The sequence below is a fragment of the Liolophura sinensis genome, chromosome 6 (assembly GCF_032854445.1).
Source record: "Liolophura sinensis isolate JHLJ2023 chromosome 6, CUHK_Ljap_v2, whole genome shotgun sequence".
NCBI lineage: Eukaryota > Metazoa > Mollusca > Polyplacophora > Chitonida > Chitonidae > Liolophura > Liolophura sinensis.
In genome coordinates, this window is record NC_088300.1 from 38512344 (window position 1) to 38656522 (window position 144179).

A 144179-nucleotide genomic window follows, 5' to 3' on the forward strand; every position below is an offset into this window, starting at 1 on the left:
TAGATAAATAACATCGTTTCGATGGATTTGTCATTCTCTTCTATAATGCCACACTTGCACACCGTGCACCGGTCTCTAGCGGCGATTTTAGTCAAAACGTAAAGATGAAGATGTGTCCGAAAATGTTCGTCTTTAACGGATCCCCACACGCTAGGCGAACCTAATCGCCCGCGTGGGCCTTCGTGGGGCTCAGTTGGTTAGCGCGCTAGCACAGCGTAATGACCCAGGAGTCTCTCCCAATGCGGTCGCTTTATGTTCCAGTCCAGCTCATGCTGGTTTCCTCTCCGGCCGTAAGTAGGAAGGTCTTCGCAGTAACCTGCGTATGGTCGTAGGTTTCCCCCGGGCTCTGCCCGGTTTCCCTTCCACCATAATACTGGCTGTCGTCGTATAAGTGGAATATTCTTGAGTACGGCGTAAAACATCAATCAAATAAATAAATCAAATAATTGCCCGCGAAATACGCCGGACGATATTCGCCGCATGTAGTTGCAGACAAATTGGACGGAGTATTCCGCTGATCACAGTCAGTAGGTTATGTCATGAGACGTACGCGGACAGAGTGAAATCGCGGGCGTATTTCTTCGCTGATATCTGGCATGTTTGATGGGCATTTCGGGGGCGAACAAAGATTGCCCGCGGACACACTCGGTGGATTTTTTTAGAAATTCACCAAATACGCCAGTACGTCATTAAAGGGTTGACACAGATGTACCACAGATTGAGCATCGGGACGCATGCTATAATCCCGAGAGTCCATAGTTTAATGGTATAAAATGCACTACTCGGATGCACGGCCGTAGATCTATTGTACCCGGTGGGAAGCCTGTTTGGTAATTTACCCTATAAACCATGACGCAAGGTGGCTTATAAAACGGCAATAAAATGGAATTATTTGCCTGTAATCTTCTGGCAGAAGTGAGTTTCCTGTTTAGACCGCGCGGTGTTACATGGAGGATGCTGTCTAGAGCTAGATTATCGGGCTCTGCGTTATATTGTTTCTCAAGATGTATAGTCATTTGATTATAGTCAACTCTGTTTTATACTCAGTCACTCTGGCAGATTTACGGGCTCTGTATATGAAGCTATATACTCAGTCACTCTGGCAGATTTACGACTCTGTATTAGAAGCCTTATACTCAGTCACTCTGGCAGATTTACAACTCTGTATAAGAAGGTTTATACTCAGTCACTCTGGCAGATTTACGGGCTCTGTATAAGACGCTTTATACTCAGTCATTCTGGCAGATTTACAACTCTGTATAAGACGGTTTATACTTAGATCACTCTGGCAGATTTACGGGCTCTGTATATGAAGTTATATACTCAGTCACTGGCAGATTTACGACTCTGTGTACGAAGTTTTTATACTCAATCAATCTGGCAGATTTACAACTCTGTATAAGAAGGTTTATACTCAGTCACTCTGGCAGATTTACAGGCTCTGTGTATCAAGTTATATACTCAGTCACTGGTAGATTTACGACTCTGTGTACAAAGTTTTATACTCAGTCAGTCTGGCAGATTTACAGGCTCTGTATAAGAAGGTTTATACTCAGTCAATTTGGCAAATTTACAACTCTGTATAAGAAGGTTATACTCAGTCACTCTGGCAGATTTACTGGCTCTGTATATGAAGTTATTTACTCAGTCACTCTGGCAGATTTATGGGTCTGTATAAGAAGGTTTATACTCAGTCATTCTGGCAGATTTACAACTCTGTATAAGAAGGTTTATACTCAGTCACTCTGGTAGATTTACAACTCTGTATAAGAAGGTTATACTCAGTCACTCTGGCAGATTTACGGGCTCTGTATATGAAGTTATTTACTCAGTCACTCTGGCAGATTTATGGGTCTGTATAAGAAGGTTTATACTCAGTCATTCTGGCAGATTTACAACTCTGTATAAGAGGGTTTATACTCAGTCACTCTGGTAGATTTACAACTCTGTATAAGAAGGTTATACTCAGTCACTCTGGCAGATTTACGGGCTCTGTATATGAAGTTATTTACTCAGTCACTCTGGCAGATTTACAACTCTGTATAAGAAGGTTATACTCAGTCACTCTGGCAGATTTACGGGCTCTGTATATGAAGTTATTTACTCATTCACTCTGGCAGATTTACGGCCTGTTAACCCACGTACCGGAGTCAATCTTTTCCTTTTATTTTGTCATGCCATAAATCATTTCAACAAAATTTCCGATTGACCATTGGTTGTTGCTCCGTCCTGGGAAAGTCGGATTGATGATGTTGTTAATCATAACTGACTGCCCGAAAGTAGAGTGGCGGTTTAGGATCGCGGTTGGGGTGGAGGGTGAAAGTGGTGGTACTCTCCGGGCCGCTGGACATCACATTACCCTAGCTTAATCCCCCACTCCTGGTCCTATCCGCTCATATCCTCTCGTTGATCTGATCGGACAGGGAAATATTTCATTTATCTTCAATCATATCTCCCATTACATTTTCCTGCGAACGCGAGAGAACTGGAGGAAATCACCAGTATATATTTTATGACAGGCTAGTCTTCTTGTCAGAATCGGGTAATAAATTGATTTAGTACGATCCCGTTAGCCTCTTATCTGGCTAAAACTAATAGATAGCAGATCACTTTATTTTCTGAGGCACAATCACACGAGCAACTGAGCTGGATAAAGGCCTAATATTCTTCTAAGAAGGTGTAGCTTTTCACGTCTATTTTTTTTTTTGTAAATGTTGTGCGAGTGATGCGTTGAGATATTGAGTAAGATATCGGTGACTCATTCATTAGGGACGAGTGAGAAGTCGACAATTAGTAATTGACCACTAGTTATGCTGGGCGATGTTCTTGAGATTATCTCAAAATATGATTCACTACTAACGAAATTCTTAAAATTTCTTTTTTTTTTCTTCTGTTGTTTTTTAATGGGAGTGACTTTTTGGGTACCTCGGTAACACGTGCAACTCACTGGCTAAGCGACATATTGATGGAATTCTTATTAGATGGTGGAGAGTATTTGGAATGCTACACCGACTATACGGTCTACTGTACTGTATGCACCTTTTTGCCTGACCAGAATGGAGTGAAGCTTGCAACCTCTCCAGTCAGTAAAATAACACGTATGGTAATTTTCGGCACAGTCGATATATTAAATGACCATATAAGGCTTATCGGCTGAATACATGCGTTAGTCGTAATCAGTCGTAATCACGTAACCGTAATATGCAATCAAAGCGCCATTAAAAACACATTTTCTGGGGTAAGGCCACGACACCGGCTATTTGTCAGAGAGCAACCCATTTAGAAAGATTAATATTTTGAATTTATTCCTATAGTCAGCAGAATGATTTATGGCCTACTTTTGTCCTCGAAACGAAGTCTCTCGGCTAAAAAAACGACTCCTTTATGTCCCGTGCTAACAAATGGAAATCGGAGCGATCAATTGGGCTGTGTACCAACTTACTGTGTCAGTGAAAATTGACTGCTGTCAACTGACAGACGCCGGGGAACGTGTAATGTTCCCATGGTAACCAATTATAATTTCATAAATTCTTTGCCGTGTTTCCAGGGTGATGTCACAGTAATGTAGTAGAGACATCTTCGTGGAGACAAGAGGATTATTGTGTATCAATTGTTGACAAATGTTATTTGTCTTGTAATCCACTTCCGAGTTGCACTGAATCAATGTCTCAGTTGTTGACCACTTTACTGTAGACTCGCATATTTCATCACATCCTACTCTGTATTCAAAGCTTTCACCGCTTATTATCAACTATTTTAACATGAAGTTATTAAAATGACTTAATGTTTACATTTTAAGATACTCATTTATTCAATTATTTGCAGCCAAAACACAAATATTGGGCATACCACATGTAACCGCATGGAGCAATGCCACTGACGGTTCATGTTAAGGCCTATTTATTTATTTATTTATTTATCTGATTAGTGTTTAACGGTTGTCAGTTTTATGAGTGGATGATACCGGAGCGACCGGAATAAACGACCGCCCTCCGCCAGGTATATGACAAACGTTTTGACTTAAAGAGTCTACACCGGAGAGTTTTGTGGAATCTAATCGAATGTTTGCTATTATTTTAGAATAGTGCAAAAAATTATTTTTCTCAAAATATCAATCTCGTGTGTGTACGTTACCGTTCATAATCGGTACTAAATAACACAGTTTCTGAAATCTATAAAGCGAATCGCATCATACTTTTTCAAACTATAGAATCACTTTAACACTATAAATGATACAAGCACGTGACTATTTAATGAAATGCAATACTTTTGGCTTTTCTTGGTAAATACAGAAATTTTTGATTAGTGAATATGGTTTTTTTTGCCCGAATTTTTTCCATATAGCCTCTTTTAAGTCGCAGACTAAACTACGCTCCAACACAACACTTCATTATCCAAGGATCGTAGAACGACCACAGACATGATAAGCATGCAATATTACACCAGCAATACGGCAATGTCATGGACGATATCACTGCAATGTCGTGGAAGGCACCATACAGTAATGCCGTGAATGGTATTACTGCAATGCCATGGACGGTACCACCACTATGTCATAGAAGGTAGCATATATATAGTATGTATGTATGCTTGGGGTTTAACGCCGTACTTGACGAATTTTCAGTCATATGATGACGAGGAGTCATTAGGTGTGTGTACATATGTTGTGTCTTCTTGTGGCAGGGCGAGTTCATGCCACCTAATTGCTGCCGCCACCGAAGCATCACGCCGAAGACACCATACATGACACTCCCCACCCATTGACATTATTCCTGCCACCAGGCCAATCAGTCATATTTCCCTTGTTCTAACCTTTCATTGCTCAGCGCCGAAAGATGTAGCAACAAGTATCATTTTTAAAGACTTTGGTATGACACGACCCGGGTTTGATACCGGTGTCTCCTGACTTTGAGGCGAACGCTCAAACCATTAGGCCATTGAAGCGGTCTAACGCCATGGCAGGTACCACTGCAATGTCATGGAAGACAGAATGTAGTAACGCTGTGGACGGTACCCACTGAAGTAATACAATGGACAGTACCATGACAATATCATGAAGGCAGCATATATAGTAATATCATGGACAGTACGACTGCAATGTCATTGAAGGCAGCATGTAGTAATGCCACGGACAGTACGACTGCAATGTCATGGAAAGCAGCATATAGTAATACCGTTGACGGTACCACTGCAATGTCATGGAAGGCAGAATGTAGTAATACCGTGGACAGCACTACTGCAATGTCAGGAAGGCACCACTTTGCTAAGAAATGGACAGTACTACTGTCATGGAAGGCACTATATAGTAATATCGTGCACGGTATCACTGCAATGTCATAGAAGGTAGCATATATTGTAATGCCGTGGACAGTACCACTGCAATGTCATGGAAGGCAGCATGTAGTAATGCCATGGATAGTACCACTGCAATGTCATGAAAGGCAGCAAGTAGTAATGCCGTGGAGAGTATCACTGCAATGTCATGGAAGGCAGCATGTAGCAATGCCATGGACAGTACCATTGCAATGTCACCAAAGGCAGCATGTAGTAATATTGTGGACAGCACCACATGCAGTGTTATGGAAGGCAGCATGTAGTAATACCATGGACGGTATCACTGCAATGTCATGGAAGGCAGAATGTAGTAATACCGTGGACGGTATCACTGCAATGTCATGGAAGGCAGCATGCAATAATGCCGTGGACAGTATGACGTACAATGTCATGGAAGACAGCATGCAGTAATACAGTGGACGGTATCACCGCAATGTCATGGAAGGCAGCATGTAGTAATATCATGCACGGTACCACGTGCAATGTCATGGAAGGGCAGCATGTATATATATATATATATATATATATATATATATATATATATATATATATATATATATATATATATATATATATATATATACTCATGAAATCAAAAATGAAATGGCGTTAAGCCATAATCATTCATTCATTCATTCATTCAAAAATGAAAAGAATCATAAAACGCCTTCTCAAACTTTCTACATTCTGTTATATTCCGACTGCAGTTTCAAACTTATTTTCAAGGAATATGAATAAGGTCCACAGAGGTCTTTATATAGGATATGTTTTACCAGTAACGAAGGAACATGTTACGTACATGTCAAAACAGGCAGTGGTTTAGTTACATGGCATAATACATCGATAAACTGTTGTTGGGAACAAGGTCGTACATGTATAAAGTACATGTGTTCAAGTACGTAAGCCAATGCCCATTTGTTGTTTTATTGAACCTAGAATTACACTCCTCTCGGGTAGATTATAGTTCATGGACTGCCACCCGTGTCTCTCTATCAGGTGCGTAACTCACTTTTTACATCGCTTCGTGTTGTGAAGTACCTTAACTGGTTGTCCATTACGCAAGTCTATAGTTGCTCTGTTTTCGAGGTGATAACACCGGCGATTGCTATCCACCCTAATTTACGTGCTGGCGGGGTTCACGCTGAATGGGCGAGGTTAAACAAGGGGCTAACTCGTCGGTCCACGAGCAGCCTCTAAGTCAAGTGCTGCACTCGTGTTGTGCCCACAGTTTGCTGCTTTATGAGACAGGGGCTCGCGATAAATCAAACCTGGTTATATGACGCATTCCATTAGGCACACGGTCCTCCATAACACCCCACTGCAGTCCCGTTTGGGTTGTCAGATACGAGCAGTGGACACACGATTTTCACTGGGGCCACCAAGAGTGTGTACACTGGTACCCGGCCGATCAAATTGTTATTGTCTAAGGCCCACCCATAATTGTCTCCACAGTTGATTAGGATTTACGAGTAGCGCCGTCTTAACAATGTGTACCCAGATGTACTAACATCTGTTGTGTGGGGTGACCGGCCGGGGAAGGTGTTCGCACCAACACGGTCAGCCCCGTCTCCTGGTACCCGGAGGACAGATTACAAGCGAATAAACACGGTTAATTGTGTTAGCACGTCACCAAATCCGCTTATTATGATGTCCGTCTTTTCTTGGAGTCCGCTTGACGAACCGTAAATTGTATAATGAGCATAAATCATGCCAACTGCAGCCATTATTCTAACGCCTTGGCGATCGCTGGATTTAACTGTGGTGTGTGACTTACACACGTCACAGTGTCTGACGTACTGGACATCGGCCCGTGCGACACCTTCAGTGTTATACTGGCAGTCTGTAAGATATCTTGACAACACCACTACTGACGGGAGTAATAAGACAAGCTACCACACATTGGTGTCTTTACGTAAAGACTTTTTTTCCTCGATTGACAATCTGAGCAGAAACAAGTAAATAAGTGACGCTTCGACGTGCATTCATATATTATTTAATTGTTTCATTGGTGATATATGACGTACTTAAGAACATTTCACATATATGTGGCTATTGCCAGCAATAGGGTGTGGGAAACCAACATATAATTCTGATCATCACGCCTGTGGATGAGTAAACCGGCAAAGAGTGAAAGAAACCAACAGACCACTCTGATTATTACGTCTGTGGATGTGGTCAATAGGGTGAAGGAAACCAACATATGGTGAATCGGATGTACATTGAATGAAACCAGCATACTGCTTTAATTATCACCTCTGTGTGGCAAAGCGGGCATAGGGGTGAACCGGATATACATTGAAGGAATCCAACATACCACTCTGATTATGACCTCTGTGGATGGATAAACCGGGCATAGGGTGAAGGAAACGAACACACCGCTCTGATGGTCAAGTGTGTGCAAGGACATGATAAACCGGACACAAAGTGAATGAAACAACATACCACACTCAGACACTGATGATAATCACGTCTGTGGATGTGGTAAATAAAAATAGCTACTTTCCAGAAATTTTCTTTCGCTAATTTAAGTTTTGTGAAAGTATCAATCTTGCTTCAGTTGATTCCATAATGTTGACTCAGTCTGGTGCTGATCAAAAGATTTTCATATATTGTCCTTTCATATATTGTCAACTATGTATTCCCATATCACTCAAACCTCTTACATTTTTTTAAATAAAACTGTAAACCATCTTATCCCTGTCGTGTTGACATGACTTGTCTTCGTGGCTTTGTGAACCTAATACAACATCAAAAACAATTTAAAAACGTGATTATGGGGCTCAGCAAGTGCATTGCTATTTGAAATTTGATTTATTTTTTCCTATACTTCGCTTTTTTTATGCTCCACGTTCCAAAGCTGGGCTCTCTATAACTATAAACAATGGCACTTGTCCGCTGCAGTGGTAATGCTTCTATCCTCAGTTGTTATTGTAGCGTATTCGAACCACACTTCTCAGTCAGAACGGAGTATCAAGGCAGCTAATACCAATATTAATGGTTTTCTGGGAAATTGCCCCCTTTCAAGAAGGACACTTTGTCGCTATGAATCATCGCTGGAATGTTCCAAAGGTCCGCTGAGCAGGGGATAAGAGCAGTGCAAAGATCCTCCACCCCCCAAAGAAAATTACAGCTTTTGGCATTTCAATTGCATCTCTATCACTTCTCACCCAGAATAACCATCCTGGGAGATCACAGTATATGACGCGGTATAATGTTGAAATCACAGTAAGTTATACGGTATAATGGGGACAATAAAGTTAATATATAGGTCCATGTACTCGGTCATCAACACGCTATAGTGGTCCAGAGAAATGTGTGGTTTTCGACAATAAAGGTAATATAGGTGCTGGTAAATCAAGAGTCTATTGATGCACATCTTGGAAATTTAGATTTAATTTTATACATGTAAAATGGAAAGTAGGGATAATTTTGCTTCACCGAGAAATCCAGAAATCCTTGGGAAATCAGAGGTTATCGACAAAGAGCCAGCAAGGATCGTATAGGTACCTCATGATATAAAACTACATATACACTCCTCGTGAGACGTGGGAGTGTAGTTAAGCAATAACTTATTTACTGTATTTGGTGATTGGTGTTTTACGCCGTACGTAAGAACATGCTACTTCGCTTAGTACATGTTTTAGAAAGTGAGAAAATCACCAGGTATGCTAGAAATACACAGGGGCACCCTGATATAACTGTAATAAAGAGAGAACAATTTATTTACCGGCACGGCGAATGAGAAAAGATATCACACCTGAAACATCTACCGAAGGACAATAAGGAATTATTCCTCTTTTCTGATTCTTCATAAACATATACGGATTTTATTAATTTGGGGGGGGGGGGGGGAGGCTTGTTGTTTAACCACCTGCTCAGAATTTTTTCAACGAGGTGGATTGCGTGGAGATGACATCCATATCTGAATATCCCGGCAAGGATCAAACGTGTAAGAGACCAAATACAAAAATAAATAACAATCGGATTTCAATAGCCTTTGGGCTCTTTTGTAAAGTGGTATACGCATCGCGAGCATGGTTATAAACTGGAAACAACTTCATTCCATCGTTATGAATTTGAAGTCAACCTAGGCTTGTCTGCACGGTCATAAAGACGCCAACGCCCTCATGGATATGATGTTTTTATGGTTTTAAAAATGTTGATGACTTTGGAAACGCTGGGGTTGAAGAGCGCCAAAGCAAATGGTTAAACGGTGGGGTTTTGGTTGACCAAACATTGGTATGAGAGTTGACAGATGTGAGGGAGACAGCCAGTGGATCGGCGACTTCATTCAAGACTGGAAACACATATTCGGTGGGTATCATTTGCAAGTCATGTCAAAATATTGCTGGTTTGAGCGAGTGTTTATCAGCGATAGCCTTGAGGGGCCGCCATCTTCCCAGTGGTATCCTGCATGGTTATTACGCTCACGAACGTGAGAACGTCCATGTCCCCGTACACAACCACCTCCCCTATCCCCCACGCCCCGATGTCCCCAGACAGAACCTGTCCAAGCCATTGATTGATGTTTATTTAACATTAACCCCGACTTCTTGAATATCGCGGTGCTTTTATGGTGCCAAAGGACCGGGTAAATCAAGCGTTAAGCAGCCTGTGGTGGAGAAATGACAGTAGCATCGTCCCAGTCTGGGACAGAAGCGTAGCACAGCTCCTCTTGTCTTTCATTTCTGCCCGCCATTCTGTATCATGACAGCGCCACCTGGTGGATTGATGACCGAAGTTTCTCAGCTAATGTTGAATTCAAAGTGCCCAAGTCACTCATGTTCCTTTTCGTATTTGGGTGCACTGCTTTCAAAACGCACTTTCAGCAGTTACATTCACGATTCTAAAGGATTAAAGGGTGAGATATACCCTCTATCTTTTTGACAGAAGTCAAAATAAGCCATCAGTGACGTTCGAGAAACCCTTCAGGTCGCAGTTGTCAAGTGCTGAAATGCAGCCCACAGCCACGGGGCAAAGTAACCTGAACATTCCAATCCAACGTCGACAATGAAACACCTCTGAAATGTTTCCAAATTGCGTCACTGGATAAAAATTTCGCCTTAATTAGCCAAACAAATTGCCATCACTGCCGGTGACCGGGCAATTGTAACCGAAATGAAATTAGAAGAAGCTTTATCGTTACATCACTGATTTCTCTGAAAGTATTGAAATATTTCGGACTCCTGTAAAGAGAAATTATAAGAGCCCGCCGACCAATTGCTATAGTGTTATTAGTTATTACACGAACACGCGCGCATAACGGCCAGTGGTTCGCGCCAGTATTAAATTATCTTAGATCTAATGTTACGAAAATGGAAAGCGGTTTGCCCGATACTCTGGCAAAAATACCGATTTTTCACGGGGAAAATTTTTCGCGATAAATTGAGAGTGTGAGGCTAATTATGGGCGAAGACATGGCCCAGATTTGTGAATCGAGCTGAGTCACTTCCTAAATCCACGGGCTCTCCCGCTCTCTTTAAGCAGCCCAAGCCGCAGCCCCCTCATTTGTCTTCTCAACTAAGAGATTAGCTCAAGCGATGAGGCAACGGTTGAGCAGCCTATACCAAGATCGAGTGTCGACTCGGTCCTCGCTGCCTTCCAGGACGCTGTTTGCAAGGGCAACACAGAGTAACTGAGATTCCAGAGACACGACAACCTCTGACCAGTCACTTTTAAATGGAATTAACTCGCAGATTACTCTGATGGTCTTTGAAACTCGATTTGGCCGACGTGAAGAGAGTGCTGGCTCTTTGTAAAGAACTCGGTCTGTCCAGTCGCTTCTTAACGTCACTTCATCACGCAATGTTAAGGGCCAGTAACAAGAGGTTTTAGAAGTCGTTTACGTGTTTCACTTCATACATGACTGTATACCCTTGACATAATACGCTGCACTCCCGCCCCAGGTCTTTACCCTACAATCACAGATATATGTGCATAACACACTTAATGCCATCAAATCAATTTTATAAGCGAACACAAAAATCAGTCAACAAAACCGATCAAATCGTTGCAGGCCTAATTCGGGTTCCTATTAAATGCAGTCTGTTGATTTGATTGTTGTTTAAAGGAAATCCTTTAAGAGAAACTTCCTGACTTCACTTTAGTTTGTGATGGTCCCATGCCGCTTGTGGCCATGGAAATATGCCAACTTCAGCTGCATATGACCTGCTAAAATTAATGAAAATACGGCGCTGAACACTGATGGGCCTGCGAAGCAATGTTACAAAATATGCCTTGAAAGACAGTTACATTTTGCAGTTGTCTACATCACCAATATCATCATTAATGTCATCATGAAATTTTTTACGTAGTTTTCACAATATTTTAACAAACCTTACAAAAGTTTTTTTATAGTTTCAAAATGGATTTTTAACGCTTTAAAAAAATTAGAAAAATTCTATATCACGGCTTTACGAATGTTTCTTACAGGTAATTACTCGGATCTGGAATTATACATGCCAGTAATCTTGTCAGGTATCCCCGATATTTAGATAAATATTACAGTGTATCAGGTTAAAAGACCAAAATCCAAATTACTTTAAAGAGGCTATGCCGGACATTTTTGGCCAAATATCTATATTTGGTCATCAAATCTAATTTTCTGTGTTTACCAAGAGTAGCTGCCTTTCGGTAAATATCAGGTTCTTAAATGCACTTTTTATGGTGTTAAAATCATTCTGAAGTTTGAAAATGTGACCCGCTTTATAAATCTTAGGAACTTTATTACCCATCTTGAACTTGAACACGTGCACAGGTGAGGTTTTATATGTTGTGAAATATAATTGTTTGGGCTATTCTAAAATAACAGCAAAAATTCGATTGGATTTGTGCTGATACAATTTCGCCAAAATCTTTGGTAGAACCTCTGTAAAAACTTAACACGTCTGACACTTAATAATTTTGAAGCTAATTTATTAATCTTTTATGAAAACAATTACAACCAATTACAAAGCAATAAACTAGTGTGCAAAATATTCTGCTTTGAAGTGCATTTGTAATAGTCAGAAAACTTTCCACAGTTCTTAACACTACACCTATCTGTAACTTCTTAAGAAGCCTAACACTGCAAGCATGTAAATTCAAAAGAAATGGTTTACATTTTTAATTCTAATGAGCAATATCTCATGCTAAGATCAGATGCTTACTTTGGGTTTTAGTTTTAAAAAAAACACACAATATTTAGTATGTTAAGTTTTATTTTAAAAAAAATGCAGAATAAAAACGAAAATATCTACAAAAAATAACATTAAAAGCTTTGAATATGATTTTTATTGCTTACAAAGGTTTGAAAAATATGATATTTCTATTAAATATCATATTTTTCAAACCTTTATACTATGGTGTGGATTTAAAAATAGCAGTCAGTCAATCATTGTGAGTACTAGTATATCTATATTTTCATATTCTTCCAGTCAGTCGATAATTATTTTAACATTTCCCTGAAGCAATCGTTTCTTTAGTCAGGTGAACCGAATTGTTGTCTCCGTGAATCAGTCAGTTTGCACCTGAGCTAGTGTGTCCACGGATCAGTCACCTTGTCCGTTATTTAGTAGTAAGTCGTTGTGTTAGTTTGTGTATATATATGCGTGAATCAATGACTTTGTCTGCGAAAGGGTGTGCCCGGTAATTGATATTACACTGAATTGGTGTCTTCGTGCATGAATAAGTCAGTTTGTCCCGGAATTAATGTATTCGTGAATAAGTCAGTTTGTCCGTGAATTAGTATGTCTGAGCATGAATCAGTCAGTTTGTCCGTGAATTAGTATGTCTGAGCATGAATCAGTCAGTTTGTCCGTGAATTAGTATGTCTGAGCATGAATCAGTCAGTTTGTCCGTGAATTAGTATGTCTGAGCATGAATCAGTCAGTTTGTCCTGAATTAGTATGTCTGAGCATGAATCAGTCAGTTTGTCCGTGAATAAATGTATCCGTGAAATAGTGTGTCCGTGCATAAATGGGTCATTTTGTGCGTGAATTAATGTATCCGTGAAGTAGCGGTCCGTGAAAAAACGTTTCTGTGGATAAGCTAGGTGTATAAATGCATATCAACTAGTCAGCCCATGAACTGAGGGTGTCTGGGTAAGGTCGTCAGTCAATTAGCCTACTGGTGAATCGGTTTGTGTGCCAGTTAATAAGTATATCCGTGAATAAGTCAAAATATCCGTGAATACTTGTATGAATCTATGAATCAGTGAGCGTGCATGTGTGCACATCAATCAGCCATACATAGTCAGTCAGTTTTTTGTTTTTCCGTTTTATTACTTCACGAACTTCCACTCATATGAAACACTGAAAAATACCCAACCTTCTTGTATGAGATTTGGAGCACAGCAAGATATTGTTAGATTCTTACTGTTCTGAAGCGTGTGCAAAAACTTGGATATTCATCCGGTAACACTATCAGAGCAGCCATGATCTGTGACATGCACACGTCATATCGACCGAGTCCGGCGCGAATTTAATACAGATTCAACGCAAACCGAGTCGCTTCATTAATCGCATTGGAAAAGCATTTAATACATCCGACTGCCTTCTTCAAAATATAATGACCGCCGACCGCAGTCAACAATTTATAATTACCGTCAGCTTACGAACAATTTTACGTGTTGCGGAATTATAGCGGGAAGTGCATTGTAGAGTCTATTGGTTTGATGTTACCGGCTGGAGCAGGATTTGTTTTAAAACTTTATGTGACAAGATTGACCTTCCATACTACTGCTTAACTATACAAGTCATCAGCCACAAGCTTTGGACTGCACACTTGAAGCCTGTGTTCCCCGTGCGTTGTGTCATTGTGCTAGAGTCCCGCGCTGGCAGTTCCTCCTCGCCTAGCCCTCGATGGAAGGTCCCTCGTGTAACGTAATGACTCCATGACGGCATAAGAAACCGTGAAAGTGATTAATTGCACTGAGGTCATCAGAGGGGCCGTCGTTGAGATCAGGAGGGGGCAAGCGGCAAGAAAATGATGAAAACGTCCCAGCATAGGAAAATGAGAAAAATCTGCCGTTTTCGCCGGTTAACGCAAAATTGGAATTATAAACGATAAGAGACCCTCCAGATTATCTGAGAGCCTCAGAGAAGCCAACTAGAGCCACGTGAGAGCAATTGAAATGCAAATTGCATTATTCGCGTCATGTGTCTAATATTAAAATGACTTGTATTATAACTGTTGTGTGGAATCATTAAATGTTATCATACCTGCTGCACGCCTGGAATCGAGCTCAGCATGGGGCATACAATATTATATCCACAACATTGTTAATATGTTTCTGCACTTTTGTTTACGTCGGTCGCTAAATCCAAAGGGCTATTTCTGACCCTTAATCATGCAGCATAGGTTAATTAAAGCCTATCAAGTTATTTACTGTATGGGGCTAATTTTACATATTCCACTCTCACTCGCCACATACGCTACCTAAGTGCACCGTTTGTTTTGTTAGTTTCGAAGCAGTATATTACACTACATGAAAGTTTATACTATAAGTTGTGTATTAGACGAGACCTATAATTGCTCCATGTAAATATTTGTAACTTCTGTGACTTATATTCCTGTTAGAGCGTATCTATTGATCTAAGTTCGAATTACGTAAATACGGCTTTGAATGTCGGTTTAATGAACTGGGAGGAACACATTTACCCCAGCCGAAGAGGGCATGTGGGAATTGTTTTCTTTGAAAGTAGTCATTTTGCGGACTTCACAAGTTGATCTACACAAAAGACACCGGTGCTGGGTCTGCACAAAAAGAAGTACAGAGAAAAACGTGCCTGCTACAATAACATGGCTATAAAGCCCATTCAACTTGTTATTGATTGAAATGACTGGTGAAGAAATAGTCCAGCGCCGTCATTAAAAAGCTTTTGCACGTCTTTTGTGGCTACTTGGCGAGAAGTTAACTCGGGCAGAATTAGCCGTTGGTATAAACTAAGTTGATCCGAAATCTTTCCTGTTTACATGATATGGTAGGTCGTTACCAGGCGGCCGGCGAGCCGCACTCTGGAGTTCTAGATTATCTGTGTACCATCTGGAAATGGCCGCCAGTGGCAACTGCAATTTACCGGCACATCTGCCCTTAGCCGCTGTATCCAGCCAGCTCATTTACCGGTGACGGAGCCCCCCATCAAACACATGTAGATATACACTTTACCTTTGTGTATCATCCCCGGTTCTCAGTTCTGATTTGTTTATTTGTTTATTTGATTGGTGTTTTACGCCGTATTCAAGAATATTTCACTTATACGATGGCGGCCAGCATAACGGTGGGAGGAAACCGGGCAGAGCCCTTAGGAAATCTACGACCATGGGTTTTTTCAGTTTTTAAAACAGGAAAAGTCGAACGCGACAGTCAGTTGGTGCAAAACAGCTGTATTTTGACTCTAATGGGAATGGTCGTGTCGATTTCTCATCGACATCGTTACTATTGTCGGGAAAACAATTGAAGAGACATAACGACCGGACAGCCGTAAAGTTAACAGCGTGTGAGAAAACTCATCATATAAATTTTATTGGGATGTTGGCCGAGGCGAGTGCATGGCTGTGCGTATGCCGAGTTAATTGTCTCCATATCTGCTGATCCATTTCAGGGAATCAATCAGTTTCATTGCCACTAGTGGTCACTTGACCATTGACGGCTATAATGAAAACAGGAACTGCATGGGTCATTCTGAAAGGTCTGATGTGGTCAACAGATGCAAGACCCACGGCCTGACTTATCTGATGGTCAGTGAGTCGTTCTGCAGAAGACTGACCGCCACTTCCTGTGTGCTCTCGTAGATGTCAGAGACAAAGGCGGAACGAAGCATGCCATACTTGCTGGGCCAAATTCTTTACAAGAACTTTGAGAAATATCACGCATTTTGGGCCTAAAAGAAATACATTCATTTTGAAAACACAATCATTTAAATTGTTGCAATCATCGATTGTTTTCCGTTTACAGTTTCCAGAGATTATTGCTGCAAAAGCGAAGCACTGTGCACGGTGCAATTTAATACAGAGCTAAGGTTAATTGTAAAGAAGCCTTTTGCGTGTTGATGTGAGTAAAGTGCGAGGTGGAGAGTGGTAAATGAAGTCCCAGCTCCCCCAGCTGATCCCCAATCGCTTTTAGTACAATCAATTCTTATAAAAGGATCTTTTACTACCTAATGACACGTGGACAGCGGCTAAGTAGCACGTGACAGCGCCTAAAGCTGACCATTGATACAACACTGTTTAATGGGGCGAGGTGATAAAATTGACCATTAAAGGCCGTTAAACCTGTCGCTGTAAATACAAGGTTCATTAACGCTGGAGAAAGGCAGAGGCTGAGAACTTTGGCTCGAACGCTATCCCTTCTGTAGGCACTAGCCCACAAATTAGTCACAGACTGGTGTGTTAATAAAATCCCTGTTTATATTGCTGGACACACTTCGTGTACAAATATGCAGATTTAAACCTTATCCTGGACATTCCAATGTGACCTTCTTTCATACGCTTTGAATTCAGCAGAAATGGGTCAAGCTTATTTCAATCTCTGTCTCACCCAAGAAGATCTATGTTTCTATTTATGCAAAGAACGGTTTCCAAGCATATAACCCTGTCATATTTAATTTTTTCTGCTGAAAATTCTTGTTTTTTTAAATAATATTATAATTATATTACCATTTTCAATAAGAAATGTATTAATGGATAATATTATAGGAGAAGTTGAGAACAAATCCTTGGCAAAAATTATTCCCTATTCTTCTTATGTATCGGTTACTTATTCCCCGATCAAGTTGTCAAATTTTACAGATATCGTTTATGAAATAAAAGTCGCAATTTTCTAATTGCTGTTTAACGACATAAAACTGAGGATCAAGCTGGGCTCGTGACAAGTTTTAAATTGAACCGGCTTCAGTGTATTACATCTAATATTTAGAATCAACATTGATGCCTTCTACGGTGAGTTTAAAACGTGACCCCCTGATTTCCGCCAACAGCCTGATCTGTGGCACAACCCTCACCTCCATATATGAGAGAAGATGCTCTGCAGATGCACACCGATCTCTATATTCAATGACAGAGGTAATTCTCCTGGTGAAGGATTTTTAACGTCAAATCTTTGCATCACAGAGAGCCTTCTGCGCCCCAAACAGTGTATTAAGCTTTGGATATAAGTTATTCTGTTCTGTAAATTTAATTGCTTGTAAATCAAGATTAATATATCCATGTATACGTGGGCATAAAGGACAGTCAACATAATAAGCCCAAGCGTACGGAAAGGTTAGAAGAGCATTATACCCGCAGCTGAAATGCTCGACACCCATATAGCCTGAGAAGATTTCGGAAGACTTCGTCGGTGTATAAGTGTAATGAGTATTTCAGCTGACCTTCTGTTATAGATTTAGAAGAAAACATCCATGAACGTTTTGGAACCCATCCTTTCATGTGACAGACAGTGCATCGGTGGTTTGGTCTGTACCGGACTTTAAGCGTAACGTCAGATCTGTTAAACTACTAATTATCGGCGGATAATACAACTGCAGAAATCATTATATTTCCTTATATAGGTTATCCATTTTGACATCTGCCTCTTACACGATACATTCAAGCAACCGGGGACTTGAATCCTGCTTTTGATGTATGTAAAATGACCATGCAGACCAAATATACACTATTATAGAACTACATTAATATAAAATAAAATATAGTACTAACGTCATTTATCATTTAATTTATGTGGGAAGGTCTGCCAGCAACCTGTAGATGGTCGTGGGTTTCCCCCGGGCCCTGCCCGGTTTCCTGCCACCATAATGTTGGCCGCCGTCGTATAAGTGAAATAATCTTGAGTACGGCGTAAAACACTAATCAAATAAATAAATAAATATTATTTAATTTTCAAAATACCGCAGTTATCATCAGGTTGACAAAAAGTTTTTTGTAAAAAGGTCTTACAGCAACCTGCGGATGGTCGTGGGTTTCCCCCGGGCCCTGCCCGGTTTCCTGCCACCATAATGTTGGCCGCCGTCGTATAAGTGAAATAATCTTGAGTACGGCGTAAAACACTAATCAAATAAATAAATAAATATTATTTAATTTCAAAATACCGCAGTTATCATCAGGTTGACAAAAAGTTTTTTGTAAAAAGTGTTTTGTAGTTTGGTTATGAACCTGACCAACTTGTGATAATATGTGCTAATGTGCATGCCTTCATACTTGGTATCGCCAGCAAGGGTACCAAGCACACTCAGTGCGCGGTTTATCAAGCCAGTCCAAGCCGTCGTATTTTTAGATATATATATATATATACACCACTGTGATTTACTGTCATGACAAAGACTGAGGCTAATATGTAAAAGATTACAGTTCCTCGCAATTATCAGACATTGATGGGACATAAGTTTACTTTCGCTTTCGCTTTCCATGAGCCCATCAATTTGTCTGATTGAGCTAAGTGTGGTAGGGTCATCCCGTTTATCTTCTCCTGGAGTTCTTTCCCCTTGATCTGTCTGGTTGAATGTCCAGCTGATAACAGACCGTACGACTTATCATGGTGGAGTGACAGTTCATCTATCCAATGATCGCCAACTATCGTTTACCGAAACCAGATCACTCTGTAATACTTAACACTTTCTGTTATGATAATGGCGATTGTGGTAAGAATTAGCTTCACAAATGGAACAATTTATCTTTGTGAAAGGAAAATGTTCCCAGATTCGCATGTTTAAATAATTTTTTCTCAGCCCTGCAACTGTATTGGGGTAAACACAGGATTAGGTAAAACCTATTATTTCAACACACAGGAAATTCTAGGCTAGCCATTGGTTGAGAGCAGTCACGTGCAATGTGGGTAAATGTCATACCAAACTGCACTCGCGTGAACCCGTCAACCCATTTGCAACTCACAATAAAAAAAAAAATGCAAGTCGAAAATATCATCAAAAGCAAGTAAAATATGCTAGTATGTTGTAGAATACTTACAATTCAGTACCGGACCGAAAAATGGCAGTATTTTAAACTTCAGCTAAACACAGCAATTATGAGGAAATATTTACCGGTTTCATGATTAGATCTACCTTGGCCGGCCTTGACCGTTTTATTTCTGACCATGCAGTAACATCGGTGATAGGACCTACCTGTGTTATCCTCAGCAGAACCCAGGCCAGTTTGGAAATCCCACAGAAATCTCCCTATCAGCCCCGGATATCCAGCAGCAATAATAAATGTACCCGAGAATAGCTCTTAATTTCTCAGCATGTACGGTACAACAACAACTTTGCACGCGGCCTAAATTCACCGCCGCGAAGTGGACAAAACGACCTCTTTTGTGACTTTCAACGGCTACCTAGACAACCAAAATCCGTTTCTGGTATTCTCTGGATGCAACATCATTAAGTTCAATATCCACCTCCACAAAATTGAGAATAAAATAGAACACTATCGTTTTGTATTTGTATCTCGCAGAAGTTGAACTTGACGATGTCAGTCGTTCAGTTGACCAATATTTGATGTCACGCTGTGTACTTATTTCCTGCAGTCCGTATCCTAATTGCGTTTTTTATTATTTTTTTTTTTTGATTATTTAACCTGTCAGGCTCGTATAAGGGCCACAGTATGCCCTCAGTAATACCAAGAGTGATGAAGCAAAGGGGCGAAATCGCGATGCAACTTCGCTTCTTTGCATCGCAATTTCGCCTTTTCCTTCTATCGCAACCTCGCCCCTTCGCATCGTAACTAAGGATTATCGTCTCTTCACTTTTTCGCATCGCAACTTCGCCCCTTAGCACCACACCTTTGCACTGAGAATTAGCTTCACAAATAGAACAATTTATCTTTGTGAATGGAAAATGTTCCCAGATTCGCATGTATAAATGATTTTTTTCTCAGTCCTGCAAATGTATTGGCGAAAACACAGGATTAGGTAAAACCTATTATTTCAACACACAGGAAATTCTATGCTAGCCATTGGTTGAGAGCAGTCACGTGCAATGTGGGTAAATGTCATACCATCGCTTCATCGTCCTTGATATTATTGGAGGCATACTGTGGCCCTTATGCCAGCCATCACACGCATCAGCATATGTGTAGGTCTACCGTGCTTGAAATCAGTTGACACTTAAACGTTCTGAAATATCACAAATACAGTTTTGTTTCATGTTAATGTTACTACTCTGTGCGTTTTACAGTCATATGTCTGTGAAATATAACCATACATTATAAGCTATTTTCAAAAAAAAAAAAAATCAATTTCGAAATCAAAATCTTCAGTGTTACATTTTAGTGCCGCATTGCACATTGCCGACACGGGGTTCGTGTTAAGCCTAAATTTCTCTCATCGCAAGGCTGTTCGTAGAAATAAATTCATTACCCCATCCCTGCTTGTTTGATACTGAATTTTATCCTGTTTCCTGGCGAATGCAGGGACGGGGTAACTTATTATATCTGCATGCATTAATAGGCCTACATTATATGCATGATTTGTGATTCTTAGGTAAACCATATCCGCTTCTTCGACAGCCTAAAAACAGCACCTACAACATACAATTATGCTGTAAAAATATCAGCTTAATTTAAAAACACAACAGCATTTTACATCAGAAACGGCATGTATGCTTAGAGCGTGACAATAATTCTGTGTTTCGTCTAAATAGAGGTAAGAAAGAGAATGTGGTATATTGTATATTTATATATATATGTGTAATGTATATGGCTGTGGGTTCTTTTAAAGAAAGTATTGTCTACTGTATTGGCTTACTCTGTATGCCGTACATATAGCAAGCTGATTGGCATCCCATTTTCGATCATTTTGTGTGCATTTTAATAAAACAAATAATTTAATTCCCTGAACTTTAACTATACCAACAACCCGTTCACAGGTGAAGTCGGATATATCAACCTGAAATGTCCCCCTTTAAATGAATACCACAGAATACATGACTGAATATTATTTTATACAGTTTTTAGGCGTATTCCATATTTTGGTATATTGATTGTTTCCTTCAGATCATGGTTGTATTGCGCCTTTGTTCATGTTTCGTTTGTGTTAGATCTATTTTTCTGGTATGAATGAGAACTAAACTGAGTTGAAAATACAAAGGCCTGTCTCAATACATCAAGCTTTAGTAAACCGAAAATCATAACGTGCCTTTCGCAAAGGTGATGATCATGGGTCGCCACGCAGGTACTAAGTACAAAGTTTTAATTTTTTAAGTTCAATTTTTTTTCCGAAATAGTTAATGGGCCAGGTTATGTGTTAAAAAGATGAGAAGTGCTTCTCACATACTTCACAAAGAATTTGTCTGTATTTTTACTGACATCTGCACATAACGCTGTGAGTTTGTGACATGTCCACCCCAACTTGGGGCGTGAAAGCCTTGGGCAAAGAGAGAGAGAGAGAGAGATCCCTGTGTAAAGTATATCTTGTCTTCCGATCTCACAGTTGAATAATCACATCCCGGAGACATTCAGTTTAAGTTTAGACATTTGCATTTTCAATTATGGATTTGACAGGGGGGACGGGATTCGCGTCTCCTCTACGATGGGTGATCAGTGCTGGGAGTGGGGACACAAACCCGCACCCCGGACCGGGGCCCTAGCTCCCTGCTCTCGCTATCAACCCGAATTACACAAACCAGGGGCGAATCTAATTAATCACCGCCAAACCTGCCCACTTTGACAAATGAAGGCTTCTCCTTCACAAAGCAAATGGTATAATAATCACCGGCCTTAGTCGAGTTGCTAGGCTTGTCGCTCCGTACATTCGGTGGACCGTACAACTCCGCCCTGCCAGGCCGGCTATGTTCAAAAGAAACTTGGTCGGGTCTCTGGCAGGCCAATCAATCCTGATCCAGCTGAAAGGGGACAGAGGTTGGGAAAAAATCGGCCCGAACAATGACAAACCCCGAAGGCACTATTCTGTTTTAACTCTGGACCAGTCTCAGTGTGAACCGTGGCGAGATATCTACCTGCGTCCAGCAGAACGGAAGCACCCTTCTGTTTGCCTCTCTTTTTGTCTCTGTCCAATGAGGCTTTCATCTCAGCGGCAGAGCTTCCGGAATGAGAGCCAAGCTTTTCCGGCTGTATGATGCATAGTCATTTCGTAACACACGCATTAATTGCCTATACAGAGAGATGCAGTTCTACTAACATTTTCCTTCACTTGATGTCATTTGCAAAGAAGTACGCTTAATCCAATTTTTTTTGCTAAAAATTTATTTCACTTTTATAAAGTACACAAAAGTTGAAGCAAAAGGTAAAATACACTAGCCCACACAAAAAGCTGACAAAGGACTGTCACAAGGAATTGTACACTTTACATATATAATTACAGAAGTTTTTTCTTACAACAGAATTTTATTGCAGAATAAAACTCTTTAAAAGTCAGAGTTTTAACTTACACCTACAATAGTTTACATATACACACACGTGACACATGTATAACAAAATAAAAAAATAACAACATACCATACGGACTGAGAATCAGGTTACCAAGACAACATAAATATTCGGGTAAAATACCAGAAGTTGCCTTGGAAACACGATTTACAGTCTGTATCAACAATATACATGATCCGATTGAATAATAAAAAAAGCAATGACCCTGTTTTTTCACACTAAATAAGCATTGAGTTGCGTAGGTTCGTCAACCTACAGTTTTACCACTTCTGTGCATCATTATAGGCTAATGATGAAACGGAAGGTAAGCTCAAAATCTGGACACAGCCCTTGTGACAATCTTCTTTTATCCTCCCCTGTACCTCAGTACATCAAGATTCGTTGGATATCGCAACCCTGGACACTTAAAGATTCATTCGACGTCACCAACCTTGAACATGGCGATTCGCCTTCTAACTTAGGTTTTCAACACATGACGATTTATCTGATGATCGTGTTATCAGATCTTAATGCAGAAAAGTTTATGCAAATTGCATGAGGCCCCAGCTAATCAATAATTCACTCAATGTCCTGGACAACAAATGATTCAGTCAATATTCCAAACTTTGTATGTTTCAATTCTGTAAGATACTTGATAAATAATAATTTATCCCAAATATCATTGGCAACAACACGAATAGTATGTCTGGGGTTGGTGATACCAGCGTGATTCGTCTGGTAAATGTATGTCCTTGTTTCCAGCAAAGAATCACTGAAGTCGTCTAATCCTTGGGACTAGCATGATTAGACTACCGTATCCAAACCATAACATGGTGTGGTACTTCTACACTGTATACGTTAAGAAGACTTGCATCAAGACAGTCCCATGCGACCAGACTGTCTTGCATGCCAATAAATACAAGAATACTCAGCTGTTTTCCATGAACTCTCCAGAAACTACCTATTTGTAATATGCTCTTCCACCTTATCATACTTTACAATATTCATTGTGGAATTATTGAATGATGGAAAAAATGCACATATTATTATACTCATATTGTTTTTTTGTTTTTTTTTTTGTTTCGTAGGTACTCAGCACGTTTTGCATAGAATATTACAAAAAGGGGTATATATCACTACCATGATGGATGATTCGCGGCACAACTGGTAGGGTCTGTTTGAGGAAGACGATAATAGCAGTTATTTCAAGTTCCTAAAAATAGTGACACATGTTTTCTTTATGAAGGTATCATGTTATTTTGAAAAGCATTTCTCTGATTGTCTCTGTGTTGAACCAGACTGAGTGTAGCCTTTGTAACCATGTGCAAAGGAAGCATAGCATGCCGTTAATGCCGGGATCAATCTGGTATTTGGTCAATCACATGTAACAGAGGATATGCAGCTGTTGGGGACAAACTCATAATATTAATCACCAACGTTACCAACACTGCAGTAAATCAAGAGTTTCTAAGAAAAATACACGAAGACAATTTACATTTTTTGATTCCAGTTTTGCAGTTTCAGAATGCAGCTATTGTTAACAATAATGTTTTGTGGTGCAAATCCAGAGCTTGTGAATGGCAGTGTGCTTCAAGGAACAAGACGCAAACAGACAGTACATCTGACTCATCACAAGAACTAATATATAAATACCCTTTGACTTCAAATGTAATGAGATATGATGGATGATGCCATGATTTACACAGGTGCATACACAAAATGAGAGGCTCCATTGTAAAATCAGAATGAGTAAATTGTGAACAAGCTACAATAATTGTTTATACTGACTGGGAGGACTGTAAAACTTTATACTAGCACTGTCTAAATTCGTGACACGTCATCTGACCCTACAATTCTCGTCTTTAAACATCACTTAGGGCAATGGAAAATATTTCCAAATGCCCAGTTATTATCACTGTGTAAAACACTCTGCTTTTTAACAAGCATCCAAAAGCAAATATTATACGATTCTACCTTCACGTAACACTAAAGCCCCAACAATCTACTGTCCACAAGGGAACAGTTCCCTTTACACGTACATATAGAGTGGTTTGGTTTCACAAAATGGGGAAGATATATCAACATGTTAGGGCAGCCATAATAGAAATATTACCACATAGCCCTTTACACTAAATACATAGAAGTGTAACAAGAAGTGGTAGCAAAAACATGAACACATACACTTCTTATTATCATAATTCATTAGCAATAAACTGTTCTTTCTGTACAAGAAAAATACTATCGACATTAAATATAAACCTAAGATTTAATTTTACCCTTTAATCGAGCATATGGTATGAAGGGAAAGATGGACACATTTCCTGAAGTCTGGGTAGAATTGTTTCAAAATGCAAAAAAAAACTGAAAATTATAAATCACAGTGTTAAAGATTGTAATGTTAACACAGATTCTGTTAGCACGATCATTGATTATATACTGGCATCATCACATATGACCAGAACTCCTGTAACATGCATCATGGGTTGGAAGTCTGAAACTTGACTTCACAATGACATCATAATGACTTCACAATGACTTCATCATGACTGGACTGAATTCTATCCATCACATGGAGAACCCAAGGCTTGGATGACTCCAGGAAATCTTCAAGCCTTCCCTTCACACCAGGCAGGTTGCATTTGGCTTCATATTGGCAAGATCATTTAATTAATCAGCTCTTCCAAATATTTTTTCACAATTCATTAACGCTTGCAATTCGACTTGCAACAGTATTATAAATACCCCCTGGGATGGAGCTAAAGATAAGGGATGATGACACACACAATGTTATCCACATTATACCTCTACACAAATCCTCCCTCTCAGGACCCTCCTCTCCAGTGTAGAACATGTCTTACCACGGAGTCCACAGATTGTTAACAAAGTTTCATACATTCATCAGCCCTACAGAGTTCCACAGTGTGAGCTTTTCAGTCTTTCCTCTCCATCCAAACAGTCTCATAGTTTCATCTTAGACGCTGTTAATGACACTGCAGTTGTCCATCATAATGTCTGAGAGTATAATACAGATTTCTCCAAACATGGGTCTCTCTCTAGGGCCTTCTATTGTACATTTGCGGATGAGATCGGTTACTTCCTCTGGGCAGTGGTCCCCGATCTCCAGGCTGACATCTCCAGCCCGCATGCCCTTTAGCACCTCCTCGTCTGTCCTGCTCTTGTGGGGGAGGTCCCCTGAGTGAAACACCTCCCACACGAAGACGCCGTATGACCAGACGTCGCTCTTGGTGGAGTAGTCATCTTCAAGCACAGCCTCTGGCGCCATCCAGCGTAGTGGGATCAGGGCCTGATGGTACAGGTAGTACTCGGACGCGTATATATCCTGACACAGAGACAGACTGGAGATTTTAACATCCAGCCGCGAAGTCAGTAGCACATTTCTGGCTGCCAGATCTTTATGAATAAAGCGGTAATTTGATAAGTGCTCCATTCCCAAGGCAACCTGCTTGCAAATGTTAAGTTTTTGATGCGTGGTAAGAGGTGGGACTCTGGCCATGGATTTCCCATTGTCCTGCCTTGTGGCCAATAAAAACTGCTTCAGATCTCCCTGTAACGAAGATAAAACAGAATAACGTGATTTACAGGAACGAGTAACAACAGACACCAAGACAGCAATAAGTCTGTGTTGATTTAATTTAGCAGTCTGCAGGCATCAAAGTGGTTCGGCAGCAGGCAGGGAACTGCAACTGAGAACCAAATAAAGGCTCTCACAGGAATTACGTTGCACTGTTTTGAGCCTTTTTAAGCAGTATCAATGGATATCAGCTGGACTAATTCCAGGTTAATGTTTGCTTTATGATGCCAGCAAAAGTCATAAACATGCTCATAAAATACCTTATTTGCGTCTCCCCATACACCCACCCACCTGTCCCCACTCCCTCAAACTATCTGTGCATGGAAATTTTGAAAATGTTCATGAAGATCAGCTGGTGACACTTTAATCATGTCTGTCATGAGAAACATCATTCTGTGATTCATGAAATTACTGTCTGTGTCTGGATAACAATAAATTTACAGACCAGGGGCAAGACCAAAGATGACTACTTTAATTTACACAAAGACATTGTAATATGAATAGTGATACACAGCACTCTGATGGTAGATAGTGTATCCCCAAAGGTACCCAGAGTACATTCATAATAGACAGTGTATCCCCAAAGGTGCCCAGAGTACATTCATAATAGACAGTGTATCCCCAAAGGTGCCCAGAGGACATTCGTGGTAGACAGTGTATCCCCAAAGGTACCCAGAGTACATTCATAATAGACAGTGTATCCCCAAAGGTGCCCAGAGGACATTCGTGGTAGACAGTGTATCCCCAAAGGTGCCCAGAGGACATTCATGGTAGACAGTGTATCCCCAAAGGTGCCCAGAGGACATTCGTGGTAGACAGTGTATCCCCAAAGGTGCCCAGAGGACATTCGTGGTAGATAGTGTATCCCCAAAGGTGCCCAGAGGACATTCATGGTAGATAGTGTATCCCCAAAGGTGCCCAGAGTACATTCGTGGTAGACAGTGTACCCACAAAGGTGCCCAGAGGATATTCGTGGTAGACAGTGTATCCCCAAAGGTGCCCAGAGGACATTCGTGGTAGACAGTGTATCCCCAAAGGTGCCCAGAGGACATTCGTGGTAGATAGTGTATCCCCAAAGGTGCCCAGAGTACATTCGTGGTAGACAGTGTATCCCCAAAGGTGCCCAAAAGACATTCATGGTAGACAGTGTATCCACAAAGGTGCCCAGAGTACATTCATGGTAGACAGTGTATCCCCAAAGATGCCCAGAATGCATTCATGGTAGATAGTGTATCCCCTAAGATGCCCAGAGTGCATTCATGGTAGATAGTGTATCCCCAAAGGTGCCCAGAGTGCATTCATGGTAGATAGTGTATCCCCAAAGGTGCCCACAGTGCATTCATCGTAGATACTGTATCCCCAAAGGTGCCCACAGTACATTCAATTTCAGACTGATGATGGAAATTCTAAGAAATATGAATATTACCATCTTTATCTCCTTGCTAAATACAAAATTTTTTGGACAACAGCGTCACCTCCAAAGTATAAGCAAGATGTTTTGAAGTAGATATAATCAGACTAGACTATATCACAGAAAAGGGGCAATACTTTCACTTCAGTAAGACTAGTCACACCAGGCCTACATGAAAAATATACAACAGGTCTTCTGGTGATTTCATTAGGTGTTGCAAACTGTTTCAAATCTGATCAGCTTTGGCCCAAAAGAGGAAAACCAAGATAAAACTCTAAGATCTGCCATTCCACCTTCTCCAGATAATGCACTCACCCAATCACAATACTCTGTCATCATGAACTGTGGCTCCGCTTCTCTACACACGCCCAGTAACTTGACCACATTTGGGTTCTCCAGACGTGAATACATGTCCATTTCTTGGCGGAACTCAAAGAATATATGTTCATCTTTTGTCAGAAGGGATTTGACAACGACCAAAGTTTCTGCTTCTCCATCCTTTATTCCTTGAGCCTTGGCCAGGAACACATTTCCATAAATTCCTTTTCCTAGATTGCAAATATGCAAATTAGAAAACAGAAACTGTTGGACCTGTATCAAGAAATGCTTATGGAGTTGCTGTTAAAATTAAAATCCAGGTAAACAGTTACGTTTTTAACCAAAGTTCCTTAAATAAAGTGTTTGAAGACAACAAAGACACTTTTAATTTATATGACAAAAAATTTTCTTCACAGGAACTCCTGTGCTGTATTTTAACAGCACAGTCAGGATGACTATCAAGAATTCATTTCCAGTATATGGGGCCATCTCACATTGATTTTGTCAAGATGACAACATAAGCCTTTTACCTAACATTCCAATGGTATGGAGATCATGCCTTGGAAACTGTAGCCGGTCATAGCTGCCTCGGCGACTACGTGACTGGGACTGGGAGGAGTGGGATGGCTGCGAGCTCATCCCCGAGATGTGGGACCTGTTCTCGCTGTCACTTTTCACCTGAGTGGTTGATTCGCGGTCATTCTCCTTGTGCAACAACTCCATCTGCTCTCTGGCCAGCTCGCCATTTTCTCCTTTACCTGAAACAAGTGGACGCACAAAATAATGTGACTTAAGAGTATGCAGATGCTTTCCTTAGCTTTCTAACTTTATTTGATCGATGCTACAGTTAAATGCTTCAGTGTCAGATTTATTGGTCTAGGAAACTAGTCAGAATTATATTTGAGCATGCAATCTCACTGGTCAAGGGTCACTGGTTTCAACAAAGACAATATAGGTTGATCAATCTGTGATGATCACTGTTACACAATGCTGCTGTGAAGATTATTCACTGTGTACAGAACTGTTTTCTGAAGTAAAGGAAAATGCAAAGATACAGTTATCAATAAAACTTCTGGGTCATTAAACATGATTTATCTATTGTTCAAATGTTGGATTCTGTCTTGTGAAACAACTTGTTAAAGCAACCAGGTAAAGCAAGATTTCTGCAAGTACATTTATACTAAACTATTTTGGAGTTACACAACAACAGTTAATTTGTACCTTGTAAAACCTTTCCACTTCATTTGGCTTTGACCATAGCAGCTGTTATCATATGGACTATAAAAAGTACTTCATTTTTTCTGTGTAACCTACAGCCTTTGTTTGAAGCTCTATAAATCAGGCTATGTAAAGTGCAGTTGGATTAATACGGCTGTGTCATGCACATTGAAATTGTTGTTATTGGAAGTGCATTGGGGTTTGCAGCTGCTGACTACTGCGAGGACAAAATAGCTCAGTGTAATGGCTAAGAAAGAACAAAGGGCATCGGTGTAACACCACATAAACCAAAGCCGTGCATGCATCTCATTTATAATATGCTCAATATTTCAATCTGCCTAAACAGGTCAGTTTCCGCTTTCATCTGAAGCAGCGGTGCGAGAGTCTATGAGCAAACTTACTCAACTGTGGCTATTTCATTAACAATCTTTCTGCTCTCAGCAGACAGCAGGCCAGGTTTTATTTCTCTCTAAAGGGCGGTTATTGGTGGAGATGTTGATTAAGGCTGAGACAGTTGAGTGTTTGCAGATAATCAGAAGGATTCCCTGTCCAGGATAAAAACACGCCCTCATGGTGGAGGACAAGCCCATGGTCACTGTGTTCTCATTAACCCAACCCCCAGCCCACTCCTAAATCCCCTACCCCAGGGTGTGCCTTAATTCACAATTCCACTATGTCAGGATGTTCCTTTACACCCACAAGTCTCCACACACAGATACGAACATACCTCACTTATTGACATAGCACACTAATATTCCCACAGACACTGGAACCGGGCACACTCCAAACATAAACATATAATAGATAAAGCTGGTCCTCTAGACACACAAACCTGGGACACTTTGGTGAGATAAATCTAGGGAGTGATCAGTTGTTTATTGGTTAAATATGCTTGTCTTTGAATCACCAGGATGCAGCTTTGGGCAGGAAATTGGTTGAATCAACTACTCCCACTGATTGTGGGGCGTCAGTGAAAATAAACGGCTGAGGACAGTTGAGTGGTCATTTGTGCTGTCCAATGTGCGTTGAAGGCCACTCGTTTCCCACCAATATGGTATGCATATCTGTATGTTACGTGTGAGAAAGTTCATTGAAAGTTTCCCAACGAACCATGGTTTACCCGACGAACTCTGGTTTCCTCCCCTGATAATACAAGACTGCCATTGTGCAAGTGAAATATTCTTGAGTACAGTGTTAAACACCAATCATATAAAGATAAAGCCAAAACATAAACTGTTCATTTGCTACATGTAACTCGGTAAACTGAATGGCTATGCTGTACACTGGAGTTCACACTGTGAAAATGCATTGCAGGTGTGGCCATAAAAGCATCCAATATGGCAATATAAGTTGTCATGACTGTCATTTTTCAGGAAGTGTACCCTGAATATTATCCATACCCTCTCAGATAAGCAGGGAAATGGACAGCTGTACTGGACAATACATCTAATTTTAAAGAACATGATTGTTCACCAATAAGTTAAAGTGCTAGACAGTGAAATACAACCCTGAGTTTATTAATATCATAAAGCACTCTTAATAGCTAGTCTCTTGACTCAAATAACTGGTGTATGCCATCTAATATCGAGAAAAACTGACATTTCTTAAGGTTATCAAAATGGTTTATTACTGCGTTCTGCTTCTGACAGCACTCTGAAGTCAATTTCTCAGACAATAATACAGCTACACAGTTAACATGCTTGACGAGATCCCAGGTTAAAACTAGAGGCTCAACAGTGTCAGAAAAACTTCCTCAAAAATTCACATTTGCCGTTTAGGAGAATGAGTTTAAAAGGTTTTGTGCAAATCGTCTCCCAAATGAGGTTGACCATGCTTGTTGTGCTGATGTTCACAAAAATGGTCTTCTGGGGAAAAAAACCTGACATTGTAGGCAATCCAGGAAAGCCTTCACCAATGATATCATGGAGAGCGTGGGTCATCAGCTGTAATTAAGTTACACAACATTCCAACAGACCCTCAGTTACGCTGGTCGCTCATCCCGCTCCAAAACAAAATCAATATCATCTTTACCTGCATTCAAACGAGGACCACAGTGGGTTGGGTTGATATAAAACTCAATTCCAACCACGTCTTGTGTAGTCTGAACCCAGTTTTTCCTATGACATAGCTTCATTGCCAAAATGAAGGGGTTTGATAGGAAACAGGGCCCAGCTTGCGCTCATCTTAAATTCCCCACAGGCCGTGAAAATACAGGGTACGCTATATGAAAGACCAACCAGTGCAGAATTGCGACAGAACACTCCTGTAGGAACTTGTCAGAAGACAGTGAAGCCATCAATAACACAGCTCAAGTTTTCTGCTTCCATTTGCCCCATCGCCTGGCTCACATACTTGCATCCAGGAAGACCCTATTACCGGAAGCACCAACGAAAAACAAAGCTTTAGAAGTTGGTAATGCTGCATGAAACCAAGGATCTTGAATCACTCAAACGACACATCTGGGTACCTATATTCCAGTGTACCTTTTTCTTTTTCTTGGCTATGTTCTGTTACAAATAAACTGAATTACCCCAGTGCAGGTTTAAGAGAGGTGGAGTCAATATTGCTGGAGAGAGCACTAGCATCTTAGCTCTCAGCTCGGCTGTTGGTTTTAATCCAGTAAGATGAAGAGTGTCAACAGTGATAAGGGATGAGGGATTTGACTATAGACTGGGGGACCCAGACTATATCACATTACTCACAGTCACAAGGGCCTTTATACCCTTGCTACCAGAAACATGCTCACACAAAAGTCTACCTAAAAGATTCTCGCCTACCAAATATGTGTCAATGTACAACGCCACAGAATGGCATAGTGTCCCCACGTCACTCAATCCCCAAGTACCAATACTCTCCATCCCATAATTGCCACTGAGCTTTAATCAACATTCCAAACCTGGGGCCAACTCCACAAAGACATTTCTGACTTAAGTCAAACTTTAAAACATTGTCACAATGCTTAGTTTGATTAGATGATAAGCTCTAAAATCAAGTTTCAAAATTTGACTTGAGTCAAAACTGGCTTTGTGGAATCGGCCTGAAAACTGAACAGATCACTTTTGTTAATATACCCAATATCTATAACTTTTATTATGTTTTGTTCAAACCCATTTAACAATTTGTCTTCTTTGCCATTTTGTGTTACAAGTGGACACCTCTTCCATCATGAGAAAATCAGTTTAAATTCCGAAGTTTCCATTCTTGCATCATTTACCACAAATTTACCATTTCTTTGCCCTTAGTCATGTTTACAGCATGCACAATAATCTTGGTCTCTTTCAAGAAACCTATCACAGACAAAGTTTACTGTAACTAACAAGGCAACAAATGCTTAAGACAAATGTTGCCTTGAAATTTACAATTAAATTATTCTGTGATAAAACTGTGGACACAAAGCTATCAGTTCAAGATGACTTAAGATCATCACCAATTTTAAATGTTTTTTTTACCCATTTACTGACAGCCATAGTAGATGCAACCAAACAGAACTGCTTTGTGGAATAGTAGACTGCAATAAGTACAATGTATAAGTAGATGTATTAGTCATTGGCAATGTACACCATATAATTTTGAGAGACATGTCAGAGGTACAGTGTATCACACATCCTTGTAGTCATACATGTTAGTGGTTTAGTGTGGTTAATGGCTTCCACTGAGATACACATCAGTAGAACAGCATATCTCACATCGTTACCAGCCAGAAATGTCAGTGTAGTATAGTATGTACAAAGTATAGGATACACATCAGTGGCACAGTGTATCTCACACCCTTGCAGTGAAGTCAGTGGCATAGTGCATCTTGCAATCTTACCAGCCAGAAATGTCAGTATAGCATTGTATGTACATGTACAGAGTATAGGATACACATCAGTGACACAGTGTACCTCTCACCCTTGGACTCAAATCAATGGCACAGTGGCACAGTGTACCTCACATCCTTGCAGTCATACATGTATGTCAGTGGTTTAGCATGAACTGTATAGATACACATCAGTGGCACAGTGTACCTCACACCCTTGCAGTCATACATGTATGTCAGTGGTTTAGCATGAACTGTATAGCATACAGAATGAGATTCACATCAGTGGCACAGTGTACCTCACACCCTTGCAGTCATACATGTATGTCAGTGGTTTAGCATGAACTGTATAGCATACAGAATGAGATTCACATCAGTGGTACAGTGTATCTCATCCTTACCAGCCAGAAATGTCAGTATTGTATGGTACATGTATGTAAAGACTATAGCCCAAATATCAGCAGTACAGTGTACATGTAGTCTATTATAAGATACCTGCCACTGTGATGAAATTTGGCTCCCTTTGTACACAACTAATGCTTGGTCATGTACACAATACTGTTTTGTCTCCCAAACAAGAGTCTGTGCGCGTGACACCTGACCAACGCTGGCCTGGTAGCAGTTACCCAACATGGTCAATCAGAGATCACTGGCAGGCAAGCTACCAGTTTCATATCGACATCCCATGATCATGTCTAACATAATGGCACTGTGTTACATGGCCTGTTTTGATCAATGGCTGCTGCATTTTACTGACATACGCCGTCAACCAGCCACTGCGACGGATTACAACCCTTCACCCAGACCTTTCAAATTAAACAATGTTCAACTGTTTGTTCATTGATTGGTGGTATTGACTGCACCGCTTCAGCAATATTTCTAGGGTTGGTGTATGGATGGGGGGTGTTTTGGTCACACATATCCACTGTGAAGTGCTACATCCACCTGACATTGTTCTGGTCACACTAGATAGCTAGGCAATGGATTCCCTTGTGGTCAGGTTAACATGTACGTGTGTAATCGCTGTCCTCACCAAGGCTTCATTTCCATGCTCTCCATTCACCAGTAGATCGCATGTCCCATTCTCCTTGTAATTGTCCTTTACTCAAGCAAACACACAGTAACAACAAAGGAATGAGTTGTTTACAGAAGGACGTTAAAGTACAATTTAGAGTTATGGAAAAGCTCAATGGGACAATATTGTAATGAATTTATTTAGTTGTGTGAATGTTGTTTTAATGTCATACACAGGAATTTTTTAACTGATACCATGGTAAAGTTTGATGGATGAAGGAAACTGGAAGTATCTACAAATGTCTCCAAAGCCAGAGTTGGTCCTAATTCTTAGGAGCTTTGCAGTTACAGTCGCACTTCTTAACACTTGCTTCCGTATTATAACTATATAACAATCTGGCTTATATGTTCATTATATTATTTGGTTATCTTGATGTGTGCAATTGGCATTAACAACTAGTATAAATATAATACATAATGTGTGGAATTAAGTCAAACAATTCGTTTATTTGTGGTAGTTGTAATGAGTAGGAGACATGGTTATACCAGTGAAAAATGAACTCTCTGTAGAGGCAGAGTAACTGGTATCAGACCTTTGTGACAGATGAGTAAAATAAGTTCATTCTTCTGAAGGCGATCAATTCCAAATGCTGCATATTTATTAGTTCCATCTGCACAACCATACATAATCACTTCCTTCTGATTTCTAAAAGGCCGATGGCTCTAGAAGTATAAAACCTGGCCAGCATTGTCAGGGTGCAGCCTATAAATCAGATGCAATGTGTTAACTAAAGCACTATTCCCATTATTCTGCAATAAATCCAGTGATAATCTGCATTACCTGGCCCATAATCACTCTGGTGCTGGGGGACTTGCTTACGATAACACCCTGCCATGCCTCTGGCTATCATCCTGGATTGGCCAGTATTCCTACAGGGCTGACTGCTTCAGGCACCACAGCCATTTACCATTGTCTATCTTATCATCTGACCCTAATCAAACACTAATGTATTAGGGCATATAAACTGCCAAGGGTTTAACACTTGTTTTACAGACAATTAACAACTGTGAAAAACCCTGGATAGATGTGATGAGCACACATCTCATCCATACCCACACATAAACTATCACCACTTGCCGCATCTAAACTAGAATTTTCTTTTAAGCAATCATTAACATAACTTGGAAGGTAATTAACATCTGGTTCTTAGCTCAAGTGAGACTTTTGTCAACATCAAATATGTACATGAGCTCATCTCATGAATATAATTATACAAAATTAAAAAAAAATCTCACCAATTCCTTTGTGTATTAGCTGGAGATTAATCACTAAAAAAAAACACTCCATGGCATTATTTACAACTACATGCGTTATCTAGAGAGGCAAAAAGCAGGCTCCACTTTACAGATTTACAAATTACACAGGACAAAATCTGAATGAATGAGTTTCAGTTTTTGGAAGATGTTTCTTTGGATAAAAGCGGCTTTTCCAGATCTGTACCACACAGAATACTGTACAAAAAAAAAATCTTCTGTATTAATTAAAAGAAAATAGTCCTTCTTGCTAAACACAGATCTACCTAAATTTCCAAAACGTTCACAGGTACAGGCTCTGTTTGATTTTCTCCCCCCTTAAAAAGCAATTTCAATAATTTTGAGGGAGGGGTGTAATAGCCTTGAAAAAATTAAGTGCTTCAATATATGCCATACCTCTAAATCTAAAGAAAATGTAATATTATACATTAGTACTAAGTTTACTACATACTAACATGACAAGCATAGAATGGTTCAAACTAATGGGGTACAAATCATAAAAAACTAATCCAACACATAAATTTAGTATTTCACTAAATGTTGTTCAAGTGCAGCTGTATAGAATAATGTTGTCAATGTTTGTAACAATGGAACATGACTGCTATACCAGTGTGACAGGATGTTTATCTAGGATTTGTACAACAGGTACATTTGTGTACGCACAATAATAGGTTCTAGATCATTTCCCCCTGAGGCACATTACATCTGTACCCTAAACAAGCTGGCGGAACTCACCTGTCATTGCCTTCCTGGTGCGCCGCTGCATAAGTAACCGGTAACTGCAGAACGCTGTCAGGCCGATTACCAAGGCCAGGTAGGCACCTGCGCTGCACACTGCGATGATAACTGTTTTCATCATGCCCATACCTCCAACACCCCCGCCAGGTAACATACCATCGTTAGCCGACTCAGCCTCTTTGAGCAGCTTATGTCTGTATTCTGAGGCACCTGAAAGAAACAAATTAGAAAAGGGCATCAGAGATGAGATTTAAATCTTCGGAAATTATTCTGGGCATAATTACAACTCCAACATGTGAACATATATCAAGCTACATAAATCTGCAAGGATTTTTGCAATTTCCTGAACCTGTCCAACATTATCTTGAACATAACTGTTTTCCCTTGAACATAATAAATTGAAATACATGTATGGTAAATGACCTAAAATTTTGCCAATGACTAACTTGCACATTTTGCCAATGACTAACTCGCACTTTTTGCCAATGACTAACTTGCACATTTTGCCAATGACTAACTTGCACATTTTGCCTCATTCTGAGAGATCAAATGATCTTACAAAGGTGTTCTGGAGTTTGTTCAGATGGTTGGATGATATACTTTTAGAAAATTTTTCAGCATCAAAAGTAATATTCTATGATATTAGTTTGCATATAAGGTCACCTCCCATAATAGCTTTCACAAACTAAAAATGCTGAAATTTCCGCTGTTAAAAAGTTGTTTCCAATGACATTTCAACATCCTTCCAGACATCCTACAAGATATTTCCTTTGGCCTTTCAAGCTCTGAAGAAGTGAGATATAGCCACATGCAGGGGCTGATCTTAAACACCAGGCTAATACCAATAAAATAAGACTTACTGGCCACATCTAAGTACGCCTCCACACGTACCACTCCGCCACTGTTGTTGGCAGTACACCCATACTTCCCTTTGTCTTCCAGTAACACTTTCTTCACCGACAGGGTACCATTAGGTAAGACCTGTAGGAGAACGGGACATCAGAATCATTTCAAAACATGTCACATTGAAAACAGATCCGACCACTAAACCCAAGGCAGATGTTCAGTAAATCTTGAGCACTGTGCATTTATGTTTTTGTAACACATATATAAATTAGACCGTAAATCAAAATGTGATTATCTTCATCATTAAGTACAAGTGGCCAGATTGTAGAGAAGAAACAGAAATTATAATTAATCTTAACAATTAACTTAATTAATCTTTAGAAATGTTTAACTTTAGAGATGTCTATTCCAGTACTCCTCTTACTAGAAAAATCAAGGAATAACAAGGATTGGACAATCTGACTTGGGCATTCTGGGGAGTGTACCTCAAATCTGGTACTGTCCCAGGCATTCGTACGGCTGTTCCTGTCCCAGACCACTGTGGGCTTAGGCTCCCCCACTGCCAGGCAGTGCATCATCAGGGACTGTTCCTCCTTAACCGTCCTGTTCTTGGGACTAACTTGGAACACAGGCTTGACTACAGGAAAAAAACATCAACATATAACAAGTAAGAAACCAGCAAGATCCCACAGCTATCTAATATACCATTACAAGACTATTTCCAAAATGAAACACACTGTAAGCAGAGAAGTCTCATAAACTGACTGGGCCATAATGATGAGCTTATCCTATTCTTTTTTTGTTAGTTAATCAGTTCAGTTACATGCCTTCTTTGTATGAGAACAAGGCTGATTAACCGCGACAAATAGCAAGCTAGAAAATAAAGAATTAAAAATGTTAAAGTGTGTGCTCGGGCAAACCATTCTGTTCACTGGTAATAAAAGGTTCAAATGTGTTGTTGCGATAACATTGCCTGTTGATTGATAGCAGGCAATCTCATAATTGATAACGATCATCGTTGCATCACGCTAACATTAATCACAATTAAATTACGCAGTCAGTGGCCCTGATATAGTCCAGTCTATATATAGCACATCACAGAGCACAGAGCAAGGCACCTCCTGAGCAGCACGATGCATGAAATGAAGGAGTGTGATACTATAATTTGATCAAGAGACAAAGGGTCAAGAACACAACTCTGAATTCACTCTTTAATTTCCAGACACTGTTTGATGTACAACTTTTGAAATTCAATGCACTCTGTTCGCTTGATCATGTAGGTTACCACCTAGTCTGGTAGGCATAGATCAAAGAGAACCTCAGGTTAAAATAATCAGGTGTGGACAGGTACATGTAAGAGTAATTACAGGTGAAAGGACAAATGATCAGTTTGGCACAGGTAAATGAGAATCACAGTTGCAGTGCTGTTGATCAAAGCACACAGGTATGCTCCAACGAGAAAGCGAAGGTGGACTCACAACTTCCATCTGAATGATTAAGTTAATGAAGCACACAGGTACGCTGTAACGAGAAAGCTAAGGCAGACTTACCTACAACTTCCACTTGAATGGTTGTGTTAATGAAGCCTTGATGAGGGCTGTGAGCTACACAGGTGTACAAGCCTGCGTCCTCTCTCTCTACGCCGTTAAACAATAACATGCCATCAATATCCTGTACATGGTCGGGAAACTCAAATTTCTGGTCGCGTAGCCACCTAATCGTGGGCGGCATTTCAGCTTCTGCCTGGCACTGGATCGTACTTTTGGAATGTAGTTCAAGATATTGGTTAGATGGAACTGGTCGGAATTTGAGTTTTCCTGCAAATGAGAAATGATATTAAAATTAGTATTTGCTGAAGATAGAGATCAACTGAAACATACACATGACACCTTGAAAACGCCATGTAGGAAAACTACATGATGTACAATTAGACGTACAAAGATGTTACAAGCTAAACATATTTTCCTGATCTTTTCATGCAATGTTTTCTTTCTTCATCATCTCATTTAACTGCTACAAAGACTGCAGAAAGTTTTGTTTAGTCACATATACACTGACAAGTAGCATTACACACTCAGTGTTAAGTACCACACATGAAGCTGCACTGGAAGACGTGTGTGCTGACAAACGTTTAGGAAGTCTTGAGCTTCAGGTTGAACCGGTGTTCCCCACAGGGTGCATGTGTATACTTAGATTGTTGCACAATGTCATGGTCAAGAATTTTTCCCCTCAGTCAGTGTATTGTGAGTGAAGGAAACCAGGGTGCCCAGATAAAACCACACCCCTCTGGCAATACACTGGTAAACTCTCGCAAAAGTGAGATGTCATATACATGGAAGACAAGACAGCAAATGCCACTCAAGACTACACAAGAGAACATCTAACAACTAGGCCAGTTTTGACAATTCCCTGACAGGCAACGGTACTGGACTCACATCGACAGATGAGGTAAGCAGTATTAAAATTGTTTATGCTTTGTGGTTCATCATATGCTGTTTGAAGGATTCTTGCCGCGCAGGAACATTCATAAATGTACATTCAAGTACAGAGAGAGAATCATTAACGTGATGACAGTAGCATGGTACTTGATCTTACGTTTGACAGTGAGGTAGGCGCTGCTGGAAGGAGCCACTGGATGGCCTGTTGTGTTAACAAGACAAGCATAATTCCCAGCATCCAACATCTGAGCATTGAAGATTTCCAGCAGTCCAGTGGCCATATCCATTCTGTGGCGGGGGTATTCAATCTGTATAAGTGGAACATGTCCAGTTAGAGCAAGAAATCAAGCTTGGAATTACATCTGAATAAGATCTACATTTTTGACAACAATGTTCCAAAAAGAAGTATTTTTTTACATTCAATTCATCAACTTAATCAACATTTTATCTCAACATAAAATCAATCATTAGGCATTTTATCTGCCTCAGATGAGTTTGATGAAAAACATTATATGTGTAAAGAACAAAATTTATTTGCCACATGAAGAACACTGAAGAAAAAAGAAAACAAGTTTCATGAAAATGACACTTAATTTGTGACAGAGACATGTAGGTCTTTATCTCTTCACAAAATTCACCAAGAAAGCTTCAATTGTTGCTAAACAGCTTTCAAAATTTAAGATTAAAGAACATCATATCTGAATGCACCACTAAAACCATCAACTGACCGGGTTAATGATGTTGTTGTCCTTGGTCCACGTGATCATGGTGACCGGGTATCTGGTTCCCGTGAACTGACACTGGAACTTGACTGTTTGCTCCTCTTCTACATGGGTGGGTTGAGGAGCTTTGGTCACAATAGGAGGCACTGAAACATCCAGAAAAGCATCCAATCAACTTTTGTACATGCAGACACCCTAAAAACTTACAATATCTACCAAAACTTCCAACCATGATCTTTGGGGTGAAATACCTTAAACTGCCCATAGCATGTATGCTACTGTTTCAACAATTTGGTGTAAACTAAGAGAAACAATCACATAATACCCATTTATAAAAATGTCATAGAACAATCTACACCTCATGTGACCCAAAGGTAAACATCCTGAAATTTGCAGCCCTGAGTTGGGAGGTTTGTCAGGTACCTGGTGAGGTGTAATAATTTCCTCCAATTTCTGCCTGGTTTCCTCTACCAAAGAACCTGACAGCTAATCATCTAAGTGAAATATTCTTGAGTTATACATAAAACATCAATCAAGAAAATCAACTGAGCAATAAAGACTAAAATCACATGGCCGGCAATATTATCACTTAAGTGTTCCCAATGTGCTAAAATTTTCATCATTCCACCAACTGGAAATCAATCAAAGAATGTGTGGCCCAAGTACACAGTCAAGAACTAACAGTCCCAGTTTTTTCCTCTGACTTTCAGAAAGTCTTGTAAGCAGCTTTTGTCAACTGAATGGAGACGGGGTGAGAGGTCTTATTCTGTGAGGGTATTCACAGACCAACAAAAGCCATAAAAATACACCATTCCACAGCTTTCCAAATTACGTCAAGAGGCTAAGACATGGCCACTGTGACTCACTGCAAGCTCGGAGTAAAGGTAACTGCTTTTTCCTGTCAAAGAAACCATTTGCCAGCGAAGATATTGACAGTTCAATTAGATGGCTGTGCGAGCAGAAGCAGTCTTTCCAATGAAATTCATGAATTCTATCGACCAATTCTGCAAGAGAATGGTGTATCTGACAAACTGAGGACAAGCGGAGTACAGCATCAGCTCACACTTCTCTTATCAATGGGGTGGTCCTGTTGACAACCATCACCTTATTACACCTCTATTTCTCACCCTCCCTTTATGGCCCTGTCAGACAATGCACAGAGATTGAATCAATTCACAATTCCTAGCCATGGATATTGTTAATTAAACCCTCTGTGAGTTGTCGTGCTGAAATTCCTACCTGACACAATGATCCACACTGTCTTGCGTTTCTCGCCCGCCATGTTGTTCGCAATACATGTGTAATTTCCAGAGTCAATCTGCTGAGCATTTTCAAACACCAAACTGTTATCCTGTGCATAGATTTTCCCTGTCCCTCCTACCTGAATACCATTTCTGTCCAGCCATCTGCAAACAAAGAGACCAAATAATATGTCTCAAAGTTCAAGATTGCAAAAGTTTTCTGAAAGTTTCCATTGCCTTCCAGGATCTTTTCTTTACAATTTATGAAGAAACGATAACTAATAACTGTTTATACACAATTAATGTCTTTCATTACTAATAACAGTGAAGAAATTGCTGGAACACCACATAAATGTAAAAGGTTTATAAAGGCTTTTAACTCTTGTCCTGGGATCTTTGTCAAGATCTGTTTATTCATTATAATTACTGAACCCACCTATGATTGAGTAAGACAGTGCTCAGGGTTTAATGTCATACTGAGCAATATTTCAGTCGTATTTAGGTGAATGTTCATGTGGGGGAGCTTCAGTAATTTTGTTCTTTAAACATAATGACAGCTTAAACTTAACTGTTATAATAACCATCAGGGGCCTCTGTGGCTCAGTTGGTTAGCACGCTAGCTCAGCGTAATGACCCAGTAGCCTCTCACCAATGCAGCCGCTGTAAGTTCAAGTCCAGCTCATGCTGGCTTCCTCTCCGGCTGTAAGTGGGAACGTCTGCAAGCAACCTGCGGATGGTCGTAGGTTTCCCTCGGGTTTGGCCCGATTTCCTCCCACCATAATGCTGTACGCCGTCGTATAAGTGAAATATTCTTGAGTACGGTGTAAAACACCAATCAAATAAATAAATAAATAATAACCATCAACCATGCAATGGGGCATCTTAATTACACATTAAGGACCAAAATAGTGAGTACACAACATAGTTTCCCTTAAAGACTCCAACACAGGGATGCACAAAAAATAACAAAACATCATGGCTTATCATCATGAATCAACTTTTCCCCCAATTGTCATGGGAACTGCAGGATAACGAACAGCATCAATTGAAAAGTCTTAGCAGCACAGTGGAGTCTTCAGGGATAACAAGCCTGTCAGTCAAGGTTTGACTAGCGGTCAGTGAGTGAGTGACCAGGTGATGTGGGTCAGCCTGGCTAAGTGGTCTGACACACCTGTTCCCTAATGACCTAAGCGAACACCTACAAACTTTTCAAGACACAGCAATCAACAGTTAGAGTTTAAGTGGTCTGCAATCAGCCACAAATGGCCAATACTTGAGAATACCACAGAGATGTGGTCAGTCTGAAGAGGGTATAACCAGAGCTGGACACAGTCTTACACACAATGGTCACTAATGGGAGCAACCCTGCACAAGGAAGCAACTGTAAACATGACAGCTCTCATCATAATACTCTTGGCCTCTTGACACTTTCTATGACAATCAGCTCTGACAAGTTCAATGCCATTAAGACACAGCAGCCAAAGTAAATTCTTGAAGTACATTTCACAAATGCATTTGTACCATTCAATTCTAAAGTACAGTTCAATTCAATTATCTCACCTAATGCATTTCATGTAAGTATGGGAATCTACTAACAAGTTCATGTAAGTGGCAAAAAACATATTTTCATTTTCACAAACAAAGCACATTTTCCCAGCAAATTCCCGAGTAGTTAAACTTTCAGATACACTGATTTCATCTCCACTTTATCTCACTCTCGTCTTTCAGTGGGGCAAAATTTAGTTACACTGCATTTCAGAAGTAATATCACAACACAATCTGAAGTCAACCACTGGCTGAATCAGCTGGTTAAAATCAGCAACACTAAGATATAACGTAAAGCCTGTTTGTTAGGACAAAATGAGCCTGAAATCGTTTTGGAGGAAAGCTAAATAAATGGTGCAGAGCTTAACACTAGTGTGTTTGTGTGTGTTATTATATTTTGGCTTTCATTCCTTTACACTTCTTCCATCCAGCCTTCATCAAAACTGATGTCTACCAGATTACAAAAACAAACACTGACATACCCATCACATACAGCTAGTGTCTGCTCTATTAACAAGGGGAAGCTGGGAACTATACATGTAGTAAAGCAGTTGTCAGTGTTAGTTCTGACCAATTTGTAGATTCCACCCATTGACTGTACATAAACTACACAGATTAAGGTATGCGTGCATGGAATGATAAGGACATGTCACCAACAGTAAACCAATCATATACTTAGAGAATTATTAAACGAAAATGTCAGTTTAAATTACATTAAAGCAGCTATCCAAAGGATTTTGCTAGAAATATTCCCTCCAAACATTTCTATTGTGGAATTTCAATTTTGTTTCTTGGCTCCGAAAAGACAACAGACAAGTAAATCAAAAGTGTCAGTTTCATGCACATTATGATAGCTATTCAAAGAATCAGAAATATAAGACAAAAATGTCAGTTTCTAACACATTAAGGCAGCTATCCAAAGAATTTAGCAAGAAATATTCTGTTCATAGATTTCTGTTTCGGAATTTCAATTTCACTTCTGGTTCAACATTGGCACAAGATGTGGAAGAGCAAAGGGTGTCAATGGGTAAAATGTGTGTGGGGGGGGGGGGGGGAGGGCAGTTCTCCAATCTGCCCCTCATTTTGTTAATATAACCCATAGAAAGTGATGGGGAACAGATTGAGCATAGCCCAGATTGTCAGACTGCCAGTGCAAAAGCAGTTTAGGCTTCAGTTTTCTCCAATTGAATATTTGGCAGTTTACAAGTGATTGAGCAGAACCACATGTGGAGTGTGGACAGGTTGCTGACAGGGGCTTTACCTGATGACAGCTGGGGGGAGAGGAGGGGAGAGGGGCACTCTCTTCTGTACCCCCAGACTACTGGCCCTATGTTCCTGACTCTGCACTCTACCTACATCTCCCATAAACCTTTCACTCTCTGGTCACTTGCTAAACAAACACATAGCCCATTACATAAACAACAAGTCTTTCAACCTTTATGAGAAGTCTCACACATTGTTGCTGATTTGGACATATAGTAATTCTTCTTTTGATCAATTTGTCCTTAGAATTCATTTTAATACAAATTGCATGTTCAGTTGTTTGCACCTGAGTCTATTAACAAACTTTTATAAAATTTGTCCAAAAAGCGAAATGACATAGCTACGTGTAGCAATAATCAAATTACTTTACACAATTAAAATTTTGTTCCAGCAATTCAAAGGGATTCCACGCAGATCGGGTAAAAAAAAAAAAAAAACGAAAACAACAAATTTAAGTGTTAAGTTAGACTTTCACACCATTCATAACCCATTGTGAAGTCTGCTGCTAGTTATAGCTATGTCAGCCTGGAAAGATGTTCAGAGAGAAGAAATGGTGGACAGCTTATGTAAAATGTTCAACAATGTCTTAAACCAATGTTGATGATCCAGCAATCTAAAATGTCCTTTAAATCTCCAGATCATAAGTTATCCCCAAAATCTGATTGGTGTTTAATGCTGCACAATATGACAGTGGTCACATAAATGGGTGGCAGAGACAATAAAAATTAAATAGCAGATAATGATTCAAATGTTTCTGGTTTTATTTCCTCCACTTTCTAAAATTATATGTATTTTCAAACAAACATTTATTTTTCATTTGTTCTTTGCACTTCTGTTCTGGCTGGGCTACCAATAATGTTTACTACTGTTCCAGAAAAGAATTTTTTTCAATGAAATCTACACTGTATTAAAAAAAACATTAACTCAATATAGGACAGAGAATATATTACCTGTGTGAGATAGTGTGAAACCCTGTGCAAATTTAAATCCCTGAGAAATGAATGACAATGGCTTAATTAGACTTTGAGCAGAGAGATTAGTTCTCTTTTAAGACGTACTGTATCAATCCGCCATCCCTGGAAATATCAACTCAAAAGAAATTCATTTTATACAAAGGATCAAAGAGATCAAGATCTAGTGCAGTTGGCCTTTTTTTCCACTATTTTCACTATGCATAGGAGTGCCTCTAAGCTGAAGCCTTTACCATGGTTTTAAGACACAGGAGTGAGCCTTAGCGATCAGCTCTGAGTTACCTGTCAATCTACACTAATCTGTCTTTGTTTGATCTAAGGCCAATCTTTAATCAAGGTGAGTCATGTGAACAGTCACATAGACGCTGATTTAATTCCACTTCACCAGTAAATCTCCTCATGCAAAGTGGCCAGGTAGGGGCACGCACTATTGAGCAAACCAAGGGACTGTCACTCAGCATTTACTATCCCCATCAGCTGTCAAAACACACTTCAGATTACCTGACACTTGCTTATTGTAGCGCAGAGGCTGAGGAAAAGGGTTACTGTGACAGGTAGAGACAGACAGGGGTGGGGTGGTCAGGAGATCAGAGGTGACAGAGGCATCCGACAATGTTTTCCTTCCTCAGGTGGGTGCGATTAATACCATGCCAGCGTTCATCTTGTCAGGTTAAATAGCCTGTCCATAATGTAATATCAACTTTCAGTCATCTATCATTCAGCTTAGAATTAAACATGATGCATTAAAAGCAGAACACTCCTGCAAACTGAGAAAATTGTCTTGACATTTACCTTAATGTGGGCTCAGGCTTGCCATTTGGAGGGAAGCACTTAATCTGGAATTTCTGATTAACTGGAACAACCACTGGGAAGTTTGGACGAAGACGTGGCTCAAACGAGTTCCAGCCAAACTCTTCTAGACCTACAACAGGGCAGAAAAATGGCATATGTCAATATATGTCAGAAATGCTGAACTGTGAATCAATCATAAAAAACAATAGTTATAGATTTGTAAGAGTATCTGTAAAAGTATACAGATGATGTATTGCCTGCTACTTCCATCATCTAGCTGGTCCATCCACCAAGGACAGATCATTAACCAGCCAAATGCATAGAGTAATGTAAATGTACAGGTGCAGTCCCAAACTCACTTTCTGCTTTTCACCAAGTCCAATTATTTCTTTACCAGTTTTTTTGTTTCTTTTCCTTGAACCCTGGTGATTCCTGTAGTTGATGGTTCACACTGTACAGATTCCATGATGGTTTACAACTATGTACAATTCTGAAGTGTATGATACCCTGACTTTGATGTTATATTCCCTCAATAGGGAGACAGGTGAGCATATATCTACATTCCATGATTCATATTCTGTTAGCTGCAAATACAACATTTTGCAAATCGCCATCTTGGTGTCATCATAACCATCATAGGTTTTCACTATATGATAGTTATCTCTGGCTTTCTTAACTCATATTGTTTCTGTTCCTGTCTGATATGTTATTTGGATCACCAAATTTCTGATCACCAAATTTCTGATTATATTAGATTCTAAACAGAGGCCATAAAACTTGCAATTTAACTGATCACCTTGACCTTTCCAAGTCATCACAAAACATGGACTTGATGTATGCCTATTTCAAAAACACTACTTTAAATATTTTTAATGAAATACTTTCAACAAACAATAGCCATGGGTGTTTACTTCAGGGTTAGATTTTTGGATAAAAAAACTGTAATTCTCTGACATGCTTTAGCCAAAAATCATTTCTACAGATGCAGAAATTTGTTCTCATTCATTTCAGTGAATGGATATTAGACTTCTTCAATCAACTGCCACCATTTGTCCAATTTTGTACATTCCTTTCTAAGCAAAAAGTCCAGGGATTTTCAAAATGTTTCATTTGATTTTCTCTGAACTGTGGCCATTTGCTGACTATAAATATATTGACAGTTTTAGGATGGTCATGTTTAATCATAAGGAATGGAGTAAGTGTCAGCAGGTGGTAGCTGATGGTTTATCTGAAAGGCATCTGAGCTGGATACAGTCAGTGGCAAGGAGATTACAAAAATTAGTGCCAGTGTGTTTCCACATGATGGGAACATGGTCAACTGCCAAGATCTCCACACTGTGGGTCTCAACCTTTAGTCCGCAGGAGGAATTAGGGTTACCTACACATATTCCTGCAATCTTAGGAGGGAAAACATTTGACTGTACAGTTTTGTTTGAAGTTTTCTCAAGATTTAGACAACCATCTGTCCAATTATTGGGTCTTGACAGGGGGAGTTGAAGGCACACTATCTACAGCCAACACCAATCTAGACAGTGCAGTTAGCCAAACTAATTTCCAGACTGCATCTCTAACACAAAATAAACAACTTTCAGTCAGAGGGCCTCTGGCCAGGGGATGGTGTTACCTAACCAAATAAACCGTCAATCAAAACCTTAGCCCAGGAACACCCCCAAACCCAAACTTCCCTGACAAAGTACCCAGTTTCCTGCCCTTCATTAGATGCCTGTTATATCAGATTTGGCACACATCATTGAATTCTGTTGACTTTTCCCCTAAGCCAATTTTCTTCCCGCACTGGCTAAGGCTGTCTCCATCAGTATTCATAGGATCCAGAACTGAACAAATCTGCTCACAATTTCACCAATTATCTGCCAACATTTTGTTGCATTTTACACAACCGCACAGGCAAAATTGAATATCCTGTGCCAAGAATAGACTAATAATTCCGTCTCTTTTTTTCTATCTCTTTTAACTTCATTTCAATTCCAACATTTAACTAATGCAATTTCTCCACTAAACTTGGTTGACAAGAAAATCGATCCAAAGATTTGCAGGAAATGTTCTCCTTGGAATTTATTTGTAAAAGATTGTACTGCAAAAAATTTCTTGAAAAGAATTAAACACACCAGTCATCTATGAACAGTCTACAAAACAAGAGAAACTTTAACCATTAAACATGATGATGTACATCACATATATATCATTTCTGAAATGCCAATGATAGAAAATAATGTGAGATGCAGTTGTCCAATCTCTATACCAGTTACTCTTACATGACTACCACATAATGTTAGGCACAGAATGCATTAGTACCAAGAGGAAATGAAAGAAATCTGGATATAATTAGTTCTAGTGGGAAAAAACCTCTCCATGCAATACTGTATCAAAAACTCTCCTTTTTGCAACATCTGAGCTTTTTTTTTCTTTCACCATAGTTTCTAGAGTCCTTTTTTCTCGTTTTCTCATTACACAAAGAACAAAGTTCGGGAAGCTGTGACTGTAGACTTTGATGTAAGACTTTATCAAAGGACAGCCTCATCCTGCTTTCTCCTCGAGGTGGCTGAAACTGGGAGACCTCGTAAGTACTCGCCACCAAACACTGCTACAGATCAACCGATCCTCAAGCCTATGGTCAAGTTAACAGCATTAAGCCTTCATGTTTTTCCTTTTTTTAAAAAAAAGCAGTTCCAAGGAGTTTCAATCTGTCTGAGAAAACTTCTTGAGGACACAATGGCACAGAATCTAAACCAGACGGAAGGAATTGCCATGTTCAAAGGGAACAAAGGCAGAGTGTTCAAAGCTGAAGATGGCATCAAGACAGGCTTCAGAAACTGTATCCATGACAGATAAATGGCCCCTCGGATCTCCCAGATTCTACTTTAATAGTTTACCGAAGGAGATGGTAGAGTCATTAGAGATTCATCCTGGAATCATGAATCCCTCTGAATAAAGCCACATGGCCATTAAAACTTCTAAACAGTTTGTCCATTTTCCCATTATAGGTTCTCTTTTCAGGGGAGCCATGTTGGAATTTTACTGTTTGTTTGTGCCATCAAGCTGCCAAACCCCTGGGTTCTGGATCATTCAGAAGAACCCCCAGACTGCTTACTGAATTCCAAATGTTGTTTTTTTTCTCAACAGTGTATATCCCCATAATTTGTCTGTTAAATGATGGTGCGGCCTTTACCTCAGAGGAGAACACCACTAAAATGGCAGCTATTTTGAGCATATGATTACACCTTTGTGGGGAATGAGGTTCAGCGGGGAGAGAAAAAAAAAAAGAGCGGAGTACTAATGTAATGTGATGACGGTGAGGACTAGGGCTTGGTAACTCAGCCATGTGGCTCATAGGCAAGGGGAATTACACAGGAATATCATCTGAGAGCTAAGGGAAGACCAGATCTCTTAAAGCAGGTAATAACAAGACATGTGACAGTTATGTAATGCTTATATCCAGTAACCCAGACACCATTCCACCTGAATGGTGTCTATCACAAACCAGCCATTAACCAATAAATATATAGTAACTAACTTGCAAAGATTATACACAAAGATGTTGCAGAGATAGTATAAATACATTTTTACACACGCACATATGTATATATACAAAAAAAAAATGAATAAAATATAAAAACTCAGATCTTAGGAACTTGTAATATAAAAAGTTTTCATGTAGCCTGGATACCAGAGCTGTCACTTTTTGCGAGTATAATCTAGGAAATGGGTAAAATTAGTTGCATAGTTTTTCCTCTCAGCGAAGAACCTAATTAGTAGTTTATTCCTATTTTTCTGATACTTGATCACATTTTAAGCACCAGCTAGAATGTGAAAAAGTAATAAATTTACAAAAGACAAAAATAAAGTTTACCTTCTTCACAAAAATTGTGTTAGTATTATAATATAAAATAAATGTAAAAGCAGACTTGGGCTGTAATCTATCTTTGTATATTATGGGACTTAGGCTGTAATCTACCTTTGTATATTTTGGGAATAGTATTTATTGGAAAGAATATTGAGGGGTAAAATATTATTTGACTATTCGTCCATGATACGAAAGGCGAACAAATTAAATATGCTGTACTGAAATCAGCCTGCGAATCTGTTCATGCAATATTTATTACATCGGGGCTTTGGTTCTAACACAGATATGATGTCAGTAATTAACCTGTCCAATGTTATAAACATCACAGGAATCGTTCATTGGAGCGGAACAATGCACTTGTTACATCACAGTCTCCAATGATGGATCACCCAGATCCAAAGAGAGAACAGTGATCTTGCTGGTCTAAGGCAATCATGAGCCTGATCCTGCAGAGATAAGGCTTAATATCAAATGTCAAGGAATCTTCTCCATTGCGAAATTATCTCCAAAACTGCAAGCGTCTGGAAAGGCTAAGGCAAAGGCTGTGGCATAAAACTGGCTGGAGATGTTCAATGTTTAATGAAGAACACACCAGATTCCATTTGTTTTATTCTTGCTGGCTTGTCTCGTGGACATTACAGCAACCCTGGGAAGCATAAAGAACAGCATGAGCCCTAGACACTGCTGGTACATTATGAGATATATTTAGGTGGGGGGGGGGGGGGGGCTTATCTGTTGAACTGTATTAACTCATGGATAATGGGTTCATGCGGGCCATTCTGACATCACCAGAATCTCTTTTATTGCTTTCTTGTCACCAGTCACAAGGTCAACTTAAAAATCCTCGCCATATCCGAATATTATGTGTTGTGGGTTTTTATGCTGGCAGATGTATATGGTATTCATCATATGTGTGCAGTTTGGCAGTAAGGGTCTTCTTTATAAGTTCACAGGGGGGCCATCTCTCATGCCCAATATTAAGGTGCTTATCCAACCTCTACTCAAGGGAATACCCTATATATCATACTCGAGTGCTTCACATGCTGTGTGAGGGAGAAATGTTTGCAGTGGCCTGGCTGCCTTGAGGTGAGGAAACTACCTGGCATTTCAACTGCTATAGAGATTTACGAGACAAGGTAATATGGAAGTTCGGCAGACATGCTGAATGGAATCAAACCTCTCAGCTGGACATCATCAGAACTGGCCATCAAACACTTTCTGCTAAACTAACCTGTTGACCAGGTGTCAGCCAAAGATAACAGTTTTTCACCACCCAAAGGGTTAGTGCTGGGGGAACTCTGTTCATTTGCCCCTTGATCTATTGCCCAACTGGGTGCTGCATGATTCTCCAGTCCCACATGCCCATTTCCTTGGTTCCCCACATGCTGGGATGATACCCCCCTGTCTGACCATTCAAATATGGTCCCTACGCCAATTAACAGCTAATTAGCATAAGCCACTTGACAGTGCGCTTTTCTTCTTTCGCTTGACTGGAATCACATTGGCATTCAACTATATACGAAAAAAATTGCATTTCAACCATTACCGGTAACTGTTTATAATTTGGTGCATCAAACCTTGGTCAAACATAGCAAAGCAAATGTTCACAGGTCATTTGCTCATGAAGTAAGCAATGCACCACCACAGTGGAAAACTTCTCTGTATGTACCAATGACATGATATAACGGTTGTGTCAGAGTTGACCATATCTGTCATTCAATAAAAAACTTGTATCTATTGCACTTTGACTGCCTGTGCCAGTAGATGTATAAAGAACCGATCCCACGGGACCCACGGGTATATAATATATACGCATATCTCTTCAGCCAAAATGTAAGAAATATCTCATGTGCTCCTAGGTGAAGTACTTCCTAATTATGAAAGTACCCAATCTTCCAGTTTAAAATACATCTGGCAAGCCATATATAGGCCTACTAACACACTTTGAAAACACATAACATAAATGATGGTAAAATTTTTATATAATTCTGGCAAACCATTTTTGAGTGTTAAAGACATGTTCTGGTCATGGCAATATTTTACAGTACACCCATATTCCTTTAATCATGAACACCTTTCAGTTTGAATAACTGTTTTTCAGTTATGCATTTTCAGATCCATACAGATCTAGAATCAGTACTAGCTATAAAACAGAGAGTGGAAACAAAATCTTAAAAATTATGTGGAACTGATATCCCCCGGCGATATATGATCAGACTTTACAGAAAAAACTGCAGTCAATGGTATTTGTGTCAGGGGAGCATCTAATCTATCATGTAAATAATTCAAAGCTTTCCATAGCAAGAGTGGAGGGTAAATCTTTTGAAATCTCCACGAGGAAATATGGTGGACATAAAAAACCTTCAGCAAAAAACTGAATAAAAAACTAAAGCAAAATAATGAAATGAGTCTGCAGGCAGCAATAGGTGTCAGACGGCATAACGCATTCATAAAACATGAAAGCATGTAATCTGCCTTCAGTCTGCTTGGTGCATGGACTTTTTTTAGATTGGACAAGTCTGCCATATAGCAGAGCAAGGCACTTAATCTGATTGTTCGACTGGCAGGGGGTAGTGACTTAAGCCGACTCAAGAAAATTTGTTTATTTCCTTCTGGCAAACATTGAGCCACATTTACTGATGACTTTAAACAGTCTTTTGATTAGTTGACTTGAAAAACCATACAATTTCAATTGTTGATTTTTCATAAAGCAAAGCAGCATGACTTCTTTGGCACAAAACAATTCCCAAAATAGAAGTGAAAGCAAATGGAGATTGAAGGCTGCAGCCCTTTGCATGAGGAAAGCAGTCAAAAGTGTAAATACATGTATAATGGAAACTCACTAGCTAATCCCAGGTCGACGGAGAAGGCCTGGTTGTTGTCTCGGCCGGCCCTGCTCAATCCTTCACACCTATAGCTGCCCTCATCTGCAGGACGCACCTTCGGGAAGAATATTGATCCATTGCTGTAAATTATATGTCTGAAATTCAAGAAAAGCACATATTTTATCAGAGAACAAATAAAAACCTATATTTCAATAATGCACCCCACTATGAAAAAGAAGAAAAACACAACACCACCTCCAACAACAAGAACAACAACATCATCTTCCAATAGAAGTACTCGCCACTGCTTTAATTGCTTTAGCTATTTACATTGTAGATATCAAGTGAAATGAACATTTCTGCCAAAAATTATACCAAAATGATAATATATGCTACATATGTATTTGAAAATGAAGTGGGAAATTATTAGAATCTATATGACAGAGGCTAATTACTGGGTTAAAAGTGTTAGAGGTCAACAAAAACATATAGAGGTTTCCTCAAATTCTGTTACATGACCATGATGCAGCTGACACAATTTTAGATTGATCTTCATGTAAGATGGCACGGAAAAATAACAAACCTTGTGTTGTTGGTGAGTTTTTCATAATTTGAGTACCAGTCAACACGTGTAGCATCCGAGAATGGACAATCTAACATGGCGGATCCCCCTCGTTGTACAAGAAGTTCTTGAGTAAAGTTTGTCTCTTTGAGATGAGGTGTCCCTGAAGCTATTAAAGAAAAGAAAAACAGCATTAAAGCATATGAAGTAATAATTAAAAACACAACATATGATGATGAACCCATTTGTGCCATCTTAATAAATATGACAATATCTCAGCGAACACATAATGAAAATGACAGATAATTAATATGTACAAAAGAAAAAATTAGCATTTTTCATGACACCTGACTTACACTGGGTCATAAATTAGCCGATACGGTCTTTGATAAAGTCTTATTATGATTGATTAGCTGAAATAATTAGATAACGATGCTTTTCATTTAGAGGTGAGAAAAGTTTCTTTGAAGTTGGCCTACGGGGTGACGCATGAGGTAATGAGGGGAGGGGCCATTGTCTCACCCGTCACGATCTACATAACCCTATATGCACAGGTTAATTACAGGAGTCTATCTTAAGGCTGATCTCAGTTTTCGTGCGTAATACAGTAGTATGGTCATGTCGCAATACATCATCACATAAACATCTGAACTTAAAGATTATGCTAGAAACGCAACCAAACACAGGTGTATTAAATTTAAGGCATAACCATAAGTAATACGACTGGGTAGCAGGTGCCCCTTCAGAATCACAGAATAATGCCAGATGATTCCTGCTGTACTCGATCCAACTTTAGCTCATGCAAGCAGCTTTCCTTAAACCTCACAATTGTTTATGTGGGTTTTACTGTTTTATTTCAATTTTTATATAACCTGTTTGGCTTTAATAATAGTTTTCTCCGTCTCCCAAATGTTCTCATAACTCTGATAGACAATGTAACTTTCATGCTTGGAAAAGTAAGTCTGAAAAAGGCTCATTTCTAAACTTGCAGATCCCTAGCACACCTGGTTTGCAGGCCACAATGTATAGCTCCTACTGTTGTAACACTGAAACATTCCATTCAGAATACTTTCCATTGACAATGTCATGAACATTAAAACCGTTACTGTACATCTGAATTTCACTGTGAGTTTCTTCTCACACTCTGACATTTTTCAGTCAAAGTCAGTAAAGAAAAAAAAAAAAACAATTTCTAGCAAAAAACAGCTTTAAGTGGATATTTAACAAGAGATTTGTCACAACAGGATGTGGATGCCTTCACCCCAAGGTTAAACACTTAACGCCCGATCGGACTTGCACAGATGGCACTGCTGTTATTATTTACTGTTTTTTTTACACAATTGGGAGAAGCCTTTGTAGCCCACTGCTAGCTGTTTGTGTTTGGGCAAAGTGTGGTACCGCTCACACACTGACAGCAGCACCCTCCACAGTCAAGAAGTCCGTGCCCACTCACAGCAGCTTAAGCCCATCTCAGAACCCTCTACTGGGCTTGTATACACACTAAATATGCTGCAAAAATACGGTAACAATTTTTCTGCACAAGTTTTTAACAATGAAAGTAGAAACCATGCCTTAGAAACATCAGGTTACCATTTCGCATAGGAGCTACCATGGCAGTTAACCTTGTACACCTGACATAAGGCTCTAGAGAAAATTCTAAAAAGCTGCATATCATAAACCAAGACAGATCAATATGCCTAATAGAAAAGCAGTATGTGTTTTTTCAGCAGGTAACAACTGACAAGGGATTGAACATAATGCTTGTGGAATTGTTTCCGTGTTTTATTTTTAGGGAGCTGTCAGAGAGTTAAATTATGAGCAGTCGCCCCACCCAGCCAGCCGTCATGGGCTGGCTGACAGAAGATTGCTCAGGTAAGTTAAAACAACTGGTGTGAGCTTAGGGAAGCTGCCCCAGACTTCCCTGCCCCCCAACAGGTGTGCCTGATTGATTATCCATAGGGTGCGGCAGAATTAAAACAAACACTGTTACAGGAAAAGTTCTTAGAATTGACTTGTTGTGCATAGCATTGCTGTCAGCGACGCAGATGCCAAAATGAGCACAGAGACGCTTACCATACAACTTAGCCCTCAACTGCTACCATGCCCAGACATCTCACATGCCAGACGGAACAAGGTCATTCATCTCCAGGTGAGCTTACACAGTTTCCCAGGTAACTCATAATACAACACTAGATTCCACAACCTCACAATTGGCATCATTGAAATGCCATTACCTGTTGAAACTGTCACATTCTTACAAGCCTTGTGCCTCCATAACCCCACCCCCAGAAATTCCAAGCACTGCAACCACATCAACTGTCTAACTTGCTCTGCAGAGATAGAGATGCCCTTACCATTTCACTTGTTGTGATGTTTTCTTTCACTACCATTGATCTGTTTTCCTCATATCATGGAGCAATTAAGCCTCTTTCAAGGGTGCTTTTGCCCCCATATTCTACTGACCCATTAAAAATCCATGTGCTCTCAAAGACGATTTATTTCACCCAAAGCTTTCATCTTACCTGATTTAAGAGATGCACTTTGAAATATTCTCTTTGAAGGAATTTCTGAATCTTAAGCTTAAAATTTCAAACTGTCGAATCCGGTGTTATCACAAAATGGTTTACTGTCAGAGTGAGAGTCTGTAAAATGGGGGGAGTTCTATATGTCACCTGTGATTTACAACAAACCTGTACAGGTAATGATGCACATATTCAAACTTTGGAGAAACACTGTGTAATTCTCAGACAGAAATACCCGAGTGCATAAAGATGATGAGAACAGCTACCAGGAATTTTGCTGTCTTCTAATTGTGTAAACTGGTTGAACAGGTGTCAAAGCACACAGTTTGTTACGTTCATTTTTCACTGTCTGCGACTAAAAAATTCTCAGACACTGTGTATTATGATGGTTCCAGTTTATTACTCTGCGCTACTCTTTGTCATTTAACAGATCAACAATTGTTCCTGGACTAAGCAGAGCCTACATAAATAGCCCATTCTGGTTTAGAACTCAAACTGATAACTGAGCAAGGCTAATTTATTACACTCACCTGTCACCTTAAAAGCTTTACGTTGTTTCTTTTTTGTTAGATCACAAGCTAGTACTCTCCACCATTGACAATTTATACAGCAGACACTGTGCTTTGGATTTTTGGGATGGCATTTAGTTGATAATTGGGTCGCATGAGGTCAGAGTTGGAGAACATTTCACCCTAACTATTGCCCTTTGGCGAATATTACCCCTAAATCATAAACAAACTTTCACCACTTGGATTTGTCACACCAAATATCTCCAGTCACATCTAATATATGTGTCTATATATATAAGCAGTGCAGCCTGTATCTATTGCCCTGCCAACATCAGTCTGTCGCTCACGGTGTTGAGAGATCTTAAACCTGGGCTATCTCTCTCAGTTCAGGCTGTGGGAAGAGCCCTTTCACAGTCTGTACTTCCTGACTTCCACGTTTTTTCCCCCGCTGGTCTTCAGATTTCTGGAGACGTCAAGACAATTACAGGACCAGAAGTTAACAGTTAGTGCATGTGACATACAGGAACTGTTAACATGTCTAAATTTCTAAACTCGACCTGTGTATGCCAGGCAGAAAATCTAACCGCAAAACTGTCTAGGAAGCGATCTTTTTTCTGCCACCTCACACTGGGCAAGCTGCGAGGGGAAAACAGTGCTAATTGAAATACTTCATGGGGAAACTGCCCCCTTCATTCTACCGTCCGCCCCTTCCATTCCTTTCCATCTCTTATCCTCAACATCATTCTAAACTTTACCGAATCCCAAAACAGTCACAACTTTGAATGCCTCTTCTGCTTCAGAAAGTCCACATGCTTATTTACTTGAACTATCATCCACTTCAGAGACCACCAGAAGAATATTGTAAATTTTCGTTTCCAATCCAGAACATGCTTGTGTGAAGAGTGTCATTGCTGCCATTCTGACACAGCTAGGCTGAACATTTGGAGAATTCCCATGGGCCTTGATGGCTTCTTGGGAGAGCAGAACATGGCATAGGATGGGAGGGTGCCCATCCCTAACACTATCACGTTCAGCTCCCAAAAAATGGAGTGGCAAGTCTTATCTTATCAAGACGATCTTAAGTCATGATCTTAAGTCCCTGTAGATGCAAGAAGGCCAGCTGTAGACAGTGACTTGAGCTGACAGTCAAAGACACATCACCCTTTTTTCTTTAACCCACAAATATTTACTCACTGAAAATCGCACCTTAACTTCAGGAAAAAAATTTAATAAAACCTACTGTTAAGAACTTTAAGCAGCAAATTCATTTTATATCAGATCACACAGAGGAATTTATTGGGAAAATTGTTCAGATTATTGGACAGTATTCAACTGAGAACTTGGAAACTGTTCAATACAAATGCTCCAGACAACTGGCTCTTGAATATAAATACAGCCATTAATTCTGAAATGGTGATCATTTTTTTTCAGATAGATCAAACCCTACTTTTGCTTTTGTCTTGCCTTTTTTACAGTTGATGTTCGACTTGGCACTAGACAGTCTATATATACTAGTGAATAATCTAATGCAATGTAACATTTCTGTATGCATGGGCTGAGCACCAACTTCAACCTGGCAACCTCTGTAACTTCAAAGTTTGCAAAACTGATTTGGATAGCCCTTGTCTTCTCACTATTCTTATGCCTCAGTACCCCCTCCCCCTCAACCTGACTGCAACCTACAGTGCAAATGTGGGTACACTCTTAGTGGGGCATCCTCATTAAGATACACCCCCCCCCCCCTAAAAAAAAACAAGCAGAGTGTTTGGGTGGGTTCTCTAATGAACACATGTTGGTCAGTGGCCAAAAGATGGGCAGCTAAGCCCCAAGACAAAACCTCAGAGCAAATCCCAATGAAAGCACCTAGAAGTAGCACCTAGAAGTAGCACCTAGAAGTAGCACCTCGGCACCTTTACAATAACACATCAACTAGTAAACTTAGTATTAGGCCAGGTACCAGAAAAAAAAACAACAACAACAAAACAAAAACAACTCAGCATAATTATTTCAGTCAAGGGCGGTACAGAGCTCAAGATGAGGTAATTACTACAATGTTGAAAGATTTAAAAGATCACCAGCTCTAGATCAAGTAGGGGTTTAGAGGATTTCAACAGATTTTAACCTGGTTTGTTTCAGTCCTGGTGGAACAACTGCTTCATATATGGGCATGTGTGGCTAGCGCGCTAGCGCAGCGTAATGACTTAGAAGCCTCTCACCAAAGCAGTCACTGTAAGTTCAAATCCAGCTCCTGCTGGCTTCCCCTCCAGCCATAAGTGGGAAGGTCTTCCAGCAACCTGCAGATGGTTGTGGGTTTTCCTCGGTCTCTGCCCGGTTTCCTCCCGTGTTCGAATAAGTGAAATATTCTTGAGTATGGTGAGAAATATTCTTGAGTAAAAGGTAGGATGTCAACAATTTGACCAACAAAAATGGCTTGCTGCAGCTAACAAATCCATTATGGTGCAATTAACGAAAATATTTTGTGGTTCTCCAAAAGTTTCGGCGTGTTTTACTGCAAACTTTGTTCCACAATCAATTTAACACAAGGTTTTTCAACACCTCTCCCCCTACGTATCTTAAATTTAACTGACTAATAAGAAAGGCAATCAAACAAATGGTCTGCTCACAGCTTTGAAGTTACTTCTGATATTTCAAGTTTCAGTGAGTGATTACACTGCCACTTAGACGTAAATCAGGGCAAGTTTGAAGTAATCACTGGCTGTAGCAGAAAGAAATGTACCGTACTTGTGGTTCATACGGTTGTGGCTTTACCTCAACACAACTGCTGACTGGCTCGAACCACGTAAAAGTCATTACAGCTGGGTAGATACTGTCAGAGTGAGTGAGTGAGTGAGTGCTTGGGGTTTAATGGATATTGTCAGAGGGCTGTTGTAATGGACAGACGCATGGTAATGGTGATATGAGAGGCAGGGAGGGAGAAAGTGTATAAGAAAGTGTGTGACATGCACACAGTATACCTACAGACAAATCTGACCTCATTTGCATGAACAGTCAATTATTCTTATTTATTTACCTTTTGGACAGGTGTTATCTATGTCATGATGTAATCCATGAAAGTTCACTTAAAGTAAAATTATACGTAATTTAGTGAAAATTTTTACCCAACAAGTCACTCTGCTGTACTAAGTCAGTGAAAAATCATGTCACACTATATGTGATTTACAGTAAACCACCGATAACTTCATGTGATTTTTCACCCACTAATCATCCCATGAAATCATACAACACCTACAGTTTACATATGTGACTGTCACTATTGTAACTGATGAGAAAACAAGAGAACTCGCAGTACACCCTTTAGAAAATGCTACAGAGGTAGGAGAATCCTTTAAAACAGGAATAATTTCGTGTCATGTGGCACAAAGTTTTGAGATGTCTTACATGAAAATAATCATAACACAGTCTATCACACTGCAGGAAAAACATTATGCACCTAAATGACGTACATGAAGTAGGACTGGGAATGTATGCTTGGTAATCATTTTGACTTTCTCTGTGATAGGAATTTCATGAGACTATTTAGCAGTTTCCTGCAAACTCCTCACTCAGAAGTGTTAAGGCTGTGCACATTTGCTTTAGGTAGTTGTTGCATACACTGCATTTGGTGCAATGATACACGAAATAAGTCCATCTGAAGCTCTGGTTGTAATTTTACACTTCCTAATTAAACCATCCACACACATCCAAGGGTTAATTATGTGTTACTTAAACAATTTCAGTCCACTGTTAATCTATTCCCTCGATCCTGTGGCTAATTAACATCAAAGGCGATATGTGAGGTAATGGGACATCACTGAATAATAAAACACAGGTATCTGATTACATATGGGATGCGATCTCCCACAAATCTTTGTGTAACAATTCTACATAAAACCTGTGATGGCGTAGGAGTTATATCCATGCCTGCTGGAGAAATATGAAGATTTTACATCAAGATCACAGATGACTGATAACTGTGTTTGCCACTGACAGCAACTTTAATTATCTCTTGCATAGTTTATAAGCTTTATGGAGTAAGGTACATGTGTACTAATGCCTGTCAAAAAAATAAAATGTTGCCAGAAAAGACAATGATAGGCCAGGACAATATTGCCTTGCTTGTTGGAATCCTTAACATTCTACACTACACAAACAAATCTGTGTTTGTCTGTTTGTTGGTCGGTCAGTAACTTTTTGACATATTTTAACATGAGACCATTCACATAATGCCGGTCCTGCGTGACATAGTGCTGGTCCTGCATGTCAGACGACATCAACTTTTTGTGGGATGTCATGTCTATACTGAAGCTATTAGTGTATCAGTATTACGGCACATTTTTCCGTAAAGTTATCCTTGTTGGCTTTCTTGTTATTCCAAAGTAAAACAGGCAAACCGCAGCTTTAAGACTCACCTTTAAGATTCAGGAGCAGATTGACGGAGCTGTCGCGTGGACCAGCCACATTCTCCGCACGGCAGGAGTAGACGCCATTGTTCCGCGCAGATAACTCTGTAATTCGTAACCTACTTCCCTCGTCCAGGATTTTTATGCGGTCATTCGGAAATATTCTGAAACATTAATTAAAGTCATCAAAAGTTAGAATTAAAAAAAAACAACAAACCCCAAAAAAAAAAACAAATTGCTGTCTAAAGGAATACCAAGTACACATCTTGAAAACAACACTGTAAAACTATATTATGTATTAATCAGGAGTTTTAAAATTTTTTTTGTTGTTGTTTTGGACACTTTTAGTTTTTCGAAAGTGTAAGTCTGAGTTTGGGACAAAAATACAGCCATGGTTTGGAACTGAGCCAATGATCAGATATTCAATTATTTTCATTACAATAATCTTTTCCTGCTCTGGCAAAACACAACCATAGTGTACAACTACTTCAGCCTGAAGATATATATTATAAATTTCTTTGTCAGTATCATCTATGATGGAGCAATTTGACATCTGATTTCTAGTGACATGTTCACAAAATAACCTATTACATATGATCATAACTGACAGTCTGAGACAAAATATGGCTCAGATCATGATATTTTTTATTAACACTGAAAACCAGAAATATCACACCCCATAAAACATTACAACTACCTTTGAACATACAAGCAGTAATTTATGGAAGTTAGGAGACAGGTGACCTCTGAAGCTTGACCTCTGACTCCAGCACTCATTCATATTCTCCTTATTAAAATATCTCACAGAGAAGTTACATTGAGTAACTGTACACGAGTGCTCACCACAGCCAACCAAACATAACCCACAAACCATCATATCAGCCCTGATCTACATGTTACTGGTCATATAAAGAGTCAGATAGGCCTTCGGCATAGACATGCAGAAAACTGGCTCCATTATAAAGTGACGTACGTTCTTCCCCTAAACATGCATCTTCATTGTTTTGCAATCTGACACAAAAGTCACTTTGCATCACTTTAGACGGCTGACAAAACTGACAGCAAAAAATACATTCCACTCCCCATTTTTGCTGACAGCATGCAGATTTATCTCTTGACTGATTTTTAAATTCTTAAAAATGCTTGAGAGATTAAATACAATTGTGAAGCAGATAGGTGTAGCTTACTTGCACCTGGTTCACAAGCATATCTGGATTTTAACCCACTTAAACTGTAATGCATCCAAAATGGGCTCAACGGTACAGCTAGTGTGGGAACACACAAAGAAATGAAATGTCATTTCAAACTGGCGAAAAACATGTGGTGAGCTTGGCAACTTTGACATACCAGTGCATCCTCGAAAAAAAGAAAAAGACAGTGAAATCTCACCTGTTGTAATCATAGGAAATTACAAACTAACTCCTGTAAACTGCTTCTCGACTTTGTTACACACAGTTTAGCTGTTTTCAATGACAGCATCCAAATATTTATACGACTTATGTAAATAAGCCTGGGATGTAACGTCGAGGTATTTCACGTGAGAAGAAGGTTATATGTGTACACCTGTGGTGGAGATTTTTACGCCCATGATGACAGCTCAGTACACGCTTCGTATGTGTACCTAACATCAACCACATCAAAGTTACATCAAAAACTATTATCACAAACCATCTTTCACGCATGTGTGAAAATGTGTACATGAAAAAAGTGAAGGTAGGACAAAGCGTTTACACAAAACTCAGAATTGACAGAAAATTAGATGAAAGAGAAACAGAAAGAAGTTATTACTATTGCCTGAAATAACACCGAATGGTGATTACATTAGCGTGTGTGGCAGTGCATTGTTTATCCCAGGTATGTAAACTTTCACTGACCAGGTGTGTCGTAGAGACTGACACAGACCTGGGGTTGTTTATCTGTGAGCAGGTTATCTTACATTTACAGGTACTATACACAAAGCCGTAGACAAACAAAGACTAGACACAAATATCTGGGGTAAAATGTCGCCCACTGTCAACACCTTGGGATAGCCTTGTTTGGCCCGCAACCTGTAACCATGTTGTTCACATCTTATTGAAGAGGCTATACCAGGGATTTAGGTAAAAAAAAAAATCCATATTTTCTAATCAGATCAATGTGTCTGTATTTACTGAAAATAGCCAAAATTAGTGCCTTTTAGTAAGTATCAGACTCTTACATGTGCTATTTACAGTGTTCACATTATTGTAAAGTTTGAAAATGTTATAATGTGATCTGCTTTATAGATTTTAGGCACTTTATTGCCAATTTTGAATGGTATGTGCACAGGTGATGCTGATAGTTCTCCAAAGGCAATTAGTTGAACTATTCTAAAATTAACAAGATATGCACTGATCAATCTTAAAAAAAACTGAGCTCAGCATTTACTGAATACATTATATTATATTTCATTTCTGGGGCCTTTCCTCAGGCCCCAAATTAGTAATTTGTCATTCTATAAAGAAATAATTATCTTACATTTACTTTGCTTTGATGAAGTAATATACATGCACACTTCAAGGGGATGGTAAAACGATCGGCTTTTCTGCAATGCTTTGATGTGAGAGTTTTCTTTTGTCCTTCCAAACAATAAATTAAATGCAAACATCTCAACCTGTCATGGGGTGTGCAGCAAGCTGTTTGACAGAACCTAGGTGTAAACTGTTACATTGTCTGCACCTTAAGACACTGCAACCCTTCATTATATCTACACTGTGGCTTCTATTTAAATTTAGCTCAGGTGTTGATGAATGACTGGTTGTGCTTTTTTTTTATCGACATTCACACTTTTAGCTTCTAAAATGCTAATTGTTTTTCACAAGGAATGTCTTTAAATACATAAGACTGAAATAGTGGGCCTATTGTCAGAGGAAAGTCCACTTTTTGTTTTCCCTACATTTCAGCACACTGGCATAGAATGCCTCTAAAAGAAGACCAAAGCAGCTTCATATACTAGATTTTGTCCACACTAAATAAACCGCAGTGAAATGAATCTAAGACAAACAGGACATACACACCAAATGAGTTTAAAGAGTTAAATAAAACTAAAAAGACCTACAACAAAATGAAAATAAACCATTATGTTTCTAGCTGTGCTTATAAAAATAGTAAAAACATTGCCATCGCCAACTTTTGACTGACATGAAAAAATCTGAGCTGGTCTACAACTCTCAAAATTTCACAGAAACTCTAGATTTTTTCATAAAACATTGCCTTTTGGTAATAAATCCAATTTCACATGAATGGAATTGATGAAATGAGTACACTGATCTAATCAATTACCTGTACACTTAGTTCAGAAGGTGGCACACAGGAGAATCCTATATGTTTTACGTTTTCTTTTGACTGTAATTCAAGCATAGTCAAGGTGTGCAGACGGGAAAAACACCGAACAGAGAATCTCCTCACCTGAACTTATTACGATACCATAAATATGAGGGCTCGGGATTTCCAGTCACATGACATCGCAACATCATCTCTGTGCCGGGTACGAGTTCGGCTTTTGTTTTGGGTCGTCTAAGCTGGACTTCTGCCGTCTCATCAATCCCTGAAACCAAGATGTACGCAAAGTTTTTATAAGAGAATATACAAAGAATTAACCAAATAATTGTATAAACTTTGACATTTTGAAGTGAGAGTCCATTCACAAAGAATTCTATTGGAGAAATTAACTGGGCTCAATGCATCCAAATGAACTGAAAACTCCTTAAAAACAGGCTTTCAGATAAAATTATATGGTTTACCAGTCAGGCCCTAATTAAAGTGTTGCAAGGGCAGGTACCTATTATTGATCCAATAGGGCAGTTTCAATTTTGGCATTTTTTGGTCTAACAAGGGCACTTTTTATACATTATTTGGAAGGGTATGTTCTGTCTGTATTGTTATCACATTCTAAATTAATCTAGATTAGGGCTGAAGACTTCAGGTCAATCCACACAATTAAAGCAATTTTTTCTCGCACCCATCAGATCGAGGCAATAGATGTCTGTTTATTAATGAATTAATATATATACATAAACCTTGTAACTAGAATAAAGAGGCTTTTCGGGAGCCTCTGTGGCTCTGTTGGTTAGCAAGCTAGCACAGCATGATGACCCAGCAGTCTCTCACCAATGCAGTCACTGTGAGTTCAAGTCCAGCTCATGCTGGCTTCCTCTCCGGCCGTATGTTGGAAAGTCTTCCAGCAACCTGCGGATGGTCGTGGGTTTTCCCTGCACTCTGCCCGATTTCCTCCCACCATAATGCTGGCCGCCGTCATATAAGTGAAATATTCTGAGTATGCCTTAAAACACCAATCAAATAAATAAACAAATAAATAAATAAGAGGCTTTTCAGACTATTACTATAACTCATTTTAATGTTTCCTGAGAGGTGGAAGAAACATTTAAAACTTCTGTATGAATTATATCTATTTATTATATATTTATTTATTTAATTTTTATTTACGTCACTCAAGAAAATCAAACTTAATTGTGAACTCAACTTAAAATGATGGTCGTGGGTTTCCCCCGGGCTGTGCCTGGTTTCCACCCACCATAATGCTGGCTGTCGTTGTATAAGTGAAATATTCTTGAGTACGGCGTAAAACACCAATCAAATAAATCAACTTAACAAGATAGCATTACCAATATGTGAATGAAACAAAACGACTTACTGAAGACAAATTTATTTGGAAGTGAAAAGTAAAGTCTGCTCTAAGGGAATAGAACATGAACCAGCCCTCGGTCCCTATGCGTGTAATATACAAGTGTAAAAGGCCATACCGGATCATGCACTGGCAACCAGTTAGACCAACTTGGGAACACGCAAATAGGCTAGATGAAAGCTTGGTCATCTAGCAGACATATTTGTTAGTCTGGCAGATCTGGTGGCATAAAGAACCCTGGGTGTGTAAAACAGCCGTAGCTAATAACACTTCACAAGGCCTAGGGAAATCAAACATGTTATTACATGGCACTAAAAGGTCAACCAAATCCGGGCAGCAGCAACAGATTTGCCCCCTGAACATCCCATTATACAATTGGAACACTCTGTTAGATTGCTCTCTAACACAGCCCGCCCTAATCACTCAATTTCTGGCCATTCCCTACAAAAGCTAGTCACTTGTTTGTCCTTCTCATGTCAGAGGGAAACATTTTTAGTTGGAGTCAACTGAATCTACATCCATTTCACATCAAAGCCGTCCTCTCCAAATTAAATTACGTTTGGTAACAATAGTTTTGAAACTAGAGCGCTTTGATTATGCCATACACTGACAGCTAATAAATGATAACAAGTGGGCAATGCGAGCTGATACACCAGTGAAAACATCCAGGACTCCATGGCTTGCAAATAAAAAGGAACTTGTGTGGAATTTCCTAACTGGTACTGAACAGTATATATGGATGAGGAAAGCATGATTGTAAAGACTTCAGGGGACATGAGTTATGCGAATAGATGTGGGGGACAAAGAAAAGTGCTGTTTATTTACACCTAATTCCCTCCTAAAGGGGTAACTTCATAAAAGATACCTCAATATATTAACTCTGACCAGCTATATTATATTTCAGTGGACCTTAAGTGCTTTATAAACAAAGCTGTGAGCTGGCATTGTGTTTGATGTGACAAGGTAAATAGCTGGTAAGCCTCTACCTGTCCAGGTGAGTCCAGCTAACAACCCAGGTACACAGGTGATAAATCCAGTCCACTGTGTACAGAATCCTCTAATATTACACCTATTGACACAGTTGGAACAGAGTGGAAATCCCATGTACAACCCTGAGAAATATGAAAGTCTAGACAGCCACTTATGTGCTGGAAATTATGGAAGAATTATGGATACTGATGGTCTGACAATTTCTACAAGGTTATCACAGTGTTCCTCAAGAGCATGCACATCTCTCTAAAAGATAGCGCCTTATATTAAAAAAAATTGCAAATTTGCAATAGTTGTGACATCCCCTGGCCCACCCCAAAAATCCGATGTATTACACTGTGCTCCCTCTTCAGCTGAATGGCCCATGTTGTCAGATAGGATGCCAAAAATCTGACCGAGCAACAGTCATTCAATAAAGGCGTTTTTTTCGCAGCTAAACACCGTTTACTTGTTCGTTATATTCCATGATGTGCACATACTTCCATACTAATCATAGTAACAAACAAACATGCATCTACAGCATTCCCAAAGCTGGTAACTATAATATTCCCGGCTATGCATGATTTATAGTAAAGCGCATAACCACCTGAATCAATAGGCATCAAAACAGGCATTCAAGAGAAAAAATTCCTGCTGAAGAGGTGACGTGGACACATGTCCTCTGAATACAATTTTCATCAGATGGAACATGTCTTTACAACAGGCATAATGACGGTTGTTTGATGTCGTTATGCAGGGTCATGGTCATGCTAAGTTAGCTGGCAAATATATAAATGCTTTATGTTTTATATTGGTGCCATCACGGGCAGCTTTTAACACACGCAGAACAATGATATCTTCACAGTTTGAAATTATTTACTGAACACTCCAGAGCATTGTAAATCAGACACTGGCATTAATTGTACATTTATAAAATCAATATGTGAAGATGGTACATTGCATATATTACATTCCTACATATGAGAGAGAGAGAGAGAGAGAGAGAGAGAGAGAGAGAGAGAGAGATAGCTGTTAAATTGGTGCTCAATAACTCCTGATAAATACCTCAGAGACTAATATACGATAGTCGTTCAATAAAGTCAGACACTATCAGAGTGTAGTCCATATATGGCACGGTGGTTCTCTATAACACCCCGACGTGCAAGTGCGCATGGGAAACTGAACGCATGCACTGCATCAACTATCGCACGCACTACATCAATTAATCACTATGCTGACATGCAAGCTGGAAGAAGGACTTTACCCACTAGAGCTTCCAATATTGCAGCATCTTCACCTCTCCCCCATCCCCCCAGCTCACTTAATTACACCCTAAAAATGTCCCCGATCTCAAAATATTTCAGCGCAGTTTGAGCATAAAGTATGTTTTACAAGCATCTGCATGAGTCAGAAGACGAGTTATGATCCGGCGACTTCGAACAAGAGGACCGTAATAAATGCTTGAATGTAAATTTACTACTGAGAGGGATTTCTCTCACGTTGAATCATGCGATCTAATGGAAACAAATTTAAGCTGCCACTGCGACTTTAAGGTTTTGATTGCAGCTCAGTAGTCTGTTGGATTAAATAGTGCTGACGTGAGCAAAGTTTAACTTCACACCCGCTATCCCCACGCAACACCTCTCCCACCTTAAGCCTGCTTTATTCTCTGCCTGTCTGGATAAATCAGCGACTTCACTCCCCTTCGCAGGTCTCCATTTCAGCATGGCCACAATGTGTCCGCTATTTGATTGCCTAGCACACCAGATATTTATTGTAAGACACCATTACATCTTTCTCAGGATGTCACGCCTTGGTTTTATATTTCGCTCATTTTTTAAATGCTGAAGTATTATTTCACCCCAGACACATGATAAAATTTTGATTGGATGCTAGACAGGCTTGTAAATCTTCAGCTAATGTCCTGCTAGAATTAAACATAATGTGCTACAGCATAAAGATATCTGTGCTAACAGACAAACATGATCCACTTATACGGTTCTTGGGAACAAAGGCTATCAAATAAACTTCAAATTTAACTGCTTCACTCTAGACAATGAGTTGGAAACAATTTTCTAACATTTACAAAGAAACAATATTTCTCACTCACTAATCAGACATGGAACAAATGGCCAACATGTAACCAGTTACCATTGTGTTAAATATCTTCATGTTTATTATTTATTTTATTTTTTTATTTGATTGGTGTTTCACGCAAGGTACTCAAGAATATTTCACTTATATGACGGCGGCCAGCATTATGGCGGGAAACCCATGACCATCCGCAGGTTGCCGACAGACTTTCCCATTTACTACATGTTTATTAAATTCCACCCATACAGTTACATAGAAGTGAAATCAACAGATTGAGAAATTGGGAAAGCAAATTCTTTAAGACAACTAAATGTAACAGTATGATGAGATTCCTTTTATCTGCAGCATTCAAGTACATGATACAAGAAACATGCACATATGGGTGATTTTTTTTCTACCATGACATCTTTGCCAGACATTGTAGAACAAGAGCAATCCAAACATCAGTCACAAGCTGGTACACATGTACTTGGCAAAAACAAAATAACCACAATTTTTATGAAGTCCAATTAATTAGTGGAGATAATTGACATGACAGGCTCTGCTGTATATATGTCTAGATTGGTTCAACCAACAATTCCTGCCAGACACTAGGGAAGATATATCAGGACTGTCAAACATGCCAACCATTTACCTAAACTGTCAAACCTAATCAAGTCCGTACCTTCTTAAAGAGACAACTTTGAACAGCACCAGGTCGTTTTTGTCACTATCATGATCTTTTTGTGTAGCAGGAGTGAGATTTTAATTATCTGTTGCACAAAAGTATGATGGCTGTCTCTCCAAGTGACATGCTTGAACGGCGTTTTTTGTCAATGGCAGACAGCTTTCAGCCAATCAATTCATTACATCATCAACTACTCTGTGTAAATGTTTTAAGTAAGAGGCACACCAAATTCATCCCAGCTGTAGGGAAAACTCTCTGTGTGCAGCAGTCATGCTCCTTCATAATGTTTCATTAACTCTGTCCCAACACCAACAAACAATTTAGTCCACAGCCTAGACATAATGTAAATTATGTCACAAACTGTTTTTGTGATCACCTCCCCCCCCCCCGCCCGCAGTGAACATCGCTTATGAAGCCCCCTCTGCCTGATGATCTGACTCTGTGATTGAAGTCATACACTCTCGACAAGTGTAAACGTGAAAGCGTACAAAAGCACATAGGAAACACACAATAAAAAAAAAAAAGAGAGAAAGACTGGCGATAAAATTCAATTTAGAACTTGCCCCCAGCTTTATTGTTCACAGTAGATTAACTTCCATAGTCAAGCATGTAAAACTGACAGCTCTTCAGTGAGATGCAATGCTTGAAGTAACACACGGCCTCTTAATAAGGCACAAAAACTATCTTATCATTCAGTGTAAAACAGGGGACGCATTTCTCTCGGCTTTTGATGTGGCATTTTATAGTTAGGTCACACCTGTGAACACATACCCTGAATGAGCAATTATCTGGTAGCTTTAGACTGAGGCCGTTCTTATAAAGCCATTACCACCATGTAACAGAGGCCATAAACATCGCCAGATCAACACCATTCATTTATCTGGCCATGCATGATTAAGGAGCTTGTCCCTAACTCTAACTGTTTATATGAGAGGTAACTGATCTTCTTCTTGAGAGAATGCGAGAATGTGACTCAGGCAGTCAATTTCTTAGTTAAAACCTCCATGTATATACGATGGCTGCAGTCACCATTTTACAGTTGCTAAATCATTGATGTATTTTTTACGACCTCAGACATGATATACAGTATGTATCATAAAAATATTTCTCACATTCTTTATGAACATTGCAAAGGTATAAAAATCAGCAGCCTTACATTCTACAACCATCATTCATGAGGGGTTCACTATACACATTACACACTACACAAACATTAAGAAAACTCAAGCATTAAATGTGCAAGTTATAATAAGGACTTCACTGTTTGAATTTTGAAACACATGGTACCTTGATTTTTTATAATCCATTTTAATTTCAATTTTATCACTGAATCATGAATGATTTATGATTTTATGACTCATATTAGTTTCATGTTTCTGATTTGTTTGGACACATATAACAGGACTAATAGTCCTTAGAAACCCCTTTCTTAGAGTTCTTAGAGTGTAAAACTTCCAATAATACACTTCTGTATATCAATAAATACAGAATGAAGACAATTACAATGGTTTGCTTGATGAAATGCACACAAACTGAATGGTGAGGGGAGGTCTTCCTTTGTGTTTGGGATCGTTTACGGTAGAAGTGCCTTCCTAAGTGTGATATGTCATTGTGGACAGGTTACAGATGCAACCACTTGTCTTAGGCGGGTAGGAGACTGACGGCAGGCCTTCTTCTATTTAAAGGTTAGCCCAATGGACAATGCTACCCTCAACATACGAACAACACAACCATACTCCTTTCCAAGCACAACACATACATGGGCTAACCTTTTGCAACATGTTTCTCATGTTCATGAAAAAATTTTTATTTCGTCTAATCAACCATGTAGAAGGATACATCTGCTTGGTTCATAGAACAATGTACTGGTTAACGATATGAGGTAAATGATATGAAGTATGAGGTATACAATTGAACATTTCTAACACAATCTTCAAAAAATCCTGGAGTTCACATTGCACTCATAACTTTTGTGTCAAGTGTGTTCCTGTGTCCTTGACATTGCCTGCCACATAACCTTGTCAAGTCCTGAAGTAACCTAGCAGGCCATTATCCCCACAAGTGCCAGACACACTGGTGGGTTAGAGCAGGCAGACACAGGGGCCTGCCTGATCTGTACATGTAGGCAAGTCATAGGTCTTGTCATGACAAGCAGGAACTTCCTAAGTAGCTGCACTTGTACTACAGAATGGTCCTGCAGTGCACCTCTGTGTGGTCTTCTTGGAAGCCATCAGAAAATGTCTGTATAAACCAAGTCCGGTATAAGCATGTCTAATTTGCTTATATAAGGGACTTTAACAGATTGTATAAACAGGCGAGTAGATGAAGCTAAGGGAGTCTCTGGAAGCAATGGCTTGGGACTGTGCAGGTTTTTCTCTTAAGACTCATCTAAGTACCATCCATTGACATTTAGTATCAATCACAGATGAGATAGGATTGGGCCAGACAATCTTTCTTCCTCAGCGTACAGCCTTACACCATTATAGATGCTTCCTCGATCAGGAAATGATCAAGTTTACACTAGCTACCACAGTCATCCTGACAGCCAACCTGAATAATGTTCTACTCTTAATGTACTACAACTACAACAAAATGGGTAACATTAAATTACTTAAGTCTCAACCAGATCATTCTTTTGTATGACCATTCTTTTCTTTCATAGTTTATTTACTTTTTTTAACAACAGTACTTCAAAGGAATTGTGCGAAACTATTTGAACTCCGGAGACTGGAAGAAATCATAATGCCGTGCAAGAAGGCACAAACATGTCCAATTATCAAATAGCACATTAGATTATCCTGGTCATCTAAAGCTGGTCTGAAGAGAGTATTAAATTAATAGATGTTAAAGAGATATGTACACACACTGAAGGTTTACATGGTAATATATATCAAAGGTAATACTGTTTAAATATTTAGAGTTGTCAGGCCCATTAGGAGAGTCCCTACTGATGTACCTGTTAACAGGAGTAATGCTAGTAAACACAAGTCTCCGTAAGTCCATCGGGTCAGAACCACTTAAACTAAATATTTACTCCAGTAGTCTTCCTACAACTTTTTCCTCGGGCTTACAGAAATTTGATAAGTCATGTAAACAAAAAAAAAAAATCACAGAAGAAATTAATTTTTTTATTGAAGAGTTGTCAGGTTTGAACAGGTATAGGGTTTAACAGGAGTGCTCAGGTGTGTTTCAGGGCAGGTGACTGGCAGGTCTGGGAAGGTTAGCCTAGAGAACCAGTGGACCTTTGCCCCAGGGAATGGCCCAGAGGATATAAGGGGTTTGACACTCTCCGACAGCTGCTCAGCTTTTCATATTTAAAGCTGAGGTCATCCATCATTCTGTCAACCAGAGAAATGTCCACAAAGTTTCCCTCATTATACAGGCTTTCATTTCCCACAATGTTAACTTTTACTCCCTTATATTAATAATACCCTGTATTTCTGTGTTGCTGGCAGGGCCTTGGCCTTCCAGGCTATTATAGGTACTTACCAGTGGTATATGCGTGACCAAAATACCATTGGTCTATATGCTCAAACTGTAACTTGTTCATACATGTATGCGAGACATTTTTCATGACAGAGTCACAGGATCAAATCAATGGTACTGTTTCTATTGTTAGATGACAGGTCAGTAATGTCCGCAAGATTGATGATGGCTTGATTTATCTCAGCCAATGCTCTGTGTGTATTAACCTAAAGCTAGGACCTGGGATAGATGAAAACAGATGAACAACCTGCCAGTGTATTTCGCTAGGACCTGGGATAGATGAAAACAGATGAACAACCTGCCAGTGTATTTCGCTAGGACCTGGGATAGATGAAAACAGATGAACAACCTGCCAGTGTATTTCGCTAGGACCTAAGATAGATGAAAACAGACAAACAACCTGCCAGTGTATTTTTCAAAAGCCCAGTAAATAGTTTAACATAACAAGTTCAAGATACTCTCCAACAGCTGGGCAATGTCCACAAGTTCTAAACACCCATAGGGTTAGTCAGCTACCCATCCATCCATCAAACTGGATGGGTGAAATAGAAAACTGGTGCTATTTGGATGCCCAGTTTTCAGCATTTTGAACATGGGAGAGATTTCACATTTCTGGTTAACCCCCTGCAAACACTTGCAAGTTCCCAGGTCTAATTGAAAGCACCATGATGTCTCACTGGTGAAAAATTGCAATGGCATGTGATAAACGTATGAAGTATATGTGCAGATATAAGTTTTTTTTTTTTTTTTTTTTTTTGATTGGTGTTTTACGCCGTACTCAAGAATATTTCACTTATACGACGGCGGCCAGCATTATGGTGGGTGGAAACCGGGCAGAGCCCGGCGGAAACCCACGACCATCCGCAGGTTGCTGGCAGACCTTCCCACGTACGGCCGTAGAGGAAGCCAGCATGAGCTGGTCTTGAACTCACAGCGACCGCATTGGTCAGATATAAGTTCATTAATCCATCACCGTTACATGGCTGAAATATCACCCACTAGGTGTTAAGCTATAATCTCTCATCCTTAGATCCATATCCCTAACCAACATTCTGACTTCCTGAAGTTTACCCATCAGTACGATGAAATCCAAAAGTATTTCACATATGCTTTCAAACAGTTGAAAAAAGTAATTTAACATGACACCATATTTACTCTTTGCTAATTAGTTTATTATATGCAAACACCCATTTTTTTTTTTTATGTTTCACATGTATCATAAATCAGATGCATGATAGAATGCAATACCAATGCCTTACAAATTACCAGTGCAGCTCTGAACTGCTGCTGGATGAAGTTTTCTCTATCGGGAATTCCAAACAACAAAGTTCAAGGGTACCTTGGAGAAGGGACCTTAGAAACCTTTTCTACAGGAGGTTCAATTAAGTTAACTGGATTAGACACACCAGGTTAAGTTGCTCTCCAACAGAGATGGTGTGGGTATCTGGTATGGATAAGGGTTTCCAGGGTGGATCATCAGGATTGCTTGGTACCATGTCCCCACCCTGCTGAGATCAGAGACCCTCGGGCCAGTGACTCCTACCTATAACCTTTCTACCCGTCACACTGAATCTCTGCCAAGACTGACCAGTCCTGTAACTTCCAAATCTCTTCCCTCACTGGCAGGTTATCTGCTGTGCATTTTGGAATAATATGAGAAACCTCTGAAGAGAAATACATAATTTTTCCTTTACAGTTCCATTTCAGAAACTATATATAAACACGCTTGTTCAAAATTTTATTAAAATAAAACAATGTTTCTTATGGATGTTTTATTTTAATAAATAAACAGGTTGGCAATATTGCACTATGAACCTTGGGTAGTGGTATGTCAGAAAAATTAGCCCACTTGCAGTTCAAACATGAAGTCCACAAATCATCATGCAGATAGGTACATAATTATTTTATAATGGGAAGATTTAATATGCATGGCAGCGTAATGACCCAGGAGTCTCTCACCAATGCAGTCGCTGTGAGTTCAAGTCCAGCTCATGCTGGCTTCCTCTCCAGCCGTACGTGGGAAGGTCTGTTAGCAACCTGCGAATGGTTATGGGTTTCTCCCGGGCTCTAGCCGGTTTCCTCCCACTGTAATGCTGGCCGCCATCGTATAAATGAAATATTCTTGAGCACGGCGTAAAACACCAATCAAATAAATAAATAAATAAATAAATAATATGCACGCTTGCTGGTCCACCGGCTATGTCTGTGAGAATATCACCAGAGGTCACAACATGGTATAATGCAACCTCCTTCACCCAAGTCCAAACCATATCACACAAAGTCTAAGTAATCAAATTTAAAAAATTATCATGAAATTCCTAAGGGCACTACTATTTAAAGTACATACAGACAGTCTCACATCATTTGTCAAGCTGTGTCAGTTAAAATCATCACTGCAGGAGTAAATCCATTATCCCCGCCCAAGTCTATAAACACACTGGCCATGAAGAAAATTTAGGTAGTTACATCCCATTTCTCATTATTCAATGATTTATACCTCAGTTTGACTATTAATTAAGTAAAATGAAGATGATGAGACAGTGGGAGGAAGGAAATAGTCCAGGTAACACAACATCAGGCTTAACAAGCTTCTGGGCAGGTGAGAGACAGGTAGAGATGTAAGCCAGGCCGGGTGAGTCTGGGGTCAGGTAATTAGAGGGGGTCTAATCAGCGGCTCGTTAGGACGGACCATCACAGCCATCAATCATGTACGTTATGCTCCGGTCTTCTAGTACAGAAAACCAGGCTAAGGTCACTTAACAAGATTTTGCCTGAAACAGTATATGCAGCTTCACATAATCAAGACAAATTGGACTGCTTATTGCTGCAAAAAAATGTCGCTGAAATAAACATTTTTCAATCCAGAGAATGTGTAGTCACCAGACAGAATTGTTTTACCTTTTTGTACCTACTTGTATTGTTGGTACACATGCAAAACTTGTCAGGTATTTTCTATGGCAGTCATCAATAATTTGGTTAATTTCTCAATTTCAGGTATTTTGTGTCATAGCATCAGCATAGGTAAAGACAAGCAGTTAGGACTGCATGGCCAGCAAACCAGCTGGTTCTAATGGATAAAGGGCTGGTTATTCTCTATGGCTAATGCCTGCTGCCCTACCCCTCTCACAAAGCCTTGCCCCACGTCCATGAATGGACCAGCTTGACTCAGACTGCTATCAAATGATGGATGGGGTCCACTGCTCTATTCAGACTGAGCCACTCTCCTGGGGGTAAAGCTCCCTGGGACAGGCCATCCCCTCCCATGGCACTGATCAAAACTGCTGATAGCACTGGTCTCATTTCTTAGACTGGTCAGAGAGAAAACAAAAGGGGGGGGGGGGGGGGAACAACAACATGGGGTGCCTTAGCCCTGGGGTGCTGGCTCACATGCCACTAGAGATACAGCCTTAAGGGAGAGAGTCTTTAACCAAGCAGGAAACATCTCTGACAGGGTTCAGAATCTACTCCCCCTGACTGCTACTTAGATACACTTAGATAAGTATCATCCCATAGGTTCACTGCCACAGAATAGAGGTTCTGATGGTAAGGGTAACAAACTTGTGCATGAAACTTCCAACATGATGTAGTATATCCTCTGTATCTTCGTATGGCAGGGAGCTAGCTACACATGTTTTATAGGTACAGCTTATGCGGTTAGGGTAGTTATCACTCAGGTCATCAGCCATGTGACTTATCTATCTACATAACAACTATAGCAGAGATCCAAACACACAGTTGAACATCTAGAGCACTCATATTAATTATAGCTGTTTAGCTGACAAAATGTCTATCAAAACTACCACAGCTTTTTTTATGATGCCCTGACGCTGACTGTCGTATAAAAGGGTTTACATTTAATGAGAAAAAATCAAGAAGCTATCTGATGTCAATGGTAGCGGATGAACTACCCGACTGCATGGATGTAGCCTAAAGCAGAAAGAAAGAGATCCATGAACAAACAGCCATATAATAACTACCTTCTCACACAGAAGAGCTCGCCATAGATGCACGTGCCTTTAAGAAGCAGTAGAGTAGCAGTAATTTGTCTTTTCACAGCTCAACCGCATATACCACAGCAGCTGAATGAAGGAGCAAGTGAAATCTAATTTTATAGGCAATGAGAGGAAATCAAAAGACGTTTAAGTCAAAGAAATACATCTAGGTCCTATACAGAATTTCCATCTGCCAGTCGGCTGGAGGAACTGTTGAGTCAAGAATCAATGTTTATTGCCAGGTTTGAACAACACAAAGCCACTGTGGCCCTAAATTAGGAGAGGCGAGCTAGTATAATTAGATTGGCATCACATCAATAGACATTTGTCCAAATGCTTTAATCTGATCACCCATGTCCAATATGTAGCTTGGATAGGGAGGAAGTGTCCCTATGGCTCACACTCCAGGCCTGGTCATAAGTGAGTGGACAAGCGGAGCTGAGCACAATATCCAACAAGAATAGAGAAACCCTGTCAGTGAAGATCAAAGCAGGGGGGACATGCAGTAAATGAAGGCCTGTCCAGTCCTATCAGAATTTCCGTTCTCATGTGAGATGTGAAGAATCTCACCAGACTGAGCTAACGATTGCTGCCTTAGGAAAGGTTTGTCCATGATGCCGGCTATCAATTTTGGAGATGTGCACAGATTTAATTCTTGACAATTACAGAACAGAGGCGATTTCTGCTCGCATGCAACAGACTAATGCACATAAAACCAATGATATGTGAAATCCTGATTCAGCTGGAAAAGGATGTGGTTTATCTCCAAGCTACATCCAAAACATGGCGCCATTCCAGAAATAAAGCGTCGCTACTTCAGAAATTGAGCCCTATTCGCACATACATTAAGCTAAGAACCTTATTAACTAAAACTGAAAGCATGAACCTTTCAAAATTTAATCCGATCAAAAGTCATATATACATTCCCTCTCTCACTATCACACATCACCTTACTTGACACCCAATCTGGCAGCCAAAGTGTCATATATTGGAACAGACTATGATTCACACACAATGTCTATTGTGGATTTAGTGGGCTAAAATGGGGCAAAACCATGACAGTTTCAGGATTAAAGGTGGGAATAGAATTACAACTGGTCACAGATAAAAGTGGCTGTGTCAAAGGGGTTGTGCCAACACATAAATTTCGGGGGGGGGGGGGGGAGGAAACATGGAGTGCCTAAAGGATCTGTGGTCTGGGGTCAGTGTTATTAGGGTGGGGCTGTGTGGGGATGGAGAGGGAGAGGGGTCAGGTAAGGCCCACACAGGCACAGCTGCTGTCTGGAGGAGCCAGCTAACAGCAGAGGTCAGGTGTCAAGCCCCTAGTTCTTCTGCCCCCTAGCTCAGAGGTATACAATTTCGCATGAGTGTGATCCCCCATAAATCAGAGGCTAACTGTCATTTGGGACTCCTTCTTACTATAGGACCTGATGGCTCACTGGAAGGCTAATAGCTTTAAGTAGCTTTGAAACCTTGGCAGTTAACATTTCCTTCTATGTGTTTATGTATAATGCTAAGTCTTACGTCTGTGTGAAACCCCATACAAGTCAAATCTTGCTATATTTGATCTCATTGCTACGAATGAAATAATACAAAGATTTATGCTTAGGTGAACTATTAGAGCAACTGTTGTTAAGAGTTAACTGATTGAACCAATTATTGATGCACTGACTCCAATCCTAACTCTTGATAAAGTTGAAAATTTACAGAACTTACAGCTAGTTCATTTAGGAGAGGGTAAGCCAATAGTTTTGTTTTCATTTATGCTTGAAGGATTTAGAAATCCAGAACATGTGTTCCTACGTTGTGAAGAATATGTATTTCTGAAGTGCAGAGAGCATATTTATACTTCTGGGTTGTATTGTAAATGCCATTTACTGCTGCATTTATGTATCTTTCCCTACCACTTTCACAACATAAACTACATATAGGTGTATGTACATTTGCCTTTATTTTGCAACATTCTGCCAGGTACCCAAGAGAGCAAATACAACAGATAAACAAACTAGAATGTAAGCTCTACACAAACATCCAGGCTTCAATCATGTATCATATTTCTAACAAAGTTCTAAAGTTTCAGAGAATACTGTGGTCTACACATTAAATAAACATCCCCTTGGGTCCCTAATTAAGGCTTGCTCTTGACAAGTTACTTTTGTACAAGCTATAGCACCTTATTGCAAACCTCTCCATAGAATACCCACTTTAAAGGATTCTTAACTAGCTGAAGCATCTGTAAAAGTCTTTGTTTGGATAAGAAGTAAGCTCTGTATCCCCTCTCTAAGGACGCAAAGGAAATCACAAGTTTGTGGCAGAACTGCTGTTATTCTGTTTGTCTTCAGACTCTCCTATAATTTCATGTATAAATATTATGACAGCAGGCTTACCTTCCATATCCCATTTCGTATTTTATTCTTGCAAGCCACACCCAGCCTTTCAAGATTTTCTTATGGTGTCGGCACATTTATACCACCTCTATAGGGTAATTTAAGCTCAAATCAATTCAAAATAAGATCAGAGTGACCATTACACAACAAAAATTACATCTGGCACATTAACAGTAACATATGACTGGTATTCCCACATCAGAATTTTGTTGATGTTAAAACTACAATCTTACCAATATGTGAGAGCTGGGCCTTCAGAAATGTATGGCTCCAGTCAACGACAGGAAGATAATTAGCCTCCAATTCTAGCTCTAGTCTATTACACTAATTAAATTTCTAAGCACCAAATCTTTTATTAATTTAATTTTGTTATGTAACGATTTTCAAATATGTGTTAATAATGCATGATCTTCCAATTAATACAGCTGACATGGTGTTAAGCCATAATCATTAAAATTAGTCCATTTCTTCCAATGATAATAAATTTGAACTTTACCACATATATCTGAAGCATGTCATTCTTTCACAGTTTAGATAACACATAGCATAAAATTAAACAGTCATAACGAGGCTTAGACGAATTTAGTGAAACACTGCATCCTGAGACAAGCTGAAACGGAATTTGCCCCAATGCCTTTTTAACTCCCTTTTTATGTGCACACAGATAGATGTGTGGTCAGACATGCCATGGCAGAGAAAAGTGATTCCTTTATGAGTGATTTCTAGGGCACATTCCTGTAGGCAATCTCTCGGGCATAACACCTTTGGCGGGCCATGGCGTGTCTCACAAGCTCAGTTCTACTGCACAGTAAACCAGAAAACTCCACAACTCATCCTGATACAGCATGCCCTAGCAGTCTTTTTCTCCACAAGATATATCTATGCAGGAGAAAAACTTGCATCTTGTTAACTCGTTGCTGGTAAGAATATCCTCATAATGTTCTGACATTCACTGACCCTTGAAACTATCTCTGCTGCCAGAAAATATGTCTTTTCTCTGACGCGAAGATTTATGTTACACCCCAACCCTTATGGTCTACAGTCAAGTTGTATAGTGCACATGCATGCATTGGTAATTTTATACATAACCATTTACAAGTTTGAAAGTCTCATCTCTATCAGACTTTTGCAGAACATTTACACTGTGCACTTTTAATTTAACAAAATTTGAGGCAAAGTTTCCTATTCAAATGTCCATTATCTTCCTCGGTAACAAAAAATTATAAATTTTCTTTCAGCAGTTTATGTTTTATGAAATTCAAATGGTACTGAATAAAGGAAAAATGATTTCAAAATTAAATTCATTCAAGGAATTGAAAAATCTGTTGGTGAGATTCTAAATCTATGTCTGCAAGTAGTTCTGACACTTTTGTAGGTGATTCTGTATTTGTTGTCACTGGATGATGCCCAAAATACAAGCATAGGTAAAGTCTATATATAAGCCAGACGTCCATAACTCATCTCTTGGAATAGATGAGTTGATTTTCTGGCAGACATTGTATAATGTATAACAGTAAGGTTTGGTCTCCAGAGCCCTGCACTTTAGTTTTATGGCTGAGCCTATAAAGTTCTCATCACTGCGATATGTCATTTGGCATAATTGGCGCACTCTGAGCTGGCTAGGATTCCAGGGCTGAGATGGGACTGTCATGACTTTGTCAAGGTCTAATACCCAACCAAAGCCAAGCTAGCATTCTGCTGGAAGGATTCAGAAAAATGTGGTCTGCTGTAAACAGAAGGAATTGTATGAGGTACAAGCTTAAGGAGTGCTGCGATTGTAGAACCCTCACATCCCTGAGGGCTTTTCCCCACTTGGGAGCGCGCAATGTTGTGCTGTAATGCCGTCCACGACAGATCTCTCACATCCACGGCGGCATAATCGCATCAACTGAACAAACCTGAACCAGCTAAAAAAAAAACCAGTACAAAGCCAGCATAGTTATGTCTGAGGGGAAAAATGAGTTTATATAAAAGCTTAGAGTTAACCTGTTCAATCTGTCACTGTCTTTTAAACAATACTTTTAAGTCATTAGCCAGCTGCTAAAACTGCTAACCATTTCTATGTAGAATAAATGGGCATAGAACACATTAAAGTTTTTCTGTCCTTAATTTTTTAATTAAAAAAAAATTAAATTAATTTATTACATTTGGAATATTCATATAATTATGATGAATTTAGGGTTGTCTACACTGTACACACCCTTTTTATACATGAGTGGTCGCATGCGACTCCCCACAGCTCTGAATTGAGTCACCAAAACTATATACCATGCCAATTTGACAAACCTTCTTCTTCACTTTTTCCAGACCGTTATAATTTATGTCTAACTGGGGTTGTAGGAAGGGGAAGGGTGAAAGATGATGGGTGTAGGTGATGCCTCGTTCAAAACTACAATATATACTAAGAGGTAGATGTAGCTTTGAGGATAACCATGGCGTTCAGGGCATCAATAATGCAAATGCGTTTCTACACAGGCCTCAAATTTTCTCATTCAGAGAACTGAATTTCTAAGCTGCAGAAATAGGATTACATAGAACACTTCTGTAACTGTAACTAATAGAATGATCCATTCCAAAGAGGTTTTCAAAGTCATTAAAACTCAAGACAAGCAAGACCACTACTAAAGTTATTGATTTTGACGACCAACTGTGCCATGTAAAAAATATCTCACTAAATAATTTTGCGAGAATCAATTAACTTGATCCATAACTTTATCCTAAGAGGCTGTTTTCTCAATCAACATTGTGATTCAGAAGGTCATGGGCTAGCCAGCTGGCCTATACAGGACAGTGTGTAGTGCCAAGGCCTCTTCTTGCTGATCTGTTGACAATGTGTCATCTTCTGCTCTGTACAGAGGAAGTCTTCAATAGGGCCCTGTAGGGTTGTCAGCTGGGCCACCTCAGCCCACACCCTGTCTGTAAGGACAGACCCTTCAGTGTACACAACTCCCCAAGCTCAACAAATCCCTGACAAAACTGACCCTAGTCAACAAGGGGCTGACTTCAGGGACCCCAGCATTCCTCTACTGCCCCAACATCTCTCTTATTCTCTAAATACTGCATGATGATTCACCCTATCACTACTTTATGGTGGGAGGCAGAAACTAGAGCAGACTCCAAGACTTTAAAACCTTTGATCATGACCAATGATTTTCCCATATTTATTCAACACCGGTTGGGTTTCTGCTTGCTTTAAGTCAATCTCCTGATTATGTGCACACTGTCTTTTTTTTACCTCTTTCTGAGGAAATGAGTATCATATTTCACAGTGCACTTTTAAACTGGTCATTTTAACTCAAATCACATTGGCCAGAGTTCCATCTTCACATATCCAAAATGAAATAAGGTCTTGTCAGCAGTACTGTATACGAATGTATAATTTCTTTAAACTTAAAAGAACAGTTAAATAGATGCTCCGAAATGATACAATGTACAGGTATATAGCTTACCTGGTGCACAAGTAAAAATCATGGTATTTAACATCTAATGGCAGGGTTTAAATCATGACAAAATTTTAGTGTTGTGGTAGTTGTGATAGTGTGGTAGTTATCTCTAATGATTTCTCTGAAATGTTAATACAATCTCTTGAACCTGAAGCAATGTGGACATGATTTGGTTTCCCCAGCAAGAAACAAAGATTCAAAAAGAGCATGTTAAATACATGTACAAACACAATGGCAAGTTGGCAATAAGGACAGAATGGTGGCGTGTGTTTATGGTGTGAGGCTGAGAGAGAATCAAGCTATTTACAAGCTAACCCCTCGTCTTTCTAATAATGATGGGGCTGGTGTGGAAGATGCTGATCATCATCAAGCAGTCTTGCAGTTGGCCTGGCGATGACAGACCCCTGGCAGGTTCCCTCGGCCTGTCCTTGTCTAGGACTGTCCATGTCTGCCTGGGACCCTCCACTGCTGACAGACACAAGGCTATCCCTTACACTAGAGAAGAACTCAACAGACTGGCATTTCTGTTCCTAGATCCCAAGCCTGATTGACCATGGGTCAGCTCTCTCTCCATCCCTGCTGTTTCTCCTGCATCACACATGGTTATCTGTGTCAGATCAGGCCTTCCCCATCAGATACAAGCCAGTGCAACTAACATGTGGGCTTATTTTAAAATTTGTATCATTATCCACCCATGTCAAGAGCCCAAGGGTCACAAGACTGGGCTAAATTTGCGACTTCCAAATCAATGACCACAGCAGTCTGAGCGGAAAAGTTGGGTGAAATTTCACCATATGGCTACATAATGACACTAAGAAATGTTAGAACAAACCAACAAGCTGCAAAATTTCTGTAAGTAAACAATATATTGTTTTATTTTCTTTTCTTGTCTCTCTCTTATTTTTGAATTGGGGTTTTACCCGTAGGTGTAAGCCCTCTCCAACCACACCCCCGCCCCACCACCCAATTTCTTAACACACAACATGGTGGTAGGGTTAATGGGTGCAGAAAACCAGTCAGACCAAGAGACCAACACAAACAACTGACTGTGTGGTAAATATCTGGCAATTAACCCTTCTCAGATCATTATATTTTTTGAACGATCAGGTCTGCCAAATGGTTTCGAGTCAGAGTTTAAGAGAAAGATTAATAATTCACATACTTCAAAAAAGTTCAGAAATTTCACCAGGGGGAGCTTACATGATTGACGAGGTAATTAACTTGTAAGTCAATTAGCTGTACAAATGAGGCAATCTACCACAGGTGATCTCTAGTCATGTAAAGAATGTTTGTCAGGGAGACATGTTTGTTCCTCAGTAATCATTAGACAAATGAGATGGTTAAGGGTTGAGTACCTGTCTGCCCAAACACTTTACACTACCTGTCCCATAAAACTAGAAGGTACCAAGAAAATCTTGAACATGGCAGCCTGAGCTTAACCTTGAAATGACCTTTGAATTGTTACGTTAAGTCCTCTAATCTCTAGCATGCCATTAAAAAAAAATTATTAAGAAATATATGCTTACTGTTTTACGTACAAAAATGTAGCTTTCTACACATATTGCTTATGTTTCCACTAGCCACATTTTGACAACTGAAATTAGCATTTCCCAAAAGATTAACTTTAGGGTCCAAAATTCACACTTTATTACTGAGTTTGCTTCAATGTGAGACACGCAGACATGTTCAAATGCCAAAGATTCAAGATACTCAGTCTAACTGTAAGCAATATTCTGCTTATTGCTTATATGTGTAGTTTAATTTGAAGAATATAAAATGTATAGGTCAATGTTAAATGCACGTATCCATTTAAAAAAAAAAACTGTGATATTACACTGTGTTGTTATTCAAAGTTCAATGCACTAATTCATGTGATAGCACATATTATACGATACTGTTTTATACACGTATGACTTATTTTGTATACTGAATACTGTATTTCACCCAAAGATAAGCTTTTATCAAAAGTGGCACAATCTGACTGATTCATCCACCTTATAAAGTCACTTAAAACTATTTTGTGAAGTTGGATTAAATTAATTACCGCTATCAAAAAAAAAAAAAAGAGTTGTCATTTTAAGGCTTTTGAGCATATCTGAAAATGCATTTTTACATATAAATTTCAGGTGAAATACAATATATTTGAATGTTTGTTCAGCTTTGGTTCATGTGAACTTAAGCAGGATTTAGTATATGCATGTAAACACAGACAAGTCCCTATCTAGTGGAACCAGAATGCACAGTGGTGTGAGCACCTCGGCAAAGTTCTGCTGTGTGTCCTACAGCACATTACAACACAGCGCTGTGTTAACACAAACCCCGAAACACACTCCAGACCTGTTCAATTGACAGCCAATGGCAGATTACGTCAGCTCATGACACAAACCATTTCCGTAAACGACTAAATAATGCCAGCTTTCCTTAGACCACTAAATCATTCTGTTCACAACGTCTGTAGTTTTTGTTCCTCCTCACACACCTTATTCAGCTTTGAACTGTTGCTGATACCTGCAAGATGTCAGTGATGAATGCTCGTTACGTCGTCTTTTTCTTAGAGTTCTGCTTGGAACTTCTGCAAAGAGTGCAGGACATAACGAAGGCCTATGGGTTTCTATCTTAACGGCAATCTTTTTTTTTCTCTTGTGAACAGTCCAAAACATGGTATCAGCAGAAAAACTTCAAAGACTATGAGGGGTAAAAATATGATATACATTTACATAAAAATATTGCTTAGGGAAATTAAAATAATTTCCAAGAATGTGTTTGTTGTATATATACGTATATATATAAAGCTTTAATTGAAATTTTGACAGAATTTTTTTCTGTATTTCTCTCTCATTGTTAATTTCTTTAAAAAGTCCCTATCACGGTTTTCTCATTGGTCAGAATAACAAATATCTTCCCTATTAAAGGATGCCATTTTACCGGAGAGGGTCAGGTGATACACCCAACCAAGAATTTTTTTACGGATGACCTGGGGGATTTGATTTCCTCTGGATTCTGTCCATAGTTTTCTGTACCCATCAACCTGAGCTATCACATAAGTAATATATATGGTACAGTGGTAAATCCCTGATCAATCAAAAAGTAAATAAATAAATGTCTCTGATCACTGCACATCCCACAACGAGGCTAACCCTGCAGGTTTGTCAAGAAGCATAGTAAAGACTATGTTTAGCACCCTACTATCCTTACCCCTATGTTCTGCTCCGATATGCTTCAAATGCTTAAAGGTCTAAACAATCCTATCAAACCATCAATTCATGAATAATTCATAGCCCATATCCATTCCTCTTTGACTTTGACAGAAGGGTGTAGATTGTCATCGGCTAAAGAGGAGTGAGCGAAAAATCTCCACAGGTAATCAGAGGCATGGCAGAGATGAATAAAGCTTTATATTAACATCGGCTGAGCCACCTTCTGGACAGGTGTGCATCATGTAAGCTCCGTCGTACATCACAGATAAGTGTAGTTATGCCCTGTTGCGCAAGCATCAGTTCTACAGTCTGAGGTAATTGGCATGTATCACCTATTGTTGAGGCCATGAATAAGAAAACAAATCTGTTATGTCATAAATTGTGTATCAGCCCCTGGTTTTGACAGAAGCTCGGGACAAAGACGGTAATAAATCCTGCATTGCTGTGACACAGCCTCAGTAACAGCAGAGGTGTGAACTAACTAGGCACCACAAGCCTCAATTCTTACCCTAAATGAAACTATCCAACCACTTGTCAGCCTTTGTGATTTATCGGGACATTACATGGTAATGCGGCGGTGAGGGTCAACCCACAGATCAACTACGCTGACTGCAAGTTAGAGCCACGGTCTAACTGGTGTCAAACATCAGGTGTGCACAGTTTACAGGAACGGCAAAAGGCCAGGTATTAAATAGCTCTGACGATCAAATTGTAACTAGACGGAGACTCAGGCTTGCAAGTTAAGGTTACAAATTGATTGTTGTCACCTCGCTTCATGTGAAGGTAAGCCAGAAAGCAGACCCTTGTTTGATTCAATAATTCATACCTGGGCAATAGGTTAACGAGATGGCTTGGATTTTTTTGCTCAGCCAAGGTCTCATTTGGAGCTACGAGTGAACAAGTTTTATGAGTGTGTATTGATCAGCTGGTTTCATTAGCAGGTATCATGGGCGTTATGGCAGGGCCTAATCGGTGAAAGATAATACACACTTTACGGATGGTTTGAGGTGGGTGTTACAGGCGCTCATAAAACACACACATCATAACAAACTTAAAAGGAGGCACAACGGTGTGCGTCACTAAAGCTTAGCAGTAAACAACACCAGAGATAATCTTATTACAATCAAAAATTAATAATCAGTATATCAAGCAAAACTCTGTGCCAAATTTTAAATAATTTTCAATATCACTGGCTGCTGACGTAATGATGGGTCAAAATGATAGGGTTTTACATCTACCTATATGATATCATAATGGAGAAAATATGTTTCTTATATTGGTGCAATGTTTCAAGTCAAAATACTGATTTCTGGGACTTTCCTTAGCTGGACATATTATAAACATTTATCAAACAAAGTTTCAAAATGTACCTGAATCAAAATTTACATGCAGCACTGTCATTCTTGGAACATCAGCTCACAAGATGTATTAGATTTCTGCCTTGAAACAATAGGCCTGCTCTGAATTACCTCCCTTGTTACAAGACAGCGACATTTATCCTGGGCTTCCTAAATAAGTATGCTAAATTAAAATCTGTCTTAAAGCTAAGTCTTCAGCTAGCTTATGTCACTTTAACTAAGAAACTTGCTATTTGGCATCCTCTGAAGTCCTGCGAAACCACAGCTTACTCCTAATAACACACCAAATGGAAGAGTGCCCTTAAGGGAGGTAATTTGGTGCAGTCCTATTTGAATGATAAATATTAACAAAATCAGACATTATCATATTAAGTACCTGGAATGCTAAACGTAGCAAATCTTTCTGTAAACAAGTCAAAAGCTAAAGACATTAGTCACATTAAAGCAGTTGGAATGGCCAAAAAAACGGAAACACTATTCCATCAAAAAGTATCAGTGTTCGGCTATCAATCCAGCCTCAGTAAACATGGTCTTGAGACAGGAAAGTAGTGTAATTAAGGCTTCAGTCCTGGATTTGGGTTGTAATTCTACCAGTGTTGCAGAGAGCCCTACACGATGCAGCAGGTAGATAATGACACAGCAAACACAAAAGCACTCCCTTCACTAATCGCTGGGAGTAAATGTGACTCTGCTAAAAGTCTCCCCATAGCCCCCACACTTATCGCCTCATTTCATAACAATGCTATTCAATTTCCAGCATATTCCGTCCAGAACTCTCCAAGCCATTTCCTGCAACAGCTTATTAATACCCAGATGACGTAAAAAAAACTCTTCCACCCTTACCCCCAGACAAAAAAATACAGCCACTTTCTTATCACTGAAGTAAAGGGATTCACACCATTGGATGTAAACATTAAGCATGGGAACTTCTCCTTTTTGTCATCAGTCAGGAATCTACTCCTGATTTACAGACCTCCCTGATATTATATCAGGTGGGGAAAAGGGTTCGTATGAACTCTGTAGCCCGGGTTAACACACGCGCTGTAAATACGTCAAACATTACCATCATTCACTTGTCGTATAGCCACATAGAGTGTTAGCCTCAAAAATGTGATTAAGACAAAGTAACATGGATATGTATCAACATATAATTAAATTCTATTAACAGTCAGTCTATTTAACTGCCACAGCTTTTAATATCAGGTAGATTTCGAAAAAATTACATCAAAAAGCACAACAATCTTGCTTCTAAATAATGCAGATTTCCATGGAAGAATGTCATGGATGAAAGAAAAACTTCATGTGCATACCTAAATGACCTTAAAATTTGACAACAAAATATCATTTTTGGAGGTAAATTAATGTCATGAGGTATTATTTTTGGTGCTAAACTTTACATATCATCCTACCTTCCAAACATCTCTCAAACACCTTTCTAAACTCAACAGAGCTCCCAGAATCTGGAAAAATGAGCAACTGGGTCAAGGGTGAAAATTTTAGGTCACTCAGGGTAAATTGTATTAGATTTGAGCTTAGCCTCGTTCATTAATGGGAAAAACACATAGTGTACTATAGCCAGTGTGAAATGCTCCATTTGTAGACAGCAGATGGGTGCTTGGGGACTCTACTTAGGGCTGGTTACTGGTAAAACTGATTTATTCTGGTATTATGACAGCTGAATCACAAAGATCAAAATATGTCAGGAATCACCATGGACGAATGATAGGCCATTATTAATGTATAACTCACCAGATATCCTAATAATGGTTACAAATGCAGGCTTTGTTCATCTTCAGTTTATAGTAATTCAGTCAAAGCACACACTTAAGCCACACATTAATTAATACACATTTATCCAATCAAACAAGGGTTGAAGGCCAGCATATAAAGTTAGAGTGTACTGAAATTATTGTATCAAAATTAAGCGACATCTCTAATTCACACCGGACAATGGTGGAAAAGCATGGGGGACAGAAAGATTTATCACAAGGCTAAAAAGAAAGAAATTGATTTAGCACCTCGAGTGAATGCCATGACAACAGAATGCAATTTTCACAACAGAAGAGCAGATATTGAAACATTACATGGATGAGTGGTTAGGTCAGCTGATAAAAGAGTTGCCCCTGCCCAGCCCAGCTGGTAGCCTCAGCCCAGGGGCTGAAATAGAGACCCACTGTTAACAGATCTGATTGATGCACCACACTGAGAGAATGCAGGAGAGAGGAAGCTGGTATCTGATACTGATCAATTGTGGAGGGGTAGGGGGGGGGGGGGGGCGTAACCCTACAAAATGTCCCTGGACAGAGGATGATGACCAAGGGATGAGAGATAGAGGAAGTGGCGCTGGATCAAAGACTATAGCTAGTGCGCCCTTGATGAACTGTCTGGACATTTGTAATTTGTTGGTTGGGTAAGGGCTGCTGTAACACTGTCCAATTCAAACAATATAAAACTTATAGCCATGTGTGTGCACTGTTACAAATAGACCCTGTTCAAATAGCACTGATCACCTACACTACACTGATAACCACAAGCATCAGAACATAGACCCTGTTCAAATAGCACTGATCACCTACACTACACTGATAATCACAAGCACGATATCATAGACCCTGTTCAAATAGCACTGATCACCTACACTACACTGATAATCACAAGCACGAGATCATAGACCCTGTTCAAATAGCAATGATCACCTACACTACGCTGATAACCACAAGCATCAGAACATAGACCCTGTTCAAATAGCACTGATCACCTACACTACACTGATAACCACAAGCATCACAACATAGACCCTGTTCAAATAGCACTCATCACCTACACTACACTGATAACCACAAGAACATAGACCCTGTTCAAATAGCAGTGATCACCTACACTACACTGATAAACACAAGCATCAGAACATAGACCCTGTTCAAATAGCACTGATCACCTACACTACACTGATAATCACAAGCACGATATCATAGGCCCTGTTCAAATAGCACTGATCACCTACACTACACTGATAATCACAAGCACGATATCATAGACCCTGTTCAAATAGCACTGATCACCTACACTACACTGATAATCACAAGCACGATATCATAGACCCTGTTCAAATAGCACTGATCACCTACACGACACTGATAATCACAAGCACGAGATCATAGGCCCTGTTCAAATAGCACTGATCACCTACACTACACTGATAACCACAAGCATCAGAACATAGACCCTGTTCAAATAGCACTGATCACCTACACTACACTGATAATCACAAGCATCACAACATAGACCCTGTTCAAATAGCACTGATCACCTACACTACACTGATAACCACAAGCATCAGAACATAGACCCTGTTCAAATAGCACTGATCACCTACACTACACTGATAATCACAAGCACGATATCATAGACCCTGTTCAAATAGCACTGATCACCTACACTACACTGATAATCACAAGCACGATATCATAGACCCTGTTCAAATAGCACTGATCACCTACACTACACTGATAACCACAAGCATCACAACATAGACCCTGTTCAAATAGCACTGATCACCTACACTACCCTGATAACCACAAGCATCAGAACATAGACCCTGTTCAAATAGCACTGATCACCTACACTACACTGATAACCACAAGCATCAGAACATAGACCCTGTTCAAATAGCACTGATCACCTACACTACACTGATAACCACAAGCATCAGAACATAGACCCTGTTCAAACAGCACTGATCACCTATACTACACTGATAATCACAAGCACGATATCATAGACCCTGTTCAAATAGCACTGATCACCTACACTACACTGATAACCACAAGCATCAGAACATAGACCCTGTTCAAATAGCACTGATCACCTACACTACACTGATAACCACAAGCATCAGAACATAGACCCTGTTCAAATAGCACTGATCACCTATACTACACTGATAACCACAAGCATCAGAACATAGACCCTGTTCAAATAGCACTGATCACCTACACTACACTGATAACCACAAGCATCAGAACATAGACCCTGTTCAAATAGCACTGATCACCTACACTACACTGATAATCACAAGCACGATATCATAGACCCTGTTCAAATAGCACTGATCACCTACACTACACTGATAACCACAAGCATCAGAACATAGACCCTGTTCAAATAGCACTGATCACCTACACTACACTGATAACCACAAGCATCAGAACATAGACCCTGTTCAAATAGCACTGATCACCTACACTACACTGATAATCACAAGCACGATATCATAGACCCTGTGCAAATAGCACTGATCACCTACACTACACTGATAATCACAAGCACGATATCATAGACCCTGTTCAAATAGCACTGATCACCTACACTACCCTGATAACCACAAGCATCAGAACATAGACCCTGTTCAAATAGCACTGATCACCTACACTACACTGATAACCACAAGCATCAGAACATAGACCCTGTTCAAATAGCACTGATCACCTATACTACACTGTGTCCAAACATTATTGATTTTCTCCCAACTGATGACAGGACATGAAATAAAAGCATTTGATTTCTTTTGTCAAATCACAAATTTATTACTGCAAATTTCAAACAACACAACCATACATATCATTTACTTGTGTGTGCCTAGATCAAAGATAATCAAAACATCAAAGGATTGAGAGAGCCAATACATGTGTTACATCATTACCTATACCTTATCAGATACTACCTGGACTAACTGGAATTCTGATAGTCTATATTACCTTAAATTCTCCTCAGGCATGACAATATCTCAGGTAACTATGTGGTAAAAATGATGACCTCAGGTATTTGATTTACCTGTCAGTATCATATTATTGAACCCATCCACTGTTATGCACCCGTCTCCACATTGTTACCTGGCCTAACCGTAACACAGATGAGGCTTGTTGAAGCCTCTGATCTCGGGTAAACACTAGGTAAACACTTGAGCAATTTGTTCTGAAGCCTTATCAGCTGTCAGGACTTTAGAAATCACAGGGGTTATTGCTTGTTAATAGGAATGTCAACAAACTCGGGGATTTACCGGTAAATGGAACAATCTTTACTGCAACACTAAAGCCTTACATTTAAAGGAGATATGACAGATTCAGTCTGAGTAGAAACACAGATTCTATGACTTTGGCACTGGTCTTAAATTAAAGTGTATAAATCACAGTATTCAAAACCCAGAGAAATGTCTGAAATTCAGCTGAATATGATCTTAATATTCTTGACTTAGGCACCATAGTCTGGAAATATATGTAATGGAAAATAACCATCAAGCCTAACTTTTATTTACAAGTTTTTATTCCGATGGGATTCAAAAACATGCTCATGCATTTTTTAAGTTTTACAACGGCAGTCAGGTGTATGGGATGAAAAAATAAAACAGTCTTCAGGGTAAACTGCCATTTTGTGTATTCGACAAACTCGAGCATGATCATCTTGACATACATATGCTCTGGTATCAGGAATGTGAAATGGTTACTTCCAAAACTCTGTCACAATATAGAATATTTTTTCCTTGTGACTATTCAAATCACCACACAAATGATACCATTTAAAAGACTATCTTGTCCACAAGATGCATGCAGCTGAAAGAGAAGTTGCAAATATGTCAGTGATCTCAGTCACAACTACAGCTACCTCTGCCTTTAGCAATGAAGCCCATAGAACATGTATCTATTTAGTTCCAACATGACTCCAACAACAAACAATACCTGTAGGCTATTTGGCCCAAAAAAGCTTTTGTGTTAACATAAACATTTCAGCAGACAAAGGAAAATATACACTCTATTAACTTAGTTATCTCTATTTCTAGCATTTCCAGCCATAATAAACATTCTACATCAGTCACCTTGGCAAAAACTGTATCTACCCATTAACTTTTCTATTATCTCCATTCCACTTACATCTCCCATCATTATGTTCCCTATCCCCGATGTTTTGCGTACATCTCCTATCATTATGTTCCCTATCCCGGATGTTCCACATACCTCACCTATCGTTATGTTCCCTATCCCTGATGTTCCACGTACATCTTCTATCATTATGTTCCCCATCCCTGATGTTCCACATACATCTCCTATCATTATGTTTCCTATCCCCAATGTTCCATAAACATCTCCTAGCTATGTTCCATGAACATCTCCTAGCTATGTTCCATGAACATCTCCTAGCTATGTTCCATGAACATCTCCTAGCTATGTTCCATGAACATCTCCAAGCTATGTTCCATGAACATCTCCTAGCTATGTTCCATGAACATCTCCTAGCTATGTTCCATGAACATCTCCAAGCTATGTTCCATGAACATCTCCAAGCTATGTTCCATGAATATCTCCTGGCCATGTTCCATGAACATCTCCTAGCTATGCTCCATGAACATCTCCAAGCTAAGTTCCATGAAAATCTCCTAGCTAAAGTCCATAAAAATCTCCAAGCTAAGGTCCATGAAAATCTCCTAGCTACATTCCACGAACATCTCCATGCTAACTAAGTTCCATGAAAATCTCCTTGCTAAGTTCCATGTACATCTAGGCACTATGTCTGACTATGGATTGAATCAGACTGATTTTCCGTAAATAGTGTACAAATCTGAATTAACCGGGATTAGGCCAACTAGAACAGAATGGGAAGAATCAGAGACTTTGTTGAATCACTTAACTCAACACCCTGATCACCCAGAATCTGACTTGATTTACACTCACTGGATGGAGCATTGAGTCAGATGGACTTAATGTAATACAAATAGACAAAGCTGAAACTGACTGCATTTGACAGAATCCAAATGGAAACTGAATTCGAGGGGGAATTGAAATGGATGGGACTAAATAAAACTAGAACATGTTAAATCAGACTAAAGAAAGTCCCATTCACACTGTGCAATTTTTCATTTTGATTCACTGAATACAGCTAATAAAAACAAACTAAGTCAAATCGGTACCATGGGACAAAAATCCAGCGAAATTCCACATGTTTTCAGTTTGTTAAATTCACCACAAATTGCAACATGTGAACACAGCTCCCTTCATCCTTAAACTGTGAGTCTAGACAGGACTGAATCAAAGTGGAGTTTAACCAATCAAATTGTGATGAACCACATGAGAGAATAGGAGTACTGGTCAGTGTGGCCATTCATTACTATCATGGCCTTGCCAGCTTTGTCTTATCACATCTCTCCAGCTGTCCTGCTTCAGCCAACTCAACAGGGTCTCAAAACTCTCCTGTGTACAACCCCCTGATAAAGAGAATCTTAGTAGGGCTATCACAGAACCTAAAAACTCCCTGCACATATACACTTCTGACCTTGGGTTACCTAGGCAGCTTAAACCTTCCTAAACACTTCATGGACTGGCCAAAAACTTCAGCTGAACATCCTAAAGTTTTGGGCTTGTCAGTTGTTATAGTACTCCAGACGCAGCCAATCATTTCTCCCCTATGAACTTCGGATAAATTAGAATGTACTGTATGCGTCGAAACAGGCATTCGTATATCAGCCGTCGACCAAAATGGACGTACTGGATCAATGATCATAAGGCCAATTCCCAAAATGACATTTTACACAAACCACCAAAGAAAGTATATAAAGAGTAAAATTAGGATAGAATCATGCAAAGGGAAGTTTAATTTCTATGATGTTGGGAAAACACAAGGAAAATTGATGCCTCTCGGCAAATGAATTATCAAATGAATGAAATCAGTATTCAAGGCGTATCACTTACAGAATGTCTGAATAAAATGAATTAGATTTCTAGACAAAAATTCCAAAACTTTATTCAAATACTGAAAAGATTTGACTAGTGTTGAAAATGATTCTATCCACAATGAACGAGTGTCCTTATTCTCAAATCTGTTACTGCACGTCCAAACACTATACACCTACTCAATCATCACACTTTGTATTTGTGCTGTATCATGTAACATTTACCAGTACGACTACAACAAAAGGACCTTATCACTCTAGGTTTGGACAGTTCATTATTTCACCAAAGTAGTTATCAGATATACAGTGTACAGAATGTGATAGTGAATGATGAGAGTGGAAATGCCACTTTATTTACATACATGTACACAAGTACAGGTACCAGTATATTACAATATCAATATGCATGGACTCTCAATGGGTGGCCTGGGGACAGATGAAGTGCTCATTATGGTACCGGATTCTATTGTTTGTCCAGTACAAAAAGAGATTTTTGACACAAAGAAGCTTCCAACAATTACCAATGATGTATCCATATCTGACAGCTCTATGTAAATATGATCCCATTAATATACTAATATTTATTTCCCATAAAACAGAATTATATGAGAGTTTTACTGTTGAACTACACAACACATACAAGTACAATGTATCATGTAATGCTTAAATGTCTCGAACTAAAAGTGTGCAGCACATACTAATAATAAAAAGTGTAATAGATACACATTTCGCGATTCATCTATTTAGTCCACAAAAGGAACACAATGTACTATAATGAGTGTATAGGTCAGTGAACAGAAGATGTACACATGTACACATGAAACAAAACGTGTATGAACAGTTGTTCTAGTTTCAATGACAACAAAGGAAAGGAAGCATATCTTGAAAGTTGCATGTATTACTTTATTAACTACACATTTTATTTTCAAGTATGATCAGTCTGCAAAAGTACGGTACCTGTCCTTGTTGGGAATAAAATGCAAGGTTTCGCCACAGATGATCCAAACATGAACAGAACACACCAGAGCTTGAAGAGTTGACATAAGTGGTATTTACTGTTTGGGCGATCTAATGCTTTTGCTGCAAACTACTGGACTATAACCAGTTTAAATCGGCTGTGAGCAGTTTTACCTCAGGGATTTCTCTCAGGTACGATAGTTTCTTCTTGGATATGTTTTGTTAAGTACGACGTTAAACCCCAAGCACTCACTCACTCTTGGCTATGTGTCTTTTCCTCCACCCATGATAATTGCCATACAAGTGAAATACCTCCCATGTATGGAATAAAATTCCAACGAAATAAATAAATTACAGCATACCTGTAATCTGTTTAAATGTTCTACTGAACAGACACACACTGAAATGTAAACTACTAAGGGGAGAAAGAGACCTCATTAAGCTAGTGGGCAAGGTGTGAGTCAAGCCCCACAGGACTAGCCATAACCTCAATTATTGGGGGATTGACAGAGCTGGCATTCTGACCCCTTTCACAATGGCTGAACACCCCCCAGGAAATATTTCCTTACTCATCCCCTCCTGATACTCTGCTCCAATCTGGTCAGCCAGCGGGCCAGCACTATCACAATCCACCGCCATCAATAACTGACCATGTTTACATTGGCTCCTCTTCCAAAATATTTTCACTCCCTCAGAAAAGGGAAAGCCAAAAATTGAACAAAAAATTAATCCTGGTCAGTGTTATTCTAGACTGTATGTAAATCAGGTGCATCAATGCACTGGGGCATCTTGGGAGTATGAAGTCCATCAGCCAGAGCAATAATTAAATACAGTGTTATAGGCTGGTCATCTAATGCTTAGACATCTTGGAGCAGATATAATATGGCTGTACAGGGTTTGGTCTCAAGAGAGAATTGCTGTGCTTTCTGTTCTCAATTTTTGTGATGAATCCCTTTAACTTGATTAAGGAATCCGCAAATCCAGTTATGAAAGCACAACGTCAGAAAGAAACTTTATAAATAAAGGTCCAGTTAAACAAGCAATTTCTTGTAAAAAGGCTCCACGGATGTTGGCGTTATTACTGTGTTATGAAAACACACATGCCCGATAAACATCCCTGTCACTGGCAGAAATAAACTATGACATATCCCATGAATCTCCTGCAGGCTAATCAAAAGGTTATGATATTCGGCCTGACCAGAGTTTCCAGGAAATGGATTGATCGTACTTCGCCTATGATGGTCGAAAGAGAAGAGAGCTTTAGAAGCCCTGTGTCATGACACAGTTGGTTCAATGTGACATTCATCATGAAGACTGGAGGCAATGCTGTCTTAGCAAAACAGAGTTATGATGGATGGGACAAGCATATAGATAAACCCATACTCCAGGGATACAATTAGCAGATTACACCCAGCTTTTCCAGCAAGCTACGATAAGAAAACATGCTGTAGAGATACCAAGGACAGACGCAATCCCTCTAAGAATATACAGGGTGTTTCATTCAGGTGAACCCAATTTCAAAGCAGTATATTTCACAATTGCATCATGTTACAATTACAGCAAACATTACACATGGTTTAATGATTTGTTTTGCTAAGAATTTTATTCTTTGCTCAAGTCACAACTGCCTTGATTCTGTCATCCAGATTAGTTGCTTATTGTGATACATCCCCAATTCATGGGCTATTATATATTATATTATTTATTCATGGGCAGTTCTTGGTTGTAAAGTTATGGCAATTTTGTATAGATTCATTATCACCCCCTGCACCCACCACCCCAACCCCAGGCCGAAAAAAAACAACACAAACTTGTAACCTTTTTCAGGCAAATTCAAGACAGATACAACCATTAATGTATTCAGACAAGTAGGATGTACTTTGGCTTGTAGAAAAGTACATTAATGTAGCAAAAGCGATGTGATTTACAGATGTGCATCCCAAATGCCAAATTTTCCAAAAACAATGATACTAACTTAATCAGGAGAAATCTGCACAGATGACTGTTATTAAAGTCCATTTGTCATCTAAAGGTGTCTGTACAGGGCAATTTGTGACAACTAGAGCCCTCTGTCAGCCAATAATCTTCCAGGCTACCACTCACATCAAAATTCCCTTCAGTTTTTGTGTGGCTTGTCAAATAAACTGTTCAGATGATGACAAGTTTATCGTCGCACTTTGCAGTGGGCTTGCCTATGGTCACTGGCCCGACAAGTCTGTCTATGCAACAGCCTATCACACTCTCTATGTTCTGTGTCTTACAGGCTTCTGAATGCCTTTGATCTGATGGTTTTACGATTTGCTCACAACAGGCATAATGATGGTCCTGGCACTACTCTTTCCAGTTTTTCCTGTGCCTATCACAGACCACTTCCCAGACTGTCTTTGTTACTGGGTGTAACAAGCCTAATAAAACAGTTATAAAACTCAGATGTGCCCAGCCCCATCACACTTAACCTGTACTATATGTACCCCTATAGTCACATAGTGAGATGTCATACTATAATCAAGGACTACACATAACATTTTGGTTATTTGGTTATTACCAGCACACCTCCACAACCTGCTAACAGAAGATGCTATTATATGAGTCAATAGTGAGCTCCCCTAATAGCTATTTAAAGCAATGCATTTCCCTAGAAATGCTGCCAGCATTTTTTTTTTTATTTCTACACGTTCTTGGATGTCTTAAAATGTATTTTTGCTAAGTAAACAAATGCTACATATTTACTTAGTTGTATTTATTGTTGAAACATTTGATTACAATTTCACATGATATTATGTTATGTTGACAATAAGTAACCAAAGAATTGTTATGCAAACAATTTGGCAACACATGTGATAGTATTTTCAAACAAAGTATCAAAAGTCACAAAAAAAAACGAAACAGTACACTTTTCTCCCAAGCTCATGAAATCCAGATCAGATCCCTAAACGCCCCAAAAGAAAACAAAATTATCTGGTTTTTATTTCACAAACTATGCCAGCTGATTTGGCTGAAGCAAAAAAAAAAAACCAAAAAAACAATTTGTGGGACAACATGACAGGAGAGGGGTGGGGATAGGATAGAATAGGATTGAATACAAATCCTTCCTGTGACTGTGTCACAGGTTGACAGAGTTTATCATAAGCCGGAATGGTGAGGGATACAAAACTGCTTCCAATAACAGAAGATAGCTGACTGGAGTCTCTTTTCATACCTCTTTATCATATGTACATCAACATAGCTCAATAAACCAGGCTATGCTGCAGTTTATTTTCCTGCCACTTTTGAGATTTGGTAGGGAGCTGTAGAGAAAACATAATATTAACTGAGCCTAGACTAACTAGTGTGGGCCATATGGTCATTCCTGCTCGGCTATTACTCTGTTTGTAGGGAAAAACTCCATTCACAGCTTTACAAACATTAGAGTCCTCAAAAATAACAGAAATCTTTCCAGCAATGTTAAAAAAAATGTGCAGGATTAAGTGTCAGTATAGTGGGGGACTGACTGAGGTAGAGAACATATTTGTACATGTATGCCCTTTAATGCATGTGGAGAGAGTGTCTGGCTACCCATTGTAGGGACACTTGGGAGTGGGAAGTCCAATCCCTGCACAAACACTGAGGTATAGTTTGAACTCAAAGGACAGGGTAGTCCACCATAGGGTTAGCCACTAATCCCTCCACCTAGTCTAAGTGAATGGGTAAAAATGAAAATTAGTGCTGTCTCCACTCATTGTTTTCAACAAATTTTAAACTTGGGAAAGAAAGGGGAAAAAATTAAATCTTGAAGACCTCTTCAAAACAAAATGGCCTCAAATACATCTGTTTGAACATCCTCTTTCACATTTCGGGAAAAAAAGGGGAAAAATAAAATCTTGAAAACCTCTTCAAAACAAAATGGCCTCAAATACATCTGTTTGAACATCCTCTTTCACATTTCGGGGAAAAATAAAATCTTGAAAACCTCTTCAAAACAAAATGTCTTCAAATACATCTGTTTGAACATCCTCTTTCACATTTTGGGAAAAAAAGGGGAAAAAACTTAAATTTTGAAAACCTCTTTAAAACAAAATGGCCTCAAATACATCTGTTTGAACATCCTCTTTCACATTTCGGGCTATAACCCCTGTGTTAGTCCACCATTGAAATGCAGCAGTGGGCAGTAGCACAACAGGGATCAATAGAAAGTAACCAGCGCTGGTCAACGTCTTAAACTGACCGGCCATAGAGGACAGGCAGTGTTAAGGCAGAGATGATCATTTCCTATCTTTTACTACGTGTGTGTGTGTGTGTGTATATACACTGGCCCATTGAGTTAATTTGATTGCTAGATTAAGTGTTGGTCTGATTGCCTGGTGCTTACTGCACATAGCTTGGAGAGCTCTCTACATTCCAGCCCCACTGGGGAGCTTTGGTATTCCTCTAAGTGGCTACTATCCAGTTTGTCCTCTACACTCTAAAATATTCTGTCTGCATAGCACTACATGTATACATGCAGGAAGAAACAGAGACAGAATTACTTGACTATAACAACACTGCAATGATGCTTCTCCCGAATTTAATCAGGGTGCTTTGGCATGCATATCTGTAGTTACCAACTGATGCAGGGAAAGTCTTTACAGAATCGGGAACCTGAAGGCAGACAGGCATTTACTGCTTAAATACCCAAACGGCTTAATTTGTTACAGTGTAGCTTGGTATGAAGAGGCCTACTTCAATATATCAACATGTGACCACTTCAAAGCTGGTCATATGTCAAAGATCTGAAGTGTAATCCTTGGTTAATGTATCCCTACACATTAACCCTGATTAATAAAGACATGCTGAGATTTACACAAACTCTTTTCATCCTTAATTTAATTCTAATGAATGTGTTAAAAAAGTGGAAGTATATGTATTTCCTTAATATGTGAACTGTATGTATAATGTAGCTGTACAAAAGGCGTGCAAATCATGGCAATAAGACATGCCTAATGGTAGTACCAGTATCAGTGCATGCTTTACATTTCAAACCACTTTCCAATAGGGTTTGTTTTTCCTCCAAAAAAAAGCTACATTTTCTGGCACTGGTACGTGTACATGTATTTTACAAAACTGTGTACATTTTTACACAACACTTACCAAAAGCACTAAAAGTGGAAAAGAATGAGTTCTTTGAACTTCGAAAGTTCATCATTTGCTTTAGTGGTAAGGGGATAAGCTGCATGTACCAGATGTCATAATGCTTTACATGTACCCGTAACCACATGCATGGCGCATACCCAGCAACAATCAGTCCACACATACTTCAGGAAAAAAGGGAACAGTTTGCCTAAAATAAAGACAGTGTTTCAGGCCTTTAAGTTTTTTTGGGGGGGGGGAGGGGGGTAATTTTCACCTTTGGTTATCTTGCCAGAAACCATTAGCATTATCCTTTGAAAAAGCAGACAATTTGGTCGGGTATACACAATGGATTGTATATATATATATGTATGTGAATGTTCTGAAAGCCTTTGTGGAATTGTTGGGGGAGAGAAAGGGCTGTGGGAATTTCTATCAGATGGTGTGTGGATAAGCTGTGCCAGAACTCACCACCCTCTGATCAGCACACTACCCCAGGCTCTGAGGTAGCTTGGCTTGGCTAGAGACCATGTGCTAGGGTAATTTGCAAAGATAAGACAGTCCTGGGCCAGGGATGAGTTAGACTGTGGGGAGATAGGAACAAAATGAGCCTGTCTCTGATAAACATTTTCCCAGTTTCCTGTGATAGCTGCTCCAACTCTTGTGTGGTGTGCTCACAAGCCTTGGTAGATGGTTACAACAGAAGTGATGCAAACTAGGGGATAATTTCACTCAAGAATGAAGAGAGCCATATGTGATGGAAGGCAGTGACACTGAAACTCATACCCAGCCTTAGCTAATACATCCACTGTTATCACTCCAGTTGATAGATTTACACACAATATCGCCTCAGTGACAAGCATGAAGGGGTCAGTCAAAGCTCTCCATGACCTCTGTCTGAAAAATATCTCACAATTTATCACTTTTTACTCTATGTACTTAGCATGCGGCATCTTTGATAAAATCCCCCTCCTCCTCTCCCTCCTTAAAGACCAGACAAGGGCAGGTTACAAACTTGTGCAGGCAGTTGGCATCATCACATGAAGACCTGCATGTATATGTCATCACGTATGAGTCTGTATGCTGTAACGCTGACATAAATAAAGGCAGGCTGCGAGTGCAGGCAATTGACATCATCACATAAAGACCTGTGTGTATATGTCATCACGTATGAGTCTGTATGCTGTAATGCTGACATAAATAAAGGCAGGCTGCGAGTGCAGGCAATTGACATCATCACATAAAGACCTGTGTGTATATGTCATCACGTATGAGTCTGTATGCTGTAACGCTGACATAAATAAAGGCAGGCTGCGAGTGCAGGCAATTGACATCATCACATAAAGACCTGTGTGTATATGTCATCACGTATGAGTCTGTATGCTGTAATGCTGACATAAATAAAGGCAGGCTGCGAGTGCAGGCAATTGACATCATCACATAAAGACCTGTGTGTATATGTCATCACGTATGAGTCTGTATGCTGTAATGCTGACATAAATAAAGGCAGGCTGCGAGTGCAGGCAATTGACATCATCACATAAAGACCTGTGTATATGTCATCACGTATGAGTCCATATGCTGTAATGCTGACATAAATAAAGGCAGGCTGCGAGAGCAGGCAGTTGACATCATCAGGTAAAGACCTGTGTGTATATGTCATCACGTATGAGTCTGTATGCTGTAATGCTGACATAAATAAAGGCAGGCTGCGAGTGCAGGCAATTGACATCATCACATAAAGACCTGTGTGTAGATGTCATCACGTATGAGTCTATACCCTGTAATGCTGACATAAATAAAGGCAGGCTGCGAGAGCAGGCAGTTGACATCATCACATGAAGACCTGCATGTATATGTCATCACGTATGAGTCTGTATGCTGTAATGCTGACATAAATAAAGGCAGGCTGCGAGTGCAGGCAGTTGACTTCATCACATAAAGACCTGTGTATATGTCATCACGTATGAGTCCATATGCTGTAATGCTGACATAAATAAAGGCAGGCTGCGAGTGCAGGCAGTTGACATCATCAGGTAAAGACCTGTGTGTATATGTCGTCATGTATGACTTTATAGCCTGTACAGAATGGTATTTGGCAAAAGGTTAGGACTCAAGCCGTGGGACTTCCCAGTATTGCTTGTATGGAGTTAGTATTAGGTTCAGCACGGAGTCAGCAGCAAATGTGATCCAGCCCAATGTAATTATAGGTGTAGAGGCACAACGAAGTGAAAATGTTATTGAAAAAAAGGCCGGGACTACTGACACAGAGGTCCTGAGTTATGTCCTGCCTTAGGGCAGTGCACCCAGACCAAAGAGAGAAAGGCATTTCTTCACTCGGGCTTGTCTGTTGTGTTTTCAGTGTACCTTTATGTTCAATGACAACGGGTCAAATGCCTTAAGGTATATGATCAGGGAGTACACAGGGGTGTCTGCTAAATCAGCCAATGCTGACTATCTGTGTAGGTATATTCACGTAGTACACATAGCCTACCACAAGTAGAATCTGTACACCGATCATGGCCTGCACAAGAAGCAGATAGTCAGTATGTCTAACTTGTTCTAATACTTGAAACTTCATTAATTATAAAACACAGGATATCCCTGCTTACACTACAACAAAAACAACGAAGGAAGAAATACATTAACAACATTTATCAACTTGAAAAAAAATGAAATAAACTCATACATACATGTGTGTTTTATGTTCAAATATCTTTACATATACCTCAACAAAAAAACTGAAAAATTTACACCTGTTATTGAAGAAAGCGAATCAGAAGGATTCTTATCTTTGCATTTATAAAATTTCACAAGTTAAATGTATAGCCATATATTCATATTATACAAGTGATCACCTTCATATGGTACGAATAGCACAGTGTCTTGGTATTTTGCAAAGACAGCACATACATCTTTTTTTGTTTATTCAAAATTTCCACACCAAATATCAATTTGTCAAATGATGTGAGAGGGCTGGCAGTGTTGTTGATATTAAGCCGACAGTTTACAGTGTAGGCTTAGTCTATGGGGTTATCTTTCCCTGGCCTTGAGAAGCTCCCATGTCTGTCACAACCCTAGCCGGCCAGCTGGGCAAATTTAGTCTCCATCAAGGGAAGAAACAGCAGACTTTCCAGGGCTACTTGTCTGCATTAGTAACAAATTCAGAGTTCAAGTTCCACTCAGCACTATCCACATTAAAGAAGTCTGGAACCAATTGCTACAGTAGAGAGCCTGTGGGAGCCCTGGTTGACCTCTGCACCCCATCCCTCCCTATGCTATTCCCTCCTACCACCCTCTTCCTCATCAGTCAGCACTCTAACTCTTACATACTTACACACTTCCAAAACTTGAGCTTATAATCCCATCGCTCATTATTCAGCTTTCAACTATCCTACTGGGTATCACTAAAAACAAAATGTCACCTTGTTCCAAAAACTACAAACTGAGGTCTGACCAAGTTTAAGAGTAAAGCTGTCACAACAGAACTTCATACAGTTGAAGTTACAAGCAGATCTTAATATGGAAATATATCCAAACACCAACATGGCTTTTCAAAGTTTATCTTGATTAATTAATCGACTGTTTATACCATGACTGTCTATGCAGCCAGGATGAATGTAGGCCTCCTGAGTAAGGTTGTATTGACCAGGATTAAAGTTGTAAACTTGTCATGGCCAGTGTTGTATTGGCCAAGTTCAAAGTTGTATTGGCCAAGTTGAAAACTATATAACTGCACAGATATTGACCTACACTGTTTCATCTTCTATTAAACAGCTTGACCTTTTTCATAACACCAACATTATGTTGTACACAAACATGAGAGGCTAGAGGGAAGGAGGATAGAGGATGGGTAAAGCTCGGAGACAGTACACAGTTTGTCCCTCAGCCTATTTCACATTCACACACAGCAGTCAACACAGCCAAGGGGCCTTGAGCAGTGCACATAGATTATCTAAATCCCTTATATTGATTCAACTTCAGCAAATACAGCCTTTCTTCAAGAGTTTGATTTTATCTGCTGAAGTGGAGTAAAGATCTTGTCTTTTTGACACAACTCTTGTAGCTGTGTACCCTCCTCACCCCATTTCTCACAGTACAGAGGAGGCAGCATCTCTCTCATTGTCTTAAAGATAAACAAGTCACCTTTCAGGCCAGTTCAGTTCACATGTTCGTTTCTGACCACAACAGCTGAGCAACTGATTTTTTTCTTTTCTTCTCTTTCTGTTTTTTTTTTTTTTTATTATTTTGCTGCAAAGCGTCAAAAATAAAACTATCATAACTCACATACGTCTAAAAATGCATGGCAATTTATTTTTAGGTGTACCTAAGATTTGTATATGTAGTAATTTTTAAAAACAAAAACAATCCAGCTACATAAAATAATATTTATATGCATTTTCGCTTCATTGGCCACCTGGAAAAAGAACTGACACTCCAGCATAAGTATTTCAAGAAAATAAATACTTACATTGTATATTTAAAGATGCCTCTTGGCTGACTATAGAATAGGCTGTGGGGACATTGGTTGTGGCGATACAACGAAACGCCCCTTCGTCCTCACCCCTCAGCACACGTAAAATCCTCAAGTTACTATCCTCCTGAAACCTCCGACTCGTATTTGTCAGGGGTTTGCCATCGAGCGTCCAATGAAAACGTATATGGGTCCTATCAGAAACGTCACACTGAAGGCGAGTCTCTGTACCTTCCACTACATCCTTGTTTTGGGGATTTTTACTGAAGAAAAACACTGGTATGTCTTGTCCTTCTGCAGCCAAAAACACTGTAAAAAGAAAGCAAAATCTTGGAAATAATACAACTAAGCCTACAACTCAGTCCATGACTATCTTAATACATTTTTTTCAACAGTAAAAAAACTTAAGTTGTGAGAGAAATTTTTTTTCCTTCAAGAAGCAAATGTAAACACATACACATTTAGAATGTTATTCTGTGAAAATGGCCTGAAAAAATGTATGTAAATCAAATATTTATTTTGTCCTTTTCTTCCAGATATGTACATGTACTTGTAAAATGTTATTCTGAAAAAAAAAAAAACAAAGGTTGTTGAATGTACAACTAAAAATTGTTTTGTACTGCCCATAGATGAAATAATCACTGTAAATTATGGCCAATGAGCATTCACACTTTACTGAAAATGATGGAAATCTTGTTTCTTAGCATAATAATGTTTTGAGGGTATACATACACAGTATAAAACACCAGTGTAAATACTGCAGTGTTACACAATGGGCTAATATTCTGGCCACACAGCCATTCCAAAAATAGCTTAAGTCAATCTGCATTTATTACTGATATCAGATGTGAAAATATTTTTTAGACATTCACATAAGATAACCATCTAATAGAAGTTGTAGTCTTCTATTAGATGTTTTGTTCTGCTTACACCTATTTCAATTTGCATGAACAAATTTTTAATTTTAATTACGATTTGTTGTTATATGTTAATAACAGATCAGAACTTTTGTTATAGAAATCGGAATTCTTTTTTACAGTAGCTACAAATTACAATGCCATTATATTTTCAAATGGAAGTGTTTTGTTGTTATTGCTAAAAAAAATCAACAGAGGCTGCAGTGTGAAACAGTTTGTGCTATCAGCCACATTTTGTTTGGGCGGGTAATGAACGCATCTCAGCACCCATATGTCGACAGTTGCCCAGGTTTTGCCTTGGCTTGGACAATAACACGGGCAAAGTTTCCACACACAAAGCTACTCCGACATGAATATATGCATGAGCCAGTCTAGCAGAAAACATCTTGAACAATAAGTGAATCAAAGGTTAGGCTGGTGGAGTGTGGCCTAAAAAACACGCCCTGACACGGACACTTAGCATTTGATAGATTACACTTCTCTTCAAGCAGATTGCCACTCATTTTTCACCAACGGCAATTTCAACCCCTTTGATAAATTAAATGGATGATCATTCTTTGGACCCCTGTGTGCCTGTTTTTTTCGATTTTTTATTTCACTACCAGCATATACTGAGACTGTCACCGGTGAATGTAACCTTGGACTGCGTGATGAGGGCCAGGTTGGTTTAACAGTGTAAAATGTATTTATTACGGCCATGTTGACCATCCATGTATTAATTAATTAATAACTACATATATCTATGATGTGAACATAGTTTACTAACTAATGAGCACGATTCAATTAAGCAATGCATTGAATTGCATTTTCAAATACTTTTTTTTTCTGCTAATTACAACTATTTTTAGACGTGAATATATACACACATGTATATATTTCCTGTATTATTAAAGCCCATCTTACCACAGCCATCTAAATGTTATCACATTACACTAACTGTCTTTCTACATGGGGATGATATAATTTTCCCTAAGTATTTATTTTGTACCATTCTCTGAGATATGTTCGAATTATTACTTAATATATCTGATTTATCTGTGGTTAATATTCAACATAAGTCTACTGTAATGGTACCAAACTAAGAAAGAAGTTATCTTTTTTTTCTTCTAATTTATGGCATTGCTAGTATACATGGCATGCTTTATGTATTTTTGTATACTGTACAGTTGGGGTTACAGAGATAGCTGGCACAGAGAAAATAGTTCAACTTCCCAAAGTCCTTTTGTCAGGCAATGCAGTCAGGGATAGCTGGCATGATTCTGCCTTGAATATATATTTTGCAAAGGTTTAAAAAAAACAAACTGAAGCTCATTTGTCATTTTGGGAGAAAAAATTGGTATTGAGTTTGAATTGCTGTGCAAACGTATGTCTGTCTCCACATGTGTGGAAGTGATCTTAGAGGCCATTAGCAGGGCATGAAGGATTGGTAAAGACCCAGCTAGAGCCAGCAGAGACAGCCTTATTGTGAACCTGCACATTTTACACCTGTACTAGCATCCTTCACATAGCTGACCCATGCTAGTTTACAGGCTCACAGCCTCTAACCTCACACCATTCTGTCATATACCACACAACTCTGCCAGGATCAAATTGTACTGTGTGACAATCAGCTTAACCCATTCTAGTCCGCATAACACAAACGTATGCATGCACCAATATACATTTTATAACATTCACACACACACACACACAAAAAATTGTTTTTCATAGATATGAATAGGGATACTGTCTAGGTAGAGAGCATTCTCAAGATAATTGTTAATTTAAAATATAACAACATTTTTAACATCAACAGGGAAATTGTAACAGCTTAAATTTTTGGCAAGTTTCTGCTTGATTCAACTGTTTCTTACAAAATACTAGTGTTTGTGGGCTTTTTCCAAACCAGTCAAAAGCTGTGCAATTTAGCAATTATTATACCTGTACACCTATGTTTTCTTGACCTTGCAATTTCTGAATTTCTGCATGGCTTGTTAAAAAAAAAGACTTGTGTAAGAAAAAGTAGTATACGTCTCAGCAAATGTTTCAGAGATCTCATGAGAAATGCAGGGTGAACTTTCATACAAGTGACATACAGCTTAGAAATGCCAAGCACAGCAGATCAAAGCTTTGTGGGCTTTACAAAACTATTTTGTGCTCTTTTCTGGATGACACAGCTCACGGATTGGGAAGGAGTTAGCGTTTCACACTCCCAGTTTCCGGGGCTTAACGCAAGAACGACAGAAAAGTGAGGAACTACAGAGATGCTTGGCGCAGAGCCTTTATTTACCGTCCCTGTAGAGAAAAACAATGATTACAGATCAAAGGAAACCAAAAAAAAAAAAACCCCAAAAAAACAAAACATTTCTGCCTTTTTACATTGTGGGGTTCTGGAAGAATGATGAAATGGTGCAATGACGATATGGAGAAAAGTTTTGCAGTTACAGGAAGAAAACTGAAAGTACACAACCTAAGTGAGTCATTATGTGAGATAAAATGCCATAAAGATGACTAGGACTGTTCGTTTCTGACTTCTGGGCATCCACCCATAGAATTATTAACACTTCAATGGTTTCACTGGCTGCCAATTGGTGACCGCAGAACTAACTTTGTACACATGAAAGGGTTTAGTAGATAGCCTTTCTCCTGGTTTGTAGGACAAAATGTCAACTTGGCTTTCTTTTTGGTATTACTTTGGATATTTATGGGCTTTCAATTTAGTCTTGTAGGTTGTAAGAGTCTAGCATTAGGCAATAAAGTGGTCTAATGGCCTGTGGGGTACAGCAGGGAGCTACTCTCTCTCTCTCTGGGCTTCTGTCTGTAACCAGACTATATGTAGGTCAGGCTCAAGTACCCCCTGTAATAAAACCAGCCCATAAATATTACCTTATCACCATTTTATTGCCCCACTCACAATATTAGTAAACACAGTGTCTTAGTGTGAACTACAATGTCAGGTGTAGATCATATATGAAAATATGATACCTTTAAACGTTAACAAAATGCATTCCACCTGGGCTGACATCATTCATTTACCTTTATGTTCAATTTATTTATTTATTTGATTGGTGTTTTACGCCATACTCAAGAATATTTCATTTATACGATGGCAGCCAGCATTATCCTGGGAGGAAGCTGCGCAAAGCCCGGGGAAAACCCACAACCATCCGCATGCTGCTGTCAGACCTTCCCACGTACAGCGGGAGAGGAATCCAGCCCTTTATGTTAAAATCTGCACGTGTTTGCAAATATTCTATGTTACGAATATTGTTCTTTACTTGAGTTTACTTTCATTGCTCATAATTTGCACTTCTTAAAGTATTATCAATTCTTATATTAATTCATATAGTTTTAAATTTAAGCTCTTCAATATATCGTCAAATTTTGGTTTCCACAAACAACAGGTGAAACATACAAAATACTTTTCATCCTTGCATATTCAAACATTTCTTGCTAAGAAAACTTCTCCAAATGTAAGTAAATTTGTTTTGAGACCCTGATATGATTCATCGCAATTAATACTCAATCATCAATCTTAATTTCAATTTTTAAACTTTTTTTTCCCCTGGTCTGACATCTGCCATTCTAACAAATGTGATTCACTTCATGGACGATTCAAGAAAGGAGAACTGAGACTTGGATCAGAAAAGAGCGGACAAAAGAAAAGAAGAGCATTAATCTTGTGTTAATTTTGATGCACACAGTGGCTTGAGAATGTGTTGGTTGTTTGCATTTGGGCCCAGTTTGTAAGAGGCTGCAGTCCTTGAGAGGCTGCCCATTCCGTATCATCCATCACCAGCCATCTGCATGCTTGGTCAAGCCAGAAGCTTTTCACCACACAACACCTACTTTACACAGGTATTACATAGTGTTCACAGGAACTAACGAAAGTCTTTATCTTATACTTAAGAGTGACATATTTTTCATTTGGTACATGAAACTCTCTACGAGTTTTTAACATGGAAAAAATGGTTTAAATATATTTACCAATCTACATATTCAAACTGATTTTTGACATTAACACAGAGTATATATATATATGGTTTAACCTCCCAAACCTGTAACAAGCTGATACCTTTATATAGGCACATCTGTTTCAGTCTTGCTTTTTACTTGTGCTTTACTATGTAACCATGGCAATTTGCAGGCTTCCATGAAAGAAAATTTTTTCTTTGGTGGTGAAAAAAGCTTAACTTACACCAGGTAGTTCAGCGATATATCTTGTTACATAGGGATAGATGTACAAAGTTCTCTGGTGCAACTTGCAGACTTTCTTCTTTTGATAAACCCAGTTTGGCTGTAAACGTACATTTAAAATCGTATTTGCTGCGAAAAAAAAAGTTCATACAAAGTTGCCTTTAACATGATTCACCAACACTGTAGAATTAAAATATGATAATCTTCCTTTCCGTAACAAACAAGCAAAAAAAAAAAAAAAGGAGCCCTTGAACTCTGAAGATTAACTTGGGATTGGGAGAGTTTAATTTGAACTTTTTGCAGGTAGTTTCCCGTGAAAAATACTTGATAATCCACTGCATCCTGGGAGGTCAGTAATGCAGATACTTGCAGGTGTGTATTTCAGAGCTACACGCAGTTCACTGGACATGCCTCACAGGTCAAGCTCTGAAGCCTGAGTTAGTGAGAGTATCTACTAAGCCTGCAATGCCTTATCCTGGGGAGAGATCTTGCCCCCTATATCACCCTGGCTTCCCTAACTGGACTGTGGCCTCCTCCATAGACAGGCCCTGTGGGAAGAGCTAGAACCATTAATAATACCGCTCCTGACAATCTCCCAAGAAGCTCAACTTTTCCAGTCTCATGGCTGTCAGGCCCACAAACAAAAGTCAGACAAGAAATACTCAGCTCTTTGCTCCTCGGTTATTTACCACTACTGATTGTTACTTACTTGAAGCAAAAGTTTAAAAAAGAGTAAGGAAAAATTGAAATTTCCGAGGAATGGAGATGTACATCAAATTTAGTTCTTAAAACACCTGCCAAAAATCTGTCCATTTTATTACGTCCCCAGCAAAACTCTGATATCAAGGTGAATGTCTCAGTTGTTCAATTCCAATTACAATGATGGACACCATTGGTTAACCTAGGTACAATTGCACCTTCCTCGTGGTTAAGTCTTTTCAGTGGTCAGAGTGGCATATCAATGACTGGCATAACAAAGACTTTGGGCTGAAAATGACGGTCAGTATTTCATTAATTTTTACTCAATGTTCTCCCTTAGCCAGGGGCAAAGGTGAGAAAGTCTTCAAGAGGATTACAGCGTCCACAAAGCAAAGTTTCTAGCACCCAGATTAAATATGTTTCATTAGCAATTTCTGCTCAACTGTGTTCATTAAGTGTCACAATAGCTTGTGGAGGGTAGCTGTCTCTGTCGCTCAGACCGGTTTGCTCCCAGCTCTTAACTAACTTTGCCGGACTTCAGAAAAGTGGTTCAAAGCCTGTTGTTAGGCCAGGAGGTTTGACCATGGAGCAGACAATGGCCGGTGGTGTATGATGTGACAGTGGGAATCACAAGTCACGGGTAGGGCAATGAATCCTCCATTGAGCACTGACAAGTGGTCGGCTGATAGATGACATGATCATTGTGGGCATTGTCAACTGCTGATCAGCCTACCAATGCCATGATTGCCTGCCCCAGTTTCCTGCCCAATCCTATCCCCAAGCACTTTCCGCATCACTGAACGCCTTCTTAGGTAATCCCATTTACAACTAAAAAACCTCAGAGGTTTGGTAATCTTTTTTTTTCTTTGAAGACACACAAATCTCTCAGTGACTTTCTTAAGTGTAACAGTCATTTTTCTACCCATTAAGGAAATTTGTCGAGTTCACGTTAAATACTCTTAATTCTTAATCAACAAAGCTAAATTTGCTTCACTCCAGGGATACATCTAGATCATTTCACTTAAATTATGTTCTGTTGATGGTTGTAGTGCCATTATAACTTGGTCACAGTGCCATTATAACTTGGTTGTAGTGCCATTATAACTTAATTTTGGTTGTAGCACCATTATAACTTAATAACAATGACAAAGATGAGCATTTAAATAAAGAAAAGCTCTTTTAAAGAAATAACTGCTTTTCACATCCCAAGGGAGTAATACATCGTCACTTTAAGGTTTAAAAACAAGCTGGCAGTAAAAGAAAAAAAACATGAGATATTCATTGTGTCAGACAGCATAGGCTGAGAATATTGGATAATTTCGAAATAATGAGACGGCTCAAGAAAAGTGCCATTAACTGGGAGGGAAGTCATGCCTGCACAGATCCATGTATCATTGGCAGCCGAGGCTAGCGTAGCCACTACCCCGTTACTTTGTCCTGTACAGCAGGTAAAACGGATATCAAATCAATACCCACTGTAGAGCTATAGATCATTACTCAATGAGCTTCCCATCAAAACATTACAGAGTAATTTATAAATACTGGGGGGCTCCATTCAGATACATAGCAGCAGCAGCAAAGCTAAATCTCACTTTACTGATACATTGCAGAAGCTAAGCCTAGCCAAATTAATAGATCATGTTCTATACAAATTAATAGATCATTTGTTATATGAAGGAATATAGCAAATCCTTGAATTACTGTATCAAACATTGCTTGTAAGGCAGAATACAGTACTTATACGTGCTTTAAAAAAGGCTGAATACCTACACTAGTGAGACAGACCTCAAGTGAGACACATACCCTATAGAGTTGTGTTAAAGGATGAGATTTTCATATTGAATGCTGGTACTTACTATGGGCCCCTGTGGGTCTAACTACCAGTTCCTTTAGTGTAATGCTTCAGACAGAATGTATCTTAACTGTTGTACATGTTACCAAATGTATTTTTCTTTTCAATTTTCTCCACAATTATTCTTAGAAAAAGTTTGACCAAATGTAAATTGTAAAAAATGTTATTCCGTATTATATTTTTTCCCCTCTTAACATATTAGTGTGTATTAGTAGCTAGACTAAGACTGTTATTTTGCTGTCAACAAGCAGTGATAGTTTAATACCTCATCACTGGTAAAATGTAACAATTCAGTCTAAAACAGCAAATTTTATAAAAGAACCGAAAATGATGTATCTGATTACACTGTAAACAAAAGAAAAAGAAAAAAGACAACTTCAAAGCCATGGAAATGGAAAAAAAAACATTTGACAGTCTACTCCTAGTTGACAAAACAGGAACAAAAAGGCATCAGCTTGAAAAAGATCAATCTGGCATTTGCCTAATTGAAGTGATGTAGTTGTCACGTAGGCTTATCCATCATCGCAAAACAAGTAACAAATCTGTTCCGCAATCTTATATAAATATGTTCATCCGTATATGATTGATACGGTACGCGGCATCAAGGTAGGATATGTGAACCGACCTATGGAGCGCGGGTCCCCCGGACCGGTGCATCACGGCCCCAGGAAAGGTGGGCCGGAAACTCCCGTACAACTCTACCGTACCTGCCTCCCATCGATTCTTCTAAAAGCATCATCCGAAGGGAAAAAAAGATACACATCCACAACGATAATTTTACTCACCGTGAATGACCGCCACTAATAGGACGGATAAAGCACGGTAAATCAGATCCCCTTCCATGATGAATGTGTACATTCCATTTTCCAAAGTATTTCCTAAATGTTTCACGATGTGTTAACACAGTGGTATAGTATAGCTGACCGAGACCGCACGTTGTCAGGCCGCGCACTGTACACCGCTGTCAGCTCTCATGTTTACTGAATTGCTTCATTGAAGATACCGCCTCGGGGGCCGGCCTACCGACCTGCCTCCGCCAAAAGATATAGTCCCGTGCGCGCGGACAACCCCGAGGCACTTATATCAGTGATGTGCTCACAGGGACGCTCCGTACATATTACAGTGCCTGTAGCGTGCAGTTTCAATAGAAACAATTCCCACTGTGGAGCAGACCTATAGTCCGCACGCGCATGGCACCTGTCCCCCAGTCGGTGACATGTCCATGAATGGACCAATAAAATCACCACTTTTCCACACACTGAGAATCACCACTGTTTACAGTTTTAAAAGCACATGGTGGGAAAGAAAAGCGAAATGTGTACACTCTGTCGGCTGTGGCTGTAGATCCCCTTCGTCTTTGCTTAAGGCTGGATTCGGGAGAATTTCGGATGAATAGACTCTTGTTGGACGAAGAATATAAGACGGGCCTGGGGTTTAAGACTTGCCAATGATTTAATGTCGTGGCGGTCGATAAAGTCTGGTCGACTCTATACTATTGAGGCGCAAGCCTACTGTGCTTCTCTTGTCTGCGGGCTGTCGATCTCTTTGTTTGTGCTACGATAAACATCATTATCTACCGTAAAAGATGGCTAAATTATCTATATTACATCAACTATTCACGTGGGCAGAGAACAAATATATCCAATATTGTACGTACCACCACAACCCTGTTCATGCAAGCTTTACTCGCTCACACTGTTAAGTCTGATTGTTTTGTGTGGTGCAGGTAGTTATACATGCAGGCATAGCCCACGTACAGCAGAAGAATGTCTGGCAATAGTCACGAAGAAGTATATACATGGGTTTTAAAACGAAGGGCGCAGAGCAAAATTATACATTAAGATTTTTGCTGAATGGCGTCTAACCGCCTAACATATCATTATAGACGTACAATGTATATATACATGTATAAGCCGACGTGCATGTATGTGCATTGGGAAGAGTGAACCTCGACATGGTTGCCCTTGCCGTCTGACGACAGCTTGTTACCGGGGATTTTATTTTGATTACTGGTACTAATAACTCATTTCACCTATCAGCAAATAGTTGCGCTAAATTCATTCCCACCATGCGCAATGACTATCCTGCAATAGCTCTATAATCCTAATAAAGGGGGCGTAACTGCTCAAACCACTGCCAATTTTCAGCGGTATCTTCCCTTGAATCCAGGAAACGCCATTGTGCATGTGTAAACACAGTCTATTTCCTTTATATATATTGATTTGTGTGTATCTTCTGAATAAAACAACTGCAAAAAAAAAAAAAATCTGTTTTTCATTCGGAAGAGAGTGCGGACACCCATTCTGTGGCCTAGGCTATGTACTAAGTATAGACTTGAGCTTTTCTATTACAATAGGTTAAAGAGCTGCAAAACATCAAAATGTGTGTAAATACCTTCTAGCACACCGCTTTTAATTACACGTCTGTTAATCGGTTGTGCAAATCTATACCTATGCTATAGTCTATATAGCATATTCGGGCATATAAGAAATAGGTGTCAGACATATTTCCGTCAGTTTTTCGAATATAGGCCTACAGGCTAAACATGAGATGTTAAAGAGTAATAAGTGAGTGAGTGAGTGCTTGAGGTTTAACGTCGTACTTAACAATTTTTCAGTGATATGACCACGAAGGAATGCTTAGAGTGCATGTAATGTGCCTCCTTGTTGCAGGACGGATTTCCACCGCTCTTTTATCTAGTGCTGCTTTACTGAGACGCCTTACCGAAGGCAAGTAAACTGCCCGAGCCATTATACTGATACGGGTCAACCAGTCGTTGCACTATCCTCTTCATGCTGAACGCCAAGCCATGAACATTTTATACGGATGTAAATTTAATTAGTAAATTTAATGTGCACAAAGCATCAACAATGGGCCATCCCCTCGTGTCACTGTTTTAGAAGTTTTAGAAGTACGTCAATCAGGAGTTCAATTTATGCAGCACTTTTTGAGATATCACATTAACACTTACCTTATCATTACTTAATAAGTCGTGAATTGTGTAATTTACGGTGACTATTTTATTCCCACAAACCAGCAGTTCTGGCTGGAACTTCACCGCCCTGGTAGTGTGCTTTACATGTGCTCAAAACCTGGGGCCAGTTCATCAGAAGCGTATTAAAGTTAAGCCTGCGTGTCAGGAGCACGGGGATATCCTACTAGTCGAAAGCAGTGCGTTACCCTGCTGTCAGCAACAATGGGTTATCCTAGTAGTCAGAAGCAATCCGTTATCCTGCTGTCAGCAACAATGGGTTATCCTAGTACCCAGAAGCAATGACTTATTCTGCTGTCAGCAACAATGAGTTATCCTAGTTGTTAGAAGCAATGACTTATCCTGCTGTCAGCAACAATGGGTTATCCTAGTAGTCAGAAGTAATGACTTATCCTGCTGTTAGCAACAATGGGTTATCCTAGTAGTCAGAAGCAATGCATTATCCTCCTGACAGCAACAATGGGTTATCCTAGTAGTCAGAAGCAATGACTTATCCTGCTGTCAGCAACAATGGGTTATCTTAGTAGTCAGAAGCAATGACTTATCCTGTTGTCAGCAACAATGGGTTATCCTAGTAGTCAGAAGCAATGACTTATCCTGCTGTCAGTAAAAATGGGTTATCCTAGTAGTCAGAAGAAATGACTCATCCTGCTGTCAGCAACAATGGGTTATCCTGGTAGTCAGAAGCAATGACTTATCCTGCTGTCAGCAACAATGGGTTATCCTAGTACCCAGAAGCAATGACTTATTCTGTTGTCAGCAACAATGAGTTATCCTAGTTGTTAGAAGCAATGACTTATCCTGCTGTCAGCAACAATGGGTTATCCTAGTAGTCAGAAGTAATGACTTATCCTGCTGTTAGCAACAATGGGTTATCCTAGTAGTCAGAAGCAATGCATTATCCTCCTGACAGCAACAATGGGTTATCCTAGTAGTCAGAAGCAATGACTTATCCTGCTGTCAGCAACAATGGGTTATCTTAGTAGTCAGAAGCAATGACTTATCCTGCTGTCAGCAACAATGGGTTATCCTAGTAGTCAGAAGCAATGACTTATCCTGCTGTTAGCAACAATGGGTTATCCTAGTAGTCAGAAGCAATGACTTATCCTGCTGTCAGTAAAAATGGGTTATCCTAGTAGTCAGAAGAAATGACTCATCCTGCTGTCAGCAAAAATGGGTTATCCTGGTAGTCAGAAGCAATGACTTATCCTGCTGTCAGCAACAATGGGTTATCCTAGTACCCAGAAGCAATGACTTATTCTGCTGTCAGCAACAATGAGTTATCCTAGTTGTTAGAAGCAATGACTTATCCTGCTGTCAGCAACAATGGGTTATCCTAGTAGTCAGAAGTAATGACTTATCCTGCTGTTAGCAACAATGGGTTATCCTAGTAGTCAGAAGCAATGCATTATCCTCCTGACAGCAACAATGGGTTATCCTAGTAGTCAGAAGCAATGACTTATCCTGCTGTCAGCAACAATGAGTTATCTTAGTAGTCAGAAGCACTGACTTGTCCTGCTGTTAGCAGCAATGGGGTTATCCTACTAGTAAGGAGCAATTGGTTATCCTTGTAGTCATCAGCAATAGGTCGTCCTGCGGTCAGGAGGAATGGGTTATCCTGCTTGTCGGGCACAATGGGTCATTCTGCTGTAATCTGTTCCTTTTAGCCAGTCGCCTATATGTCTGTAAAATCAGCCATACTCGCAACTAAAGCTGCCTTTGTCCAGTGAGATGTAACGACATAAGCTCTACACAGCGATATGTTGGAATTCAATATTTTTGCAAAGAAAATGAAGTTAGAATACTTTTTCTAATTTATAATGTGAAACTACATTAACCTCGCTTCGACACCAAGAAGTCACTGCCTCGGGTGACGTCATAATTATTCAGAAACCAGTGACTGTTCATGTTTATGTAATGTGCGACTGAATACAACATGTTTTTAAACGCATTTTACGCCAAACTATTCACGCACCACAATCGTTACATGAAACAATAGTTGATCGATCTGATAATAGAAAAAAAACAAAAAAAAGCAAAATGAAACCAAGCGGGTCAAACTAAGTCTAACTGCAGACTTGTAACTTCAAAATTAAAAAATAAGTCGTTACATGGCATCACATGACTCATGACGAGCTTCAATAGTCTTCATAGGAATTTAACACAAATTGCCATTTTTGTTGCTCTGTGAATGCAGTTTGATCCGTGTTGTGGTTCTGGAGACAACTGTTAAATAATTTGTTCACCTAACTATTTGGCGAGAAAAATCGGTCACGCTAAGATATCTTTTATTTATGGCTACATAGTTCTTTTGGTTCTGACTGCTCACCAGCAGTTTGTTTCAGTCATGGCGAAGAGTTTTGCAGGAAATCAATAAAATTTGCGTTCGGAGAATATCTTATTAATCGTTCTAGTAAGAACAACAGGCTTCCAGCTTTAGGCTTGAAAGCCTAATTCACATACATTAGAAAAACCTTTAACCTGGTACTAATATAACATTATATTAGTCGCAGATTCAGCTTATGTGAGTGGACGTGGGAGGGTCAGCAGATGCGGGTGATTATGGGTTTCCTCCCACCATAATGCTGGCCGCCGTCGTAAAAGTGAAATATTCTTGAATAAGGCGTAAATCTCCAATCAAATAAATGAATAAATATTTCATTGGAATAACTTTCGTGTCAGCAGAAATCGCGACTGCTACTGTGTAAGATGTTAGTAAACTTAAGTAACAATGTCCAAAGATATGCAAAGACCTGGCACAGTGAATCTTCTGGAGGGGGATTAGGCCTAGCGAGTGGTGCTTATAAAGTGCATGTGTGGACGATGTAGCACACCAAAATGAATAACCTATGACACAAACTGACCACTACTGAGGTGACTGGCCACATTTAGTGTATTGGCTATACTTACACAATGGGACACATTCTTTTCTTGAAATTCCCATACTTTTAGCAGAAGAACCTTGAATCTGTGAGTTTCAGCATCTGCTCCACATACTGGAATGCGAACGCATTTATGGGCATGCAATATTGCATGCCAACTAAATGTGCACACCCCACAGAGACTGATAAATAAGAGATATTTAGTGACCATTTTGCCAAATTTGCACCCAGACATTATAGATTTGGGATAGTGTTACAAAGTGGGATGCTGCAAAGCTACGAAATAAAAGGAAAAATGCAGAATTAGTGCTTATATGGGACATGGGCGCCTTCATGTGGCAACATTGCCTGAGGACTGATGTACCTGATGTATCAATAAAGCGAGATACAAGTTTCTATGCAAATGCCATACTTTTAGCCCAACAATATTGAAATGTCCTATGAGTTTTGAAATCTGGTGTGCATACTGAAATGCATATGCATTTTTAGGCATGGAAAGGTTTGCATGAATTTTATTGTGCCAACTATGTATGTTCTGGCTCACACGCTTGTTATCTAGTGGGTCTCTGACCTGTAGGTCAAGTTCTTTTGATGTCAAGTGTGCGATGTGTCGTATTCATCAAGGTCTGGCCACCTTATTTAGCTAAATGAACACACTGTTTCTAACCCTTTCCTTACTGTTGTCATATACTGATAAGAAATGCATGTATGGATGTTTTAACTTAAGTGGTGCTATGTAAAAACCCGGCACAGTGAGTCTTCTGGAGAGGGGTTAGGCCCAACGAGTAGTGCTGATAAAGTGTATATATATGTAGAATATCTTACACACCAAAAATGAATAACCTACGACACCAACTCACCACTACTCGGGTGACTGGCCAAACTTAATGCATTGCCTATACTTGCAAAATGCGACACCCACGAGACGCGAATTCCACCTCTCACTCAAACAATATTTATGGTATTCAACCTTCACTGTGCAATATCCCCTATGTAGCACACCAAAAAAAGAATAATCTATGACACCAACTGACCAGTGCCGGAGTGACCGGCTACACTTAGTGCATTCCCTATATTTACAACATGGAAAACAAGAATCCTTAAGTATTTCGTCTTTGGTCCAGTACATCAGTACATCAGTGATAAAGGGTGCTCATCTGTCAGTGTTTCATCCTGATCTCAATTCTCCTCTCCATACATGGATAGAAAATAGGCCATTCTATGACACAGGCATGACAGCTGGGTGCTGCAATTAAAGGGGAAGAAAACTTAAATATCAAACAAATACCACCGAAAAGAGTATGCATTTCCCCGCAGGTGCATGCAATAAAAAAATTCTAATATGTACCTCAAGCTGGTAAATTATAAATAAAGTGAGCGCCAACATCCGCTGTGGACGACTCCATTTTGCCTAAGAACTAGTCCTGAAGTCTTCTGTGTTAGGAGGAGAATTGCCCTTTGACGATCGGGAAACCGGAATGTTGGATGTAGGTTCCGAGTTTACACGAACATGCCGGCAGTTTTAACGACTCTTAATGGCCGAGAGGCAACGCACCCCCAGCATAAATTACAGGGTGTTGAAGATGGAGGACGCGATGGACTCCGCGATTTATGTCAGCTTCGCCGTTTTCAGGCTTTACGTGTAAGGCGAGGAAAAATACATTGTCACACTGCTGCTGTTGTACTTTTGCCAATCTAGTAATGACGCCAGGCTATGGAAGGGGCCCAATATTAGTGTGACGTCACCAGTTTTTGCACGGTGGGTTTGTACCTACAGCCTGCACATCTTGCGTCAAACATGGCGAATGTACAAGCAGGCCAAGGTGTTCCACAAACGACGGGTGTGGCTCAGTCCTCTCAAATCCAACAGTCTGCTATTGACGTGGATCCAATAGCAAAGTTTCAACTGCTTCTGCCAACTCTGAAACATTCTCTTGTGGTAGGGCTGAAGAAGATGTACATTTATTGTACATGATAGCTAAACGCCTTTGCATTCCACAACAACAACAACATACATGTAATTACAACAACAACAACAGCGTACATCTATTTGCAATGTACATAACAGCATAGGCTTCAGGATAATGAGTCGAAGACTTAGATGCAATACAAGTTACCTACAATTGTGACTTATCTTCCCTTTATTATGATACTAGGAGTTGTCTTAGACTTTCATGACCAAATTGAAAAATAGCTTCTAAGGTTAAAGAGCTACTATAGTTGTGTAGTCTATTTTCTGACTACTGTAATTCAAACATTTTGCGCATGTTTGCAAGGTGTTTATTCAGGTATATTTTTAAGGCAATATTGGGAAAGACTATTAAAATTAACCATCTTGTGAAACCCCGAAACTGGCTAATCCATCAAATGTAGTTTTGTCTCCAAAATTAAATTAAAAATGTGCATAAATTGCACAGAAAGCTGCTCTTTCATGTGCAGAAAGTTTGAGGAATTGGTATAGAACTTACAGAAGATATTGTGGTAAGTTGTACGGCATGCTGCAGCTCTAGACATAATCAATCCATATGCACACAATGGCAGCTACAAGTCAAGTGTGAACGGGAAAGAGGTGTCAGAGATTTTGTTCGTCAAAATATTGTTAAGATACCAGGCAGAAACAAGCTGTTGATGAGGAGAGAATGACTTAAGTGCTTAGATGTATATGAAACAAGAAGATGAAGTGGATAATTTAGCATTAGCAACGTTGTTTTGAAACTCTTAATGATTTTAAAGGTACTGATTTCTGATTAGACCTGCAGCATGCCATCAGGCCTATCACAATATCTTCTGCAATCTGAAGTCAGGAAATGCAGACTATGTTACTGCAATGTCACTACTTTCAGCAACTATGTTTTGAACCAGGTGTTAGCTCTGTTCCACATTAATATTTTCACCCGGTTTTTCTTGGGACTAAAGTGGCTCTTTAAGTACAAGCTCAGCACAGGTAGCTGTGTATAGTAATTCAGTTAAATTAAGCATTTAGGTCTATTTTCAACAGTTTCTGATATTTACTTGCCTTAACATTTAATCACTGAATTGAAAAATCTATGCGACCCATTCCGCAAAGCACTTGGTAGAATGAAGTGGGTCTTTAAATCTACTCTAAAACCTGTGCACCCGTGGATTTCTTGTGTTATGTTATGATGCGGAAGTACTTAACCAACATTTGAAGGCACAGAACATACTCATATGTGCTGCATCGCAAAGGTTCCAAAGGTGAAGCTTTTCTAGTGGTGGCAGTGACGTAAGTGAGCATATAGAGTGGCGCATGTTCTGTGAGGAGTATGGGACAGGGCCATATCTTGAAAAACATTTAAGGTTGGATCCCAAACTTTAATTGTGAATAACCATGCTGTTAATGTTACTGTGCATAAAGAAATTTGAAAAATGCAATTCAAACTGATGCTTTCTTAGTGCTTTTATGTCTGTGAATGAAAGAAATTTATATGAAAACTCATCTTTTTATTGGTGAACTATTATATTTTTGTTTAATTTACTTGTCAGTTTTAATTCAGCTTGTTTAGTTTTCCAGAGCCAAAATGACTCTAAATATGGCCGTGTGGGGGCACCCGAGTCAGAATGGCCCTATTTTCACTCTAGGCACCCGGGTTTCCCCACTTTTAAATTGAGCCATTGCTACATGAGTGAATATTTTTTGGTATTAAACAGCATTTTAACATTAGTTAACATATGATTGCAGAGTACATTAAGTATGAATTAGATATATAATGTACCATCAACACTTTCTTGTAAGTAGGCCGTCTCTAAGGTGTGAGGTGATAGTTAGAACTCACTCAGGAAAGAACTTGAAAACTACAGAATGGGATTATCATGTTTAAGTCAAAGGTATTCTTGATAGTACTGCTTTTGCAGGAAACTCTGTGAGTTTCAAATATTAAGGGGACATACCGTCGATGTCCACAAAATTGTGCCATTATTTTGACGTAATCATTTCAGTTTACATAAAGTTGAGACTTCCAGATGTCAGACTTTAGTGAACAAGGGAATGTTCAGTTTTATCTGGGGTTTCAACTTTGCCTATCAAGTTGCTGTATTTAGAAAGCCTGATTTTATTAGTCAGTTACCTTCCCTTGTTGTCTAGACAATGGGAAATGTTCAGCAAACTTTGAAATGTCAGTCATGGTATTATGTTGTATTTGGGCGGACTACCATGTAACTTCAATTCACCCGTACAGATTGTTGGGAATTACGAATACTTTATAAAACATAGGAATTTAAAGGAAGATTGTATTTGGTGTACTAGACTTATAATTCACTTTCAGTTCATCATTTTGTTATGTGTGCGATCCATGAGCGAATGTTGCAATGTGGGAATCTTATTTCGTTGGGTGAACAGTTTAGACCAGTGACAATTCACCTTATAATTCTCGAAATTGGCAGTTTGAAAAATATAGGCCAAGGAGGTTTAGTTAGGAGGCAAATGCAACTCACTTTTAGCTCACTTGTAAAAAGTACAGGCATAGCTTGTATGCAGTACAGGCGTACATGTTGCACTCTGAGCGTTGGGGTTGCCGTCCATTAACAGAGAAAGCAATGTTAAACACAATGTGAGCAGAGGCATCTTAAAACGTACTGCAGGTAATGAGCTCGTAGTGTGCACACATGTAGAGCACAATAGCACAAGGGGGATATTCCATCGTTGATTGCGTGTGTACATATGAAGTATTGTAAATTACTGAATTTCTGACTTAGTGTATTGTGTATTAGAATCACTGTTACCTTAATTTCCCAACCTTTTTGCATATGAAAGATCAACTTCAAGTGGAATTTATGAACCTTTTTCATTTGATTTTGAAGACAAAACTACATTGGTTGGGTTGGCTGATTTCAGGGCTTCACAGAAATTATAATTTTATCAGTTTACACAGAATAATGCCTTCAGAATAGGATTTAAAATATACTTTGCAAACATGCAAAAAGGCTGAAGAATTTACATTAACAAAAATTTCTATCATCATTATATCCCTTTAAAGCATGGTGTTTGAGCATTGTCAAGATAAACTCATCTATACCTTGTATCTACATTTTTTTGACAGAACTTGATGAAGATTTCTAGCCAAGTGTTGCAACAGAACGGTTTTACAGATGGAGGCAGGTAGGTCACTGAGTATGTAACATTGGCCAAGATGAAGTGAGGCCATCATTCTGAAAGATGTTCATTGGATGTGACCTGACGGGCCCTTGTATTTAGGGTCCAGTTTTTAATTTCTTTATAGAATGTTAATTTCTTTTTCCTTTTTCATTACCAGGAAGAAAAACATATGGCATAAAACTCCAGGCAAGTAAATATTGTGAATTGCTTGTGTTGCTGATCCTTTAAATCAGGTCATTCAAGGAAACTGCCTGTATGAATTTCTTAAGATATTATATCCCACAAGATTAATGCTGTGTTATATGCTTGTTCTATTTCTGATTTGTAGGGGTAAATTAAGTGAGAGCCCATCCCCTCAACAGAAATTTGAGAAGAGCCTTGAGGAGTTTTATTCCATCTGTGATCAGATTGAAGTCAACTTGGTATGTCCGGTCTAGTCTACACATCATTGCTCACTATGACTCATATGACTCACTATATGAATATAGCTTTCCCAATCACTCTGCAAAATCCCATGATTGTGTCTGGTTGTGATTCTTGTTAATTGGACACAGGTGGGGAGAGGGGAATGGGTGGGGGTGGGGTGTTTGGGCAGATGGGTTGTTAGAGCGCGTTCATGAGATTGTGCATACAAGTGACAAAACAAGCAAACACGCCCCACGCTTCACTGAATAACTAAAAGTTAGCTCTTGTACCATTTCTGTATAGCTACTGCTAGAATGCATATCATGTTTGGCCTGCGAGAGTAAGTCCCAGCAAAACAGGTAAATCGTCGTCAGACAGTGGACCAGTATCAAATAGACGTTCAGTGGTAAGTGTGCACATCTCTTTCACAACATGTCCAAAGGACGTCTGTGTTTAGTCTAAAGTAAATAAATACCCACATGCCTTGTAGATTCTAATTCACAAATATAAATACAACACTTCACTGCTCCAACTTACCAGCAGCTCATGCTGGCTTCCTCTCTCTATGTAAGTGGGAAGGTGTGCCAGCAACTTCCGGATGGTCGTGGGGTTCCTTTGCCCGTTTTCCTCCCACCATAATGCTGGTCACTGTCGTAAAAATGAATCCAGTTTACTGGATTAGGTTCATCTTTACAGGTTTGCTTTGGTTGAAGTAAGAAAGTTCATTTTCACCCAGTTTGTTTTCATCTGAGCTGATTACACCTTTCCTGTTCATGCTCTGATGATCTAACAATAGCATACATTGTATGGAAATTTGAGGAAGGAGGTGTCAAACTAAAACTGATTGTGTATTAAGATATAAATGGATGAGTTATCTTTGATATCACGGCTAATTGCAATCTTTCGTACAGCTCTGGGTTTAGTTTCAACATCAATCACAGCTGTGGGCAGATTCGACCACCTGGGTTTTGGTAATTGTTTTTAATATTTCTCATGGTAAATGGATTAGTGTGTTGTGAAAATTACTAAAATACACCCACATTACTTTTCATGGTTTTACTGAAATAGTTAAGTAATCTTCGAGCCTCTCTGTCAGTGGGGGCCTCAGTGGCTCATTTGGTTAGCGCGCTAGCGCAGCGTAGTGACCCAGGGGCCTCTCACCAATGTGGTCGCTTTGAGTGCAGCTCATGCTGGCTTCCTCTCCGGGCTTACGTGGGAAGGTCTGCCTGCAACCTGCGGATAGTCGGGGGTTTCCCCCGAGCTCTGTCGGGTTTCCACCCACCATAATGCTGGTCGCCGTCGGATAAGTGAAATATTCTTGAGTATGGCATAAATGAAATAAATGAAATAAATCTCTGTCAGTGCTCCCATTAGCCATATAAACCTCTGTAAAGTTCAGTGGAATGGGTGGGTAGGAGTCAGGTTGGTTAATCATCTCATATTGTCGTCAACTTCGACTGTACGAAAGTAATAAAAGGGAGAAATATCACATTGTTTACCTTAATTTACCTCACAAGCCAAAAAAAAAAAAAAAAAAATGGGGTTGTTACACACAACCAACAACTTTTTAATGATAGTGTAGATGGACTAGAGGTGGTATAAACACTAGTTCCCCAGTCCATGCCCGGGGAGTTTACCCCATGTGGGAAGAGCCAGTAGCCAGACCGTCACTTAGGATTACTGTGCAGCTGTGGTGGGGGAGTGGGGGGGGGGGGGGCTGATAATCAAATAAGGTAATGAGCTCGTAGTGTACACACATGTAGAGCACAATAGCACAAGGGGGATATTCCATTGTTGATTGCTTGTGTACATATTAAGTATTGTAAATTACTGAATTTCTGACTTAGTGTACTGTGTATTAGAATCACTGTTACCTTAATTCCCCAACCTTTTGGCATATGAAAGATCAACTTTCAGTGGAATTTATGAATCTTTTTCACTCCCTGTCATCTCTACAGGCAACTCAAATGGGCGAAACTTTATGGCTAGAAATTATCGGCTAAACTATACGTGAAATAATGGTACTTCCAGTGTACATGTACCTGAGGGTACAGCATGGCTGAGGTAAGGCATACAGGCACAATTAAAATGAAAGCATATCTTTAAAGTGATGTGGGGTGCTATGTGGAGGTGCATAATGATTCGGGATCCTCTTTCTAATGCAGTCGAAGTGAGTTTTAAGTCCACCTCATGCTGGCGTTCTCTGTGGTCGTACAAGGGAACACGTTAGCTGGCAGACTAGTCCTTCATTTGTACATTAAACATCTTCCTAAAAGTCAAATAAATATCTAAAGCCACTTTTTCATTTATTTCCAGAGGCTTGCTTTGGAGACACACTGTGAGATAGCAGACAGTGTTAAAAACACCCCAGTGCCACTGCATGGACAGAAGCTAGACTCGACTGTATCACACGATGGACAGACCTCTCAGTCTGGCCTTTATTCACAGTACCTGACTATTGTCCAAGCTCAGATCAACTGTGCCAAGGAACTTCATGAAATGCTTACAGAAAGTGCCAGAAAATTGGGGGAAAGTTGAAGAGTGCCATTCTAAAGGTGTGCTTTCTCTAACATGAAACCTGTCAGATACGGTGTAGTTGGCATGGTCATACCAGCAAGTGGATGTCCGACAAAGAAGACTGGAGATGAAGCAGACAGGAGTCAATGCTTAAAACAGGATGAAAGACAGATTGAGGAGGCTGTTGTCCCTTAAATTCATGCAAATTTCGTCTTGTTAGCACATCAAAAGACTGTGTCTTGTCCAGGACCCACTCTTTAGTGGCGCTATAGCTACTGTGTTATTGAAACCAGTTTAGACAAGGACTGTTAATCTTTGTTGGCCTACTTTGTCAGTAATAGATGTATCTGTCAGTCTTATATGCCTGCTTTGTCAGTAATGCATGTAGCTCAGTGTTGTATACCTACTTTGTCAGTAATGCATGTAGCTCAGTGTTGTATTCCTACTTTGTCAGTAATGCATGTAGCTCAGTGTTGTATACCTACCTTGTCAGTAATGCATGTAGCACAGTGTTGTATTCCTACTTTGTCAGTAATGCATGTAGCTCCGTCTTGTATGCCTACTTGTCATTAATGCATATAGCTCAGTCCTGTATGCCTACTTTGTCAGTAATGCTCTGTCTTATATGCCTACTTTGTCAGTAATACCTGTAGCTCTCAGTCTTGTATGCCTACTTTGTCAGTAATGCATATAGCTCAGTCTTGTATGCCTACATTGCCATTAATACCTGTAGCTCTCTGTCTTATATGCCTACTTTGTCAGTAATACCTGTAGCTCTCAGTCTTGTAGGCCTACTTTGTCAGTAATGCATATAGCTCAGTCTTGTATGCCTACATTGCCATTAATACCTGTAGCTCTCTGTCTTATATGCCTACTTTGTCAGTAACACCTGTAGCTCTCAGTCTTGTATGCCTACTTTGTCAGTAATGCATATAGCTCAGTCTTGTATGCCTACATTGTCATTAATACCTGTAGCTGTCTGTCTTATATGCCTACTTTGTCAGTAATACCTGTAGCTCTCAGTCTTGTAGGCCTACTTTGTCAGTAATGCATATAGCTCAGTCTTGTATGCCTACATTGCCATTAATACCTGTAGCTGTCTGTCTTATATACCTACTTTGTCAGTAATACCTGTAGCTCACAGTCTTGTATGCCTACTTTGTCAGTAATGCATATAGCTCAGTCTTGTATGCCTACGTTGCCATTAATACCTGTAGCTGTCTGTCTTATATGCCTACTTTGTCAGTAATACCTGTAGCTCTCAGTCTTATATGTCTATTTTGTCAGTAATGCATGTAGCTCTCAGTCTTGTAGGCATACTTTGTCAGTAATGCATATAGCTCAGTCTTGTATGCCTACATTGCCATTAATACCTGTAGCTCTCTGTCTTATATGCCTACTTTGTCAGTAATGCATATAGCTCAGTCTTGTATGCCTACATTGCCATTAATACCTGTAGCTCTCTGTCTTACATGCCTACTTTGTCAGTAATACCTGTAGCTCTCTGTGTTAGATGTCTGTTTTGTCAGTAATGCATGTAGCTCTCAGTCTTGTATGCCTACTTTGTCATTAATACATGTACCTGTCACTCATCCAAAATACACTTAGTGGTTTTCACTTTCATTGTATAGATGACACGGGAAAAAAGATGTTTTTTCCATCTTTGGTATGGTTTAAAGCATTTTGAAATCAGAATGAAAACATATGATGAACAGTTGTTCTGTACAAATGCCCATTGTCTTTCATATGACGTAGAGGTTGTCCAGTATGTGTATGTCATGTTAAAAAATCTTCCCTCAGGAGAACAAGCATCACTGTGTCAATTTGTGTGCTCCCATTGGGAGTGAGCAATGACTTGGGCTATCATTAAAAAGTTGTCTGTTGTGAGTAACAAGCCATTCTGATATTTGCCAATTCGTAAAGTTCAAAGTATTACTGGACACTTAAACTGTCATACTGTATTTAAAGACAAGACAAGACACATTCTGATAGCTTTTCCAGAGAAAAAATCTGAACTGAAAGCTATATGCATAGCTATGAGCACTCAGGTTCTTGGCAAGGAGCAGGAGGTGATAATCGAACTAAATTTTGCAAAATACTGATTTTTGCCGTTTCATAAAATACTACGGCAGGACATTGACACTGTCATATCTGAAGACTAGATGCATGTTGATTACTTTTCCAGAAAGAACGTTTTCCTAAAAGCTGTACTTTTTGTACTAAACTTAGCTTCAATGCTTATCTCTCCAGAGTAGATCCTCTTTGTTTTCACGTCCAGTGGTTCAGGCACGTGATAACATAGGCTGCTAATGATTGACTCGGAGCAGCAAAAGTATGAATTTTTCATTTTTTTATGTTAAAATCTTTTTTTATACATACCTCACCTGGGTTAAACGGTCTTTGCTTTCACGTCCAGTATTATAGTCACGTGACCAAAGAGTGTGCTGATGAGAGCAACTTAGACATCACAGCAAAACTATGAATACCAATAAATACATTTGTTTATTGAAGTTTTTTAGTATGTGGTGAATTTTATTGTTGTTTTTTGAGGTAAGAAAGATATTATAGTGGTAATATGCAAGTACTGAGACTACTTTTGAATTTGAATTTAAATTTAAATTCCCCAATGTCCCTTTTATGACACCATAGCGGACTCAAAAATTACCCAACAGAAAAAGGAATGGTTCAAATCCTTGAAGAAAAAAAAAACAATAGAAAGAAAACTGAACCGGATATTAGGCAATTGACAAAATTGCTTTCATGACCTCTTGCATGGGATTGTCAATGAGTAATGTCAATAGCAGTGGTAAACTGTAGGCCTACTTAACCGGGAAATCAGGTCAAAGGATGGCTTATCTTTACTGATGCGCGGAGACCAGTGCAATGTACAATACCTAAATCCCATTATATACGGTATCAGCCCGTAGGAAGACTTTTACGCATGTTTTACAACTATTGCCGCTGCCCTTTGATGGATGATTCTTCAGAAAATGCCAGTCAAACTTGGAAATAATTTTCGAGCCACTCCTCACGTGACGCAACGTCTAACTCATTGACCCATTGGTGCGTTAATCATATGACGTCATCTAAAATTGTGTCATAACTTTACTGGAGTATCCGAGGCTATATAACAGCTCAACACGCCAAGGTGTATGTAGAAACCTTCTCAGTCGTACATCAGCCATATAATGATTATAGTACATGGTGTAATATTTTCTTGACATCATGTTGTAGGCCTAATAGCCTGTTGGTGTTATAAGGGTAAGAGTTGTACGCCTTACCGTTTCGTGCGTGTGCCGCTCTTTACAATCGCTTTATCTCACTGCCAACACAAGACAAGCTTGACCTTTGGAGCCTAGGCTTCGCTTCATCACTAATATTTTCACCCACAACTACAATAAGCATTCCTCAATAAAACTGATCCATGTGTTAGGTAGAATCATGTGCATACTTTAGATAAAGACAATGCATTTGTATCGAGTATTATCAAGAACAAATGTTGAAACCGATCAAAATTTGCTAGTGGTGACAGTTACGTAAAGCAAACCTACAGAGCGACGCATTAGCAGTAAAGAGAATAAATTTTGTTTCGGCTCAGTCTCATGACTAGTGTCCTCATGCAGACCTATTTATTCAGCATTGGTCATTACATTGTTTCAGGTGTTGGTTAGGATCGTCTAAGTGACCAGTTAGGTCCGTTCTTGGAGGAAATGTCACCAAATAATAAAGACATCTTCATGGCTGCTGTGCATGGTCAAGTTTATTCAGCGACAGTGACACATGAAAAAAGTGACCAGGGGTGGGTACCTCATGGAACCTGTATAATGACAGAACAATGTAGTTAGTTCTCTGCAAAAACAATCCACCTAGAACGCAGAACCTATCAATATACCCAATGTATCAATGTAACTTTATCGGGAGCTATTAAAAGCAATTAACAATTATACGTCAATCACCTGAGTACAACATAGTGGCTATCCGAAAAAAACATTCACACACAATATGACGCAGTATTTTGGCATACTGTAAAATGAATGACAAGGATTATCAAAAACATAATTCACTTCGAACCTTATTACCTTAAAGCCATTAGCTTACTGGTGGCACATCTCAAATATCGCATTGCTCTCCGATCAATACTTCTAGCTGTAGCGGCGTTGAAAAAATGCTTGACGTCATAATTGTGTGCATAGCAACGGATTTTACTTCTTAGAAACCATTGAAATTTGCAATTTTTTTAACGCTTGTCGATTGCTTACATTACTTGACATCTTTTAGCAGCGCAATTATGTGGGTCAGTGTTAAGTTGTAGTTTTCACAACAGATTCTATCAACTACCCTATATTTTCACCATACAAATAATGCGGTGTGGTAGTACATGTGGCTAAAGTCATTGGGTTAGTCTTGGACTTTGAAGTAAGACAATTGCAGGGTCATTTAAATAATCATGGCCAAAAGATTCGACGTCTTCTGGGTTACCCAACGGCACATTAGTTTCAGCCGAAAGTTTAATATACAAATAACCAGTGACGATGGTACACACTACATTGTAGCTGATGTCAGTCTGCAAAGTAATCGGGCAAAAATTCCAAAGTGGTAAAAATTGTTCAAATGCGCTTGCAAAGAAGCTAATCCGACATATCTTGTGAGGAGAAATCGAATGATGCAAACCGCATTGCTCTCCGATCAATACTTCTAGCGGTAGCGGCGTTCAAAAGATGCTTGACGGCATAATTGTGTGCCTAACAACGGACTTTACTCCTTAGAAACCAGAGAAATTTGCAATTTTTGAACGCTAGTGGATTGCCTACATTACTTGACATCTTTTGGTACCGCAGTCATGTGGGTAAGTGTTTAGTTGTAGTTTTCAGAACTAACTCTATCAAGTACCCTATATTTTCCACATACAAATGATGTGGTGTGGTACCACAATTAGGTAAAGGCATTGAGTATGTCTTGGACTTAGAAGTTAGACAATTGCTGGGTCAGTTTAATGATCATGGCCCAAAGATCCGACGTCATCTGGGCTACCCAACGGCACATTAGTTTCAGCCCAAAAGATTAACAGAAAAATGACCAGTGGCGATGGTATACACTACATTGTAGCTGATGTCAGTCTGCAAAGAAATCGGGCAAAAATTCCAAAGTGGTAAAAATTGTTCAAATGCGCTTGCAAAGAAGCTAATCCGACGTATTTTGGGAGGAGATATCGAATGGTGCAAACCGCATTGCTCTCCCATCAATACTTCTAGCTGTAGCGGCGTTGAAAAGATGCTTGACGTCATATTTGTGTGCCTAACAACGGATTTCACTCCTTTGAAACCAGAGAAATTTGCAATTTTTTTTAACTCTAGTCGATTAATTACATTACTTGACATCTTTTGGCAGCGCAGTTATGTGGGTGAGTGTTAAGTTGTGATTTTCGGAACTGACTCTATCAAGTACCCTATATTTTCTATATACAAATGATGTGGTGTGGTAGTACATGTGGGTAAAGCCATTGGGTTAGTCTTGGACATTGAAGTAAGACAATTGCTGCACTACACTACATTGCAGCTGATGTCAGTCAGCTAAGTATTCGTGCAAAAATTCAAAAGTGGTAAAAATTGTTCAAATGCGCTTGCAAAGAAGCTAATCCGACATATTTTGTGACGAGAAATCGAATGGTTCAAACCCCATTGCTCTCCGATCAATAATTGTAGCAGTAGCGGCGTTGAAAAAATGCTTGACGTCATAATTGTGTGCATAGCAACGGATTTCACTTCTTAGAAACCATTGAAATTTCCATTTTTTTAACGATAGTCAATTGTTTACATTACTTGACCTCTTTGGCAACGCAATTATATAGGTCAGTGTTAAGTTGTAGTTTTCAGAACTGACTCTATCAAGTACCCTATATTTTCCACATACAAATGATGTGGTGAGATAGTACAATTGGGTAAAGCTATTGGGTTAGTCTTGGACATTGAAGTAAGACAATTGCTGGGTAAGTTAAATGATCATGGCCCAAAGATTCGACGTCATCTGGGCTACCCAACGGCACATCAGTTTTAGCTCAAAGGTTAATATACAAATGACCAGTGGCGATGGTACACACTACATTGTTCCTGATGTCAGTCAGCAAAGTAATCAGGCACGAAATCGAAAGTGGGAAAAGTGTTCAAATACGCTTGCAAAGAAGCTAATCCAACGTATTTTGTAATAGGTAATCCAATGGTGCAAACCGCAATGCTCTCCGATCAATACTTCTAGCTGTAGCGGCGTTCAAAAGATGCTTGACCTCATTATTGTGTGCCTAACAACGGATTTTACTCCTTAGAAACCATTGAAACTTGCAATTTTTGAACGCTAGTCGATTACTTACATCATTTGGCACTGCAATTATGTGGGTGAGTGTTAAGTTGTAGTTTTCAGAACTGACTTTATGAAGTACCCTATATTTTCCACATACAAATGATGTGGTGTGGTAGTACATGTGGGTAAAGCCATTGGGTTAGTCTTGGACATAGAAGTAAGACAATTGCTGGGTCAGTTAAATGATCATGGCCCAAAGATTCGACGCCATCTGGGCTACAACTGAGCACATTAGATTCATGTGAAAATTTAATATACAAATGACCAGTGGCGATGGTACACACTACATTGTTGCTAATGTCGGTCAGCAAAGTAATCAGGCACAAATTCGAAAGTGGAAAAATTGTTCAAATGCGATTGCAAAGAGACCATTCCGACGTATTTTGTGACGAGAAATCGATTGGTGCAAACCGCATTGCTCTCCGATCAATACTTCTAGCAGTAGCGGCGTTCAAAAGATGTTTGATGTCATAATTGTGTGTTTAACAACGGCGATGGTACATAGTACAGTGTAGTCAATTTCAATTAGCAAAAAAGCAGATAAAAATCCAAGGGTGGGAAAATTGTTCCAATGCTGCTGGTAATAGGCTAATCCGACGTTTTTTGTGACAAGAAATCGAATGGTGCAAACCGTGTTGCTATCCGACAAATACTTTTGGCTGTAGCGACGTTGAAATGATGATTGACGTCATAATCAAGTGCCCAGCAACGCCTCTTACTGCCTGGAAACCATAGAATATACCAATTTTTTCAATACCTGCCAATGCCCTGCTCAATTCTGCATCTTTTCGCACCTTATTGATGCGGGTGAGTGTTCAATTGTACTGTTTAGAGCAGACTGTATCAAGTACCTTGTGTTTTCTACATACAAATGGTGTGGTCTTTCTACATGTAGATAAAGACATTGAGATTGTCTTCGACTAAGAAGTAAGACAATTGCTGGGTGAGTTAAATTGGCTTGGCCCAAATATTTGACGTCTTCTGGGCTACCGAAGGGCACATAATTTTTTAGGCAAAAGTTTAATATAGTAATGACCAGTGGCGATGGTACATAGTACAGTGCAGTCAAATTCAATTGGCAAAAAGAGAAGACAAAAATTCAAAAGTGGGAAAATTGTTCCAATGCTGCTGGTAATAGGCTAATCCGACGTATTTTGTGACGAGATATCGAATGGTGGAAACCACGTTGTTCTCCGACAAATACTTTTGGCTGTAGCGACAATTGAAATGATGATTGACATCATAATCACGTGCCTAGCAACGGCTCTTACTCCTTGGAAGGCAGGGAAATTTCCAATTTTTTCAATACCTGCCGATGCCCTGCTCAGTTCTGCATCTTTTGGCACCTTATTGATGTGGGTGAGTGTTTAATTGTACTTTTCAGAGCAGATGGTATAAAGTATCTTGTGTTTTCAATATACAAATGGTTTTTCTACATATAGATAAAGACATTGAGACTGTCTTCAATATAGAGGTAAGACAATCCCTGGGTGAGTTAAATTGGCTTGGCACAAAGGTTTGACGTCTTCTGGGCTACCGAACGGCAAATAACTTATAGCCAAAAGGTTAATATAGTAATGACCAGTGGCAATGGTACAAAACACAGTGTAGCCGATTTCAGTAAGGAAAAAGAGAAGGCAAAAATCCAAAAGTTGGAAAAATTGTTCCAATGCTGCTGGTAAGACGCTAAACCAAAATATTTGGTGACAAGAATTCAAATGGCGCAAATTGCTTTGCTATCCGACAAATACTTTTGGCTGTAGCGACGTTTAAATGATGATTGACGTCATAATCACGTGCCCAGCAACGGTTCTTACTCCTTGGAAACCAGGGAAATTTCTAATTTTTTTAACATTTGTCGATGCGTGGCTCAATTGAAGTAAGACAATTGCTAAGTGAGTTAAATTTATTAGGCCCAAATATTTGACGTCTTCTGAGCTACCGAACGGCACATAACTTATAGCCAAAAGTTTAATATAGTAATGACCAGTGGCGAAGGTACATACTACAGTGTAGCCGATTTCAATTAGCAAAAAGAGAAAAAAAGAGAAAAATTCGAAAGTAGGAAAATTGTTCCAATTCTGCTGGTAATACATTAATCCGACGTATTTTGTGACGAGAAATCGAATGATGCAAACCAAGTTGCTCTCCGACCATTACTTTTGGCTGTATCCAGTACCTTGTGTTTTCATTATACAAATGGTGTTGTTTTTCTACATGTAGATGAAGACATTGAGTTTTTCTTCGACTTAGAAGTAAGACAATTGCTAAGTGAGTTAAATTTGTTTGGCCCAAAGATTTGACGTCTTCTGGGCTACCGAAAGGCACATAATTTTTAGCCAAAAGTTTAATATATTAATGACCAGTGGCGATGGTACATAGTACCGTGTAGCCGATTTCAATTAGTCAAAAGAGCAGACAAAAATCCAAAAGTGGAAAATATAATTCCAATGCTGCTGGTAATAGGCTAATCCGACGTATTTTCTGACGAGAAATGGAATGGCGCAAAACGCGTTGCTCTCCGACAAATGTATTTGGATGAAGCGACGTTGAAATGATGATTGACGTTATAACCATATGAACAGCAACGGCTCTTTCTTCTTGCAAGCCAGGAGAAATTGAAATTTTTTCAAAACCCGCCGATGCCTGGCCCAATTCTGCATCCTTTGGCACCTTATTTATGTGGGTGAGGGTTCAATTGTACTTTTTAGAGGAGACTGCATCAAGTACCTTGTGTTTTCTACATACAAATGGTGTGGTTTTTCTACATGTAGATAAAAACATTGAGATTGTCTTGGACTTAGAAGTAAGACAATAACTGGATGAGTTAAATTGGTTTGGCCCAAATATTTGACGTCTTCTGGGGTACCAAACGGCACATAGTTTTTAGCCAAAAGTTTAATATAGCAATGACCAGTGGCAATGGTACATAGTACAGTGTAGTCAATTTCAACTAGTAAAAAAAAGACGACAAAATTCCAAAAGTGGAAAAAATTGTTCCAATGCTGCTAATACTGGGCTAATCCGACGTATTTTGTGACGATAAATGCAACGGTGCAATCCAAGTTTCTCTCCGCCCAATTTTTTTGGCTGTAGCGACGTTGAAATGATGATTGACGTCTTAATCACGTGCCCAGCAACGGCTCTTACTCTTTTGAAACAAGAGAAAACTGCAATTTTTTCAATACCTGCAGATGCCCGGCCCAATTCTGCATCTTTTGGCACCATATTGATGTGAATGAGTGTTTAATTGTACTTTTTAGAGCAGACTGTATCAAGAACCTTGTGTTTTTAATATACAAATAATGTGGTTTTTCTACATGTAGATGAAGACATTGAGATTGTCTTCGACTTAGAAGTATGACAATTGCTGGGTGAGTTAAATGGGCTTGGCCCAAAGAGATTTTTCGTCTTATGGGCTACCGAAGGGCACATAACTTATAGCCAAAAGCTGAATATAGTAATGACCACTCGCGATGGTATATAGTACAGTGTAACCGATTTTAATTAGCAAAAAGGGCAGACGAAAATCCAAAAGTGTTAAAAATAAATCCAATGCTGCTGGTAAGAGGCTAATCCGACTTATTTGGTGACGAAAAATCGAATGGCGCAAACCACGTTGCTCTCCGACAAATATATTTGGATGTAGTGACGTTGAAATGATGATTGACGTCATAATCACGTAAACAGCAACGGCTCTTACTCTTTGGAAACCAGGGAAAATTGCAATTTTTTCAACACCTTCCAATACCTGGCCCAATTCTGCATCTTTTGGCACCTTATTGATGTTTGTGAGTGTTCAGTTGTACTTTTTAGATCAGACTGTATCGAGAACCTTGTGTTTTTAGTATACAAATGGTGTGGTTTTTCTACATGTAGATAAAGACATTAAGACTGTCTTCGAGTCAGAAGTAAGACAATCCCTGGGTAAGTCAAATTGGCTTGGCCCAAAGATTTGACGTCTCTTGGGCTACCGAACGGCACATAAGTTATTTCCAAAAGTTAAATATAGTAATGACCAGTCGCAATGGTACATAGTACAGTGAACCGATTTCAATTAGCAAAATGATCAGCAAAAAATGAAAAAGTGGAAAAAATGTTCCAATGCTGCTGGTAAGAGGCTAATCCGACGTATTTTGGTGACGAGAAATCGAATGGCGCAAATTGCGTTGCTCTCAGACCAATACCTTTGGCTGTAGCGAAGTTGAAAGGATGAATAACGTCATAAAAATGTGCCCAGAAATGCCTCTTATTCTTTGGAAACCATGGATATTAGCAATTTTTTCAACACTTTCTCATGTATGGCCTAATTCTGCATCTTTTGGCACCTTATTGATGTGGGTGAGTGTTCAGTTGTACTTTTTAGAGCAGACTGTATCAAGTACCTTGTGTTTTCTACATACAAATAGTGTGGTTTTTCTACATGTTGATAAAGATATTGAGATTGTCTTGGACTTAGAATTAAGACAATCCCTGGGAGAGTTAAATGGGCTTGGCCCAAAGATTTTACGTCTTCTGGGCTACCGAACGGCACATAATTTTTAGCCAAAAGTTGAATATAGTAATGACAAGTGGCGATGGTACATATTACATTGTAGACGATTTCAATTAGGAAAAAGAGCATACAAAAATCCAAAAGTAGATAAACTGTTCCAATACTGATTGTAATAAGATAATCAAACGTATTTGGTGAGAGAAAATAGAATAGTGCAAACCGCGTTATTCTCTGACAAATACTTTTGGCTGTAGCGCCATTGAAATAATGATTGACTTCATAATCACCTGCCCAGCAATGGCTCTTACTCCTTGCGAAAAACGGAAAATTCCAATTTTTTTCAACACCTGCCGATGCCCGGTCCAATTCTGCATTTTTTGTCACCTTTTTTATGTAAGTGAGCTTTCAGTTGTACTTTTGAGAGCAGACAGTATCAAGTACCCTGTGTTTTTTAATATAAATTTGGTGTGATTTTTCTACATGTAGATAAAGACATTAAGACTGTCTTCAAGCTAGAAGTAAGACAATCCCTGGGTAAGTCAAATTGGCTTGGCCCAAAGATTTGACGTCTTTTGGGCTACCGAACGGCACATAAGTCATAGCGAAAAGTTTAATATAATAATGACCAGTCGCGGTGGTGCATAGTACAGTGAACCAATTTCAATTAGCAAAAAGATAAGGGAAAAATGAAAAAGTTGAAAAGTTGTTCCAATGTTGCTGGTAAGAAGCTAATCGGACGCACTTTGTAACGAGAATTCGAATGGCGCAAACCGTGTTGCTCTCCGACCAATACTTTTGGTTGTAGCGACGTTGAAATCATGAGTGATTTTATAAACGGCCCAGCAATGGCCCTTACTCCTTGCAAACCATGGAAATTTGCAATTTTTTCAACACTTGCCCATGCCTGACCAAATTCTACATTTTTTTGGCACCTTACTGATGTGGGTAAATGTTCTATTGTACTTTTTAGTGCAGACTGTATCATGTACCTTGTGTTTTCTACACACAAATAGTGTGCTTTTTCTACATGTAGACAAATCCATTGAGATTGTCTTCGACTTAGATATAAGACATTCCCTGGGTGAGTTAAATTGGCTTGGCCCAAAAGTTTGACGTCTTCTCGGCTACCGAACGGCACATAACTTAGAGCCAAAAGTTTAATACAGTAATGACCACTCGGGATGGTAAATAGTACAGTTTAGCAGATTTAAATTAGCAAAAAGAGGAGGCAAAAAATTAAAAGTGGAATAAACTGTTCCAATGCTCCTGGTAAGAGACTACTCCGACGTATTTTGTGACAAAGAATCGAATGGCGTAAACCGTGTTGCTCTCCGATGAATTCTTTTGGCTGTAGCGACGCTGAAATGATGATTAACGTCATAATTACGTGCCAACCAACGGCTCCTAATGCTTGCAAACTAGGGAAAATTGCAACTTTTTCAATACTTGCCGATGCCCTGCCAAATTCTGCATCTTTTGGCACCATATTGATGTGGGAAAGAGTTTAATTGTACTTTTTAGAGCAGACGGTATGAAGTACCATGTGTTTTCAATATACAAATGGTGTTGTTTTTCTACATGTAGATAAAGACATTCACGTTTTCTTCGACTTAGAAGTATGACAATTGATGAGTGAGTTAAATGGGCTTGGCCCAAAGAGATTTGACGTCTTCTGGGCTACCGAACGGCACATAACTTATAGCCAAAAGTTTAATATAGTAATGACCACTCACGATGGTATATAGTACAGTGTAGCGTATTTCAATTAGCAAGAAGAGCAAACAAAAATCAAAGAGTGGAAAAATTGTTCCAATGCTACTGGTAACAGGCTAATCCGACGTATTTTGTGACGAAAAATCGAATGGCGCAAACCACATTGCTCTCCGACAAATACTTTTGGCTGTAGCGACGTTGAAATGATGATTGACGTCATAATCACGTGAACAGCAACGGCTCTTACTTCTTGCAAACCAGGAAAAATAGCAATTTTTTCAAAACCCACCGATGCCCGGCACAATTCTGCATCTTTTGGCACCTTATTGATGTTTGTGAGTGTTCAATTGAACTTTTTAGAGCAGACTGTATCAAGTACCTTGTGTTTTCAATATACAAATGGTGTGGTTTTTCTACATGTAGATAAAGACATTAAGACTGTCTTGGAGTTAGAAGTAAGATACTCCCTGGATGAGTTAAATTGGTTTGGCCCAAATATTTAACGTCTTCTGGGCTACGAAAGGGCACATAATTTTTAGCCAAAAGTTTGATATATCAATGACCAAACACGATGGTACATAGTACAGTTTAGCCGATTTCAATTAGCAAAAAGAGCTGACAAAAATTTAAATGTGGAAAAATTGTTCCAATGCTGCTGGTAAGAGCCTAATCCGACGTATCTTGTGGCAAGAAATCGAATGGCGTAAACCGTGTTGCTCTCCGATGAATTCTTTTGGCTGTAGCGACGATGAAATGATGATTAACGTCATAATTACGTGCCAACCAACGGCTCCTAATGCTTGCAAACTAGGGAAAATTGCAACTTTTTCAATACTTGCCGATGCCCTGCCAAATTCTGCATCTTTTGGCACCATATTGATGTGGGAAAGAGTTCAATTGTACTTTTTAGAGCAGACGGTATGAAGTACCATGTGTTTTCAATATACAAATGGTGTTGTTTTTCTACATGTAGATAAAGACATTCACGTTTTCTTCGACTTAGAAGTATGACAATTGATGAGTGAGTTAAATGGGCTTGGCCCAAAGAGATTTGACGTCTTCTGGGCTACCGAACGGCACATAACTTATAGCCAAAAGTTTAATATAGTAATGACCACTCACGATGGTATATAGTACAGTGTAGCGTATTTCAATTAGCAAGAAGAGCAAACAAAAATGGAAGAGTGGAAAAATTGTTCCAATGCTACTGGTAAAAGGCTAATCCGACGTATTTTGTGACGAAAAATCGAATGGCGCAAACCACATTGCTCTCCGACAAATACTTTTGGCTGTAGCGACGTTGAAATGATGATTGACGTCATAATCACGTGAACAGCAACGGCTCTTACTTCTTGCAAACCAGGAAAAATTGCAATTTTTTCAAAACCCACCGATGCCCGGCACAATTCTGCATCTTTTGGCACCTTATTGATGTTTGTGAGTGTTCAGTTGTACTTTTTAGAGCAGACTGTATCAAGTACCTTGTGTTTTCAATATACAAATGGTGTGGTTTTTCTACATGTAGATAAAGACATTAAGACTGTCTTGGAGTTAGAAGTAAGATACTCCCTGGATGAGTTAAATTGGTTTGGCCCAAATATTTAACGTCTTCTGGGCTACGAAAGGGCACATAATTTTTAGCCAAAAGTTTAATATAGCAATGACCAAACACGATGGTACATAGTACAGTTTAGCCGATTTCAATTAGCAAAGAGGGCTGACAAAAATTTAAATGTGGAAAAATTGTTCCAATGCTGCTGGTAAGAGGCTAATCCGACGTATCTTGTGGCAAGAAATCGAATGGCGCAAACCGCGTTGCCCTCAGACCAATACTTTTGGCTGCAGAGGCGTTGAAATGATGGTTGACGTCATAATTACGTGTCCAGCAACGGCTATTACTCCTTGCAAAGCAGGGAAAATTGCAATTTTTTCAAAACCCACCGATGCCCGGCACAATTCTGCATCTTTTGGCACCTTATTGATGTTTGTGAGTGTTCAGTTGTACTTTTTAGAGCAGACTGTATCAAGTACCTTGTGTTTTCAATATACAAATGGTGTGGTTTTTCTACATGTAGATAAAGACATTAAGACTGTCTTCGAGCTAGAAGTAAGATAATCCCTGGATGAGTTAAATTGGTTTGGCCCAAATATTTAACGTCTTCTGGGCTACGAAAGGGCACATAATTTTTAGCCAAAAGTTTGATATAGCAATGACCAAACACGATGGTACATAGTACAGTTTAGCCGATTTCAATTAGCAAAAAGAGCTGACAAAAATTTAAATGTGGAAAAATTGTTCCAATGCTGCTGGTAAGAGGCTAATCCGACGTATCTTGTGGCAAGAAATCGAATGGCGCAAACCGCATTGCCCTCAGACCAATACTTTTGGCTGCAGAGACGTTGAAATGATGGTTGACGTCATAATTACGTGTCCAGCAACGGCTATTACTCCTTGCAAAGCAGGGAAAACTGCAAGTTTTTCAACACCTGCCGATGCCTGGCCCAATTCTGCATCTTTTGGCAACTTATTGATGTGGGTGAGTGTTTAATTGTACTTTTTAGAGCAGACTGTATCAAGTACATTGTGTTTTCTACACACAAATGTTGTGGTTTTCTACATGTAGATAAAGACATTGAGATTGTCTTCTACTTATAAATGAGACAATTGCTAAGTAATTTAAATGGGCTTGGCCCTAATATTTGACGTCTTCTGGGTTACAGAACGGCACATAATTTTTAGCCAAAAGTTTAATACAGTAATGACTAGTGGCAATGGTACATAGTGTAGTGTATCCTATTTGAATTAGCAAAAAGAGCAAACAAAAATCCAAAAGTAAAAAAATTGCTCCAATGCTGCAGTTAAGATACTAATCCGACATATTTGGTGACGAGAAATCGAATGGTGCAAACCGCGTTGCTCTCCGACAAATACTTTTGGCTGTAGCGAAGTTGAAATGATGATTGACGTCATAATTACGTGCCCATCAAATTCTCTTACTCCTTTGAAAGTAGTGAAACTTGCAATTTTTTCAGCACCTGCCGATGCCCGGCCTAATTCTGCATGTTTTGGCACCTTACTAATGTGGTTAACGTCATTGTTCCAATGCTGCTGGTAGGAGGCTAATCCGACGTATTTTGTGACGAAAAAGTAAATGGCTCAAACCACTTTGCTTTCTGACAAATACTTTTGGCTGTAGCGACGTAGAAATGATGATTGACGTGAAAATCCAAGCCCAGCAACGGCTCTTACTCCTTGGAAACCAGGGAAAATTGAAATTTTTACAACAACTTCCGATACCTTGCACAATTCTGCATCGTTTGAAACCTTATTAGAGTGGGTGAGTGTTCAAATGTATTTCTTAGAGTAGACTGTATCAAGTACCTTTTGTTTTCAAAATACAAGTGGGGTGTGGTTTATCTACATGTAGATAAAGACATTGAGATTGTCGTCGACTTAACAGTAAGACAATCCCTGGGTGAGTTAAATGGGCTTGGCCAAAATATTTGACGTCTTCTGGGCTACCGAAATGCATACAACTTATAGCCAAAAGTTGAATATAGTAATGACCACTCGCGATTGTACATAGTACAGTGTGGCCGATTTCAATTAGCAATAAGAACAGGCAAAATTCCAATGCTGCTGGTAATAGGATAATGCAACAGATTTTGTAACAAAAAATCGAATGGTGCAAACTGCTTTGTTCTCCGACTAACCTTTTTGGCTGTAGCGACAGTAAAATAATGATTCACGTTATAATCACGTGACCAGCAGGGCTAATACTACTTGCAAACCAGGGAAAATTGCAAATTTTTCAACACCTGCCAATGCCCGGCCCAATTCTGCATCTTTTGGCCCCTTTTTGATGTGGGTGAGTGTTGTACTTTTTAGAGCAGACTGTATCAAGAACATTGTGTTTTCAATATACAAATGTTGTGGTTTTTCTACATGTAGATGAAGACATTGAGATTGTCTTGGGCTTAGAAGTAAGACAATCCCTGGGTGAGTTAAATGGGCTTGGCCCAAAGATTTTACGTCTTCTGGGCTATCGAAGTTCACATCATTTTTAGGCAAAAGTTAAATACAGTAATGACCAGTGGTGATGGTAGATATTACAGTGTAGCCAATTTTAATTAGCAAAAAGAGCAAACAAAAATCCAAAAGTGGAAAAATTGTTGTAATGCTGCTGGTAAGAGGCTAATCCGACGTATATTGGTGACAAGAAATCGAATGGTGCAAACCGCGTTGCTCTCCGACAAATACTTTTGGCTGTAGCGACGATGAAATGATGATTCACGTCATAAATACGTGCCCAGCAACGGCTCTTATTCCTTGCAAACCAAGGAAATTTGCAATTTTTCCCAACACCTGCCGATGCCCCGCTCAATTCTGCATTTTTTGGCACCTTACTGATGTGGGTGAGTGTTTAATTGTTCTTTTTAAAGCAGACTGTATTAAGTACCTTGTGTTTTCAATATACAAATGTGTGGTTTTTCTACATGTAGACAAAGACATTAACTTTGTCTTCGACTTAGAAGTAAGACAATTGCTGAGTGAGTTAAATGGGTTTGACCCAAAGATTTGACGCCTTCTGGGCTACTGAACGGCACAAAACTTAAAGCCAAAAGTTAAATATAGCAATGACCAGTGGCTATGGTACATATTACAGTGATCAGATTTCAATTAGCAAAAAGAGCAGGGAAAAATCAATATAAGGAAAAATTGTTTCAATCGTGCTGGTAAGAGGCTAATCCGACGTACTTTGTGACGAGAAATCGAATGGTTCAAACTGCGTTGCTCTCAGACCAATACCTTTGGCTGTAGCGAAGTTGAAATGATGAATAACGTCATAAACATGTGCCCAGAAATGCCTCTTACTCTTTGGAAACCATGAATATTAGCAATTTTTTCAACACTTGCTTATGCATGGCCCAATTCTGCATCTGTTGGCACCTTATTGATGTGGGTGAGTGTTCAGTTGTACTTTTTAGAGCAGACTGTATCAAG

At 39.4% G+C, this 144179-nt stretch overlaps 2 protein-coding genes across 2 annotated transcripts; one reads left to right on the plus strand and one right to left on the minus strand.

Moving 5' to 3' along the window:
* Window positions 1-22561: 22561 nt before the first annotated feature.
* On the minus strand, window positions 22562-113546 carry LOC135467178 (inactive tyrosine-protein kinase 7-like). Its single transcript, XM_064744944.1, has 17 exons — window positions 113489-113546; window positions 105057-105368; window positions 63994-64132; window positions 60577-60731; window positions 53158-53305; window positions 52593-52729; window positions 45888-46017; window positions 41315-41481; window positions 40082-40221; window positions 39511-39661; window positions 38466-38732; window positions 37401-37552; window positions 36930-37050; window positions 36067-36279; window positions 28517-28744; window positions 27984-28216; window positions 22562-26230 (listed from the first exon to the last, which is right to left on the minus strand). The coding sequence occupies exons 1-17, from the start codon at window positions 113544-113546 to the stop codon at window positions 25637-25639; spliced, it is 3345 nt and encodes a 1114-aa protein (XP_064601014.1). The 3' UTR covers window positions 22562-25636.
* A 6829-nt stretch (window positions 113547-120375) lies between these two features.
* Window positions 120376-129096, plus strand: LOC135467179 (mediator of RNA polymerase II transcription subunit 29-like). Its single transcript, XM_064744945.1, has 4 exons — window positions 120376-120516; window positions 123635-123693; window positions 124019-124112; window positions 126412-129096. The coding sequence occupies exons 1-4, from the start codon at window positions 120376-120378 to the stop codon at window positions 126631-126633; spliced, it is 516 nt and encodes a 171-aa protein (XP_064601015.1). The 3' UTR covers window positions 126634-129096.
* The last annotated feature ends 15083 nt before the right edge of the window (window positions 129097-144179 follow it).

Excerpts from the sequence above, each read along its gene's own strand:
- LOC135467179 (XM_064744945.1), top strand. The coding sequence starts at position 120,376 with ATGGCGAATGTACAAGCAGGCCAAGGTGTTCCACAAACGACGGGTGTG. Across the intron at positions 123,694-124,018 it reads GGTTTTACAGATGGAGGCAG|GGGTAAATTAAGTGAGAGCC; the intron begins GTAGGTCACTGA and ends TCTGATTTGTAG. Across the intron at positions 124,113-126,411 it reads ATCAGATTGAAGTCAACTTG|AGGCTTGCTTTGGAGACACA; the intron begins GTATGTCCGGTC and ends ATTTATTTCCAG.
- LOC135467178 (XM_064744944.1), bottom strand. The coding sequence starts at position 113,546 with ATGGAAGGGGATCTGATTTACCGTGCTTTATCCGTCCTATTAGTGGCG. Across the intron at positions 64,133-105,056 it reads GGCATCTTTAAATATACAAT|GGATTGATGAGACGGCAGAA; the intron begins GTAAGTATTTAT and ends TCTTGGTTTCAG. Across the intron at positions 46,018-52,592 it reads CGTCGACCTGGGATTAGCTA|GTCTAGAAGAGTTTGGCTGG; the intron begins GTGAGTTTCCAT and ends GCCCTGTTGTAG.